This window comes from Paramisgurnus dabryanus, chromosome 2, assembly GCF_030506205.2.
Source record: "Paramisgurnus dabryanus chromosome 2, PD_genome_1.1, whole genome shotgun sequence".
Classification (NCBI taxonomy): domain Eukaryota; kingdom Metazoa; phylum Chordata; class Actinopteri; order Cypriniformes; family Cobitidae; genus Paramisgurnus; species Paramisgurnus dabryanus.
Window position 1 is genome coordinate 58964093 of NC_133338.1, and position 139016 is coordinate 59103108.

At 43.4% G+C, this 139016-nt stretch overlaps 4 protein-coding genes across 4 annotated transcripts in view; all 4 read right to left on the reverse strand.

Annotated features, from left to right (window-relative positions):
• Positions 1–14207: 14207 nt before the first annotated feature.
• Positions 14208–49127, reverse strand: LOC141281573 (uncharacterized). Its single transcript, XM_073813448.1, has 6 exons — positions 49065–49127; positions 32017–32649; positions 27157–27933; positions 19789–19960; positions 14386–15062; positions 14208–14303 (listed from the first exon to the last, which is right to left on the reverse strand). Exons 1-6 carry the CDS (start codon positions 49125–49127, stop codon positions 14208–14210), a joined length of 2418 nt encoding a protein of 805 aa, XP_073669549.1.
• On the reverse strand, positions 49124–63298 carry LOC135743679 (uncharacterized). The gene is made up of 5 exons (XM_073813451.1): positions 63211–63298; positions 58581–58746; positions 57446–57633; positions 51563–52488; positions 49124–49177 (listed from the first exon to the last, which is right to left on the reverse strand). Exons 1-5 carry the CDS (start codon positions 63296–63298, stop codon positions 49124–49126), a joined length of 1422 nt encoding a protein of 473 aa, XP_073669552.1.
• Positions 63299–67371: 4073 nt separating this feature from the next.
• On the reverse strand, positions 67372–98949 carry LOC141281575 (uncharacterized). The gene is made up of 9 exons (XM_073813455.1): positions 98863–98949; positions 98653–98766; positions 98506–98563; positions 86789–86910; positions 77068–77365; positions 76604–76806; positions 74115–74635; positions 72356–72914; positions 67372–67431 (listed from the first exon to the last, which is right to left on the reverse strand). The coding sequence occupies exons 1-9, from the start codon at positions 98947–98949 to the stop codon at positions 67372–67374; spliced, it is 2022 nt and encodes a 673-aa protein (XP_073669556.1).
• A 34989-nt stretch (positions 98950–133938) lies between these two features.
• The window catches only part of LOC135743681 (uncharacterized), a 9758-nt gene continuing 4680 nt past the window's right edge, over positions 133939–139016 (reverse strand). The window contains exons 4-9 of the mRNA XM_073813460.1: positions 137652–137768; positions 135553–135757; positions 135332–135444; positions 135161–135225; positions 134769–134956; positions 133939–134624 (exon numbers count right to left, since the gene is read on the reverse strand). Coding sequence (XP_073669561.1) covers positions 134533–134624; positions 134769–134956; positions 135161–135225; positions 135332–135444; positions 135553–135757; positions 137652–137768 — 780 coding nt within the window. The 3' untranslated portion in view covers positions 133939–134532. The remainder of the gene's footprint in view (positions 134625–134768; positions 134957–135160; positions 135226–135331; positions 135445–135552; positions 135758–137651; positions 137769–139016) is intronic.

Here is a 139016-nt window from a genome sequence, read left to right on the forward strand (position 1 = left end):
TCGTGGTTGTTGGTGCAGCTGTTGTGGTTATTGGTGCACCTGTAGTGGATGTTGGTGCAGCTGTCGTGGTTGTTGGTGCAGCTGTGGTGTTTGTTGGTGCAGCTGTCGTGGTTGTTGGTGCAGCTGTCGTGGTTGTTGGTGCACCTGTAGTGGATGTTTGTGCAGCTGTAGTGGTTGTTGGTGCACCTGTAGTGGTTGTTGGTGCAGCTGTTGGGGTTGTTGCTGCACCTGTAGTGGGTGTTGGTGCAGCTGTAGTGGATGTTGGTGCAGCTGTAGTGGATGTTGGTGCAGCTGCAATGGATGTTGGTGCAGCAGTCGTGGTTGTTGGTGCAGCTGTTGTGGTTGTTGGTGCACCTGTAGTGGATGTTGGTGCAGCTGTCGTGGTTGTTGGTGCAGCAGTCGTGGTTGTTGGTGCAACAGTTGTGGTTGTTGGTGCAACAGTCGTGGTTGTTGATGCAACAGTCTTGGTTGTTGGTGCATCTGTCGTGGTTGTTGGTGCAACAGTAGTGGTTGTTTGTGCAACAGTCGTGGTTGTTGGTGCAAGAGTCGTGGTTGTTGGTGCAGCTGTCGTGATTGTTGGTGCAGCTGTCGTGGTTGTTGGTGCAGCTGTTGTGGTTGTTGGTGCAGCTGTCGTGGTTGTTGGTGCAACAGTCGTGGTTGTTGGTGCAGCTGTCGTGATTGTTGGTGCAGCTGTCGTTGTTGTTGGTGCAGCTGTTGTGGTTGTTGGTGCAGCTGTTGTGGTTGTTGGTGCAGCTGTAGTGGATGTTGGTGCACCTGTAGTAGTTGTTGGTGCAGCTGTCGTGGTTGTTGGTGCAGCTGTTGTGGTTGTTGGTGCACCTGTAGTGGATGTTGGCGCAGCTGTCGTGGTTGTTGGTGCAGCAGTCGTGGTTGTTGGTGCAACAGTCGTGGTTGTTGGTGCAACAGTCGTGGTTGTTGGTGCAACAGTCGTGGTTGTTGATGCAACAGTCTTGGTTGTTGGTGCATCTGTCGTGGATGTTGGTGCAGTAGTTGTGGTTGTTGGTGCAGCTGTCGTGGTTGTTGGTGCAGTAGTCAGGGCTGTTGGTGCAGCTGTCGTGGTTGTTGGTGCAGTAATTGTGGTTGTTGGTGCAGCTGTCGTGGTTGCTGGTGCAGTAGTCAGGGCTGTTGGTGCAGCTGTCGTGGTTGTTAGTGCAGCTGTCATGGTTGTTGGTGCAGCAGTTGTGGTTGTGTGTGCTTGTGTTGTGGTTGTTGGTGCAGTAGTTGTGGTTGTTGGTTCAGCTGTAGTGGATGTTGTTGCAGCTGTCGTTGATGTTGGTGCAGCTGTAGTAGTTGATGATGCAGCTGTTGTGGTTGTTGGTGCAGCAGTGGTGGTTGTGTGTGCTTGTGTTGTGGTTGTTGGTGCAACAGTTGTGGTTGTTGGTGCAACAGTCGTGGTTGTTGGTGCAGCTGTCGTGGTTGTTGGTGCAACAGTCGTGGTTGTTGGTGCAGCTGTCGTGATTGTTGGTGCAGCTGTCGTGGTTGTTGGTGCAGCTGTTGTGGTTGTTGGTGCAGCTGTTGTGGTTGTTGGTGCAGCTGTAGTGGTTGTTGGTGCAGCTGTTTTGCTTGTTGGTGCAGCAGTTGTGGTTGTTGGTGCTTGTGTTGTGGTTGTTGCTGCAGCTGTTGTGGTTTTTGGTGTTTGTGTTGTGGTTGTAGGTGTTTTTGTTGTGGTTGTAGGTGCTTGTGTTGTGGTTGTTGATGCAGCTGTTGTGGTTGTTGGTGCAGTAGTCAGGGCTGTTGGTACAGCTGTCGTGGTTGTTGGTGCAGTAGTCAGGGCTGTTGGTGCAGCTGTTGTTGTTGTTGTTGGTGCAGATGTAGTTGATGTTGCTGCAGCTGTCGTGGTTGTTGGTGCAACAGTCGTGGTTGTTGGTGCAACATTCGTGGTTGTTGGTGCAGCTGTAGTGGATGTTGGTGAAGCTGTAGTGGTTGTTGGTGGAGATGTCGTGGTTGTTTGTGTAGCTATAGTGGATGTTGGTGCACCTGTAGTGGATGTTGGTGCAGCTGTCCTGGTTGTTGGTGCAGCTGTAGTGGATGTTGGTTCACCTGTAGTGGATGTTTGTGCAGCTGTCGTGGTTGTTGATGCAGCAGTCGTGGTTGTTGGTGCAGCTGTCGTGGTTGTTGGTGCAGCTGTTGTGGTTATTGGTGCACCTGTAGTGGATGTTGGTGCAGCTGTCGTGGTTGTTGGTGCAGCTGTGGTGTTTGTTGGTGCAGCTGTCGTGGTTGTTGGTGCAGCTGTCGTGGTTGTTGGTGCACCTGTAGTGGATGTTTGTGCAGCTGTAGTGGTTGTTGGTGCACCTGTAGTGGTTGTTGGTGCAGCTGTTGGGGTTGTTGCTGCACCTGTAGTGGGTGTTGGTGCAGCTGTAGTGGATGTTGGTGCAGCTGTAGTGGATGTTGGTGCAGCTGCAATGGATGTTGGTGCAGCAGTCGTGGTTGTTGGTGCAGCTGTTGTGGTTGTTGGTGCACCTGTAGTGGATGTTGGTGCAGCTGTCGTGGTTGTTGGTGCAGCAGTCGTGGTTGTTGGTGCAACAGTTGTGGTTGTTGGTGCAACAGTCGTGGTTGTTGATGCAACAGTCTTGGTTGTTGGTGCATCTGTCGTGGTTGTTGGTGCAACAGTAGTGGTTGTTTGTGCAACAGTCGTGGTTGTTGGTGCAAGAGTCGTGGTTGTTGGTGCAGCTGTCGTGATTGTTGGTGCAGCTGTCGTGGTTGTTGGTGCAGCTGTTGTGGTTGTTGGTGCAGCTGTCGTGGTTGTTGGTGCAACAGTCGTGGTTGTTGGTGCAGCTGTCGTGATTGTTGGTGCAGCTGTCGTTGTTGTTGGTGCAGCTGTTGTGGTTGTTGGTGCAGCTGTTGTGGTTGTTGGTGCAGCTGTAGTGGATGTTGGTGCACCTGTAGTAGTTGTTGGTGCAGCTGTCGTGGTTGTTGGTGCAGCTGTTGTGGTTGTTGGTGCACCTGTAGTGGATGTTGGCGCAGCTGTCGTGGTTGTTGGTGCAGCAGTCGTGGTTGTTGGTGCAACAGTCGTGGTTGTTGGTGCAACAGTCGTGGTTGTTGGTGCAACAGTCGTGGTTGTTGATGCAACAGTCTTGGTTGTTGGTGCATCTGTCGTGGATGTTGGTGCAGTAGTTGTGGTTGTTGGTGCAGCTGTCGTGGTTGTTGGTGCAGTAGTCAGGGCTGTTGGTGCAGCTGTCGTGGTTGTTGGTGCAGTAATTGTGGTTGTTGGTGCAGCTGTCGTGGTTGCTGGTGCAGTAGTCAGGGCTGTTGGTGCAGCTGTCGTGGTTGTTAGTGCAGCTGTCATGGTTGTTGGTGCAGCAGTTGTGGTTGTGTGTGCTTGTGTTGTGGTTGTTGGTGCAGTAGTTGTGGTTGTTGGTTCAGCTGTAGTGGATGTTGTTGCAGCTGTCGTTGATGTTGGTGCAGCTGTAGTAGTTGATGATGCAGCTGTTGTGGTTGTTGGTGCAGCAGTGGTGGTTGTGTGTGCTTGTGTTGTGGTTGTTGGTGCAACAGTTGTGGTTGTTGGTGCAACAGTCGTGGTTGTTGGTGCAGCTGTCGTGGTTGTTGGTGCAACAGTCGTGGTTGTTGGTGCAGCTGTCGTGATTGTTGGTGCAGCTGTCGTGGTTGTTGGTGCAGCTGTTGTGGTTGTTGGTGCAGCTGTTGTGGTTGTTGGTGCAGCTGTAGTGGTTGTTGGTGCAGCTGTTTTGCTTGTTGGTGCAGCAGTTGTGGTTGTTGGTGCTTGTGTTGTGGTTGTTGCTGCAGCTGTTGTGGTTTTTGGTGTTTGTGTTGTGGTTGTAGGTGTTTTTGTTGTGGTTGTAGGTGCTTGTGTTGTGGTTGTTGATGCAGCTGTTGTGGTTGTTGGTGCAGTAGTCAGGGCTGTTGGTACAGCTGTCGTGGTTGTTGGTGCAGTAGTCAGGGCTGTTGGTGCAGCTGTTGTTGTTGTTGTTGGTGCAGATGTAGTTGATGTTGCTGCAGCTGTCGTGGTTGTTGGTGCAACAGTCGTGGTTGTTGGTGCAACATTCGTGGTTGTTGGTGCAGCTGTAGTGGATGTTGGTGAAGCTGTAGTGGTTGTTGGTGGAGATGTCGTGGTAGTTGGTTCAGCTGTCATGAATGTTGGTTCAGCTGTCATGGTTGTTGGGGCAGCTGTACTGGTTGTTGGTGCACCTGTAGTGGTTGTTGGTGCACCTGTAGTGGTTGTTGGTGCAGCTGTTGGGGTTGTTGGTGCAGCTGTTGTGGTTGCTGTTGCAGATGTTGTGGTTGTTGGTGCAGCTGTAGTGGCTGTTGGTGCAGCTGTAGTGGCTGTTGATGTAGGAGTTGGAGTTGTAGAGAAGAATGTTGATGTGACCTCTGTTATTCATAAAACATAAAAAAAATTAAATTTTCCTTATATAATATATTTTAAACAGTTTTACCTCAGTGTTAAAAAAAAACATTTTATTTTCTATCAGCAGCAGTTTTATCCACCATTCTTAAAAATGTCTCATTTAGAGCCAACATAGCCACTTTCAATTCGACATGAGAATTTAGGAAAAGAAGTAGACACACCAATCAAATTGACATTTAAGATTAAAGCCTACATTTCCTATTTTTATTTGCAAATGTTTTTGGATGGGAAAGGGAATGGGCTTGAGCCCTTGAGAACAACATTTCCCCCTACCCCAAACACAGGAAATCATTTTTTCATTTTTCATTAAACGGCAAAAACATTTAATGACTGATAAGAGATAATGGTAACAATTTACAAAAAGGTTGTATATGTTGGCAATTAGTTAATGCATTAGCTAACATAAACTAACGTTGAGCAATACTCCTACAGCATTTATTAATCTTAGTTCATGTTAATTTCAGCATTTACTAATACTTTTATTAAATTAAGTGCTTTAGCTGGTAACTTTAAATAATGCACCATAAACTAACATGATTTAACTGTATTGACATTACCTAACAATAGCAACAATTAATATTGAAAAAACGATATTGTTCATTGTTTGTTCATGTTAGGTTATGCATTTACTAATGTTTACGACTACAACCTTATTGTAAAGTGTTACAGATCTAATAAATTAATACATATTGTACACAACATTTTAAACACATATTGTGAATTAAAGGAATCCCTTTAGTTTGCTTTTAGTCTGTCTGCCGCCTTTTTGTTTCTTCTTTAATATTTAATGTTTCTCTCCTTTTATTTATCAACCCTTACATTGTTGCTTGGACTGTCCTGTTGTTTTATATCCACATTGTATCTTTCACGAGTTCACACTTACAAATAAGTGGGTTAGATTAAATTAGTAAACATATTTGGCGTGCTGTCTGGGGAGAGGGCTCTGAGCTCGGAAATTGGCCCGGACGCAGAGTATCCCCCCCGGTTTAGAAATTAACCTGGTGAGTGAGAGGAGACAAGGTGGTGGAAGGATTCTGAAGACTGCAGAGATCTTTGGAGAGTTAAACTGTGGCTTATTTATGGCTTGCCTTTGTGCTGATTGTGTAGATATGATGATTTAGTGACTGTGGACAGCTGGTGGTACTAGAGTATTTGTTGATTACTGATTATTTACAGCTGGAAATACTTAAGTGGTTTTTTTGACGTGCTCTTCCCGAACTACGTTAATAAAACATCATTTCACGAGTTCACACTTACAAATAAATTGGATAGATTAAATTAGTAAACGTTTGTGGCGTGCTATCCTGGGAGAGGACTCTGAGCTCGGAAATGGGCCCGAACGCAATTTTTTCTTAGTATAAATAACTTGTATTGTCTGCTTTTTACACAAAGATTATAACAAGTGATAGAGAAAATCTTTAACATAACTTTGCATTACAGTTTTTCTGAATTGCTAAAACACTAAACCCCAAACTCCAAACCGAATTCATAGTGGCCTAAACCCATTCGTCAAATCATGCACTCTTTTTTCAAAAGTCTAAACACAAACTTTTCAATAAAACACATATTTTACACTGCAATGCACTTGTTTTATAAATGCTAAACACAGGCAGGCAAAAGTTGAACATAAATAAAACACAGTTGTCATGGAGTAAACACAACAACTCAAAATTTTACACACTTTTCTCTACTGGTATTTTCTACCAATTGTGTGGATTGGAAACAGTCTGAGAGGCAGATAAAGAGTATGAGGAAGAACAGGACACCAGAAACGATACAATTGGCAAAATTTTTAGTTGGATTGCTGACTTTTTACAAAACACAGTACAAGTGGTGCTTACAGTAATATTGAAAACTTACTATTACTTGTAGTATTTACAGTAAAATATTCAATAGATTCACTAAATTAAACTTGTGATTACAGTAATACAAATTTGTAACAGTATTTGTAAAGTGTGTTGTTACTAACAATTTTGTGTTTTCCATTTATTTTGTATAGTGTCTCATGAATGCTTTGTAGTGTTTTATATCATAGACTTATGTGTGTATTTAAAGTTTAGTTTTATTTTAAGTACAGGTGAAATAGTTTTGAACATTTAAATTTTTACTAGAAGAGTCTGGGGTTCTGTAAATTTTGTTTAAAAATCTGGATTTGTGTTTAAGGTTTTGAGAAGATGAGTGATGGTTTCGAAAAATGTGTTTTAGCGATGCAGAAAAACTGTAGTGTATGAGTGAAACTTACCCACATCGGTGACATCATAACTTGTATTAGCATTAAGGAGTGCCAGTTCAACATCATTATCATTGGGTGGTTGAGAGAATATGCCATTCATCTCTGTGACGATTGATCCTTTCCTACAACAAGAAAGAGAAGACTAATGGGCTCATGTTTTTCAATTAACTGTGATATAAATCTTGTAATTTTCAGTAAAATAATGCTTTGCGTTAATGCACAAATGATAATTACATGTAGAAATAACTTTAGATTACACAGACATATTGTTGTTTAAAAATGAAAAACTTACGTAAACTGAATAATTATCAGTTTAATGAAATATATCAATTTACTCCTCAAGACTGCCTCAAACTGTGGAAAAAACAAAACACATTCAGTTTACAACGGTCAACTGTACCACAGAAACACTTAATAATTAACTCAATTACTGGAATATAAACTCACAGAAATGTTTTTTGAAGAAATGTGCAGGCTTATAAAAGATGTTTAAACGTCTTAAATAAGGCCTACTCTTAGTTAAGCCTTGTTTGTAAAACCAGGCAATAAAACAAAAAGTTTCAAAAGTAACAATGTCTACATTATAGTGCATATTCCAGTTCTCATCGCTATAATGTTTACTGTTTTTTATATTATTTTTCATTAAATTCTATGATTCTTCTTTAAAACTGTTTTAAGTGTTTGTGTAGCACTGTACCTCATATATCATTCTGTGTTGCCGACTTTTATAAGCATCAGAAGATCGGTCTGACAGATCAGAGATAAAAGATTCTTTTGTAACCATTTTGATACGGACTGTGTATGCTTTTGCTGTGGTTGTTGGTGCAGCTGTTGTGGTTGTTGGTGCAGCTGTCGTGGTTGTTGGTGCAGCTGTCATGGTTGTTGGTGCAGGTGTCGTGATTGTTGGTGCAGCTGTCGTGGTTGTTGGTGCACCTATCAAGGTTGTTGGGGCAGCTGTCATGGTTGTTGGTGCAACTGTCGGGGTTGTTGGTGCAACTGTTGTGGTTGTTGGTGCTTGTGTTGTTGGTGCAACTGTCGTGGTTGTTGGTGCTTGTGTTGTCATTGTTGGTGCAGCTGTCATGGTTGTTGGTGCTTGTGTCGTGGTTGTTGGTGCAGCTGTAGTTGTTGTTGGTGTAGCTGCCGTGGCTGTTGGGGCTTGTGTTGTAGTTGTTGGTGCAGCTGTTATGGTTGTAGGTGCAGCAGTTCTGGTTATTGGTGATTGTGTTGTGGTTGTTGGTGCTTGTGTTGTGGTTATTGGTGCTTGTGTTGTGGTTATTGGTGCTTGTGTTGTGGTTGTTGGTGCTTGTGTTGTGGTTGTTGGTGCTTGTGTTGTGGTTGTTGGTGCTTGTGTTGTGGTTGTTGGTGCAGCTGTTGTGGTTGTTGGTGCAGCTGTCATGGTTGTTGGTGCTTGTGTCGTGGTTGTTGGTGTAGCTGCCGTGGCTGTTGGGGCTTGTGTTGTAGTTGTTGGTGCAGCTGTTATGGTTGTAGGTGCAGCAGTTGTGGTTATTGGTGATTGTGTTGTGGTTGTTGGTGCTTGTGTTGTGGTTATTGGTGCTTGTGTTGTGGTTATTGGTGCTTGTGTTGTGGTTGTTGGTGCTTGTGTTGTGGTTGTTGGTGCTTGTGTTGTGGTTGTTGGTGCTTCTGTTGTGGTTGTTGGTGCAGCTGTAGTTGTTGTTGAGGCTTGTGTTTTAGTTGATGTTGCAGCTGTCATGGTTGATGGAGCAACTGTCGTGCTTGCTGGTTCAGCTGTAGTGGATGTTGATGCAGCTTTTGTGGTTGTTTGGGCAGCTGTAGTGGATGTTGGTGCAGCTGTAGTGGTGGTTTGTGCAGCTGTAGTGGTTGTTTGTGCAGCTGTAGTGGTTGTTGGTGCAGCTGTAGTGGAAGTTGGTGCAGCTGTTGTGGTTGTTGGTGCAGCTGTTGTGGTTATTAGTGCTTTTGTTGTGGTTGTCGGTGCTTGTGTTGTGGTTGTTGGTGCTTGTGTTGTGGTTGTTAGTGCTTGTGTTGTGGTTGTTGCCGCTTGTGTTGTGGATGTTGGTGCAACTGTTATGGTTGTTGGTGCTTGTGTTGTGGTTGTTGGTGCTTGTGTTATGGTTGTTGGTGCAGCTGTTGTGGTAGTTGGAGCAACTGCTGTGGTAATTGTTGCAGCTGTCATGATTGTTGGTGCAGCTGTAGTGGATGTTGGTGCAGTAGTCTTGGTTGTTGGTGCAGCTGTAGTGAAAGTTGGTGCAGCTATTGTGGTTGTTGGTGCAGTAGTCTTGGTTGTTGGTGCAGCTGTAGTGGAAGTTGGTGCAGCTATTGTGGTTGTTGGTGCAGGTGTTTTGGTTGTTGGTGCAGCCGTTGTGGTTGTTGGTGCTTGTGTTGTGGTTGTTGGTGCAGCTGTTGTGGTTGTTGGTGTAACTGCTGTGGTGGTTGGTGCTTGTGTTGTGTTTGTTGGAGCTTGTGTTGTGGTTGTTGGCGCTTGTGTTGTGCTAGTTGGTGCAACTGCTGTGGTAGTTGGTGCAGCTGTTGTGTTTGTTGGAGCTTGTGTTGTGGTTGTTGGTGCAGTAGTCTTGGTTGTTGGTGCAGCTGTAGTGGAAGTTGGTGCAGCTATTGTGGTTGTTGGTGCAGTAGTCTTGGTTGTTGGTGCAGCTGTAGTGGAAGTTGGTGCAGCTATTGTAGTTGTTGGTGCAGGTGTTTTGGTTGTTTGTGCAGCCGTTGTGGTTGTTGGTGCAGCTGTTGTGGTTGTTGGTGCAACTGCTTTGGTTGTTGGTGCTTGTGTTGTGGTTGTTGGAGCTTGTGTTATGGTTGTTGGTGCAGCTGTTGTGGTTGTTGGTTCAGCTGTTGTGGTTATTGGTGCTTGTGTTGTGGTTGTTAGTGCTTGTGTTGTTGCCGCTTGTGTTGTGGATGTTTTTGCAACTGTTATGGTTGTTGGTGCAGGTGTTGTGGTTGTTGGTGCGGCTGTTGTGGTTGTTGGTGCGGCTGTTGTGGTTGTTGGTGCTTGTGTTGTAGTTGTTGGTGCTTGTGTTGTGGTTGTTGGTGCTTGTGTTGTGGTTGTTGGTGCTTGTGTTGTGGTTGTTGGTGCAGCTGTTGTGGTTATTGGTGCTTGTGTTGTGGTTGTTAGTGCTTGTGTTGTGGTGGTTGCCGCTTGTGTTGTGGATGTTGGTACAACTGTTATGGTTGTTGGTGCTTGTGTTGTGGTTGTTGGTGCTTGTGTTATGGTTGTTGGTGCTTGTGGTGTGGTTGTTGGCGCTTGTGTTGTGGTTGTTGGTGCAACTGTTGTGGTTGTTAGTGCTTGTAGTGTGGTTGTTGGCGCTTGTGTTGTGGTTGTTGGTGCAACTGTCGTGGTTGTTAGTGCTTGTGGTGTGGTTGTTGGCGCTTGTGTTGTGGTTTTTGGTGCAACTGTCATGGTTGTTGGTGCTTGTGTTGTGGTTGTTGGTGCTTGTGTTATGGTTGTTGGTGCAGCCGTCGTGGTTGTTGGTGCAGCGGTAGTGGTTGTTGTTGCAGCTGTCATGGTTGTTGGTGCAGCTGTCATGGTTGTTTGTGCAGCTGTTGTGGTTGTTGGTGCAGAAGACATGGTTGTAGGTGCAGCTGGCGTGGTTGTTGGTGCAACTGTCGTGGTTGTTGGTTCAGCTGTAGTAGATGCTGGTGCAGCTGTAGTGGTTGTTGGTGCAGCAGTTGTGGTTGTTGGTGCAGCTGGCGTGGTTGTTATTGCAGCTGGTGTGGTTATTGGTGCAGCTGTAGTAGATGTTGATGCAGCTGTAGTAGATGTTGATGCAGCTGTAGTGGTTGTTGGTGCAGCTGTAGTAGATGTTGATGCAGCTGTAGTGGTTGTTGGTGCAGCTGTAGTAGATGTTGATGCAGCTGTAGTGGTTGTTGGTGCAGCTGTAGTAGATGTTGATGCAGCTGTCGTGGTTGTTGGTGCAGCAGTTGTGGTTGTAGATGCAGCTGGCTTGGTTGTTGGTGCAGCTGTCGTGGTTGTTGGTTCAGCTGTAGTAGATGCTGGTGCAGCTTTAGTGGTTGTTGGTGCAGCAGTTGTGGTTGTTGGTGCAGCTGTAGTAGATGTTGATGCAGCTGTAGTAGATGTTGATGCAGCTTTCGTGGTTGTTGGTGCAGCAGTTGTGGTTGTAGATGCAGCTGGCGTGGTTGTTGGTTCAGCTGTTGTAGATGCTGGTGCAGCTGTAGTGGTTGTTGGTGCAGCAGTTGTGGTTGTTGGTGCAGCTGGCGTGGTTGTTGTTGCAGCTGGCGTGGTTGTTGTTGCAGCTGTTGTGGTTCTTGGTGCAGCTGTAGTAGATGTTGATGCAGCTGTAGTGGTTGTTGGTGCTTGTGTTGTGGTTGTTGGCGCTTGTGTTGTGGTTGTTGGCGCTTGTGTTGTGGATGTTGGTGCAATTGCTGTGGTAGTTGGTGTAGCTGTCGTGGTTGTTGGTGCAGCTGTTGTAGATGCTGGTGCAGCTGTAGTGGTTGTTGAGGCTTGTGTTTTAGTTGATGGTGCAGCTGTCATGGTTGATGGAGCAACTGTCGTGCTAGCTGGTTCAGCTGTAGTGGATTTTGGTGCAGCTGTTGTGGTTGATGGAGCAGCTGCCGTGCTTGCTGGTTCAGCTGTAGTGGATGTTGGTGCAGATGTTGTGGTTGTTTGTGCAGCTGTAGTGGATGTTGGTGCAGCTGTAGTGGTTGTTGGTGAAGTAGTCGTGGTTGTTTGTGCAGCTGTAGAGGAAGTTGGTGCAGCTGTTGTGGTTGTTGGTGCAGCTGTCGTGGTTATTGTTGCTTGTGTTGTGGTTGTCGGTGCTGGTGTTGTGGTTGTTGAAGCAACTGTTGTAGTTGTTGGTGCAGCTGTTGTGATTATTGGTGCTTGTGTTGTGGTTGTTGGTGCTTGTGTTATGGTTGTTGGCGCTTGTGTTGTGGTAGTTGGTGCAACTGCTGTGGTAGTTGGTGCAGCTGTCGTGGTTGTTGGTGCAGCTGTAGTAGATGTTGGTGCAGCTGTAGTGGTTGTTGGTGCAGCTGTTGTGGTGGTTGTTGTTGCAGCTGGTGTGGTTGTAGGTGCAACTGTCGTGGTTGTTGGTGCAGCTGTAGTAGATGCTGGTGCAGCTGTAGTGGTTGTTGGTGCAGCTGTTGTGGTGGTGGTTGTTGCAGCTGGTGTGGTTGTTGGTGCAGCTGTAGTGTTTGTTGGTGCTTGTGTTGTGGTTTTTAGTGCAGCTGTCGTGGTTGTTGGTGCAGCTGTAGTGTTTGTTGGTGCTTGTGTTGTGGTTGTTGGTGCTTGTGTTGTGGATGTTGGTGCAGCTGTCGTGGTTGATTGTGCAGCTGTCGAGGCTTTTGGTGCAGCTGTAGTGGTTGTTTGTGCAGATATCGTTGTAGCTGGTGCAGCTGTAGTGGATGTTGGTGCAGCTGTATTGGATGGTGGTGTAGCTGTAGTGGATGTTGGTGCAGTAGTCGTGATTGTTGGTGCAGCTGTAGTATATGTTGATGCAGCTGTCGTGGTTATTTTTGCAGCAGTCTTGGATGTTGGTCCTTGTGCTGTGGTTGTTGCTACAACTGTCATAGTTGTTGGTGCAGCTGTAGTGGTTGTTGGTGCAGCTGTCGTGGTTGTTGGTGCAGCTGTCATGGTTGTTGGTGCTTGTGTTGGGGTTGTTTGTGCAGCTGTAGGAGTTGTTGGTGCAACTGTTGTGGTTGTTGGTGCGGTAGTTGTGGTTGTTGGTGTAGCTGTCGTGGTTGTTGGTGCAGCTGTCGTGCTTGTTGTTGCTTGTGTTGTGGTTGTTGGTACAACTGTTGTAGTTGTTGGTTCTTGTATTGTGGTTGTTGGTGCAGCAGTCATGTTTGTAGTTGCAGCTGTTGTGGATGCTGGAGTAGCTGTTGTGGTTGTTGGTGCAACAGTCATGATTGTTGGTGGAGCTGTCGTGGTTTTTGGTGTAACTGCTGTGGTTGTTGGTGCTTGTGTTGTGGTTGTTGGTCCAACTGTCGTGGTTGTTGGTGCTTGTGTTGTGGTTGTTGGTGCAACTGCTGTGCTTTTTGGTGCATCTGCTGTGGTTGTTGGTGCAACAGCTGTGGTTGTTGGTTCTTGTGTTGTGGTTGTTGGTGCAGCAGTCATGTTTGTGGTTGCAGCTGTAGTGGATGCTGGAGTAGCTGTTGTGGTTGTTGGTGCAACAGTCGTGGTTGTTGGTGAAGCTGTTGTGGTTGTTGGTGAAGCTGTTGTGGTTGTTGCAGCAGTAGTGGTGGTTGTTGGTGCTTGAGTTGTGGTTGTTGGAGCAGCTGTTGTGATTTTCGGTGCAGCTGTTATTGTTGTTGGGGCTTGTGTTGTGGTTGTTGGTGCAACTGCTGTGGTTGTTGGGGCTTGTGTTGTGGTTGTTGGTGTAGCTGTTGTGGTTGTCAGTGCAGCTGTTGTGCTTGTTGGTGCTTGTGTTGTGGTAGTTTGTGCAACTGTTGTGGTAGTTGGTGCAGCTGTTGTGGTTCTTAGTGCAGTTGTCAGAGTTGTTGGTGCAACTGTCTTGGTTGTTTCTGCTTGTGTTGTGGTTGTTGGTGCAGCTGTAGTGGATGTTGCTGCAGCTGTCGTGGTTGTTGGTGCAGCTGTAGTGGTGGTTGGTGTAGTAGTTCTGGTTGTTGGTAAAGCTGTAGTGGATGTTGGTGCAGCTGTCGTGGTTAATGGTGCAGCTGTTGTGGTTGTTGGTGCTTGTGTTGTGGTTGTTGGTGCAGCTTTTGTGGTTGTTGGTGCAGTTGTAGTGGATGTTTGTGCAGCTGTTGTTGTAGTTGGTGCAGTTGTCGAGGCTGTTTCTGCAGCTGTCGTGGTTGTTGGTGCAGCTGTCGTGGTTGTTGGTGCAGCTGTCGTGGTTGTTGGTGCAGCTGTTGTGGTTGTTGGTTCTTGTGTTGTGGTTGTTGGCGCATGTGGTGGAGTTGTTGGTGCAACTGTCTTGGTTGTTGGCACTTGTGTTTTGGTTGTTGGTGCAACTGCTGTGGTTGTTGGGGCTTGTGTTGTGGTTGTTGGTGCAACTCTTGTAGTTGTTAGTGCTTGTGTTGTGGTTGTTGGTGCAGCTGTTGTCGTTGTCGGTGCAGCTGTTATTGTTGTAGGGGCTTGTGTTGTGGTTGTTGGTGCAGCTGTTGTGGTTGGTGGTGCAGCTGTAGTGGATGTTGGTGCAGCTGTAGTGGTTGTTGGTGCAGTTGTCGAGGCTGTTTCTGTTTGTGTTGTGGTTGTTGGTGCAGCTGTATTGGATGTTGGTGCAGCTGTAGTGGTAGTTGGTGCAGCTGTAGTGGATGTTGGTGCAGCGGTTGTGGTTGTTGGTGCAGCTGTAGTGGTTGTTGGTGCTTGTGTTGTGGTTTTTGCTGCAGATTTCGTGGTTGTTGTTTCAGGTGTAGTGAATGTTGCTGCAGCTGTTGTGGTTGTAGGTGCAGCTGTGGAGGTTGTTGGTGCTTGTGTTGTGGATGTTGGTTCTTGTGTTGTGATTGTTGGTGCAGATGTAGTGGTTGTTGGTGCAGCTGTCGTGGTTTTTGGTGCAGCTGTCGTGGTTGTTGATGCAGCTGTCGTGGTTGTTGGTGCAGATGTTGTGGTAGTTGGTGCAGCTGTAGTGGTTGTTGTTGCAGTAGGTGAGGTTGTTGGTGCAGCTGTTGTGGTTGTTGGTGCAGCTGTCGTGGTTATTGGTGCAGTAGTTGAGGTTGTTGGTGCAGCAGTGGAGGTTGTCGGCGCTTGTGTTGTGGTTGTTGGTGCTTGTGTTGTAGTTGTCGATGCAGCTGTAGTGGTTGTTGGTGCCGCTGTCATGGTAGTTGGTGCAGCTGTCGTGGATGTTGGTGCAGTAGTCGTGGTTGTTGGTGCAGCTGTCGTGGTAGTTTGTGAAGCTGTTGTGGTTCTTGGAGCAGCTGTCGTGGTTCTTGGTGCAGTGTTCGAGGCTGTTTCTGTTTGTGTTGTGGTTGTTGGTGCAGCTGTATTGGATGTTGGTGCAGCTGTAGTGGTTGTTGGTGCAGCTGTAGTGGATGTTTGTGCAGCTGTGGTGGTTGTTGGTGCAGTTGTCGAGGCTGTTTCTGGTTGTGTTGTGGTTGTTGGTGCAGCTGTATTGGATGTTGGTGCAGCTGTAGTGGTTGTTGGTGCAGCTGTAGTGGATGTTTGTGCAGCTGTAGTGGTTGTTGGTGCAGTTGTCGAGGCTGTTTCTGTTTGTGTTGTGGTTGTTGGTGCAGCTGTATTGGATGTTGGTGCAGCTGTAGTGGTTGTTGGTGCAGCTGTAGTGGATGTTGGTGCAGCTTTAGTGGTTGTTGGTGCAGCTGTAGTGGATGTTGGTGCAGCTGTCGTGGTTGTTGGTGTAGCTGTCGTGGTTGATGGTGCAGCTGTCGTGGTAGTTTGTGCAGCTGTCGTGGTAGTTGGTACAGCTGTCGTGGTAGTTGGTGCAGCTGTCGTGGTTGTTGGTGCAGCTGTAGTGGATGTTGGTGCAGCTCTTGTGGTTGTTGATGCAACTGCTGTGGTTGTTGGCCTTTGTGTTGTGGTTGTTGGTGCAACTGCTGTGGTTGTTGGGTCTTGTGTTGTGGTTGTTGGTGCAGCTGTTGCGGTTGTTGGTGCAACTGTCATGGTTTTTGGTGCTTGTGTTGTGGTTGTTGGTGCACCTGGCGTGGTTGTTGATGCAGCAGTTCTGAATGTTGGCGCTTGTGTTGTGGTTGTTGGTGCTTGTGTTGTGGTTGTTGGTGCAGCTGTTCTGGATGTTGGTGCAGTAGATGTGGTTGTTGTTATTGCAGCTGTCGTGGTTGTTGGTGCTCGTGTTGTGGTTGTTGCTGCAGCTGTCGTGGTTGTAGGTGCAGCTGTCAAGGTTGTTGGTGCTTGTGTTGTGGATGTTGGTTCTTGTGTTGTGGTTGTTGGTGCAAATGTCGTGGTTGTTGGTGCAGTAGTCGAGGTTGTTGGTGCAGCTGTAGTGGTTGTTGGTGCAGCTGTCATGGTTTTTGGTGCAGCTGTCATGGTTGTCGATGCAGCTGTCGTGGTTGTTGGTGCAGATGTCGTGGTAGTTGCTGCAGCTGTAGTGGTTGTTGGTGCAGTAGTTGAGGTTGTTGGTGCAGCTGTTGTGGTAGTTGGTGCAGCAGTTGTGGTTGTTGGTGCAGCTGTCGTTGTTGTATGTGCAGCTGTCGAGGTTGTTGGTGCATGTGTTGTGGATGTTGGTTCTTGTGTTGTGGTTGTTGGTGCAAATGCTGTGGTTGTTGGCACTTGTGTTGTGGTTGTTGGTGCAACTGCTGTGGTTGTTGGGGCTTGTGTTGTGGTTGTTGGTGCAACTGTCGTGGTTGTTGGTGCTTGAGTTGTGGTTGTTGGTGCAACTGCTGTGGTTGTTCGGGCTTGTGTTGTGGTTGTTGGTGCAGCTGTTGTGTTTGTTGGTGCTTGTGTTGTGGTAGTTTGTGCAACTGTTGTGGTTGTTGGTGCAGCTGTAGTGGATGTTGCTGCAGCTATTGTGGATGTTCGTGCTTGTGTTGTGGTTGTTGGTGCAGCTGTCGTGGTTGTAGGTGCAGCTGTCGAGGTTGTTGGTGCTTGTGTTGTGGATGTTGGTTCTTGTGTTGTGGTTGTTGGTGCAGCTGTCATGGTTATTGGTGCAGTAGTTGAGGTTGTTGGTGCAGCAGTTGTGGATGTTCGCGCTTGTGTAGTGGTTGTTGGTGCTTGTGTTGTGGTTGTCGATGCAGCTGTTGTGGTAGTTGGTGCAGCTGTTGTGGTTGTCGGTACAGTAATCGTGGTTGTTGGTGCAGCTGTCATGGTAGTTGGTGCAGCTGTTGTGGTTGTTGGTGCAGTAGTCGTGGATGTTGGTGCAGCTGTCGTTGTAGTTGGTGCAGTAGTTGTGGATGTTCGTGCTTGTGTTGTGGTTGTTGGTGCCATCGTCGTGTTTGTTTGTGCAGCTGTCATGGTAGTTGGTGCCGCCATTGTGGTTCTTGGTGCAGCTGTCGTGGTTCTTGGTGCAGTTGTAGAGGCTGTATCTGCTTGTGTTGTGGTTGTTGGTGCAGCTGTAGTGGTTGTTGGTGCAGCTGTATTGGTCGTTGGTGCAGTTGTCGAGGCTGTATCTGCTTGTGTTGTGGTTGTTGTTGCAGCTGTCGTGGTTGGTGGTGCAGCTGTAGTGGTTGTTGGTGCAGTAGTCGTGGATGTTGGTGCAGCTGTCATGGTAGTTGGTGCAGTAGTTGAGGTTGTTGGTGCAGCTGTTGTGGTAGTTTGTGCAGCAGTTGTGGATGTTCGTGCTTGTGTTGTGGTTGTTGGCGCAGCTGTCGTGGTAGTTGGTGCAGCTGTCGTAGTTGTTGGTGCAGTAATCGTGGTTGTTGGTGCAGCTGTCATGGTAGTTGGTGCAGCTGTTGTGGTTGTTGGTGCAGTTGTCGAGGCTGTATCTGCTTGTGTTGTGGTTGTTGGTGCAGCTGTCGTGGTTGGTGGTGCAGCTGTTGTGGATGTTGGTGCAGCTGTTGTGGTTGTTGGTTCTTGTGTTGTGGTTGTTGGCGCCTGTGTTGTGGTTGTTGGTGCAACCGTCTTGGTTGTTGGTGCTTTTGTTGTGGTTGTTGGGACAACTGCTGTGGTTGTTGGGGCTTGTGTTGTGGTTGTTGGAGCAGCTGTTGTGATTGTTGGTGCAGCTGTCATGGTAGATGGTGCAGCTGTTGTGGTTGTTGGTGCAGTAGTCGTGGATGTTGGTGCAGCTGTCATGGTAGTTGGTGCAGTAGTTGAGGTTGTTGGTGCAGCTGTTGTGGTAGTTGGTGCAGCAGTTGTGGATGTTCGTGCTTGTGTTGTGGTTGTTGGCGCAGCTGTCCTGGTCGTTGGTGCAGCTGTCGTAGTTGTTGGTGCAGTAATCGTGGTTGTTGGTGCAGCTGTCATGGTAGTTGGTGCAGCTGTTGTGGTTGTTGGTGCAGTAGTTGTGGATGTTGGTGCAGCTGTCGTGGTAGTTGGTGCATTAGTTGAGGTTGTTGGTGCAGCTGTTGTGGTAGTTTGTGCAGCATTTGTGGATGTTTGTGCTTGTATTGTGGTTGTTGGTGCAGCTGTCGTGGTTTTAGGTGCAGCTGTCGTGGTTGTAGGTGCAGCTATCGAGGTTGTTGGTGCTTGTGTTGTGGATGTTTGCGCTTGTGTTGTGGTTGTTGGTGCTTGTGTTGTGGTTGTCGATGCAGCTGTCGTGGTAGTTGGTGCAGCTGTCGTGGTTGTTGGTGCAGTAGTCGTGGTTGTTGGTGCAGTAGTCGTGGTTGTTGGTGCAGCTGTCATGGTAGTCGGTGCAGCTGTTGTGGTTGTTGGTGCAGCTCTCGTGGTTCTTGGTGCAGTTGTAGAGGCTGTATCTGCTTGTGTTGTGGTTGTTGGTGCAGCTGTAGTGGTTGTTGGTGCAGCTGTATTGGTCGTTGGTGCAGTTGTCGAGGCTGTATCTGCTTGTGTTGTGGTTGTTGGTGCAGCTGTCGTGGTTGGTGGTGCAGCTGTTGTGGATGTTGGTGCAGCTGTTGTGGTTGTTGGTTTTTGTGTTGTGGTTGTTGGCGCTTGTGTTGTGGTTGTTGGTGCAACCGTCTTGGTTGTTGGTGCTTTTGTTGTGGTTGTTGGTGCAACTGCTGTGGTTGTTGGGACAACTGCTGTGGTTGTTGGGGCTTGTGTTGTGGTTGTTGGTGCAACTGTCATGGTTGTTGGTGTTTGAGTTGTGAATGTTGGAACAGCTGTTGTGATTGTCGGTGCAGCTGTTATTGTTGTTGGGGCTTGTGTTGTGGTTGTTGGTGCAACTGCTGTGGTTGTTGGTGCTTGTGTTGTGGTAGTTTGTGCAACTGTTGTGGTAGTTGGTGCAGCTGTTGTGGTTCTTAGTGCAGTTGTCAGGGTTGTTGGTGCAACTGTCTTGGTGGTTTCTGCTTGTGTTGTGGTTGTTGGTGAAGCTGTAGTGGATGTTGCTGCAGCAGTCGTGGTTGTTGGTGCAGCTGTAGTGGTGGTTGGTGTAGTAGTTCTGGTTGTTGGTAAAGCTGTAATGGATGTTGGTGCAGCTATCGTGGTTCTTGGTGCAGCTCTCGTGGTTCTTGGTGCAGTTGTAGAGGCTGTATCTGCTTGTGTTGGGGTTGTTGGTGCAGCTGTAGTGGTTGTTTGTGCAGCTGTATTGGTCGTTTGTGCAGTTGTCGAGGCTGTATCTGCTTGTGTTGTGGTTGTTGGTGCAGCTGTCGTGGTTGGTGGTGCAGCTGTTGTAGATGTTGGTGCAGCTGTTGTGGTTGTTGGTTCTTGTGTTGTGGTTGTTGGCACTTGTGTTGTGGTTGTTTGTGCAACCGTCTTGGTTGTTGGTGCTTTTGTTGTGGTTGTTGGTGCAACTGCTGTGGTTGTTGGGGCTTGTGTTGTGGTTGTTGGTGCAACTGTTGTGGTTGTTGGTGTTTGAGTTGTGGTTGTTGGAGCAGCTGTTGTGATTGTCGGTGCAGCTGTTATTGTTGTTGGGGCTTGTGTTGGGGTTGTTGGTGCAACTGCTGTGGTTGTTGGTGCTTGTGTTGTGGTAGTTTGTGCAACTGTTGTGGTAGTTGGTGCAGCTGTTGTGGTTCTTAGTGCAGTTGTCATGGTTGTTGGTGCAACTGTCTTGGTTGTTTCTGCCTGTGTTGTGGTTGTTGGTGAAGCTGTAGTGGATGTTGCTGCAGCAGTCGTGGTTGTTGGTGCAGCTGTAGTGGTGGTTGGTGTAGTAGTTCTGGTTTTTGGTAAAGCTGTAGTGGATGTTGGTGCAGCTGTCGTGGTTAATGGTGCAGCTGTTGTGGTTGTAGGTGCAGCTATCGAGGTTGTTGGTGCTTGTGTTGTGGATGTTTGTTCTTGTGTTGTGGTTGTTGGTGCAGCTGTCATGGTTATTGGTGGAGTGGTTGAGGTTGTTGGTGCAGCAGTTGTGTATGTTCGCGCTTGTGTTGTGGTTGTTGGTGCTTGTGTTGTGGTTGTCGATGCAGCTGTCGTGGTAGTTGGTGCAGCTGTCGTGGTTGTTGGTGCAGTAGTCGTGGTTGTTGGTGCAGCTGTATTGGTCGTTGGTGCAGTTGTCGAGGCTGTATCTGCTTGTGTTGTGGTTGTTGGTGCAGCTGTCGTGGTTGGTGGTGCAGCTGTTGTGGATGTTGGTGCAGCTGTCGTGGTTGTTGGTTGTTGTGTTGTGGTTGTTGGCGCTTGTTTTGTGGTTGTTGGTGCAACCGTCTTGGTTGTTGGTGCTTTTGTTGTGATTGTCGGTGCAGCTGTTATTGTTGTTGGGGCTTGTGTTGTGGTTGTTGGTGCAACTGCTGTGGTTGTTGGTGCTTGTGTTGTGGTAGTTTGTGCAACTGTTGTGGTAGTTGGTGTAGCTGTTGTGGTTCTTAGTGCAGTTGTCAGGGTTGTTGGTGCAACTGTCTTGGTTGTTTCTGCTTGTGTTGTGGTTGTTGGTGTAGCTGTAGTTGATGTTGCTGCAGCAGTCGTGGTTGTTGGTGCAGCTGTAGTGGTGGTTGGTGTAGTAGTTCTGGTTTTTGGTAAAGCTGTAGTGGATGTTGGTGCAGCTGTCGTGGTTAATGGTGCAGCTGTTGTGGTTGTTGGTGCTTGTGTTGTGGTTGTTGGTGCAGCTTTCGTGGTTGTTGGTGAAGCTGTAGTGGATGTTGGTGCAGCTGTTGAGGTTGTTGGTGCAGCTGTAGTGGTTGTTGGTGCAGTTGTCGAGGCTGTTTCTGCAGCTGTCGTGGTTGTTGGTGCAGCTGTCGTGGTTGATGGTGCAGCTGTTGTGGATGTTGGTGCAGCTGTTGTGGTTGTTGGTTCTTGTGTTGTGGTTGTTGGCGCTTGTGTTGTGGTTGTTGGTGCAACTGTCTTGGTTGTTGGTGCTTGTGTTGTGGTTGTTGATGCAACTGCTGTGGTTGTTGGCACGTGTGTTTTGGTTGTTAGTGCAACTGCTGTGGTTTTTGGGGCTTGTGTTGTGGTTGTTGGTGCTTTAGTTGTGGTTGTTGGTGCAGCTGTTGTGATTGTCGGTGCAGCTGTTATTGTTGTAGGGGCTTGTGTTGTGGTTTTTGGTGCAACTGCTGTGGTTGTTGGGGCTTGTGTTGTGGTTGTCGGTGCTTGTGTTGTGGTTGTTGGTGCAGCTGTTGTGGTTGTTGGGACAACTGCTGTGGTTGTTGGGGCTTGTGTTGTGGTTGTTGGTGCAACTTTTATGGTTGTTGGTGTTTGAGTTGTGGTTGTTGGAACAGCTGTTGTGATTGTCGGTGCAGCTGTTATTGTTGTTGGGGCTTGTGTTGTGGTTGTTGGTGCAACTGCTGTGGTTGTTGGTGCTTGTGTTGTGGTAGTTTGTGCAACTGTAGTGGTAGTTGGTGCAGCTGTTGTGGTTCTTAGTGCAGTTGTCAGGGTTGTTGGTGCAACTGTCTTGGTGGTTTCTGCTTGTGTTGTGATTGTTGGTGAAGCTGTAGTGGATGTTGCTGCAGCAGTCGTGGTTGTTGGTGCAGCTGTAGTGGTGGTTGGTGTAGTAGTTCTGGTTGTTGGTAAAGCTGTAATGGATGTTGGTGCAGCTATCGTGGTTCTTGGTGCAGCTCTCGTGGTTCTTGGTGCAGTTGTAGAGGCTGTATCTGCTTGTGTTGGGGTTGTTGGTGCAGCTGTAGTGGTTGTTGGTGCAGCTGTATTGGTCGTTGGTGCAGTTGTCGAGGCTGTATCTGCTTGTGTTGTGGTTGTTGGTGCAGCTGTCGTGGTTGGTGGTGCAGCTGTCGTGGTTGGTGGTGCAGCTGTTGTGGATGTTGGTGCAGCTGTTGTGGTTGTTGGTTCTTGTGTTGTGGTTGTTGGCACTTGTGTTGTGGTTGTTTGTGCAACCGTCTTGGTTGTTGGTGATTTTGTTGTGGTTGTTGGTGCAACTGCTGTGGTTGTTGGGGCTTGTGTTGTGGTTGTTGGTGCAACTGTTGTGGTTGTTGGTGTTTGAGTTGTGGTTGTTGGAGCAGCTGTTGTGATTGTCGGTGCAGCTGTTATTGTTGTTGGGGCTTGTGTTGGGGTTGTTGGTGCAACTGCTGTGGTTGTTGGTGCTTGTGTTGTGGTAGCTTGTGCAACTGTTGTGGTTCTTAGTGCAGTTGTCATGGTTGTTGGTGCAACTGTCTTGGTTGTTTCTGCTTGTGTTGTGGTTGTTGGTGAAGCTGTAGTGGATGTTGCTGCAGCAGTCGTGGTTAATGGTGCAGCTGTTGTGGTTGTAGGTGCAGCTATCGAGGTTGTTGGTGCTTGTGTTGTGGATGTTGGTTCTTGTGTTGTGGTTGTTGGTGCAGCTGTCATGGTTATTGGTGGAGTGGTTGAGGTTGTTGGTGCAGCAGTTGTGTATGTTCGCGCTTGTGTTGTGGTTGTTGGTGCTTGTGTTGTGGTTGTTGATGCAGCTGTCGTGGTAGTTGGTGCAGCTGTCGTGGTTGTTGGTGCAGTAGTCGTGGTTGTTGGTGCAGCTGTCATGGTAGTCGGTGCAGCTGTAGTGGTTGTTGGTGCAGCTGTATTGGTCGTTGGTGCAGTTGTCGAGGCTGTATCTGCTTGTGTTGTGGTTGTTGGTGCAGCTGTCGTGGATGGTGGTGCAGCTGTTGTGGATGTTGGTGCAGCTGTCGTGGTTGTTGGTTTTTGTGTTGTGGTTGTTGGCGCTTGTTTTGTGGTTGTTGGTGCAACCGTCTTGGTTGTTGGTGCTTTTGTTGTGGTTGTTGGTACAACTGCTGTGGTTGTTGGGGCTTGTGTTGTGGTTGTTGGTGCAACTGTCATGGTTGTTGGTGTTTGAGTTGTGGTTGTTGGAGCAGCTGTTGTGATTGTCGGTGCAGCTGTTATTGCTGTTGGGGCTTGTGTTGTGGTTGTTGGTGCAACTGCTGTGGTTGTTGGTGCTTGTGTTGTGGTAGTTTGTGCAACTGTTGTGGTAGTTGGTGCAGCTGTTGTGGTTCTTAGTGCAGTTGTCAGGGTTGTTGGTGCAACTGTCTTGGTTGTTTCTGCTTGTGTTGTGGTTGTTGGTGAAGCTGTAGTGGATGTTGCTGCAGCAGTCGTGGTTGTTGGTGCAGCTGTAGTGGTGGTTGGTGTAGTAGTTCTGGTTTTTGGTAAAGCTGTAGTGGATGTTGGTGCAGCTGTCGTGGTTAATGGTGCAGCTGTTATTGTTGTTGGGGCTTGTGTTGTGGTTGTTGGTGCAACTGCTGTGGTTGTTGGTGCTTGTGTTGTGGTAGTTTGTGCAACTGTTGTGGTAGTTGGTGCAGCTGTTGTGGTTCTTAGTGCAGTTGTCAGGGTTGTTGGTGCAACTGTCTTGGTTGTTTCTGCTTGTGTTGTGGTTGTTGGTGAAGCTGTAGTGGATGTTGCTGCAGCAGTCGTGGTTGTTGGTGCAGCTGTAGTGGTGGTTGGTGTAGTAGTTCTGGTTTTTGGTAAAGCTGTAGTGGATGTTGGTGCAGCTGTCGTGGTTAATGGTGCAGCTGTTGTGGTTGTTAGTGCTTGTGTTGTGGTTGTTGGTGCAGCTTTCGTGGTTGTTGGTGAAGCTGTAGTGGATGTTGGTGCAGCTGTTGAGGTTGTTGGTGCAGCTGTAGTGGTTGTTGGTGCAGTTGTCGAGGCTGTTTCTGCAGCTGTTGTGGTTGTTGGTGCAGCTGTCGTGGTTGTTGGTGCAGCTGTCGTGGTTGTTGGTGCAGCTGTTGTGGATGTTGGTGCAGCTGTTGTGGTTGTTGGTTCTTGTGTTGTGGTTGTTGGCGCTTGTGTTGTGGTTGTTGGTGCAACTGTCTTGGTTGTTGGTGCTTGTGTTGTGGTTGTTGTTGCAGCTGATGTGATTGTCGGTGCATCTGTTATTGTTGTTGGGGCTTGTGTTGTGGTTGTTGATGCAACTGCTGTGGTTGTTGGCACATGTGTTTTGGTTGTTAGTGCAACTGCTGTGGTTGTTGGCGCTTGTGTTGTGGTTGTTGGTGCAACTGTCTTGGTTGTTGGTGCTTGTGTTGTGGTTGTTGGTGCAACTGTTGTGGTTGTTGGTGCTTTAGTTGTGGTTGTTGGTGCAGCTGTTGTGATTGTCGGTGCAGCTGTTATTGTTGTAGGGGCTTGTGTTGTGGTTTTTGGTGCAACTGCTGTGGTTGTTGGGGCTTGTGTTGTGGTTGTCGGTGCTTGTGTTGTGGTTTTTGGTGCAGCTGTTGTGGTTGTCAGTGCAGCTGTTGTGGATGTTGGTGCAGCTGTTGTGGTTGGTGGTGCAGCTGTAGTGGATGTTGGTGCAGCTCTTGTGGTTGTTGTTTCTTGTGTTGTGGTTGTTGGCGCTTGTGTTGTGGTTGTTGATGCAACTGTGGTGGTTGTTGGTGCTTGTGTTGTGGTTGTTGATGCAGTTGTCGAGGCTGTTTCTGCAGCTGTTGTGGTTGTTGGTGCAGCTGTCGTGGTTGTTGGTGCAGCTGTAGTGGATGTTGGTGCAGCTCTTGTGGTTGTTGTTTCTTGTGTTGTGTTTGTTGGCGCTTGTGTTGTGGTTGTTGATGCAACTGTGGTGGTTGTTGGTGCTTGTGTTGTGGTTGTTGATGCAGTTGTCGAGGCTGTTTCTGCAGCTGTTGTGGTTGTTGGTGCAGCTGTCGTGGTTGTTGGTGCAGCTGTCGTGGTTGTTGGTGCAGCTGTAGTGGATGTTGGTGCAGCTCTTGTGGTTGTTGTTTCTTGTGTTGTGTTTGTTGGCGCTTGTGTTGTGGTTGTTGATGCAACTGTCGTGCTTGTTGGTGCTTGTGTTGTGGTTGTTGATGCAACTGCTGTGGTTGTTGGCCTTTGTGTTGTGGTTGTTGGTGCAACTGCTGTGGTTGTTGGGGCTTGTCTTGTGGTTGTTGGTGCAGCTGTTGTGGTTGTTGGTGCAGCTGTTGTGGTTGTTGGAGCAACTGTCGTGGTTTTTGGTGCTTGTGTTGTGGTTGTTGGTGCAACTGCTGTGGTTGTTGGGGCTTGTCTTGTGGTTGTTGGTGCAGCTGTTGTGGTTGTTGGTGCAGCTGTTGTGGTTGTTGGTGCAACTGTCGTGGTTTTTGGTGCTTGTGTTGTGGTTGTTGGTGCATCTGGCGTGGTTGTTGGTGCTTGTGTTGTGGTTGTTGATGCAGTTGTCGAGGCTGTTTCTGCAGCTGTAGTGATTGTTGGTGCAGCTGTAGTGGATGTTGGTGCAGCTGTAGTGGATGTTGGTGCAGGTGTATTGGTGGTTGGTTCAGTTGTCGAGGCTGTTGCTGCAGTTGTCGTGGTTGTTGGTGCAGTCGTTCTGGTTGTTGGTAAAGCTGTTGTGGTTGTTGATGCAGCTGTAGTGGTTGTTGGTGCAGCTGTTGTGTTTGTTGGTGCAGTTGTCGTGGTTGTTGGTGCAGTTGTCCTGGTTGTTGGTGCAGTTGTCGTGGTTGTTGGTGCAGTTGTCGTGGTTGTTGGTGCAGCTGTCGTGGTTGTTGGTGCAGTGGTCGTGGTTGTTGGTGCAGGTTTAGTGGATGTTTGTGCAGCTGTAATGGTTGTTGTTGCAGCTCTAGTGGATTTTGGTGCAGTTGTCGAGGCTGTTGCTGTGGGTGTTGTGGTTGTTGCCGCTTTTGTCTTGGTTGTTGGTGCAGCTGTTGTGGTTGTCAATGCAGCTGTTGTGGTTGTTGGTACAGTTGTCGTGGTTGTTGCTGCAGCTGTCGTGGTTGTTGGTGCAGCTGTCATGGTTGATAGTACTTGTGTTTTGGTTGTTGGTGCAGCTGTCGTGGTTGTTGGTGCAGATGTCATGGTTGATAGTGCTTGTGCTGTGGATGTTGCTGCAGCTGTCGTGGTTGTTGGTGCAGCTGTCGTGGTTGTTGTCGCTTTTGTTGTGTTTGTTGGTGCAGCTGTTGTGGTTGTCAGTGCAGCTGTCGTGGTTTTTGGTGCAGCAGTCGTGGTTGTTGGTGCAGCTGTCGTGGTTGTTGGTGCAGCTGTCGTGGTTGTTGGTGCAGCTGTCGTGGTTGTTGGTGCAGCTGTCGTGGTTGTTGGTGCAGCTATCGTGGTTGTTGGTGCAGTATGTGTGGTTGTTGGTGCAGCTATTGTGGTTGTTGGTGCAGTAGGTGTGGTTGTTGGTGCAGCTATCGTGGTTGTTGGTGCAGTAGGTGTGGTTGTTGGTGCAGCTGTTGTTGTTGGTGCATCTGTCGTGCTTGATGGTGCAGCAGTTGTGGATGTTTGCGCTTGTGTTGTTGTTGTTGGTGGAGCTGTCGTGGTAGTTGGTGCAGCTGTAGTGGTAGTTGGTGCAACTGTTGTGGTAGTTTGTGCAGCTGTAGTGGGTCTTGGTGCAGCAGTTGTGGATGTTTGCGCTTGTGTTGTTGTTGTTGGTGCAGCTGTTGTGGTTGTCGATGCAGCTGTCATGGTAGTTGGTGCAGCTGTATTGGTAGTTGGTGCAACTGTTTTGGTTGTTGGTGCAGCTGCCGTGGTTGTTGGTGCAGTAATCGAGGTTGTTAGTGCAGCTGTCGTGGTTGTTGATGCTGCTGTCGTGGATGTTGGTGCTTGTGTTGTGGTTGTTGATGCAGATGTTGTGGTTGTCGGTGCAGCTGTTGTTGGTGCTTGTGTTGTGGTTGTTGGTGCTTGTGTTGTGGTTGTTGGTTCAACTGCTGTGGTTGTTGGAGCAACTGCTGTGGTTGTTGGGGCATGTGTTGTGGTTGTTGGTGCAGCTGTTGTGGTTGTTGGTGCAGCTGTTGTGGTTGATGGTGCAGCTGTTGTGGTTGTCGGTGCAGCTGTTGTGGTTGTCGGTGCAGCTCTTGTGGTTGTTGGTGCAACTGCTATGGTTGTTGGCCCTTGTGTTGTGGTAGTTGGTGCAGCTGTCGTGGTTGTTGATGCTGCTGTCGTGGATGTTGGTGCTTGTGTTGTGGTTGTTGGTGCAAGTGTTGTGGTTGTTGGTGCAACTGTTGTGGTTGTTGGTGCAGCAGTTGGGGTTGTTGGTGAAATTGTCATGGTTGTTGGTGCAGCAGATGTGGATTTTGGTGCTTGTGTTGTTGGTGCAACTGTCGTGGTTGTTGGTGCTTGTGTTGTGGTTTTTTGTGCAACTGTCATGGTTGTTGCTGCTTGAATTGTGGTTGTTGAGGGAGCTGTTGTGGTTGTCGGTGCAGCTGTTGTGGTTGTTGGTGCTTGTGTTGTGGTTGTTGGTGCTTGTGTTGTGGTTGTTGGTGCTTGTGTTGTGGTTGTTGGTGCTTGTTTTGTGGTTGTTGGTGCAGCTGTTGTGGTTGTCGGTGCAGCTGTTGTGGTTGTCGGTGCAGCTGTTGTGGTTGTTGGTGCATCTGGCGTGGTAGTTGGTGCAGCTGTCGTGGTTGTTGATGCTGCTGTCGTGGATGTTGGTGCTTGTGTTGTGGTTGTTGGTGCAGATGTTGTGGTTGTCGGTGCAGCTGTTGTTGGTGCTTGTGTTGTGGTTGTTGGTGCTTGTGTTGTGGTTGTTGGTTCAACTGCTGTGGTTGTTGGAGCAACTGCTGTGGTTGTTGGTGCAGCTGTTGTGGTTGTTGGTGCAGCTGTTGTGGTTGTTGGTGCAGCTGTTGTGGTTGTCGGTGCAGCTGTTGTGGTTGTCGGTGCAGCTCTTGTGGTTGTTGGTGCAACTGCTATGGTTGTTGGCCCTTGTGTTGTGGTAGTTGGTGCAGCTGTCATGGTTGTTGCTGCTTGAATTGTGGTTGTTGAGGGAGCTGTTGTGGTTGTCGGTGCAGCTGTTGTGGTTGTTGGTGCTTGTGTTGTGGTTGTTGGTGCTTGTGTTGTGGTTGTTGGTGCTTGTGTTGTGGTTGTTGGTGCTTGTTTTGTGGTTGTTGGTGCAGCTGTTGTGGTTGTCGGTGCAGCTGTTGTGGTTGTCGGTGCAGCTGTTGTGGTTGTTGGTGCATCTGGCGTGGTTGTTGGTGCTTGTGTTGTGGTTGTTGTTGCAGCTGTCGTGGTTGTTGGTGCAGCGGTAGTGGTTGTTGCTGCTTGAATTGTGGTCTTTGGTGCAGCTGTTGTGGTTGTTGTTGCTTGAATTGTGGTTGTTGAGGGAGCTGTTGTGGTTGTAGGTGCAGCTGTTGTGGTTGTTGGTGCTTGTGTTGTGGTTGTTGGTGCAGCTGTTTTGGTTGTTGGTGCAGCTGTTGTGGTTGTTGGTGCTTGTGTTGTGGTTGTTGGTGCAGCTGTTGTGGTTGTTGGTGCTTGTGTTGTGGTTGTTGGTGCAGCTGTTGTGGTTGTTGGTGCAGCTGTTGTGGTTGTCAGTGCAGCTGTTGTGGTTGTTGGTGCTTGTGTTGTGGTTGTTGGTGCAGCTGTTGTGGTTGTTGGTGCTTGTGTTGTGGTTGTTGGTGCAGCTGTTGTGGTTGTTGGTGCAACTGCTATGGTTGTTGGCCCTTGTGTTGTGGTTGTTGGTTCAACTGCTGTGGTTGTTGGAGCAACTGCTGTGGTTGTTGGGGCATGTGTTGTGGTTGTTTGTGCAGCTGTTGTGGTTGTTTGTGCAACTGTTGTGGTTTTTGGCACTTGTGTTGTGGTTGTTGGTGCAACTCTAGTTGTTGCTGATGCAGCTGTTGTGGTGGATGGTGATTGTGTCGTGGTTGTTGGCCCTTGTGTTGTGGTTGTTGGTTCAACTGCTGTGGTTGTTGGTGCAGCTGTTGTGGTTGTTGGTGCAACTGCTATGGTTGTTGGCCCTTGTGTTGTGGTTGTTGGTTCAACTGCTGTGGTTGTTGGAGCAACTGCTGTGGTTGTTGGGACTTGTGTTATAGGTGTTGGTGCAGCTCTTGTGGTTGTGTGTGCAACTGTTGTGGTTGTTGGTGCTTGTGTTGTGATTGTTGGTGCTTGTGTTGTGGTAGTTGGTGCCGCTGTTGTGGTTGTTGGTGCTTGTGCTGTAGTTGGTGTTTGTGTTGTGGTTGTTGGTTCAACTGTCATGGTTGTTGCTGCTTGAATTGTGGTCGTTGGTGCAGCTGTTGTGGTTGTTGTTGCTTGAATTGTGGTTGTTGAGGGAGCTGTTGTGGTTGTAGGTGCAGCTGTTGTGGTTGTTGGTGCTTGTGTTGTGGTTGTTGGTGCTTGTGTTGTGGTTGTTGGTGCTTGTGTTGTGGTTGTTGGTGAAGCTGTTGTGGTTGTTGGTGCAGCTGTTGTGGTTGTTGGTGCTTGTGTTGTGGTTGTCGGTGCAGCTGTTGTGGTTGTTGGTGCAGCTCTTGTGGTTGTTGGTGCAACTGCTATGGTTGTTGGTGCTTGTGTTGTGGTTGTTGATGCAACTGCTGTGGTTGTTGGCCCTTGTTTTGTGGTTGTTGGTGCAGCTGTCGTGGTAGTTTGTGCAGCTGTCGTGGTTGTTGATGCTGCTGTCGTGGATGTTGGTGCAACTGTTGTGGTTGTTGGTGCAACTGTTGTGGTTGTTGGTGCATCAGATGTGGATGTTGGTGCTTGTGTTGTGGTTGTTTGTGCAACTGTCATGGTTGTTGCTGCTTGAATTGTGGTCGTTGGTGCAGCTGTTGTGGTTGTTGTTGCTTGAATTGTGGTTGTTGGTGCAGCAGTTGTGGATATTCGCATTTGTGTTGTGGTTGTTGGCGCTTGTGTTGTGGTTGTTGGTGCTTGTGTTTTGGTTGTTGGGGCTTGTGTTGTAGTTGTTGGTGCAACTGTTGTGGTTGCTGGTGCAGCTGTCGTGGATGTTGGTGCTTGTGTTGTGGTTGTTGTTACAGCTGTAGTTATTGATGGTGTAGCTGTTGTGGTTGTTGGGACTTGTGTTATAGGTGTTGGTGCAGCTCTTGTGGTTGTGTGTGCAACTGTTGTGGTTGTTGGTGCTTGTGTTGTGGTAGTTGGTGCAGCTGTTGTGAATGTTGGTGCTTGTTCTGTAGTTGGTGTTTGTGTTGTGGTTGTGGGTTCAACTGTCATGGTTGTTGCTGCTTGAATTGTGGTCGTTGGTGCAGCTGTTGTGGTTGTTGTTGCTTGAATTGTGGTTGTTGAGGGAGCTGTTGTGGTTGTAGGTGCAGCTGTTGTGGTTGTTGGTGCTTGTGTTGTGGTTGTTGGTGCAGCTGTTGTGGTTGTTGGTGCAGCTGTTGTGGTTGTTGGTGCTTGTGTTGTGGTTGTTGGCGCAGCTGTTGTGGTTGTTGGTGCTTGTGTTGTGGTTGTCGGTGCAACTGTTGTGATTGTTGGTGCAGCAGTTGGGGTTGTTGGTGCAACTGTCATGGTTGTTGGTGCATCAGATGTGGATTTTGGTGCTTGTGTTGTTGGTGCAACTGTCGTGGATGTTGGTGCTTGTGTTGTGGTTGTTTGTGCAACTGTCATGGTTGTTGCTGCTTGAATTGTGGTCGTTGGTGCAACTGTTGTGGTTGTTGTTGCTTGAATTGTGGTTGTTGGTGCTTGTGTTGTAGTTGGTGCTTGTGTTTTGGTTGTTGGGGCTTGTGTTGTAGTTGTTGGTGCAACTGTTGTGGTTGCTGGTGCAGCTGTCGTGGATGTTTGTGCAGCTGTAGTTGTTGGTGTAGCTTTCGTGGTTGTTGGTGCTTGTGTTGTGGTTGTTTGTGCAGCTGTAGTTGTTGTTGGTGTAGCTGTCGTGGTTGTTGGGGCTTGTATTGTAGTTGTTGGTGCAGCTGTTGTGGTTGTTGGTGCAGCTGTTGTGGTTGTTGGTGCAGCTGTTGTGTTTGTCGGTGCAGCTGTTGTGGTTGTGAGTGCAGCTCTTGTGGTTGTTGGTGCAAATGCTATGGTTGTTGGCCCTTGTGTTGTGGTTGTTGGTGCAGCTGTCGTGGTAGTTTGTGCAGCTGTTGTGGTAGTTGGTGCAGCTGTCGTGGTTGTTGATGCTGCTGTCGTGGATGTTGGTGCTTGTGTTGTGGTTGTTGGTGCAACTGTTGTGGTTGTTGGTGCAGCAGTTGGGGTTGTTGGTGCAACTGTCATGGTTGTTGGTGCAGCAGATGTGGATTTTGGTGCATGTGTTGTTGGTTCAACTGTTGTGGTTGTTGGTGCTTGTGTTGTGGTTGTTGGTGTAACTGTCATGGTTGTTGTTGCTGCTTGAATTGTGGTTGTTGAGGGAGCTGTTGTGGTTGTCGGTGCAGCTGTTCTTGTGGTTGTTGGTGCTTGTGTTGTGGTTGTTGGTGCTTGTGTTGTGGTTTTTGGTGCTTGTGTTGTGGTTGTTGGTGCTTGTGTTGTGGTTGTTGGTGCAGCTGTTGTGGTTGTTGGTGCATCTGGCGTGGTTGTTGGTGCTTGTGTTGTGGTTGTTGTTGCAGCCGTCGTGGTTGTTGGTGCAGCTGTAGTGGATGTTTGTGCAGATGTCATGGTTGTTGTTGCAGCTGCAGTGGATGTTGTTGCAGCTATCGTGGTTGTTGGTGCAGCTGCCGTGCTTGTTGGTGCAGTTGTCGTGGTTGTTGGTGCCGCTGTCGTGGTTGTTGGCACTTTTGTTGTGGTTGTTGGTGCAGCTGTTGTGGTTGTTGGTGCAGCTGTCGTGGTTGTTGGTGCAGCTGTCGTGGTTGTTGGCACTTTTGTTGTGGTTGTTGGTGCAGCTGTTGTGGTTGTTTGTGCAACTGTTGTGGTTTTTGGCACTTGTGTTGTGGTTGTTGGTGCAAGTCTAGTTGTTGTTGATGCAGCTGTTGTGGTGGATGGTGATTGTGTCATGGTTATTGGTGCTTGTGTTGTGGTTGTTGTTGCAGCTGTAGTTATCGATGGTGTAGCTGTCGTGGTTGTTGGGACTTGTTTTATAGGTGTTTGTGCAGCTCTTGTGGTTGTGTGTGCAACTGTTGTGGTTGTTGGTGCTTGTGTTGTGATTGTTGGTGCTTGTGTTGTGGTAGTTGGTGCAGCTGTTGTGGTTGTTGGTGCTTGTGCTGTAGTTGGTGTTTGTGTTGTGGTTGTTGTTGCTTGAATTGTGGTTGTTGAGGGAGCTGTTGTGGTTGTCGGTGCAGCTGTTGTGGTTGTTGGTGCTTGTGTTGTGGTTGTTGGTGCAGCTGTTGTGGTTGTTGGTGCTTGTGTTGTGGTTGTTGGTGCAGCTGTTTTGGTTGTTGGTGCAGCTGTTGTGGTTGTCGGTGCAGCTGTTGTGGTTGTTGGTGCAGCTGTTGTGGTTGTCGGTGCAGCTGTTGTGGTTGTCGGTGCAGCTGTTGTGGTTGTTGGTGCAACTGCTATGGTTGTTGGTGCTTGTGTTGTGGTTGTTGATGCAACTGCTGTGGCTGTTGGCCCTTGTGTTGTGGTTGTTGGTGCAGCTGTCGTGGTAGTTTGTGCAGCTGTCGTGGTAGTTGGTGCATATGTCGTGGTTGTTGATGCTGCTGTCGTGGATGTTGGTGCAACTGTTGTGGTTGTTGGTGCAGCAGTTGGGGTTGTTAGTGCAACTGTCATGGTTGTTGGTGCAGCAGATGTGGATTTTGGTGCTTGTGTTGTTGGTGCAACTGTTGTGGTTGTTGGTGCTTGTGTTGTGGTTGTTGATGCAACTGCTGTGGTTGTTGGCCCTTGTGTTGTGGTTGTTGGTGCAGCTGTCATTGTAGTTTGTGCAGCTGTCGTGGTAGTTGGTGCAGCTGTCGTGGTTGTTGATGCTGCTGTCGTGGATGTTGATGCAACTGTTGTGGTTGTTGGTGCAACTGTCATGGTTGTTGGTGCAGCAGATGTGGATTTTGGTGCTTGTGTTGTTGGTGCAACTGTCGTGGTTGTTGGTGCTTGTGTTGTGGTTGTTGCTGCTTGAATTGTGGTTGTTGGTGCAGCTGTTGTGGTTGTTGTTGCTTGAATTGTGGTTGTTGGTGCAGCAGTTGTGGATATTCGCATTTGTGTTGTGGTTGTTGGTGCTTGTGTTGTGGTTGTTGGGGCATGTGTTTTGGTTGTTGGGGCTTGTGTTGTAGTTGTTGGTGCAACTGTTGTGGTTGCTGGTGCAGCTGTCGTGGATGTTTGTGCAGCTGTAGTTGTTGGTGTAGCTGTCGTGGTTGTTGGTGCTTGTGTTGTGGTTATTGGTGCAGCTGTAGTTGTTGTTGGTGTAGCTGTCGTGGTTCTTGGGGCTTGTATCGTAGTTGTTGGTGCAGCTGTTGTGGTTGTTGGTGCAGCTGTCATGATTGTTGGTGCTTGTGTTGTTGTTGTTGTTGTTGGTGCTTGTGTTGTGGTGTTTGGTGCAGCTGTAGTTGTTGTTGGTGTAGCTGTCGTGGTTGTTGGAGATTGTGTTGTGGTTGTTGGTGCAGCTGTTGTGGTTGTTGGTGCTACTGTCGTGGAGTTTGGTGTAGCTGTCGTGGTTGTTGGAGATTGTGTTGTGGTTGTTGGTGCAGCTGTTGTGGTTGTTGGTGCAACTGTCGTGATTGTTGGTGCAAGTGTTGTGGTTGTTGGGGCAGCTGTAGTTGTTGTTGGTGTAGCTGTCGTTGTTGTTGGTGCTTGTGTTATTGTTGTTGGTTTCTGTGTTGTTGTGGTTGATGATGCTTGTGTTGTGGTAGTGGGTGCTTGTGTTGTGGTTGTTGTTGCAGCTGTAGTGGTTGTTGTTGCAGCTGTAGTGGTTGTTGGTGCAGTTGTCATGGTTGTTGGGGCTTGTGTTTTGGTTGTTAGTGCTTGTGTTGTGGTTGTTGGTGCAGCTGTTGTGGTTGTTGGTGCAGCTGTTATGGTTTTCGGGGTTTCTGTTGTGGTTTTGGGGGCTTGTGTTGTGGTTGTTGGTACAGCTGTTGTGGTTGTTGAGGTTTCTGTTGTGGTTGTTAGTGCAGCTTTTGTCGTTGTTGGTAAAACTGATGTGGTTGTTGGTGCTTGTGTTGTGGTTGTTGGTGATTGTGTTGTGGTAGTTGTTGCTTGTGTTGTGGTTGTTGGTGCTGCTGTCATGGTTGTTGGTGCAACTGTTGTGTTTATTGGTGCAGCTGTAGTTGACACTGTGATTGAAGTGTAAATGAATTAATATTACTATCCTGTTAATCTTATTGATGTATCTGATTTGCAGCATAGGACAGATATCCTGAGTTAGACTCATAATTGATTATATACAGTGCACAGCATAAATGAGAACAACCATTTTGAAAATTAAGATTTTTCTTCATTTGTTAGTAAATATTTGACCAATTTGCTATATTTTTACACCCCAGTTTTATTAAACATGTATGTTTCTTAACATAAGAGTGAAAGTGACTTTTAAAAATATCACATTTAAATCAAATGAGGTTATGCAAAAATGAGTACACCCTACAAAAATTATTTTAAAAAAGCAATCTAATATTTTGTATGGCCTCCATTCTTTTTTTAAAAACAGCACTTATTCTTCTAGACATTGAATAAAGAAGTTGACAACATACAGTTACATCTTTAATCCTCCATTCTTGAACAATGACCTTGAAAATGATGTTCTGCTTGTCTTTTTAGAACTCCCCATAGCTCAACCTGGGGTTGAGGTCTGAATCATTTTTACCCTGTGCTTCTTCTAAAATGAATTAGTGACCTTAGATATGTGTTTTGGGTCACAATCATGTTAAAAGATTGCCTGGTGACCAACGACACAGAGTGATGGTAATAACATCTCTCTAAGTATTTCACAGTACATCTGTGTATTCATGATGCCGTCTATAAAATTCAACTCTCCGACACCTGCAGCACTCATGCAAGCCCACAAAAGAGCACTGCCACCACCATGCTTTACTTTTGGTACCATGCATTTTTCATTGTACTCTTCACCTTTGCCACACCACCATACAGTTTGGAACAACTCAGAGCCATAAAGATTAATCTTTGTCTCATTACTCCAAAGTATAGAGAGTTAGAGACCCAATAGTCTTTACTTTTCTCAATATGAGCTCTAGCAAAAGGCTTTTTGTGCATTGGCTTTACCAGTGCCTTCCTCTATGAATGACTGCCATGCATGCCTCTTCTTTGCACTGTACGTCCGTCGTGTGTTGTCACAGGAAACCCCCCAGATTGACGTTCTAATGCTTAGCCAACTGTGCTGAACTTACATGATGATTTTTTTCAACATCTCTCATCACAGAACACTCTTGACGTGGTGTTAACTTCAGTAAACGTCCTGGAGATCACAGAGAGCTTCTCACAAGTCCATCCTTTTTTAATTTTTGGATTCCTTTCGTGACAGTATTCAAACTTATTAGCAACGCTTAACTAATTATCTTGAAACCTTTACCATTTTGTGCAAAGAAATTATTTTATATCTCATGTCTTGAGACATTTCTTTACCATGTGGTGCTCTTCTGTCACCATTACATGAGAGTGGATTTTCTCTCTTAAATACCACCTCAATTGCCAGTTATCCTGTGGCCACCAATTATATTCATCATTTCCTAGTGAATTCCTGTTAATTACACATATTCATCAGGGTGTACTCATTTTTGCATTACCCCATTTGATTAAAATTAGTTATTTTTTGTGTCCTAAAGATGGTCAGTGACTTTTACTCTTTTGTTAATAAAAATAAATTTTAAATAAAACTGTTTTGTAAAATAGAAAGCAAATTGGTCTCATATTTCCAAACAAATGGAGAAAAATCTTAATTTTCAAAGGGGTGTACTCATTAATGCTGTGCACTGCAGGTTTTGTTTGCTTTAATTTACTCTTAGTAAAAACCTCTTTATGTCATGCAAAATTAGTGGTTTTTAAACAGCAGACTGCATAGTGAATTTAATAATTAATTTGTCTGTTTAACATATAGGGCCCTTTTTTAACGATCTGAAACGCAAGTCCGAAACGCAAAGCGCAAGTGAGTTATTTGGCGGATCTTTGGCGCTGTTGCTATTTTCCCGGCGGGAGAAATAACTCTTGCATCAGGCGCAAATCAATAAGGGGTTTGTCTGAAGTAGGTTCATTATTCATAGGTGTAGTTTGGGCGTAACGTCAAGTAAACCAATCAGAACGCTATCCAACATTCCCTTTAAACGCAAGGGCGCAAGTTCCATGGCAGGTTGCTATTATTATGACGGATTTACCAGGCGCACGCCAAGGGGTTCACAGCCGAGGAGACCGACGTTCTTGTAAGAGCAGTCAAAGACAGAGAAGTTGTTTTGTATGGGGATAGGAGAAACCCGCCCAAATCAGCGTAGGTTAAACAGGCGTGAGAGGAAATAGCCACAATTGTCTCATCAGCTGGCATCCCCATCGTTGCGCCAAGCGCTACAATGATTTCAGGAAACGGGGAATCCAAAGCTTGCCAGCATAAATCGGGCACGCCGTGTAACGAGAGGGATCTGCCTCTACGCAGCACCTGACGCCAGCAGAGGACATCGCTGCGTCCACCCTCACCACTGAAAGGGTTTGGGGGCTTTGAAATCGGACCCAAGAAACGCAACCAAGGTCCAACCCAAAAGTACTCTTACAAATCAAGTTCATATACATTAAGATTTCTTATAAAAACATTTTAATTATTATTTACATAAAATAAACGTAATACAGCCACACAACAAACTTATGAAAATATTTTAATCGTTATTTGCATGAGAATTTTTTAATGCAGCCACACAATAATTCAAAACTATTTTTGAAACTGCAAAATAGCATCAGGGATGGTTTGCGCCGCAACACGCCTCCTTTTGTGCGCTGAACCGCCCAGGGAGCGCAAGTTCATTCCCTAGTTTGCCAACGTGCGTCTGTGGAGGGAAAAACCCGCTGTGCGCCGGTGCAAAATACGAATAATACATGCGTCACTGACAAAGTTAATTGCGCTGGGTGCAAGTTAGGGCCCATAGTTTTAAGACTGATAAACAATCCGTTAAAGTAAACCAGTCTAATAGGCGTATTTATTTTTATATTTGGCATATGGAAATGTTTATATTGTTTTTTTGTTGTTTAAACTGTTTTGTGACCTCTGTGGTGTAATAATCCTTGCTTGGCAGCAATAATGATTTTTTTTTGTCTCTGACTTCACAGCATGGTTAAAATATCTGAAGTGTTTTAATCATATAAATCACATACTTTATACTAATGACCAAGTTTACAGGAGGAAGATCTTTGATAAACTATGTGCTTCATTCTGCTGCATTATGATGAAGCTGTTGTCAGATTTTTAAATGTTTAATGACTGCTTGAATATGTGATGTGTCAATATTTCAACTATTGCTCATTTCTAGCTCACCACCTGGTAAGATTACTCAAGTTTGAAAACATGTTCCTCATAGTATTTGTCTGTTCTAGCACGTTAAAACTGCAAAAAATTTCCTTTTTTAGGACTTTTGTCTAGATTTTAGTACAAATATGTAAAAATCCTAAAATTATTTTTAGACAAAAATATACAAGTTATGTATATATATAAATATATACATACACACACATACCCACACACACACACACATATATATATATATATATATATATATGATATTATGTATCATATTTGTGCATAAAATAAGCAATAAATAAATAAATAAAAATGCCAATGGGGTGAGAAAAAAATCTTGGAATAAATTAACTTTTTCTTAAACACTTGTGAAGAGAGATACCCAAATTGAATATGTATATGATCTCTGAACATGAAGCAAGCAATAAATAAATAAATAAAAATGCCAATGGGGTGAGAAAAAAATCTTGAAATAAATTAACTTTTTCTTAAACACTTGTGAAGAGAGATACCCAAATTGAATATGTATATGATCTCTGAACATGAAGCAAGCCAATTTCATCATTATGGACTTCATTGTCATGGAAATGTACATTAAATAGGATTGATGCATTTAATAAGCAGTTTTTTTTAATTTACTTGAGTGTGAAGGACTTGAGTCGACTATGACATGTCTCTCATTTCACAATATGGTAAAAAAATTGGGGTGTGCAGCGGAGTCAGTATTTGTATCTGTATTTGTATCTGTAACAATCCCAAAATTATTTGTATCTGTATTTGTATTCGGATAGAACCGGAAGTGGGCGGGTCTTAAACCAGAAGTTTGTCATATTACAAGAAATGGCATTTAAAATGAATTTTTGCTTTTATTATAATTATAACTTAAATAACTGTAAATATTTATTAAAATAATATTTAAAAAATTTAATCAAAAAGACAAATAACTTGATTCTCATTACTAATACGCATGGGAAACAAACTTCTCATTTTCAAACCCTTATACAGATTATGCCTATGTGCGTTGAACTTGAGAGCGCGTTGACTGTACATCACCTTTAAGCGTTTATTGTGTCTTTCTGCACAGTAATGTGACCCATTCTGTCTAAATGAGTGGGAGGTTTTCAGAAAATAAGTAGCCTACATTAATCCCTCGTCTAGCCATTCAAATACTATAATTAAACAGCTAAAATGATCCTTATTTGTACTTTTTCTGAGAGTGAAATTATTAACCTTATATACTAAGATGCGTTTCATGTCTGACATCTTGGTTTCCGTTTAATAACATGCAGGAATTTGAAAATAAAATGCAGGACTTGCTTGATGTTTAAAGAGTTATTAAGAGAGATAAAGTTCGGGACTGATTTATGTTAAAAAGTTATTAAGATCAACACGACTCGCGCTGACTGACAGATCCGAAATGCAACGCACAGATCGACACGCAAGTACGTACACTGATGGAATAGTTAAAAAAACATCTGTTTTGAAAAGAATTTACGAAAGGATAATAAGCATTACAACAAACTTGCTGAGCTCATTATTATCTATACAGCGTTTGCGCGAACAGAACAAATTGTTAAAAAAAAACATTCTCATTAATCGTCATCTAAATTAACAAATAATCAGATATTCGTTTTTAAATTGCAAATAACAGTATGCTCTATTATTTAAAAATCAGTTTTGACTTAGTTCAAACAAGCAACATGATTTTAAACAATAAGGTAATTAAAAAGATTTAATTCCAATGATTTAGTTATTATTTACTTTCTTTATTTGTATTTTAATTGCAATTCATGTCATAGTTATCTTCAGTTTAAATTTTGCTTTTAAAATGTTACATTTTCATATTTTTATCTATTTACTTATTTATTTTATATTCACATAGCATGCTTCAACTTGAAGTAATTAAAAGATCTTCTGTGAACGAAGTCACACGGAGTTATTAACGAATATTTTATTATCAGAGTGCAGCATTTTATCAAGGTTTTCTGGTCTTGTGTAAAAAAAAAAAAATCTAAAAGTGTCATTTTTTACAGTTGGGTTAAAAGAAGTTTGATATTAGCAGCGTTTTTAAGATTGTAAACTAATTCCAAAACAGCTTGCGTTTCTAAATAAGGGACACAAAGGAAATGTCATTCATGTCATTTTATAGATTGCACTCATTCACTTCACACACATATTATGTGTGCTTTAAGGAGTTGTTAACATAGCGCTGTTCCAGTAAATACGTGATTATGTCAGGCCTAATATTTTTTTTTTCTGTTATTCGGATGAATTCGTTATTCGTTTTGAAGCTATTATCCGTGCCCTTCCGAATAAAGTATTCGGCTTCGGGGCCGGGCACATCAAAAAATAAAAAATGGTCTTTATGCAGTGATATCAAAGCACAGTTCAAACAGCATACATACAGTATAGTGAAACTAATTTTTGGTTTATGTCCTCAATTATGTTTCCGAATCTTTTTTACTCTGCAGCTTTTTCAAAGATATCTAATTTTTCTACTGTTCTTCATTACGTACGAGAAATAACTTTCAATGGACATTTTGAGAGTGCTCATGTTTATTCTCAAATTATTCTAGTTAACCCGCAGGGGTCCAAAAAGGTGGCGCTGCGTTTTGACGTGTTTTCTCCTTATCATAGCAGAATCAACTTAAAATACTCCATCATTAATAATCATACACTTACGTGTTTGACATCATTTGAAACTCTGAAGGGTCTTTTATAATTTGTGTACATTCACAATAACAATAGATCTTTGTGTTTTTGTCAAATAAAGAAAATAAACAGGGTGCACATTTAGACATTTCTGTCTCCGTCAGCTGTCTCTCAAATCACGTTACAAAAATCAGTTGAAACTCCGCGAATACTCGTCACACAAACATGATACACATATCCAAAGAAAGTCTGAAATGTCTGCTTTTAAACAAACTAATTATAATCGAAAACAAATATTGTTTATATATGATTATAAACCTTATACACACACGTGAGGAATATCTTCATTTATGTCTGGACATTGAGGAAGAGAAGCGTTTTTCTTAACGTTACCTAAGAAGAAGAACAATGGAGGACGCACTGGAGGAGGATATATACTTGAAGTAAGTAACAGTTAATTTATCCTCATTTATATTTGCTATCATGTAATATGCTTATGGCTTGTGCAGTTCAGCCTACATAAGCGACCTCAGCAGACTGCACTTTTCGTATTGAAAAACTTTTGCATTGTTAACAAACGATGGCGGATAACTGTTACATGCTGTACAGTGTTAAACACAGTTATTCACTTTCGTATCCTTCATGGCAACTTTCAGAAATGCTGCACTGCTGGATCTTTTAAGTGTGTGCTGTAATATGATTCCATATATTGTTTACATGCTTATTTACAAACGAGTACGTGTGACTTCCCGTAATGGCGGATATCTGTTACATGTTGTACAGTGTTAGACACAGTTATTCACTTTCGCTTTCAATCAATCCTTCTCGCATACGGCCACTCTAAACAAAAAGTGTCTTACAATTTCTAAATCAATATATTGTTTTATGTGAATGAGTAGGCAGAATGATTTTCACATCATTTGGTAACACTTTACAATAACAGTACATGAATAATCATGTACTAATACATAAATTAATAATTACTTTAATATGAAGTAATGATAAGTTAAGCCATGTACTAATCAATAACTAACCATAACTATGTCATGAGTCATATGAATTCATGCATGAATTACAGCCACCTTAACTACACATTAATACATGTTTGTTAGTTAATGCATTAATTAACACTTTGGGTAACCGAAATCAAACATGCTCTAGAACAGTGGTTCCCAACGGTTTGCAGGATCTGATGCTTTGTTTGAGGTCAAATAAAGATGCATAAAATGTTCCACTTATAATTTTAGTGCTCACAATACCAAGATAGCAGGTAGTTAAAGTATTTTATTATGTAAGATAATTGTTCTCTATTTTTGTGTGCTTGTCAATGTAGATTGCAAAATCAAAAGGAAGGTGGATGTAAACGTTACGGCCTACAACAGGCTGTCCGCTCGTTACACTTGTGGTCTGCTGCTTTTGGCGCTGTCAAAATATTTCAGTTAAAATCATTCTGACTATTCCTCAGAAATGAAAAACATGTTAACCAAAGTCACAATGCCAAATGTATAGTGTTCATATAAAGACCATCAAACCGTCAATCATACCAGTTTATTTGTGAAAGCTATTAAAATGTTATCTTGTTGTTATTTTAATTATTGTTTAATACATTTTTCGCATTGTATCAGGATCAGCGTTCAGCCAGGGGCGGATCTACGGGTGGATTGACAGCTTGCCCACCCAATCAGATTCATGGAAATACATTGTTTTTTCATTCAAACCGTAATTCTTCAACCATTTGAACTATCAAAAAATTAGAATTGCTCCTAAAGAAAACAAATTGCGCTTTTTGGCAATATATGGTTTATTACGGTAATGTCTTGCTTTCCGTCCACCAATGGCTGCTGTCATCTAGAGCGGAAGAGGCGGGTTTGAAGAGAGCGCGGTAGGTTAGATTGCACTGAGTAGCAGATTCGTGTGTGAACGTGTGGATCACTGCGGTAAAGAAAAGACTTCTAAATAAAAACGGTGTACACCAGCAACACTAAAGTTAACTCGCTCTTGGTGGCTCGGGACTCGACGGCCCGACTGGACTGTTTAAGTTGATTTTCAATAAAGCAGTGTTGATATTTTTTGCTTCTGGGTCCTCTGTTTCAGAACCAGTGCTTAGGTAAGCCACGGGCGTTTAGCTAAGTAAATGCTCAATGCTTAAATAGTTAATCGTTAATCGTTGTAATATGCTTATGACTTGCGAATGTTATGCTTATTTAATTGAAATAAACCAAGCTTAATGACGTATGCAGCCTGCATATCCGACCTCCGGAGGATGCAGCCTTCTGTTTGAGAGACGGCCGATTGTAATACAGTTAGATTGAATAACGTAATTCCATCTAAAATGTACAAAACTGACGGAAAAAACACAGTCATTTTATCTTCCCAATTAACGCAAGTTAAAAAAGTATGTGAATTTTTCTGGCCCGCAGATGTATAGATGCCCACCTATCAAAAACACTTTATGCCTCCGCCACTGGGTAACTTATATTTTTATTTGTTAATGTATGATAAGGTCATGACTTTACTAAGAGGGCACATCATTACTAACTCATCGTTAACTACTCATAAACTAACATAAATTCATGATTTGTTATGGTATGATTAGGTCATGACTTTACTTGAGGGGGCACATCATTACTAACTCATCGTTAACTACTCATAAACTAACATAAATTCATGATTTGTTAATGTATGATTAGGTCATGACTTTACTTGAGGGGGCACATCATTACTAACTCATCGTTAACTACTCATAAACTAACAAAAATTCATGATTTGTTAATGTATGATTAGGTCATGACTTTACTTGAAGGGGCACATCATTATTAACTCATCGTTAACTACTCATAAACTAACATAAATTAATGACTTGTTAATGTATTATTGTGTAGGCCCTACACAATGACTTTGCTTGGAGGGGTACACTGTTAAAAAGTTATCAATTACACATTCTATACAAATTCAGCTCATCAAAATCCAAATTTTTGGTGGTTTTAAAGGAGAGGAGCAAATGTGAAAATTAGTCAGACATTTGGAAGGGGTAATAATGGCTTAAAAGAAGAACAAAACAAATACTGTATGTGCATTTTGATATTAAGACGAGCCAGTTCACACAATAACCATCGTCTGTAGGCTAACACTGATTTAAATTTAGAAAGAATAGCGTCCGTCACTCTTAATAGCAGCAGTGGAACTAATTTTAATTATTAATCCATAATTGCACATTTAATGATTAAGGTTAACTGTAAATGTTGCAAGAAATCCAGTGCCATTCAATGTTTTTAGCTCAGCTGCAGGAGCAAATATATAAACAGTTTTGCATTACAAACCTAAACATTTTGCATTAACAAAAGTAATTTTCGTTCTTCTAGAGAGCTTGTTTGATATGGAGTACGCAAAGTGTTAATTAATGCATTAACTAACAAACATGTATTAATGTGTAGTTAAGGTGGGTGTAATTCATGCATGAATTCATATGACTCATGACATAGTTACGGTTAGTTATTGATTAGTAAATAGCTTAACTCATCATTTGTTCATATTAAACTGATTATTAATTTATGTATTAGTACATGATTATTCATGTACTGTTATTGTAAAGTGTTACCCTCAAAAATACAAACATGTACATACATGTAGCTCATATAATATTTTAGCCCAATTTGTGCTGAACTCAGTGTTATGAGACACTTGCCATTAATATGTTTTAAAGCAACTGAAAAAATACCAAATGTAAGAGCATTTCACAACCTCTGACAGTGTCCCAAAAGGGTCGGACCCCAGAGGGTTAAACTGTTTGGCATTAGTATGCTGCCAAATCTCACAGAGTTAGTGTGAGGCTCAAACAATTGAGTTTGTTCTCATGCCTCAAACATCTAGTTTTTCATGCAAGGCCTTGACTGATCTCATCTGTTCTGCCTCAGTCATCAGTTAACTTTTTATAGGACGGTTTACAAGAGCTAAGGGCAAGCTCCAGTGTGACGAGTCCGGTTAATGGAGTAAGAGCACCACCCTTCATTCGTCAAGAAAGATCAGAGCAAGCAGGAATCATATATTGACCGCCCTGGATCGAGGCAGCTAGGACACAGCCAATGCATGTGATGTTCTAAAACAGTTGCCAATAAAGACAGTTGTCTTTGATTCAATATTTTATTGCAAAGTTTTATTTTGTATCACGAAACTAAAGTTTCTCTAGACTGCAGGAAGATGATGCCGTTGTTGTGCTATTAAAATAGCGGATTATGAATTTATATCTAAACATAAACAGCTCGTATTTTTGCTGTTCTCATTTCTGTGACACTTGCGCTGCTGCTCTTAACCCAACAACATCATTTTAGACTTTAAACTAAACGGTACAGAAAAAATACAGCAGAGGTGCTATAGCCTACCTATGTCTAAAACAACAGTGATGTTTTTATAAACGAATAGATGGTAAACAGTTTAAACAACTTTTAAGAAGAGATGCTGCCTTTCGCTGTAGACTAGTTTGACTTTAAACTGCGGAGTTTGATCGGTCTATGATGTCAAAAGCACCACCAGATGCAATGAGAGAACAGACAACTCGGTAACACTTTTGGGACCAATTCTCACTTTTAAGTAGTTTCTTTTTAGCTTACATATTGGCTGTTTATTAGTGCTTATAAAGGACATATTAATGCCATGTTTAATTTTAATTAGCAGTAAATTGGGAGTTTACTGAGGCAAAAGTCATAGTTAATAATCAATAAGTATTCCCCATACTGTACTAATGTGTAACCGACAACTCTGTATGCTTTTGAATCATTTTTGTGGTACTTTAATTTCATACAACAACCAATCTTCACAGTGCTTTAAATTGAAAGTTCAAGAGGTAATGAAAAACCTGTCAATATTTGGTCTAAACCTGTATGAATTTCTTTGTTCTGCTGATCACAAATGAAGAAATGACGGTAAGCACATAGTTGACAGCACCCATTGACTTCCATAGTAGGACATGCAAATACTATAGAAGTCAACAGTGTGCTTTCCGATCCCATACTGCTCTCTCCTCCATGTAATTTCCTGTCCTCTCCTAAAAAACTCACTGTTAAACAAAAGCAAAAACTGGCCAAAAAATATAACTTAAAAAAGTAACACAAAATGTGTTGTTTAAATAATAACACAGAAATGGGTGGATTCTGTGACAATGCATTTAGTGTGTTGTCCCAGAATCAACACTAATGTCATGTTTTTAACACATCTGTTCTAAGAGTGCATCAAACACACCTTATCATAAATACAGCAGGGATAAACATCTTCACTGTTGACATCATCATACTGGTAATTTACAAGTAATGTTACAACTTCACACATTACCAGGACTGATTTACCAGTATTTTTTAAAAGGTCCTGTTCACACATGATCACATAACAATAATTTACCAGTAAAGACCGTATATGTATAAGAAGCAGGCTTCATTTAACTACAGTAAGCAGATGATTTAATTCTGGTAACTTTGAAATAAATATTGTATCTTTAAAATGCACAAGACAGCAACTAGACGATACTATGATGTTAATTTCTTCATTCTTAGTGATGCTAAATGTATAGTTGTCACACATTGTTTAAAAGAATGACTTGAGTATGGCTTTGGTGGTGTATGAGTGAGACTTACCAGAGTTAGTTGTCGTATCTTGGCTTGTAATTGATGTAGGAGTTGGAGTTGGTGATATGATATCTGTTATTCATAAAACATAAAAAATATATATATATATATATATTACTTTTCTTTACACACACACGCACGCACGCACGCACACACGCACACACACACACACACACACACACACACACACTCTGGTTTCCATGTTTTGTGGGGACATTCCATAGACGTAATGCATTTTATACTGTACAAACTGTATATTCTATTCCCCTTACCTACCCCATTCCCTAACCCCAACCATCACAGAAACCATTCTGCTACTTCACATTTTCAATAAACATCATTTTGTTAGATTTATAAGCTTGTTTCCTCATGGGGACATCAAAATGTCCCCACAAGGTCACAAAAACAGTGGTATTTCTATCTTTGTGGGGACAATTGGTCCCCACAACGTGATAATTACCAGGTACACACACACACACACACACACACACACACACACATACATTATATATATATCTATTATCTATTGAACTATTTTCTATTTTCTAAGTATAGCTTTAAAAACCATAGTAATCATGGTGAAGGTACTGTTTGGCCAACGTAAAAATGAACACACGGTTAATGTTTGGTGGGCCAGCGTAGGGTTGGGCGATGTCCCCTAAATTGGAAGTGGATGATGGTTACGTTAAACCATCGCAATGGACGATGATATCTTTAGGCAGGGGAGGGGGCTATTTTAATTTTTCGTTATTATATAATTATTATTCATTATTTAACTTTATTACTTCCACTTAAGAAGAGTTGTGCACTTTTTATTTTAATATATATTTTAACATAAATACTATTTTGTACTTAAAAGCTATAATTTAATTTTTGTACTAACCCAACTAATGACTCTTTCCTATAGGTTGCACATAAGGGGGAAAAGTTGCTTTATTCCACTCAAGAAGAGTTGTGCACTTTTAAGCACTTTTTAATATGTTTACATAAATATTTTTTTTTCTATTTAAAACTATAATTTTTTATTTTACTAACCCAGCGACTCCTCCGCCCTTTCCAATAGGTTGCACGTAAATATCTGTGCATATGTGCCACAAGTACTCCGTCAGAGCGGGTCTTCACCCCGCGGGGAGCAAACAGCACTTCAATCCGCAGCTTATTAAAACTAAACTAAGTGAACAAGTTGGTATTTCTGGACATCAAAATTTAAGCATGGTCTGTGTATGTTAATCCCGCGTTTTGGTAGGAGTGTTGTTCCCGTTTTCTTGTTCTTGGCGTTCGCTGAATTCTGGGTTTATATCTTAAACTGCCGCTTCAGTGCAGTATAGCCGCAGACCTATGTAACAATATGCAAGATCTCCCGAGACACTACAATAGGCTTCTAATAAATTATTAATATGGGCTGTTTTCTTGTAAAAAATTAAATATTTTAAGTTAAATGTACAACATGTAAAAAGACAAGATTCTAGAAATGTCAAGACCAAATGCCAGACAGGATTTTTCACAGACTAACACACGTCACGTCTCAGGCATAGACTACAGTATTTAAAATAGCATATATGCATTAGTTATAATTTCAATTTAATTTATAGAGCAATTCCCTCAAAGATTTTAGGTTAACTACAGTCTATGAAAGAGAGTTTGTCTATGTCGCCTCGCAGCGGAGGGGGTGGGGGCGTGGCATCACGATGGTGTCTCTCCATCATGATGTCAGTCAACCTTCTTGATGGACGATGTTATCGTCCATCCGCACAACCCTAGGCCAGCGTGAGGTTTTCTTTTTTGCAGTAAAAAGCTCAAAAAAAGAACTGCCTATCGTTGTATGGACTCTTACTTGTGATTTTGTAATCATTATAGTAGAAACACAACAAGGGACACGTGTGATAAACTTATCAATGTTTGTTTACAGCCGCCGCCATTACTCCCTCATGTGTTGATCATGAAAGCAGTACATTGTGTGCACACGCGAGTGATCCTGTGTTTAATAAACTTGCTGTGCGGAGATATACGCTTAGACGCAACTAAATAAGGATTGTACTGTTTGCAATCTCGTATTTTATAAGAATACCAAAAAGCGCGTCTAATTTCCTGACTCGTGTGTTTGTGTATGTGCGTTCCAGTTGCGTGAACTGTTTGACGGAAGGACAAAGAAAACACTCGCATCTGGAGACACATATACGCAAGTAAATAAGGATTTAGATGTCATGTTTGGTGCACTCGGATGAAACAACATAAAATGGAGAGACTGGATTGTGTATCCATTGACTGCAGGAGGCACGAGTTATGCACACGGATTTCTCTGCTCGTTCACTTCAATGGCACGGGATGTGGCGATCTCATCTCATTACAGATAAACACACTGCAAAAAATTATGTGTTTATTTTTTACACATTGTGTGTGTCATGCCATTTAAGGGGATAACCCCTTAAATGGCATGACATACACAATGTGTAAAAAATTAACACATCATCTTTTGCAGTGCAGGTAACAGGAGAAAGACGGTACCTCTCCTCCTTCTCATACAGTTTACACCGAATTACAATGTCTGTTTTCATTCTCACTTACATCATTTAAAAGCAGACATTCCAAGCATTATGTAGACATGTATCTTTTGTTTCTATGACAAATATTCGTTAAGTTACAGTTTATTTTTCTGACGCGTTTCTGAAAGGACTTCACTGGGGGAGAGAGAACAAAACGCGCATCATGTTTATTTTCTTAATTTTGCGAAAAGCACAACATTCTGTTTTTATTGGGAGTGGACAGAAAAAAACTAGACACTTCAACGTTTTAAATGATGTATTAATCATATCTATATGTCAAAAATCAGCAGAGTAATCGAAGTCTCTTTGCGAAGTGATTGAAAAATAAAGAGTTTGCGGCACCCGCGCCGCAGTCAACCCCAGAGTGTTAAACACAGATTCACCATGCTCAGTGACTCAGTGCGCCATTGAGGTTCTGTTTTAGCCCCGCCCAAATAATCCTCAACACAGAAATGTGAACAAACTGTTTAACGGTGTAACTCCACAATTCAGTGCTACATAGTTCACCATCTTTGTGACATGTTTCAGCAATACATTTCTAATATTTTATAATGTGTTAAAACGATTTTCTGAAATGACTTCATACGGACTTTAAATTTCCCTTTTCGTTTCCCCCCATTTGCCTCTTTCTCGCCTCTCTCTCCTCTTGTGGATCAACCCTTACTTTGTTACTTTTCACATTGTATCTATTTTTTCTTTCTTTTCATGTTGCTTTATATCTGGGGTACACTCAAAAAATAATTCATTAGATTAACTCAATAAAATTGTGGGCAGGATTTCCATCCAATATGAATGTGTACCCCTAATAAAAAACTGCTTTTCACAATAAAAATATATTGAGTTGGTCCAACTCAATTTAAAGTAAATGGCAATACTCAATTAGTTGCCTCAACTCAATTTAGTGTAGTTTGAATAACTCAATTTAGCGTAGTTTGAATAACTCAATGTAGTGTAGTCTGAAGAACTCAATTCTGTTATTTTATATATAACGTTTTTATATCACACTAATTAGCATAAGCACATGTTAGCATGCTAATAATAATAACATATGATACTTTGGATGAGCATGTGAGAAGAGACTGATCTCCAAACAGGCATAAACACTGTTAATGCTTATTGAGAGAAATATGTCACATCCACAACCTAACCACAAGCGCCACTCTTCTGCACGATGGTAACCAAACAATTTGAAAAAAATATAACACAAACGCTTCTAAATCAATAAGATAAACGGACATTTAACACTATTAAGTCTTTCTCTTTACCTAAAAATGCATAAAATAACACTTATTTAAAAAAATTACTCTCCAAAAGCAGTTGCATGCAAAGCATGCTGGGAAATTCTTTTTCCAGAACCCAAACACAAACTAATTGTGTTAACGCAATTAAAAAAAATCAATAAATTATTGTACATATTTTTTTTGTTATACTAATTAAATATATATACTTATTGCTCTTAATAAGGTATTTTACATTTATTGAACACAATTTTAATGTGTCATTTCTAAGAAGGGCTTGAATCATTTTGAACCATGGGTCCTGGAGGGCCACTGTCCTGCACAGTTTATTTTCAACTCTAATCAAACACACCTGCATTTCATTTCCAAGTAATCCTGAAGACTGTTTAAGTTTTATTAGTCTATTATCTTCTTGTTTATCATCTTGATATTTCTCCTCTGTTTTTCTTTTATGTTGTTCTCATCGTACGCTCTCCTCAAAGGCTTTTCAATTGTGTTTCTAAACATATTTTCTTCTTTTATTTTTAAATAACAAGATTAAAGAATAAACTTAGATTCAAAACGTGATTGATCTTTATAAGTAATGCTTCACCAGAATCTGTTTTGTCTGCTTTCCTTAGTCAAAATAATGTTAACTGCACAACTTTCGGACAGGTTTACAAAAAGATTATAATTAGTGATAGAGAAAATCTTTAACATGACTTTGCTTTAATTGTGTATGAGTGAAACTTACCCACACTGATAACATCATAGCTTGTATTAGCACTATAGAGTACATCTTCAACTGCAGTATCATTGGGTAGGGAGGAGAATGATGCATCCATCTCTGTAACGATTGATCCTTTCCTACAACAAGAAAGAGAAGACTAATGGGCTCATGTTTTTCAATTAACTGTGTGATGAATCCTGTTATTTGCAGTGAAAAACGCTTTACTCTAATGCACAAATGATATTTACATAAAGAAACAACTTTGAATTACACATAAATATTGTTGTTTAAAAATAAAACACTTACGTGAACCGTATAATTATCAGTCTAAGGAAATATATAAATTTACTCCTCAAGACTGCCTCAAACTGTAGAAAAAGCACATTAAGTTTCAACTGCGGACTGTAACACAGAAACACTTCATAATGAACTCAATTACTGAAAAATGAACTGACAGATTTTTTTGTGTTATAACTCCGGTTTCACAGACAAGGTTTAAGTGTAGTCCTAGACTAAGACACATGTTGGAGCTATCTTATCTGAAAATAACTTTAAATTACAGATCTTAAAATATGCCAGTTTCTTTGATTTGTCTCAAGATACACACCAGTAACATTTTTATCTAAGGCAGGTTTATAAAAGATGTTTAAATGCTTTAATTTAACTAAGACCTAGTCATGGCTTTGGCTAAACATTGTTTGTAAAACCAGGGGCCTCATTTATAAAATGCTGCGTAAAAACCATAATAAATTTTATCTTACGATCATTTAACAAAAATGCGTACGTGTGATTCATAAACCAAACGTACGCGCAGAAAACGCGCGTACCCCTTTCAACTCCATAAATCAGAAATTAACTTGAACTTGTGCGCGCATCCGAGCAGTTTCAGATCTCCGCCTTTAAACGATGCGTAATTAATGTCAGACATATAAAAAGTGCTTGTCAATGTTTAAACCCAATTTCAAACAGCAAGAATGGCTTATATTTCCAAAAACCTACAGCAATCAGACAAGCAACAGTGCGTACGTCTGCTCAGACCCTGACGTGGCGCTAAGCACTTTTCCACGTCAAAGACGGTTTTTATAAATATGGACGTTGCCGTGGATTTTCGGCACACTTTACGATCAAATCTGTGCATACGCAGGCTCTATAAATGAGGCCCCTGGCCATAAAACAAAAAGTTTTAATAGTAACAATGTCTAAATTATAGTGCACATTCAAGTTCTAGTTGCTCTTCTGTTTAATGTATTTTATATTATTTTGTATTGAGTTTCTTCTTTAAAACTGTTTTAAGTGTTGGTGTAGCACTGTACCTCAATTATCATGTTTTTTTCCCGACTTTTATAAGCATCAGAAGATCGGTCTGCCAGTTCTGAGATAAAAGTTTCTTGTGTTATCATTTTGATACGGACTGTGTATGGTTTTGTTGTGGTTGTTGGTGCTTGTGATGTGGTTGTTGGTGCTTGTGTTGTGGTTGTTGGTGCTTGTGTTGTGGTTGTTGATGCTTTTGTTGTGGTTGTTGGTGCTTGTGTTGTGGTTCTTGATGCTTGTGTTGTGGTTGTTGGTGCTTGTGTTGTGGTTGTTGGTGCTTGTGTTGTGGTTGTTGGTGCTTTTGTTGTGGTTGTTGGCGCAGCTATTATGGTGGTTGGGGCTTGGGTTGTGGTTGTTGATGCTTTTGTTGTGGTTGTTGGTGCAGCTGTAGTGGTTGTTTCTGTAGATGTTGTGGTTGTTGGGGCTTGTGTTGTGGTTGTTGGTGCAGCTGTTGTGGTTGTCGGTTCAACTCTCGTGGTTGTTGGTGCAGCTGTCGTGGTTGTTGGTGCAGCCGTTGTGGTGGTTGGTGCAGCTGTTGAGGTTGTTGGTCCAGCTGTCGTGGTTGTTGGTGCAACCGTTGTGGTGGTTGGTGCAGCTGTTGAAGTTGTTGGTCCAGCTGTTGTGGTTGTTGGTGCAGCTGTTGTGCTTGTTGGTGCAGCTGTTGTGGGTGCTACTGTTGTGGTTGTTGGTGCAGCTGTTGTGGTTGTTGGTGCAGCTGCCGTGGTTGTTGGTGCAGCTGTTTTGGTTGTTGGTGCAGCTGTTGTGGTTGTTGGTGCAGCTGTTGTGTTAGTTGATGCAACTGTTGTGGTTGTTGGTGCAGCTGTCATGGTTGTTGGTACAGCTGTTGTGGTTGATGGTTCAAGTGTCGTGGATGTTGGTGCAACTGTCATGGTTGTTTGTGCAGCTGTTGTGGTTGTTAATGCAGCTGTTGTCGTTGTTGGTGCAAGTTTTGTGGTTGTTGGTGCAACTATTGTGGTTGTTGGTGCAACTGTCGTGGTTGTTGTTGCAACTGTTGTGGTTGTTGGTGCTTGTGTTGTTGTTGCAGCTGTTGGGGTTATTGGTGAAGCTGTCATGGTTGTTGGTGTTTGGGTTGTGGTGGTTGTTGCAACTGTCGTGGTTCTTGGTGCAACTGTTGTGGTTGTTGGTGCTTGTGTTGTGGTTGTTGATGCTTGTGTTGTGTTTTTTGGTGCAGCTGTCATGGTTGTTGATGCAGCTGTAATGGTTGTTGGTCCGTGTGTTGTGGTTGGTGGTTCAAATGTCATGGTTGTTGGTGCAGCTGTTGTGGTTGTTGGTGCAACTGTCATGGTTGTTGGTGCAGCTGTTGTGGTTGTTGGTGAAGCTGTCGTGGTTGTTGGTGCAACTGTTGTGGTTGTTGGTGCAACTGTCTTGGTTGTTGGTGTTTGGGTTGTGGTTGTTGGTGCAACTGTCGTGGTTGTTGGTGCAACTGTTGTGGATGTTGGTGCAGCTGTCATAGTTTTCGGTGCAGCTGTTGTGGTTGTTGGTGCTTGTGTTGTGGTTGTTGGTGCTTGTGTTGTGGTTGTTGGTGCTTGTGTTGTGGTTGTTGGTACAACTGTTGTGGTTGTTGGTGCAGATGTCTTGGTTGTTGGTGTTTGGGTTGTGGTTGTTGGTGCAACTGTCATGGTTGTTGGTGCAACTGTCGTGGTTGTTGGTCCGTGTGTTGTGGTTGGTGGTTCAAATGTCATGGTTGTTGGTGCAGCTGTTGTGGTTGTTGGTGCAACTGTCATGGTTGTTGGTGCAGCTGTTGTGGTTGTTGGTGCAGCTGTTGTGGTTGTTGATGCAGATGTCGTGGTTGTTGGTGCAACTGTCGTGGTTTGTGGTGCAACTGTTGTGGTTGTTGGTGCTTGTGTTGTTGTTGTTGGTGCAGTCGTTGTGGATGTTGGTGCAGCTGTCGTGGTTTTTGGTGCAGCTGTTGTGGTTTTTGGTGCTTGTGTTGTGGTTGTTGGTGCTTGTGTTGTGGTTGTTAGTGCTTGTGTTGTGGTTGTTGGTGCTTGTGTTGTGGTTGTTGGCGCAGCTATTGTGGTTGTTGGGGCTTGGGTTGTGGTTGTTGGTGCTTTTGTTGTGGTTGTTGGTGCAGCTGTAGTGGTTGTTTCTGTAGATGTTGTGGTTGTTGGTGCAGCTGTTGTGGTTGTCGGTGCAACTGTCGTGGTTGTTGGTGCAGCTGTCGTGGTTGTTGGTGCAGCTGTCGTGGTTGTTGGTGCAGCCGTTGTGGTGGTTGGTGCAGCTGTTGTGGGTGCAACTTTTGTGGTTGTTGGTGCAGCTGTTGTGGTTGTTGGTGCAGCTGCCGTGGTTGTTGGTTTTTGTGTTGTGGTTGTAAGTGCAGCTGTTGTGTTAGTTGATGCAACTGTTGTGGTTGTTGGTGCAGCTGTCATGGTTGTTGGTACAGCTGTTGTGGTTGTTGGTTCAACTGTTGTGGTTGTTGGTGCAGCTGTTGTGGTTATTGGTGCAGATGTCATGGTAGTTGGTGCAGTTGTAGTGGTAGTTGGTGCAATTGTTGTGGTTGTTGGTGCAGCTGTTGTGGTTGTTGGTTCAACTGTTGTGGTAGTTGGTGTATCTGTCGTGTTTGTTGGTGCAGTTGTAGTGGTAATTGGTGCAGCTGCCGTGGTTGTTGGTTCTTGTGTTGTGGTTGTAAGTGCAGCTGTTGTGTTAGTTGATGCAACTGTTGTGGTTGTTGGTGCAGCTGTCATGGTTGTTGGTACAGCTGTTGTAGTTGATGGTTCAAGTGTCGTGGTTGTTGGTGCAACTATTGTGGGTTTTGGTGCAGTTGTAATGGTAGTTGGTGCAACTGTTGTGGTTGTTGGTGCAGCTGTTGTGGTTGTTGGTTCAACTGTTGTGGTAATTGGTGCATCTGTCTTGGTTGTTTGTGCAGTTTTAGTGGTAGTTGGTGCAGCTGTTGTGGTTGTTGGCGCAGCTGTTGTGGTTGTTGCTGTTTGTGTTGTGGAAGGTGGTGCTTGTGTTGTGGTTGTTTTTGCAGCTATAATGGTTGTTGGTTTAGCTGTCGTGGTTGTTGGGACTTTTGTTGTAGATGTTGGTCCTTTTGTTTTGGTTGTTGGTGCAATAGTTGTGGTTGATGGTACAGCTGTTGTGGTTGTTGGTGCAGTTGTCTTGGTTGTTGGTGCTTGTGTTGTGGTTGTTGGTCCAACTGTCGTTGTTGTTAGTGCTTGTGTTGTTGTTGTCGGTGCAGGCGTTTTGGATGTTGGTGCAGCTGTCGTGGTTGATGGTGCAGCTGTCGTGGTTGTTGGTGCAGCTGTCGTGGTTGTTGGGGCATCTGTCGTGGTTGTTGGTGCAGCTGTTGTGGTTGTTGGTGCAGCTGTCGTGTTTGTTGGTGCAACTGTTGTGGTTGTTGGTGCAGCTGTCGTGGTTGTTGGTGCAGCTGTCATGGTTGTTGGTGCAACTGTTGTGGTTGTTGGTGGAGCTGTCGTGGTTGTTGGTGTTTGGGTTGTGGTTTTTGGTGCAACTGTTGTCGTTTTTGGTGCAACTGTTGTCTTTGTTGGTGCAGCTGTTGTGGTTGTTGGTGCATCTGTCGTGGTTGTTGGAGCAGTTGTAGTGGTAGTTGGTGCAACTGTCGTGGTTGTTGGTGCAGCTGTTGTGGTTGTTGGTTCAACTGTTGTGGTTGTTGGTGCATCTGTCGTGGTTGTTGGTGCAGATGTTGTGGTTGTTGGTGCTTGTGTTGTTGTTGTTGGTGCAGCCGTTGTGGATGTTGGTGCTTTTGTTGTGGTTGTTGGCGCAGCTATTGTGGTTGTTGGGGCTTGGGTTGTGGTTGTTGGTGCAGCTGTAGTGGTTGTTTCTGTAGCTGTTGTGGTTTTTGGGGCTTGTGTTGTGGATGTTGGTGCAACTGTCATGGTAGTTGGTGCAACTGTCGTGGTTGTTTGTGCAGCTGTTGTGGTTGTTAATGCAGCTGTTGTGGTTGTTGGTGCAACTGTTGTGGTTGTTGGTTCAGGTGTTGTGGTTGTTGGTGCAACTTTCATGGTAGTTGGTGCAACTGTCGTGGTTGTTGGTGCAACTGTTGTGGTTGTTAGTGCAGCTTTTCTGGTTGTTGGTTCAACTGTTGTGGTAGTTGGTTCAACTGTTGTGGTTGTTGGTGCATCTGTCATGGTTGTTGGTGCAGTTTTCGTGGTTGTTTTTGTTTTAGCTGTTGTGGTTGTTTGTGCAACTGTTGTGGTTGTTGATGCAACTGTTGTGGTTATTGGTGGAGCTGTCGTGGTTGTTGGTGTTTGGGTTGTGGTTGTTGGTGCAACTGTTGTGGTTGTTTGTGCAACTGTTGTGGTTGTTGGTTCAACTGTCGTGGCTGTTGGTGCTTGTGTTGTTGTTGCATCTTTCGTGGTTGTTGGTTCATCTGTTGTGGTTGTCGGTGCATCTGTTTTGGTAGTTGGTGAAACTGTAGTGGTTGTTGGTGCAGATGTTGTGGTTGTTGGTGGAGCTGTTGTGGTTGTTGGTGCTACTGTCATGGTTGTTGGTGCAGCTGTCGTGGTTGTTGTTGCAGCTGTTGTGGTTGTTGGTCCAGTTGTTGTGGTTGTTGGTGTTTGTGTTGTCATTGTTAGTGCAACTGTAGGGGTTGTTGGTGCTTGTGTTGTGGTTGTTGGTGCAGCTGTTGTGGTTGTTGGTGCTTTTGTTGTGGTTGTTGGTGCAACTGTAGTGGTTGTTGGTGCACCTGTCGTGGTTGTTGGTTCAGCTGTAGTGGTTGTTGGTTCAGCTGTTGTGGTTGTTGGTGCTTGTGTTGTGGTGGTTGGTGCAGCTGTAGTGGTTGTTGGTTCAGCTGTAGTGGTTGTTGGTTCAGCTGTTGTGGTTGTTGGTGCAGCTGTCGTGGTTGTTGGTGCTTGTGTTGTGGTTGTTGATGCTTGTGTTGTGGTTGTTGGTGCAACTGTTGTGGTTGTTGGTGCAGCTGTAGTGGTTGTTGGTGCAGCTGTAGTGGTTGTTGGTGCAGCTGTTGTGGTTGTTGGTGCAGCTGTTGTGGTTGTTGGTGCAGCCGTTGTGGATGTTGGTGCAGATGTTGTGGTTGTTGGTGCAGCTGTTGTGGTTATTGGTAGAGCTGTCATGGTTGTTGGTGTTTGGGTTGTGGTTGTTGGTGCAACTGTTGTGGTTGTTTGTGCAGTTGTTGTGGTTGTTGGTGCAGCTGTTGTGGTTATTGTTGCTTGTGTTGTGGTTGTTGGTCCAACTGTCCTGGTTGTTGGTCCAACTTTCATGGTTGTTGGTGCAACTGTTGTGGTTGTTGGTGCTACTGTCGTGGTTATTGGTGCAGATGTCGTGGTTGTTGGTGCAGCCATTGTGGATTTTTGTGCAGCTGCCGTGGTAGTTGGTGCAACTGTCGTGGTTGTTGGTGCAGCTGTTGTGGTTGTTGGTGCAACTGTCGTGGATGTTGTTGCAACTGTCGTGGTTGTTTGTGGAGCTGTTGTGGTTGTTGGTGCAGCCGTTGTGCTTGTTGATGCAACCGTTGTGGTTGTTGATGCAACTATTGTGGTTGTTGGTGCTTGTGTTGTTGGTGCAGCCGTTGTGGATGTTGGTGCAGTTGTCTTGGTTGTTGCTGTTTGGGTTGTGGTTGTTGGTGCAACTATTGTGGTTGTTGGTACAGTTGTAGTGGTAGTTGGTGCAACTGTCGTGGTTGTTGGTGCAGCTGTTGTGGTTGTTGGTTCAACTGTTGTGGTTGTTGGTGCATCTGTCGTGGTTGTTGGTGCAGATGTTATGGTTATTGGTGCTTGTGTTGTTGTTGCAGCCGTTGTGGATGTTGGTGCAGCTGTCGTGGTTGTTGGTGCTTGTGTTGTGGTTGTTGGTGCTTTTGTTGTGGTTGTTGGCGCAGCTATTGTGGTTGTTGGTGCAACTGTTGTGGTTGTTGGTGAAGGTGTTGTGGTTGTTGGGGCAACTTTCATGGTAGTTGGTGCAACTGTCGTGGTTGTTGGTGCAACTGTTGTGGTTGTTGGTGCAACTGTTGTGGTTGTTGGTGCAGGTGTTGTGGTTGTTGGTGCAAATTTCATGGTAGTTGGTGCAACTGTCGTGGTTGTTGGTGCAGCTGTTGTGGTTGTTGGTGCAACTGTTGTGGTTGATGGTGCAGGTGTTGTGGTTGTTGGTGCAACTTTCATGGTAGTTGGTGTAACTGTCGTGGTAATTGGTGCAACTGTCGTGGTTGTTGGTGCAACTGTCGTGGTTGTTGGTGCAACTGTCGTGGTTGTTGGTGCAACTGTCGTGGTTGTTGGTGCAGCTGTTGTGGTTGTTAATGCAGCTTTTGTGGTTGTTGGTGCAACTGTTGTGGTTGTTAATGCAGCTGTTGTGGTTGTTGGTGCAACTATTGTGGTTGTTGGTGAAGGTGTTGTGGTTGTTGGGGCAACTTTCATGGTAGTTGGTGCAACTGTCGTGGTTGTTGGTGCAACTGTTGTGGTTGTTGGTGCAACTGTTGTGGTTGTTGGTGCAGGTGTTGTGGTTGTTGGTGCAAATTTCATGGTAGTTGGTGCAACTGTTGTGGTTGTTGGTGCAGCTGTTGTGGTTGTTGGTGCAACTGTTGTGGTTGATGGTGCAGGTGTTGTGGTTGTTGGTGCAACTTTCATGGTAGTTGGTGCAACTGTCGTGGTTGTTGGTGCAACTGTCGTGGTTGTTGGTGCAACTGTCATGGTTGTTGGTGCAACTGTTGTGGTTGTTGATGCAACTGTCGTGGTAGTTGGTGCAACTGTCGTGGTTGTTGGTGCACCTGTTGTGGTTGTTGGTTCAACTGTTGTGGTAGTTGGTTCAATTGTTGTGGTTGTTGGTGCATCTGTCATGGTTGTTGGTGCAGATTTCGTGGTTGTTGTTGCAGCTGTTGTGGTTGTTTGTGCAACTGCTGTGGTTGTTGATGCAACTGTCGTGGTTGTTGGTGCAGCTGTTGTGGTTCTTGGTGCTTGTGTTGTTGTTGTTGGTGCAGCCGTTGTGGATGTTGGTGCAGTTGTCTTGGTTGTTGCTGTTTGGGTTGTGGTTGTTGGTGCAACTGTCGTGGATGTTGGTGCAACTGTTGTGGTTGTTGGTGCTTGTGTTGTTGTTGTTGGTGCTTGTGTTGTTGTTGTTGGTGCAGCCGTTGTGGATGTTGGTGCAGCTGTCGTGGTAGTTGGTTCAACTGTTGTGGTTGTTGGTGCAGCTGTTGTGGTTGTTGGTGCAGCCATTGTGGATGTTTGTGCAGCTGTCGTGGCAGTTGGTGCAACTGCCGTGGTTGTTGGTGCAGCTGTTGTGGTTATTGGTGCAGATGTTGTTGTAGTTGGTGGAGTTGTAGTGGTAGTTGGTGCAATTGTCGTGGTTGTTGGTGCAGCTGTAGTGGTTGTTGGTGCAACTGTTGTGGTTGTTGGTGCTTGTGTTCTTGTTGTTGGTGCAGGCATTGTGGATGTTGGTGCAGTTGTCTTGGTTGTTGGTGTTTGGGTTGTGGTTGTTGGCGTAACTGTCGTGGTTGTTGGTGCAGTTGTCTTGGTTGTTGGTGTTTGGGTTGTGGTTGTTGGTGCAACTGTCATGGTTGTTGGTGCAGCCGCTGTGGATGTTGGTGCAGATGTTGTGGTTGTTGGTGCAGCTGTTTTAGTTGTTGGAGCTACTGTCGTGGTTGTTAATGCAGCTGTTGTGGTTGTTGGTGCAACCATAGTGGTTGTTGATGCAACTATTGTGGTTGTTGTTGCTTGTGTTGTGGTTGTTGGTCCAACTGTCGTGGTTGCTGGTCCAACTGTCATGATTGTTGGTGCAACTGTCGTGGTTGTTGTTGCAATTGTAATGGTTGTTGGTGCAACTGTTGTGGTTGTTGGTGCAACTGTTGTGGTTGTTGGTGCAACCATCCTGGTTGTTGGTTCAACTGTTGTGGTTTTTGGTGCTTGTGTTCTTGTTGTTAGTGCAGGAGTTGTGGATGTTGGTGCAGTTGTCTTGGTTGTTGGTGTTTGGGTTGTGGTTGTTGGCGTAACTGTCGTGGTTGTTGGTGCAGTTGTCTTGGTTGTTGGTGTTTGGGTTGTGGTAGTTGGTTCAACTGTTGTGGTTGTTGGTGCATCTGTCGTGGTTGTTGGTGCAGCTGTTGTGTTTGTTGGTACAGCCATTATGGATGTTTGTGCAGCTGTCGTGGTAGTTTGTCCAACTGTCATGATTGTTGGTGCAGATTTCGTGGTTGTTGTTGTAACTGTTGTGGTTGTTGGTACAGCCATTGTGGATGTTTGTGCAGCTGTTGTGGTAGTTGGTGCAACTGTTGTGGTTGTTGGTGCAGCTGTTGTGGTTATTGGTGCAGACGTTGTGGTAGTTGGTGGAGTTGTAGTGGTAGTTGGTGCAATTGTTGTGATTGTTGGTGCAGCTGTTGTGGTTGTTGGTGCAGATGTCGTGCTTGGTGTTGCAACTGTTGTGGTTGTTGTTGCTTGTGTTGTGCTTGTTGGTGCAGTTGTTTTGGTTGTTGGTGCAGCTGTTGTGGTTGTTGGTGCAACTGTCGTGGTTGTTGGTGCTTGTGTTCTTGTTGTTGGTGCAGCCGTTGTGGATGTTGGTGCAGCTGTCTTTGTTGTTGGTTTTTGGGTTGTGGTTGTTGGTGCAACTGTCGTGGTTGTTGGTGCAACTGTTGTGGTTGTTGGTGCAACTGTTGTGGATGTTGGTGCATCTGTTGTGGTTATTGGTGCTTGTGTTGTGGTTGTTAGTGCAGCTGTCGTGGATGTTGGTGTTTGGGTTGTGGTTGTTGGTGCAACTGTCATGGTAGTTGGTGCAACTGTTGTGGTTGTTGGTCCAACTGTCGTGGTAGTTGGTTCAACTGTTGTGGTTGTAGGTACAGCTGTTGTGGTTGTTGGTGCAACTGTTGTGGTTGTTGGTGGAGCTGTCGTGGTTGTTGGTGTTTGGTTTGTGGTTGTTGGTGCAACTGTCATGGTAGTTGGTGCAACTGTCGTGGTTGTTGGTGCAACTGTTGTGGTTGTTTGTGCAGCTGTTGTGGTTGTTGTTGATTGTGTTGTGGTTGTTGGTGCAACTGTTGTGGTTGTTTGTGCAGCTGTTGTGGTTGTTGTTGATTGTGTTGTGGTTGTTGCTCCAACTGTCGTGGTTGTTGGTGCAGCTGTCCTGGTTGTTGGTGCATCTGTCGAGGTTGTTGGTGCAGCTGTTGTCGATGTTGGTGCAACTGTTGTGGTTGTTTGTGCAGCTGTTGTGGTTGTTGGTGCAGTTGTTGTGGTTGTTGGTGCTTGTGTTCTTGTTGTTAGTGCAGGAGTTGTGGATGTTGGTGCAGTTGTCTTGGTTGTTGGTGTTTGGGTTGTGGTTGTTGGCGTAACTGTCGTGGTTGTTGGTCCATTTGTCATGGTTGTTGGTGCATCTGTCGTGGTTGTTGGTGCAGCTGTTTGGGTTGTTGGTGCAGCCATTGTGGATGTTTGTGCAGCTGTCGTGGTAGTTGGTTCAACTGTTGTGGTTGTTGGTGCATCTGTCGTGGTTGTTGGTGCAGATTTCGTGGTTGTTGTTGCAACTGTTGTGGTTGTTGGTGCTTGTGTTCTTGTTGTTGGTGCAGGCATTGTAGATGTTGGTGCAGTTGTCTTGGTTGTTGGTGTTTGGGTTGTGGTTGTTGGTGCAACTGTCGTGGTTGTTGGTGCAGCTGTTGTGGTTGTTGGTGCAACTGTCGTGGTTGTTATTGCAACTGTTGTGGTTGTTGTTGCTTGTGTTGTGGTTGTTGGTGCAGTTGTTGTGGTTGTTGGTGCACCTGTCGTAGTTGTTGTTGCAACTGTTGTGGTTGTTGGTGCAACTGTTGTGGTTGTTGGTGCAAGCGTCGTGGTTGTTGGTGCAACTATTTTAGTTGTTGGTGCTTGTGTTCTTGTTGTTGGTGCAGCCATTGTGGATGTTGGTGCAGCTGTCTTGGTTGTTGGTGTTTGGGTTGTGGTTGTTGGTGCATCTGTCGTGGTTGTTGGTGTTTGGGTTGTGGTTGTTGGTGCAACTGTCGTGGTTGTTGGTGCAACTGTTGTGGTTGTTGGTGCAACTGTTGTGAATGTTTTTGCATCTGTCGTGGTTGTTGGTGCAACTGTTGTGGTTGTTGGTGCAAGCGTCGTGGTTGTTGGTGCAACTGTTGTGGTTGTTGGTGCTTGTGTTCTTGTTGTTGGTGCAGCCGTTGTGGATGTTGGTGCAACTGTCTTGGTTGTTGGTGTTTGGGTTGTGGTTGTTGGTGCAACTGTCGTGGTTGTTGGTGCAACTGTTGTGGTTGTTGGTGCAACTGTTGTGGATGTTGGTGCATCTGTCGTGGTTGTTGGTGCTTGTGTTGTGGTTCTTGATGCAGCTGTCGTGGTTGTTTGTGCAGCTGTCGTGGTTATTGTTGCTTGTGTTGTGGTTGTTGACGCTTGTGTTGTGGTTGGTGGTGCAGCTGTAGTTGTTGGTAAGGCTTGTGTTGTAGTTGTTGGTGCAGCTGTTGTGGTTGTTGGTGCAACTGTTGTGGTTGTTGTTGCTTGTGTTGTGGTTGTTGGTGCAGTTGTTGTGGTTGTTGGTGCACCTGTCGTAGTTGTTGTTGCAACTGTTCTTGTTGTTAGTGCAGGAGTTGTGGATGTTGGTGCAGTTGTCTTGGTTGTTGGTGTTTGGGTTGTGGTTGTTGGCGTAACTGTCGTGGTTGTTGGTCCATTTGTCGTGGTTGTTGGTGCATCTGTCGTGGTTGTTGGTGCAGCTGTTTGGGTTGTTCGTGCAGCCATTGTGGATGTTTGTGCAGCTGTCGTGGTAGTTGGTTCAACTGTTGTGGTTGTTGGTGCATCTGTCGTGGTTGTTGGTGCAGCTGTTGTGGTTGCTGGTACAGCCATTATGGATGTTTGTGCAGCTGTCGTGGTAGTTGGTCCAACTGTCATGATTGTTGGTGCAGATTTCGTGGTTGTTGTTGCAACTGTCGTGGTTGTTGGTGCAACTGTTGTGGTTGTTGGTGCAACCATCCTGGTTGTTGGTGCAACTGTTGTGGTTGTTGGTGCTTGTGTTCTTGTTGTTGGTGTAGGCATTGTGGATCTTGGTGCAGTTGTCTTGGTTGTTGGTGTTTGGGTTGTGGTTGTTGGTGCAACTGTCGTGGTTGTTGGTGCAGCTGATGTGGTTGTTGGTGCAACTGTCGTGGTTGTTATTGCAACTGTTGTGGTTGTTGTTGCTTGTGTTGTGGTTGTTGGTGCAGTTGTTGTGGTTGTTGGTGCACCTGTCGTAGTTGTTGTTGCAACTGTTGTGGTTGTTGGTGCAAGTGTCGTGGTTGTTGGTGCAACTGTTGTGGTTGTTGGTGCAACTGTTGTGGATGTTGGTGCATCTGTCGTGGTTGTTGGTCCAACTGTCATGATTGTTGGTGCAACTGTTTTGGTTTTTGGTGCTTGTGTTCTTGTTGATGGTGCAGGCGTTGTGGATGTTGGTGCAGTTGTCTTGGTTGTTGGCACAACTGTCGTGGTTGTTGGTGCAGCTGTTGTGGTTGTTCGTGCAGCCATTGTGGATGTTTGTGCAGCTGTCGTGGTAGTTAGTGCAACTGTTGTGGTTGTTGGTGCAGCTGTTGTGGTTGTTGGTGCAGCTGTGGTGGTTGTTGGTGCAGTTGTTGGTGCACCTGTCGTAGTTGTTGTTGCAACTGTCATGGTTGTTGGTGCAACTGTTGTGGTTGTTGGTGCAAGCGTCGTGGTTGTTGGTGCAACTGTTGTGGTTGTTGGTGCTTGTGTTCTTGTTGTTGGTGCAGCCGCTGTGGATGTTGGTGCAGCTGTCTTGGTTGTTGGTGTTTGGGTTGTGGTTGTTGGTGCAACTGTTGTGGTTGTTGGTGAACCTGTTGTGGTTGTTGGTGCAACTGTTGTGGATGTTGGTGCATCTGTCGTGGTTGTTGGTGCTTGTGTTGTGGTTGTTGGTGCAGCTGTCGTGAATGTTGGTGTTTGGGTTGTGGTTGTTGGTGCTACTGTCATGGTAGTTGGTGCAACTGTTGTGGTTGTTGGTGCAACTGATGTGGTAGTTCGTTCAACTGTTGTGGTTGTAGGTGCAGCTGTTGTGGTTGTTGGTGCAACTGTTGTGGTTGTTGGTGGAGCTGTCGTGATTGTTGGTGTTTGGTTTGTGGTTGTTGGTGCAACTGTCATGGTAGTTGGTGCAACTGTCGTGGTTGTTTGTGCAACAGTTGTGGTTGTTTGTGCAGCTGTTGTGGTTGTTGTTGATTGTGTTGTGGTTGTTGGTCCAACTGTCGTGGTTGTTGGTGCAGCTGTCCTGGTTGTTGGTGCATCTGTTGAGGTTGTTGGTGCAGCTGTTGTGGTTGTTGGTGCAACTGTTGTGGTTGTTTGTGCAGCTGTTGTGGTTGTTGGTGCAGTTGTTGTGGTTGTTGGTGCAGCTGTTGTGGTTGTTGTTGCTTGTGTTGTGGATGTTGGTCCAACTGTCGTGGTTGTTTGTCCAACTGTCATGATTGTTGGTGCAGCTGTCGTGGTTGTTGTTGCAACTGTTGTGGTTGTTGGTGCAACTATCCTGGTTGTTGGTGCAACTGTTTTGGTTGTTGGTAGTGGTGTTCTTGTTGTTGGTGCAGGCCTTGTGGATGTTGGTGCAGTTGTCTTGGTTGTTGGTGCAACTGTTGTGGTTGTTGGTGCAACTGTTGTGATTGTTGGTCCAATTGTCGTAGTTGTTGGTCCAACTGTCATGATTGTTGGTGCAGCTGTCGTGGTTGTTGTTGCAACTGTCGTGGTTGCTGGTCCAACTGTCATGATTGTTGGTGCAGCTGTCGTGGTTGTTGTTGCAACTGTCATGGTTGTTGGTGCAATTGTTGTGGTTGTTGGTGCAACCATCCTGGTTGTTGGTTCAACTGTTGTGGTTTTTGGTGCTTGTGTTCTTGTTGTTGGGGCAGGCGTTGTGGATGTTGGTGCAGTTGTTTTTGTTGTTGGCGCAACTGTCGTGGTTGTTGGTGCAACTGTTGTGGTTGTTGGTGCTTGTGTTGTGCTTGTTGGTGCACCCGTTGTGGATGTTGGTCCATTTGTCGTGGTTGTTTGTGCATCTGTCGTGGTTGTTGGTGCAGCTGTTGTGGTTGTTGGTACAGCCATTGTGGATGTTTGTGCAGCTGTCGTGGTAGTTGGTGCAACTGTTGTGGTTGTTGGTGCAGCTGTTGTGGTTATTGGTGCAGATGTTGTGGTAGTTGGAGGAGTTGTAGTGGTAGTTGGTGCAATTGTTGTAATTGTTGGTGCAGCTGTTGTGGTTGTTGGTGCAACTGTCGTGCTTGTTGGTGCAACTGTTGTGGTTGTTGTTGCTTGTGTTGTGCTTGTTGATGCAGTTGTTGTGGTGGTTGTTGGTGCAGCTGTTGTGGTTGTTGGTGCAACTGTCGTGGTTGTTGGTGCAACTGTTGTGGTTGTTGTTGCTTGTGTTGTGGTTTTTGGTGCAGTTGTTGTGCTTGTTGGTGCAGTTGTCGTTGTTGTTGGTGCAACCGTTGTGGTTGTTGATGCAAGCATCGTGGTTGTTGGTGCAACTGCTGTGGTTGTTGGTGCTTGTGTTATTGCTGTTGGTGCAGGTGTCTTGGTTGTTGGTGTTTGGGTTGTGGTTGTTGGTGCAGCCGCTGTGGATGTTGGTGCAGCCGCTGTGGATGTTGGTGCAGATGTTGTGGTTGTTGGTGCAGCTATTGTAGTTGTTGGTGCTACTGTCGTGGTTGTTAATGCAGCTGTTGTGGTTGTTGGTGCAACTGTTGTGGTTGTTGGTGCAACCGTCATGGTTGTTGGTGCAACTGTTGTTGTTGTTGGTGCAACTGTTGTTGTTGTTGGTGCAGCCGTTGTGGATGTTGGTGCATCTGTTGTGGTTGTTGGTGGAGCTGTCGTGGTTGTTGGTGCAGCTGTTGTGGTTGTTGGTGCAGCTGTTGTGGTTGTTGGTGGTGCTGTCGTGGTTGTTGGTGCAGATGTCATGGTTGTTGGTGCAGCTGTTGTGGTAGTTGGTTCAACTGTTGTGGTTGTTGGTGCATCTGTCGTGGTTGTTGGTGCAGCCATTGTGGATGTTTGTGCAGCTGTCGTGGTAGTTTTTGCAACTGTCGTGGTTGTTGGTGCAGCTGTTGTGGTTATTGGTGCAAATGTTGTGGTAGTTGGTGGAGTTGTAGTGGTAGTTGGTGCAATTATCGTGGTTGTTGGTGCAGCTGTTGTGGTTGTTGGTGCAACTGTCGTGGTTGTTGGTGCAACAGTCGTGGTTGTTGGTGCTGCTGTCGTGGTTGTTGGTGCAGCTGTCGTGGTTGTTGGTGCAGCTGTCCTGGTTGTTGGTGCATCTGTCGTGGTTGTTGGTGCAACTGTTGTGGTTGTTGGTGCAACTGTTGTGGTTGTTGGTGCAACTGTTGTGGTTGTTGGTGCTACTGTCGTGGTTGTTGGTGCAACTGTTGTGGTTGTTATTGCTTCTGTTCTTGTTGTTGGTGCAGCCATTGTGGATGTTGGTGCAGCTGTCTTGGTTGTTGGTGTTTGGGTTGTGGTTGTTGGTGCAACTGTTGTGGTTGTTGGTTCTTGTGTTGTTGTTGTTGGTGCAGGTGTTGTGGATGTTGGTGCATCTGTCGTGGTTGTTGGTGCAGCTGTTGTGGTTGTTGGTGCAACTGCTATGGTTGTTGGTGCTTGTGTTGTGGTTGTTGATGCAACTGCTGTGGTTGTTGGCCCTTGTGTTGTGGTTGTTGGTGCAGCTGTCGTGGTAGTTTGTGCAGCTGTCGTGGTAGTTTGTGCAGCTGTCGTGGTTGTTGATGCTGCTGTCGTGGATGTTGGTGCAACTGTTGTGGTTGTTGGTGCAACTGTTGTGATTGTTGGTGCAGCAGTTGGGGTTGTTGGTGCAACTGTCATGGTTGTTGGTGCATTAGATGTGGATTTTGGTGCTTGTGTTGTTGGTGCAACTGTCGTGGATGTTGGTGCTTGTGTTGTGGTTGTTTGTGCAACTGTCATGGTTGTTGCTGCTTGAATTGTGGTCGTTGGTGCAGCTGTTGTGGTTGCTTGAATTGTGGTTGTTGGTGCTTGTGTTGTGGTTGTTGGTGCTTGTGTTTTGGTTGTTGGGGCTTGTGTTGTAGTTGTTGGTGCAACTGTTGTGGTTGCTGGTGCAGCTGTCGTGGATGTTTGTGCAGCTGTAGTTGTTGGTGTAGCTGTCGTGGTTGTTGGTGCTTGTGTTGTGGTTGTTTGTGCAGCTGTAGTTGTTGTTGGTGTAGCTGTCGTGGTTGTTGGGGCTTGTATTGTAGTTGTTGGTGCAGCTGTTGTGGTTGTTGGTGCAGCTGTAGTGGTTGTTGGTGCTGCTGTCGTGGTTGTTGGTGCAGCTGTCGTGGTTGTTGGTGCAGCTGTCCTGGTTGTTGGTGCACCTGTCGTAGTTGTTGTTGCAACTGTTCTTGTTGTTAGTGCAGGAGTTGTGGATGTTGGTGCAGTTGTCTTGGTTGTTGTTGATTGTGTTGTGGTTGTTGCTCCAACTGTCGTGGTTGTTGGTGCAGCTGTCCTGGTTGTTGGTGCATCTGTCGAGGTTGTTGGTGCAGCTGTTGTCGTTGTTGGTGCAACTGTTGTGGTTGTTTGTGCAGCTGTTGTGGTTGTTGGTGCAGTTGTTGTGGTTGTTGGTGCTTGTGTTCTTGTTGTTAGTGCAGGAGTTGTGGATGTTGGTGCAGTTGTCTTGGTTGTTGGTGTTTGGGTTGTGGTTGTTGGCGTAACTGTCGTGGTTGTTGGTCCATTTGTCGTGGTTGTTGGTGCATCTGTCGTGGTTGTTGGTGCAGCTGTTTGGGTTGTTCGTGCAGCCATTGTGGATGTTTGTGCAGCTGTCGTGGTAGTTGGTGCAACTGTTGTGGTTGTTGGTGCAGCTGTTGTGGTTGTTGGTGCAGCTGTTGTGGTTATTGGTGCAGATGTTGTGAGAGTTGGTGGAGTTGTAGTGGTAGTCGGTGCAATTTTTGTGATTGTTGGTGCAGCTGTTGTGGTTGTTGGTGCAGCTGTTGTGGTTGTTGGTGCAACTGTCGTGGTTGTTGGTGCAATTGTTGTGGTTGTTGTTGCTTGTGTTGTGGTTGTTGGTGCAGTTGTTGTGGTTGTTGTTGCTTGTGTTGTGGTTGTTGGTGCAGTTGTTGGTGCACCTGTCGTAGTTGTTGTTGCAACTGTCGTGGTTGTTGGTGCAACTGTTGTGGTTGTTGGTGCAAGCGTCGTGGTTGTTGGTGCAACTGTTGTGGTTGTTGGTGCTTGTGTTCTTGTTGTTGGTGCAGCCGCTGTGGATGTTGGTGCAGCTGTCTTGGTTGTTGGTGTTTGGGTTGTGGTTGTTGGTGCAACTGTTGTGGTTGTTGGTAAAACTGTTGTGGTTGTTGGTGCAACTGTTGTGGATGTTGGTGCATCTGTCGTGGTTGTTGGTGCTTGTGTTGTGGTTGTTGGTGCAGCTGTTGTGAATGTTGGTGTTTGGGTTGTGGTTGTTGGTGCTACTGTCATGGTAGTTGGTGCAACTGTTGTGGTTGTTGGTGCAACTGACGTGGTAGTTCGTTCAACTGTTGTGGTTGTAGGTGCAGCTGTTGTGGTTGTTGGTGCAACTGTTGTGGTTGTTGGTGGAGCTGTCGTGATTGTTGGTGTTTGGTTTGTGGTTGTTGATGCAACTTTCATGGTAGTTGGTGCAACTGTCGTGGTTGTTTGTGCAACAGTTGTGGCTGTTTGTGCAGCTGTTGTGGTTGTTGTTGATTGTGTTGTGGTTGTTGGTCCAACTGTCGTGGTTGTTGGTGCAGCTGTCCTGGTTGTTGGTGCATCTGTCGAGGTTGTTGGTGCAGCTGTTGTGGTTGTTGGTGCAACTGTTGTGGTTGTTTGTGCAGCTGTTGTGGTTGTTGGTGCAGTTGTTGTGGTTGTTGGTGCAGCTGTTGTGGTTGTTGTTGCTTGTGTTGTGGATGTTGGTCCAACTGTGGTTGTTGTTTGTCCAACTGTCATGATTGTTGGTGCAGCTGTCGTGGTTGTTGTTGCAACTGTTGTGGTTGTTGGTGCAACTGTTGTGGTTGTTGGTGCAACTATCCTGGTTGTTGGTGCAACTGTTTTGGTTGTTGGTAGTGGTGTTCTTGTTGTTGGTGCAGGCCTTGTGGATGTTGGTGCAGTTGTCTTGGTTGTTGGTGCAACTGTTGTGGTTGTTGGTGCAACTGTTGTGATTGTTGGTCCAATTGTCGTAGTTGTTGGTCCAACTGTCATGATTGTTGGTGCAGCTGTCGTGGTTGTTGTTGCAACTGTCGTGGTTGCTGGTCCAACTGTCATGATTGTTGGTGCAGCTGTCGTGGTTGTTGTTGCAACTGTCGTGGTTGTTGGTGCAATTGTTGTGGTTGTTGGTGGAACCATCCTGGTTGTTGGTTCAACTGTTGTGGTTTTTAGTGCTTGTGTTCTTGTTGTTGGTGCAGGCGTTGTGGATGTTGGTGCAGTTGTCTTTGTTGTTGGCGCAACTGTCGTGGTTGTTGGTGCAACTGTTGTGGTTGTTGGTGCTTGTGTTGTGCTTGTTGGTGCACCCGTTGTGGATGTTGGTCCATTTGTCGTGGTTGTTTGTGCATCTGTCGTGGTTGTTGGTGCAGCTGTTGTGGTTGTTGGTACAGCCATTGTGGATGTTTGTGCAGCTGTCGTGGTAGTTGGTGCAACTGTTGTGGTTGTTGGTGCAGCTGTTGTGGTTATTGGTGCAGATGTTGTGGTAGTTCGAGGAGTTGTAGTGGTAGTTGGTGCAATTGTTGTGATTGTTGGTGCAGCTGTTGTGGTTGTTGGTGCAACTGTCGTGCTTGTTGGTGCAACTGTTGTGGTTGTTGTTGCTTGTGTTGTGGTTGTTGATACAGTTGTTGTTGTTGTTGGTGCAGCTGTCGTGGTTGTTGGTGCAACCGTTGTGGTTGTTAGTGCAAGCATCGTGGTTGTTGGTGGAACTTTTGTGGTTGTTGGTGCTTGTGTTCTTGTTGTTGGTGCAGGTGTCTTGCTTGTTGGTGTTTGGGTTGTGGTTGTTGGTGCAACTGTCGTGGTTGTTGGTGCAACTGTTGTGGTTGTTGGTGCAACTGCCGTGGTTGTTTTTGCAACTGTTGTGGTTGTTGGTGCAACTGTTGTGGTTGTTAGTGCATCTGTCGTGGTTGTTGGTGCAGCCGCTGTGGATGTTGGTGCAGATGTTGTGGTTGTTGGTGCAGCTATTGTAGTTGTTGGTGCTACTGTCGTGGTTGTTAATGCAGCTGTTGTGGTTGTTGGTGCAACTGTTGTGGTTGTTGGTGCAACCGTCATGGTTGTTGGTGCAACTGTTGTTGTTGTTGGTGCAGCCGTTGTGGATGTTGGTGCATCTGTTGTGGTTGTTGGTGGAGCTGTCGTGGTTGTTGGTGCAGCTGTTGTGGTTGTTGGTGCAGCTGTTGTGGTTGTTGGTGGTGCTGTCGTGGTTGTTGGTGTTTGGGTTGAGGTTGTTGATGCAACTGTCATGGTAGTTGGTGCAACTGTCGTGGTTGTTGTTGCAACTGTTGTGGTTGTTTGTGCAGTTGTTGTGGTTGTTGGTGCAGCTGTTGTGGTTGTTGTTGCTTGTGTTGTGGTTGTTGGTCCAACTGTCGTGGTTGTTGGTCCAACTGTCATGGTTGTTTGTTCAACTGTTGTGGTTGTTGGTGCTAATGTCATGGTTATTGGTGCAGCTGTTGTGGTAGTTGGATCAACTGTTGTGGTTGTTGGTGCATCTGTCGTGGTTGTTGGTGCAGCCATTGTGGATGTTTGTGCAGCTGTCGTGGTAGTTTTTGCAACTGTCGTGGTTGTTGGTGCAGCTGTTGTGGTTATTGGTGCAAATGTTGTGGTAGTTGGTGCCACTGTCGTGGTTGTTGGTGCAGCTGTTGTGGTTGTTGGTGCAACTGTCGTGGTTGTTGGTGCAACTGTAGTGGTTGTTGGTGCTGTTGTCGTGGTTGCTGGTGCAGCTGTCGTGGTTGTTGGTGCAGCTGTCCTGGTTGTTGGTGCATCTGTCGTGGTTGTTGGTGCAACTGTTGTGGTTGTTGGTGCAACTGTTGTGGTTGTTGGTGCGACTGTTGTGGTTGTTGGTGCGACTGTCGTGGTTGTTGGTGCAACTGTTGTGGTTGTTATTGCTTCTGTTCTTGTTGTTGGTGCATCCGTTGTGGATGTTTGTGCAGCTGTCTTGGTTGTTGGTGTTTGGGTTCTGGTTGTTGGTGCAACTGTTGTGGTTGTTGGTTCTTGTGTTGTTGTTGTTGGTGCAGGTGTTGTGGATGGTGGTGCATCTGTCGTGGTTGTTGGTGCAGCTGTTGTGGTTGTTGGTGCAACTGTTGTGGTTGTTGGTGCAACTGTTGTGGTTGTTGGTGCAACTGTTGTGGTTGTTGGTGCTTGTGTTGTTGTTGTTGTTGGTGCAGCCATTGTGGATGTTGGTGCATCTGTCGTGGTTGTTGGTGCAACTGTCGTGGTAGTTGGTTCAACTGTTGTGGTTGTTGGTGCAACTGTTTTGGTTGTTGGTGCAACTGTTGTGGTTGTTGGTGCTTGTGTTGTTGTTGTTGTTGGTGCAGCCATTGTGGATGTTGGTGCATCTGTCGTGGTTGTTGGTGCAGCTGTAGTGGTTGTTGGTGCAGCTGTCGTGGTTGATGGTGCAACTGTTGTGGTTGTTGGTGTTTGGGTTGTGGTTGTTGGTGCAACTGTCGTGGTTGTTGGTGCAACTGTTGTGGTTGTTGGTGCAACTGTTGTGGTTGTTGGTGCAGTTGTAGTGGTTGTTGGTGCAGCTGTCGTGGTTGATGGTGCAACTGTTGTGGTGGTCGGTGCAACTGTTGTGGTTGTTGATGCAGATGTAGTGGTTGTTGGTGCAGCTGTTTTGGTTATTGGTGCAAATGTCGTGGTAGTTGGTGCAGTTGTAGTGGTAGTTGGTGCAACTGTCGTGGTTGTTAATGCAGCTGTTGTGGTTGTTGGTTCAACTGTTGTGGTTGTTGGTGCAGGTGTTATGGTTGTTGATGCAGCTGTTGTGGTTGTTGGTGCAGCTGTCTTGGTTGTTGGTGTTTGGGTTGTGGTTGTTGGTGCAACTGCCGTGGTTGTTGGTGTAGCTGCTGTGGATGTTGGTGCAGCCGCTGTGGATGTTGGTGCAGATGTTGTGGTTGTTGGTGCAGCTGTCGTGGTTGTTAATGCAGCTGTTGTGGTTGTTGGTGCAACTGTCGTGGTTGTTGGTGCAACTGTAGTGGTTGTTGGTGCTGCTGTCGTGGTTGTTGGTGCAGCTGTCGTGGTTGTTGGTGCAGCTGTCCTGGTTGTTGGTGCATCTGTCGTGGTTGTTGGTGCAACTGTTGTGGTTGTTGGTGCAACTGTTGTGGATGTTAGTGCTACTGTCGTGGTTGTTGGTGCAACTGTTGTGGTTGTTATTGCTTCTGTTCTTGTTGTTGGTGCAGCCGTTGTGGATGTTGGTGCAGCTGTCTTGGTTGTTGGTGTTTGGGTTGTGGTTGTTGGTGCAACTGTTGTGGTTGTTGGTTCTTGTGTTGTTGTTGTTGGTGCAGGTGTTGTGGATGTTGGCGCATCTGTCGTGGTTGTTGGTGCAGCTGTTGTGGTTGTTGGTGCAACTGTTGTGGTTGTTGGTGCAACTGTTGTGGTTGTTGGTGCTTGTGTTGTTTTTGTTGTTGGTGCAGCCATTGTGGATGTTGGTGCATCTGTCGTGGTTGTTGGTGCAACTGTCGTGGTTGTTGGTGCAACTGATGTGGTTGTTGGTGCTTGTGTTGTTGTTGTTGTTGGTGCAGCCATTGTGGATGTTGGTGCAACTGTTGTGGTTGTTGGTGCAACTGTTGTGGTTGTTGGTGCTTGTGTTGTTGTTGTTGTTGGTGCAGCCATTGTGGATGTTGGTGCATCTGTCGTGGTTGTTGGTGCAGCTGTAGTGGTTGTTGGTGCAGCTGTCGTGGTTGTTGGTGCAGCTGTCGTGGTTGATGGTGCAACTGTTGTGGTTGTTGGTGTTTGGGTTGTGGTTGTTGGTGCAACTGTCGTGGTTGTTGATGCAACTGTCGTGGTTGTTGGTGCAACTGTTGTGGTTGTTGGTGCAGCTGTAGTGGTTGTTGGTGCAGCTGTCGTGGTTGATGGTGCAACTGTTGTGGTTGTCGGTGCAACTGTTGTGGTTGTTGATGCAGATGTAGTGGTTGTTGGTGCAGCTGTTGTGGTTATTGGTGCAACTGTCGTGGTTGTTAATGCAGCTGTTGTGGTTGTTGGTTCAACTGTTGTGGTTGTTTGTGCAGGTGTTTTGGTTGTTTGTGCAGCTGTCGTGGTTGTTGATGCAGCTGTTGTGGTTGTTGGTGCAGCTGTCTTGGTTGTTGGTGCAACTGTTGTGGTTGTTGGTGCAACTGCTGTGGTTGTTGGTGTAGCTGCTGTGGATGTTGGTGCAGCCGCTGTGGATGTTGGTGCAGATGTTGTGGTTGTTGGTGCAGCTATTGTAGTTGTTGGTGCTACTGTCATAGTTGTTAATGCAGCTGTTGTGGTTGTTGGTGCAACTGTTGTGGTTGTTGGTGCTTGTGTTGTGGTTTTTGGTGCAGTTGTTGTGGTTGTTGGTGCACCTGTCGTAGTTGTTGTTGCAACTGTTGTGGTTGTTGGTGAAACTTTTGTGTTTGTTGGTGCAAGCGTCGTGGTTGTTGGTTCAACTGTTGTGGTTGTTGGTGCTTGTGTTGTTGTTGTTGGTGCAGCTGTCGTGGTTGTTGATGCAGCTGTTGTGGTTGTTGGTGCAGCTGTCTTGGTTGTTGGTGTTTGGGTTGTGGTTGTTGGTGCAACTGCCGTGGTTGTTGGTGCAACTGTTGTGGATGTTGGTGCATCTGTCGTGGTTGTTGGTGCAGCCGCTGTGGATGTTGGTGCAGCCGCTGTGGATGTTGGTGCAGATGTTGTGGTTGTTGGTGCAGCTATTGTAGTTGTTGGTGCAACTGTTGTGGTTGTTGGTGCAACCGTCGTGGTTGTTGGTGCAACTGTTGTGGTTGTTGGTGCTTGTGTTTTTGTTGCTGGTGCAGCTGTTGTGGATGTTGGTGCATCTGTTGTGGTTGTTGGTGGAGCTGTCGTGGATGTTGGTGCATCTGTTGTGGTTGTTGGTGGAGCTGTCGTGGTTGTTGGTGCAACTGTCATGGTAGTTGGTGCAACTGTCGTGGTTGTTGGTGCAACTGTTGTGGTTGTTTGTGCAGTTGTTGTTGGTGCAGCTGTTGTGTTTGTTGTTGCTTGTGTTGTGGTTGTTGGTCCAACTGTCATGGTTGTTAGTCCAACTGTCATGGTTGTTGGTTCAACTGTTGTGGTTGTTGGTGCTAATGTCGTGGTTATTGGTGCAGATGTTGTGGTTGTTGGTGCAGCTGTTGTGGTAGTTGGTTCAACTGTTGTGATTGTTGGTGCATCTGTCATGGTTGTTGGTGCAGCTTTTGTGGTTGTTGGTGCAGCCATTGTGGATGTTTGTGCGGCTGTCGTAGTAGTTGGTGCAACTGTCGTGGTTGTTGGTGCAGCTGTTGTGCTTATTGGTGCAAATGTTGTGGTAGTTGGTGGAGTTTTAGTGGTAGTTGGTGCAATTGTCGTGGTTGTTGGTGCAACTGTAGTGGTCGTTGGTGCTGCTGTTGTGGTTTTTGGTGCAGTTGTTGTGGTTGTTGGTGCAGCTGTTGTGGTTGTTGGTGCAACTGTTGTGGTTGTTGTTGCATGTGTTGTGGTTGTTGGTGCAGCTGTTGTGGTTGTTGATGCAACTGTCGTGGTTGTTGGTGCAACTGTTGTGGTTGTTGTTGCTTGTGTTGTGGTTGTTGGTGCACCTGTCGTAGTTGTTGTTGCAACTGTTGTGGTTTTTGGAGCAACTGTTGTGGTTGTTGGTGCAAGCGTTGTGGTTGTTGGTGCAACTGTTGTGGTTGTTGGTGCTTGTATTCTTGTTGTTGGTGCAGCCGTTGTGGATGTTGGTGCAGCTATCTTGGTTGTTGGTGTTTGGGTTGTGGTTGTTGGTGCAACTGTCGTGGTTGTTGGTGCAACTGTTGTGGTTGTTGGTGCAAATGTTGTGGATGTTGGAGCATATGTCGTGGTTGTTGGTGCTTGTGTTGTGGTTGTTGGTGCAGCTGTCGTGGATGTTGGTGTTTGGGTTGTGGTTGTTGGTGCAACTGTCATGGAAGTTGGTGCAACTGTTGTGGTTGTTGGTGCAACTGTCGTGGTAGTTGGTTCAACTGTTGTGGTTGTAGATGCAGCTGTTGTGGTTGTTGGTGCAACTGTTGTGGTTGTTGGTGGAGCTGTCGTGGTTGTTGGTGCAACCGTTGTGGTTGTTGGTGCAACTGTCATGGTAGTTGGTGCAACTGTCGTGGTTGTTGGTGCAACTGTTGTGGTTGTTTGTGCAGCTGTTGTGGTTGTTGTTGCTTGTGTTGTGGTTGTTGGTCCAACTGTCGTGGTTGTTGGTGCAGCTGTCCTGGTTGTTGGTCCAACTGTCGTGGTTGTTGGTGCAGCTGTCCTGGTTGTTGGTTCAACTGTTGTGGTTGTTTGTGCAGCTGTTGTGGTTGCTGTTGATTGTGTTGTGGTTGTTGGTGCAGTTGTTGTGGTTGTTGGAGCAGCTGTTGTGGTTGTTGGTGCAACTGTTGTGGTTGTTGGTGCTACTGTCGTGGTTGTTGGTGCAACTGTTGTGGTTGTTATTGCTTCTGTTCTTGTTGTTGGTGCAGCCGTTGTGGATGTTGGTGCAGCTGTCTTGGTTGTTGGTGTTTGGGTTGTGGTTGTTGGTGCAACTGTTGTGGTTGTTGGTTCTTGTGTTGTTGTTGTTGGTGCAGGTGTTGTGGATGTTGGTGCATCTGTCGTGGTTGTTGGTGCAGCTGTTGTGGTTGTTGGTGCAACTGTTGTGGTTGTTGGTGCTTGTGTTGTTGTTGTTGTTGGTGCAGCCATTGTGGATGTTGGTGCATCTGTCGTGGTTGTTGGTGCAACTGTCGTGGTAGTTGGTGCAACTGTTGTGTTTGTTGGTGCTTGTGTTGTTGTTGTTGTTGGTGCAGCCATTGTGGATGTTGGTGCAACTGTTGTGGTTGTTGGTGCAACTGTTGTGGTTGTTGGTGCTTGTGTTGTTGTTGTTGTTGGTGCAGCCATTGTGGATGTTGGTGCATCTGTCGTGGTTGTTGGTGCAGCTGTAGTGGTTGTTGGTGCAGCTGTCGTGGTTGTTGGTGCAGCTGTCGTGGTTGATGGTGCAACTGTTGTGGTTGTTGGTGTTTGGGTTGTGGTTGTTGGTGCAACTGTCGTGGTTGTTGGTGCAACTGTTGTGGTTGTTGGTGGAACTGTTGTGGTTGTTGGTGCAGCTGTAGTGGTTGTTGGTGCAGCTGTCGTGGTTGATGGTGCAACTGTTGTGGTTGTCGGTGCAACTGTTGTGGTTGTTGATGCAGATGTAGTGGTTGTTGGTGCAGCTGTTGTGGTTATTGGTGCAACTGTCGTGGTTGTTAATGCAGCTGTTGTGGTTGTTGGTTCAACTGTTTTAGTTGTTGGTGCAGCTGTCGTGGTTGTTGATGCAGCTGTTGTGGTTGTTGGTGCAGCTGTCTTGGTTATTGGTGTTTGGGTTGCGGTTGTTGGTGCAACTGCCGTGGTTGTTGGTGTAGCTGCTGTGGATGTTGGTGCAGCCGCTGTGGATGTTGGTGCAGATGTTGTGGTTGTTGGTGCAGCTATTGTAGTTGTTGGTGCTACTGTCATGGTTGTTAATGCAGCTGTTGTGGTTGTTGGTGCAACTGTTGTGGTTGTTGGTGCAACCGTCGTGGTTGTTGGTGCAACTGTTGTGGTTGTTGGTGCTTGTGTTGTGGTTTTTGGTGCAGTTGTTGTGGTTGTTGGTGCACCTGTCGTGGTTGTTGTTGCAACTGTCGTGGTTGTTGTTGCAACTGTTGTGGTTGTTGGTGCAACTTTTGTGTTTGTTGGTGCAAGCGTCGTGGTTGTTGGTTCAACTGTTGTGGTTGTTGGTGCTTGTGTTGTTGTTGTTGGTGCAGCTGTCGTGGTTGTTGATGCAGCTGTTGTGTTTGTTGGTGCAGCTGTCTTGGTTGTTGGTGTTTGGGTTGTGGTTGTTGGTGCAACTGCCGTGGTTGTTGGTGCAACTGTTGTGGATGTTGGTGCATCTGTCGTGGTTGTTGGTGCAGCCGCTGTGGATGTTGGTGCAGCCGCTGTGGATGTTGGTGCAGATGTTGTGGTTGTTGGTGCAGCTATTGTAGTTGTTGGTGCTTCTGTCGTTGTTAATGCAGCTGTTGTGGTTGTTGGTGCAACTGTTGTGGTTGTTGGTGCAACCGTCGTGGTTGTTGGTGCAACTGTTGTGGTTGTTGGTGCTTGTGTTTTTGTTGCTGGTGCAGCTGTTGTGGATGTTGGTGCATCTGTTGTGGTTGTTGGTGGAGCTGTCGTGGTTGTTGGTGCAGCTGTTGTGGTTGTTGGTGGTGCTGTCGTGGTTGTTGGTGTTTGGGTTGAGGTTTTTGGTGCAACTGTCATGGTAGTTGGTGCAACTGTCGTGGTTGTTGGTGCAGCTGTTGTGGTTGTTGTTGCTTGTGTTGTGGTTGTTGGTCCAACTGTCATGGTTGTTAGTCCAACTGTCATGATTGTTGGTTCAACTGTTGTGGTTGTTGGTGCTAATGTCTTGGTTATTGGTGCAGATGTCGTGGTTGTTGGTGCAGCTGTTGTGGTAGTTGGTTCAACTGTTGTGATTGTTGGTGCATCTGTCATGGTTGTTGGTGCAGCTTTTGTGGTTGTTGGTGCAGCCATTGTGGATGTTTGTGCAGCTGTCGTAGTAGTTGGTTTAACTGTCGTGGTTGTTGGTGCAGCTGTTGTGCTTATTGGTGCAAATGTTGTGGTAGTTGGTGGAGTTTTAGTGGTAGTTGGTGCAATTGTCGTGGTTGTTGGTGCAGCTGTTGTGGTTGTTGGTGCAACTTTCGTGGTTGTTGGTGCAACTGTAGTGGTCGTTGGTGCTGCTGTTGTGGTTGTTGGTGCAGTTGTTGTGGTTGTTGGTGCAGCTGTTGTGGTTGTTGGTGCAACTGTTGTGGTTGTTGTTGCATGTGTTGTGGTTGTTGGTGCAAATGTTGTGGTTGTTGATGCAACTGTCGTGTTTGTTGGTGCAACTGTTGTGGTTGTTGTTGCTTGTGTTGTGGTTGTTGGTGCACCTGTCGTAGTTGTTGCTGCAACTGTTGTGGTTTTTGGTGCAACTGTTGTGGTTGTTGGTGCAAGCGTTGTGGTTGTTGGTGCAACTGTCGTGGTTGTTGGTGCAGCTGTTGTGGTAGTTGGTTCAACTGTTGTGATTGTTGGTGCATCTGTCATGGTTGTTGGTGCAGCTTTTGTGGTTGTTGGTGCAGCCATTGTGGATGTTTGTGCAGCTGTCGTAGTAGTTGGTTTAACTGTCGTGGTTGTTGGTGCAGCTGTTGTGCTTATTGGTGCAAATGTTGTGGTAGTTGGTGGAGTTTTAGTGGTAGTTGGTGCAATTGTCGTGGTTGTTGGTGCAGCTGTTGTGGTTGTTGGTGCAACTTTCGTGGTTGTTGGTGCAACTGTAGTGGTCGTTGGTGCTGCTGTTGTGGTTGTTGGGGCAGTTGTTGTGGTTGTTGGTGCAGCTGTTGTGGTTGTTGGTGCAACTGTTGTGGTTGTTGTTGCATGTGTTGTGGTTGTTGGTGCAGCTGTTGTGGTTATTGATGCAACTGTCGTGGTTGTTGGTGCAACTGTTGTGGTTGTTGTTGCTTGTGTTGTGGTTGTTGGTGCACCTGTCGTAGTTGTTGTTGCAACTGTTGTGGTTTTTGGTGCAACTGTTGTGGTTGTTGGTGCAAGCGTTGTGGTTGTTGGTGCAGCCATTGTGGATGTTTGTGCAGCTGTCGTAGTAGTTGGTTTAACTGTCGTGGTTGTTGGTGCAGCTGTTGTGCTTATTGGTGCAAATGTTGTGGTAGTTGGTGGAGTTTTAGTGGTAGTTGGTGCAATTGTCGTGGTTGTTGGTGCAGCTGTTGTGGTTGTTGGTGCAACTTTCGTGGTTGTTGGTGCAACTGTAGTGGTCGTTGGTGCTGCTGTTGTGGTTGTTGGTGCAGTTGTTGTGGTTGTTGGTGCAGCTGTTGTGGTTGTTGGTGCAACTGTTGTGGTTGTTGTTGCATGTGTTGTGGTTGTTGGTGCAGCTGTTGTGGTTGTTGATGCAACTGTCGTGGTTGTTGGTGCAACTGTTGTGGTTGTTGTTGCTTGTGTTGTGGTTGTTGGTGCACCTGTCGTAGTTGTTGTTGCAACTGTTGTGGTTTTTGGTGCAACTGTTGTGGTTGTTGGTGCAAGCGTTGTGGTTGTTGGTGCAACTGTTGTGGTTGTTGGTGCTTGTATTCTTGTTGTTGGTGCAGCCGTTGTGGATGTTGGTGCAGATATCTTGGTTGTTGGTGTTTGGGTTGTGGTTGTTGGTGCAACTGTCGTGGTTGTTGGTGCAACTGTTGTGGTTGTTGGTGCAAATGTTGTGGATGTTGGTGCATATGTCGTGGTTGTTGGTGCTTGTGTTGTGGTTGTTGGTGCAGCTGTCGTGGATGTTGGTGTTTGGGTTGTGGTTGTTGGTGCAACTGTCATGGAAGTTGGTGCAACTGTTGTGGTTGTTGGTGCAACTGTCGTGGTAGTTGGTTCAACTGTTGTGGTTGTAGATGCAGCTGTTGTGGTTGTTGGTGCAACTGTTGTGGTTGTTGGTGGAGCTGTCGTGGTTGTTGGTGCAATCGTTGTGGTTGTTGGTGCAACTGTCATGGTAGTTGGTGCAACTGTCGTGGTTGTTGGTGCAACTGTCGTGGTTGTTGGTGCAACTGTTGTGGTTGTTTGTGCAGCTGTTGTGGTTGTTGTTGCTTGTGTTGTGGTTGTTGGTCCAACTGTCGTGGTTGTTGGTGCAGCTGTCCTGGTTGTTGGTCCAACTGTCGTGGTTGTTGGTGCAGCTGTCCTGGTTGTTGGTGCAACTGTTGTGGTTGTTTGTGCAGCTGTTGTGGTTGCTGTTGATTGTGTTGTGGTTGTTGGTGCAGTTGTTGTGGTTGTTGGAGCAGCTGTTGTGGTTGTTGTTGCTTGTGTTGTGGATGTTGGTCCAACTGTCGTGGTTGTTGGTCCAACTGTCATGATTGTTGGTGCAGCTGTCGTGGTTGTTGGTGCAACTGTTGTTGTTGGTGCAACTGTTGTGGTTGTTGGTGCAACTATCCTGGTTGTTGGTGCAACTTTTGTGGTTGTTGGTGCTTGTGTTCTTGTTGTTGGTGCAGGCCTTGTGGATGTTGGTGCAGTTGTCTTGGTTGTTGGTGCAACTGTTGTGGTTGTTGGTGCAGCTGTCTTGGTTGTTGGTGTTTGGGTTGTGGTTGTTGGTGCAACCGTAGTGGTTGTTAGTGCAACTGTCGTGGTTGTTGGTGCAACTGTTGTGGTTGTTGGTGCAGCTGTCTTGGTTGTTAGTGATTGGGTTGTGGTTGTTGGTGCAACCGTAGTGGTTGTTAGTGCAACTGTTGTGGTTGTTAGTGCAGCTGTCGTGGTTGTTGGTGCAGCTGTTGTGGTTATTGGTGCAAATGTCTTCGTTGATGATGCAACTGTTGTGGTTGTTGGTGCAGTTGTAGTGGTAGTTGGTGCAGTCGTAGTGGTAGTTGATGCAGTTGTAGTGGTAGTTGGTGCAACTGTTGTGATTGGTGATGCAGCTGTTGTGGTAGTTGGTTCAACTGTTTTGGTTGTTGGTGCAGCTTTTGTGGTTGTTGGTGCAACTGTTGTTGTTGGTGCAGACGTTGTGGACGTTGGTGCAGCTGTCGTTGTTGTTGGTGTTTGGGTTGTGGTTGTTGGTGCAACTGTCATGGTAGTTGGTGCAACTGTCGTGGTTGTTGGTGCAACTGTCATGGTTGTTGGTGCAGCTGTCGTGGTTGTTGGTGCAGCTGTTGTGGTTAATGGTGCATATGTCATGGTAGTTGGTGCAACTGTCGTGGTGGTTGGTGCAACTGTCGTGGTTGTTGGTGCAACTGAAGTGGTTGTTAATGCAGCTGCTTTGGTTGTTGGTGCAGGTGTTGTGGTTGTTGGTGCAGCTGTCGTGGTTGTTGGTGCAACTGTTGTGGTTGTTGGTGCAGCTGTCTTGGTTGTAGGTGTTTGGGTTGTGGTTGTTAGTGCAGCTGTCGTGGTTGTTGGTGCAACTGTCGTGGTTGTTGGTGCAGCTGTTGTGGTTGTTGGTGCAACTGTCGTGGTTGTTGGTGCTTGTGTTGTGGTTGTTAGTGCAGCTGTCGTGGTTGTTGGTGCAACTGTCGTGGTTGTTGGTGCTTGTGTTGTGGTTGTTAGTGCAGCTGTCGTGGTTGTTGGTGCATCTGTCGTGGTTGTTGGTGCAGCTGTTGTGGTTGTTGTTGCTTGTGTTGTGGATGTTGGTCCAACTGTCGTGGTTGTTGGTCCAACTGTCATGATTGTTGGTGCAGCTGTCGTGGTTGTTGGTGCAACTGTTGTTGTTGGTGCAACTTTTGTGGTTGTTGGTGCAACTATCCTGGTTGTTGGTGCAACTTTTGTGGTTGTTGGTGCTTGTGTTCTTGTTGTTGGTGCAGGCCTTGTGGATGTTGGTGCAGTTGTCTTGGTTGTTGGTGCAACTGTTGTGGTTGTTGGTGCAGCTGTCTTGGTTGTTGGTGTTTGGGTTGTGGTTGTTGGTGCAACCGTAGTGGTTGTTAGTGCAACTGTCGTGGTTGTTGTTGCAACTGTTGTGGTTGTTGGTGCAGCTGTCTTGGTTGTTAGTGTTTGGGTTGTGGTTGTTGGTGCAACCGTAGTGGTTGTTAATGCAACTGTTGTGGTTGTTAGTGCAGCTGTCGTGGTTGTTGGTGCAGCTGTTGTGGTTATTGGTGCAAATGTCTTCGTTGATGATGCAACTATTGTGGTTGTTGGTGCAACTGTTGTGGTTGTTGGTGCAACTGTTGTGGTTGTTGGTGCAACTGTTGTGGTTGTTGGTGCAGTTGTAGTGGTAGTTGGTGCAGTCGTAGTGGTAGTTGATGCAGTTGTAGTGGTAGTTGGTGCAACTGTTGTGATTAGTGATGCAGCTGATGTGGTATTTGGTTCAACTGTTGTGGTTGTTGGTGCAGCTGTTGTGGTTGTTGGTGCAATTGTTGTTGTTGTTGTTGGTGCAGACGTTGTGGACGTTGGTGCAGCTGTCATTGTTGTTGGTGTTTGGGTTGTGGTTGTTGGTGCAACTGTCATGGTAGTTGGTGCAACTGTCGTGGTTGTTGGTGCAACTGTCGTGGTTGTTGGTGCAACTGTCGTGGTTGTTAATGCAGCTGCTTTGGTTGTTGGTGCAGGTGTTGTGGTTGTTTGTGCAGCTGTCGTGGTTGTTGGTGCAACTGTTGTGGTTGTTGGTGCAGCTGTCTTGGTTGTAGGTGTTTGGGTTGTGGTTGTTGGTGCAACTGTCGTGGTTGTTGGTGCTTGTGTTGTGGTTGTTAGTGCAGCTGTCGTGGTTGTTGGTGCAGCTGTTGTGGTTATTGGTGCAAATGTCGTGGTAGTTGGTGCAGTTGTAGTGGTAGTTGGTGCAATTGACGTGGTTGTTGGTTCAACTGTTGTGGTTGTTAATCCAGCTGTCGTGGTAGTTGGTACAGTTTTAGTGGTAGTTGGTGCATTTGTCGTGGTTGTTGGTTCAACTGTTGTGGTGGTTGGTGCAGCTGTTGTGGATGTTGTTGCAGCCATTGTGAATGTTGGTGCAGATGTCGTGGTAGTTGGTAGAGTTGTAGTAGTAGTTGGTGCAATTGTCGTGGTTGTTGGTGCAGCTGTTGTGGTTGTTGGTGCAATTGTCTTGGTTGTTGGTGCAACTGTCGTGGTTGTTGGTGCAGCTGTCGTGGTTGTTGGTGCAGATGTTGTGGTTGTTAATACAGCTGTTGCTGTTGTTGGTGTAACTTTCGTGGTTGTTGGTGCAGCTGTCATGGTTGTTGGTTTAACTGTTGTGGTTGTTGGTGCAGCTGTCGTGGTTGTTGGTGCAACTGTCGTGGTTGTTGGTGCTTGTGTTGTGGTTGTTAGTGCAGCTGTCGTGGTTGTTGGTGCATCTGTCGTGGTTGTTGGTGCAGCTGTTGTGGTTGTTGTTGCTTGTGTTGTGGATGTTGGTCCAACTGTCGTGGTTGTTGGTCCAACTGTCATGATTGTTGGTGCAGCTGTCGTGGTTGTTGGTGCAACTGTTGTTGTTGGTGCAACTTTTGTGGTTGTTGGTGCAACTATCCTGGTTGTTGGTGCAACTTTTGTGGTTGTTGGTGCTTGTGTTCTTGTTGTTGGTGCAGGCCTTGTGGATGTTGGTGCAGTTGTCTTGGTTGTTGGTGCAACTGTTGTGGTTGTTGGTGCAGCTGTCTTGGTTGTTGGTGTTTGGGTTGTGGTTGTTGGTGCAACCGTAGTGGTTGTTAGTGCAACTGTCGTGGTTGTTGTTGCAACTGTTGTGGTTGTTGGTGCAGCTGTCTTGGTTGTTAGTGTTTGGGTTGTGGTTGTTGGTGCAACCGTAGTGGTTGTTAATGCAACTGTTGTGGTTGTTAGTGCAGCTGTCGTGGTTGTTGGTGCAGCTGTTGTGGTTATTGGTGCAAATGTCTTCGTTGATGATGCAACTATTGTGGTTGTTGGTGCAACTGTTGTGGTTGTTGGTGCAACTGTTGTGGTTGTTGGTGCAACTGTTGTGGTTGTTGGTGCAGTTGTAGTGGTAGTTGGTGCAGTCGTAGTGGTAGTTGATGCAGTTGTAGTGGTAGTTGGTGCAACTGTTGTGATTAGTGATGCAGCTGATGTGGTATTTGGTTCAACTGTTGTGGTTGTTGGTGCAGCTGTTGTGGTTGTTGGTGCAATTGTTGTTGTTGTTGTTGGTGCAGACGTTGTGGACGTTGGTGCAGCTGTCATTGTTGTTGGTGTTTGGGTTGTGGTTGTTGGTGCAACTGTCATGGTAGTTGGTGCAACTGTCGTGGTTGTTGGTGCAACTGTCGTGGTTGTTGGTGCAACTGTCGTGGTTGTTAATGCAGCTGCTTTGGTTGTTGGTGCAGGTGTTGTGGTTGTTTGTGCAGCTGTCGTGGTTGTTGGTGCAACTGTTGTGGTTGTTGGTGCAGCTGTCTTGGTTGTAGGTGTTTGGGTTGTGGTTGTTGGTGCAACTGTCGTGGTTGTTGGTGCTTGTGTTGTGGTTGTTAGTGCAGCTGTCGTGGTTGTTGGTGCAGCTGTTGTGGTTATTGGTGCAAATGTCGTGGTAGTTGGTGCAGTTGTAGTGGTAGTTGGTGCAATTGACGTGGTTGTTGGTTCAACTGTTGTGGTTGTTAATCCAGCTGTCGTGGTAGTTGGTACAGTTTTAGTGGTAGTTGGTGCATTTGTCGTGGTTGTTGGTTCAACTGTTGTGGTGGTTGGTGCAGCTGTTGTGGATGTTGTTGCAGCCATTGTGAATGTTGGTGCAGATGTCGTGGTAGTTGGTAGAGTTGTAGTAGTAGTTGGTGCAATTGTCGTGGTTGTTGGTGCAGCTGTTGTGGTTGTTGGTGCAATTGTCTTGGTTGTTGGTGCAACTGTCGTGGTTGTTGGTGCAGCTGTCGTGGTTGTTGGTGCAGATGTTGTGGTTGTTAATACAGCTGTTGCTGTTGTTGGTGTAACTTTCGTGGTTGTTGGTGCAGCTGTCATGGTTGTTGGTTTAACTGTTGTGGTTGTTGGTGCAGCTGTTGTGGTTATTGGTGCATATGTCGTGGTAGTTGTAGTTGGTGTAGTTGTAGTGGTAGTTGGTGCAGCTGTCGTGGTTGTTGTTGTTTGGGTTGTGTTTGTTGGTGCAACTGTCATGGTAGTTGGTGCAACTGTCATGGTAGTTGGTGCAACTGTCGTGGTTGTTGGTGCAACTGTCGTGGTAGTTGGTTCAACTGTTGTGGTTGTTGGTGCAGCTGTTGTGGTTGTTGGTGCAGCCATTGTGGATATTGGTGCAGCTGTCGTGGTAGTTGGTGCAACTGTCATGGTAGTTGGTGCAACTGTCGTGGTTGTTGGTGCCACTGTTGTGGTAGTTGGTTCAACTGTTGTTGTTGTTTGTGCAGCCATTGTGGATGTTGGTGTAGTTGTAGTGGTAGTTGGTGCAGCTGTTGTGGTTGTTGGTGCATATGTCGTGGTAGTTGTAGTTGGTGCAGTGGTAGTTGGTGCAACTGTCGTGGTTGTTGGTGCAACTGTCGTGGTAGTTGGTTCAACTGTTGTGGTTGTTGGTGCAGCTGTTGTGGTTGTTGGTGCAACCGTTGTGGTTGTTGGTGCAACTGTCGTGGTTGGTGGTGCCACTGTTGTGGTTGTTGGTGCAGCCGTTGTGGATGTTGGTGCAGCCGTTGTGGATGTTGGTGCATCTGTCGTGGTTGTTGGTGTTTGGGTTGTGGTTGTTGGTGCAACAGTTGTGGTTGTTGGTGCAGCTGTTGTGGTTGTTGGTGCAGCTGTCCTGGTTGTTGGTGCTTCTGTCGTGGTTGTTGGTGCAGCTGTTGTGGTTGTTGGTGCAGCTGTCGTGGTTGTTGGTTCAACTGTCATGGTAGTTGTTGCAACTGTCGTGGTTGTTGGTGCAACTGTTGTGGTTGTTGGTCCAACTGTCATGGTTGTTGGTGCAGCTGTCGTGGTTGTTGTTGCAACTCTTGTGGTTGTTGGTGCAACTGTTTTTGTGGTTGTTGGTGCTTCTGTTGTTGTTGTTGGTGCAGCCGTTGTGGATGTTGATGCAGCTGTCTTGGTTGTTGGTGTTTGGGTTGTGGTTGTTGGTGCAACTGTCGTGGTTGTTGATTCAACTGTTGTGGTTGTTGGTGCCTGTGTGGTTGTTGTTGGTGCAGCCGTTGTGGATGTTGGTGCATCTGTCGTGGTTGTTGGTGCAGCTGTTGTGGTTGTTGGTGCAGCTGTCGTGGTTGTTGGTGTTTGGGTTGTGGTTGTTGGTGCAACTGTCATGGTAGTTGGTGCAATTGTCATAATAGTTGGTGCAACTGTTGTGGTTTTTGGTGCAACTGTTGTGGTTGTTGGTGCAGATGTTGTGGTTGTTAATACAGCTGTTGCTGTTGTTGGTGCAACTGTCGTGGTTGTTGGTGCAGCTGTCGTGGTTGTTGGTTCAACTGTTGTGGTTATTGGTGCATATGTCGTGGTAGTTGTAATTAGTGTAGTTGTAGTGGTAGTTGGTGCAGCTGTTGTGGTTGTTGATGCATATGTCATGGTAGTTGTAGTTGGTGCAGTTGTAGTGGTAGGTGGTGCAGCTGTTGTGGTTTTTGGTTCGACTGTCGTAGTTGTTGGTGCAGCTGTTGTGGTTTTTGGTTCGACTGTCGTAGTTGTTGGTGCAGCTGTTGTGATTGTTGGTGCAACTGTTGTGGTTGTTGGTGCAGCTGTTGTGGTTATTGGTGCAAATGTCATGGTAGTTGTAGTTGGTGTAGTTGTAGTGGTAGTTGGTGCAGCTGTTGTGGTTGTTGGTGCATATGTCGTGGTAGTTGTAGTTGGTGCAGTTGTAGTGGTAGTTGGTACAGCTGTTGTGGTTGTTGGTTCGACTGTCATGGTTGTTGGTGCAGCTGTTTTGGTTGTTGGTTCAATTGTTGTGGTTGTTGGTGCAGCTGTTGTGGTTATTGGTGCATATATCGTGGTAGTTGGTGCAGTTGTAGTGGTAGTTGGTGCAACTGTCGTGGTTGTTGGTGCAACTGTCGTGGTTGTTAATGCAGCTGTTGTGGTTGTTGGTGCAATTGTTGTGGTTGTTGGTGCAGGTGTTTTAGTTGTTGGCGCAGTTGTCGTGGTTGTTGGTGCAACTGTTGTGGTTGTTGGTGCAGCTGTCTTGGTTGTTGGTGTTTGGGTTGTGGTTGTTGGTGCAACTGTCGTGGTTGTTGGTGCAACTGTTGTCGTTGTTGGTGCAACTGTCGTGGTTGGTGGTGCAACTGTTGTGGTTGTTGGTGTTTGTGTTGTTGTTGTTGGTGCAGCCGTTGTGGATGTTGGTGCATCTGTCGTGGTTGTTGGTGCATCTGTCGTGGTTGTTGGTGTTTGGGTTGTGGTTGTTGGTGCAACTGTTGTGGTTGTTGGTCCAGCGGTTGGTGCAGCTGTCCTAGTTGTTGGTGCAGCTGTTGGTGCAGCTGTCCTAGTTGTTGGTGCAGCTGTCCTAGTTGTTGGTGCATCTGTCGTGCTTGTTGGTGCAGATGTCGTGGTTGTTGGTGCAACTGTCGTGGTTGTTGGTGCAACTGTTGTGGTTGTTTGTGCAGTTGTTGTGATTGTTGGTGCAGCTGTTGTGGTTGTTGTTGCTTGTGTTGTGGTTGTTGGTCCAACTTTCATGGTTGTTGGTGCAGCTGTCGTGGTTTTTGTTGCGACTGTTGTGGTTGTTGGTGCAACTGTTGTGGTTGTTGGTGCAACCGTCGTGGTTGTTGGTGCAACTGTTGCGGTTGTTGGTGCTTGTGTTGTTGTTGTTGTTGCACTCGTTGTGGATGTTGGTGCAGCTGTTGTGGTTGTTGCTATTTGGGTTGTGGTTGTTGGTGCAACTGTCGTGGTATGTGATGCAAATGTTGTGGTTGGTGGTGCAACTGTTGTGGTTGTTGGTGCTTGTGTTGTTGTTTGTGCAGCCGTTGTGGATGTTGGTGCATCTGTCGTGGTTGTTGGTGCATCTGTCGTGGTTGTTGGTGTTTGGGTTGTGGTTGTTGGTGCAACTGTCGTGGTAGTTGGTTCAACTGTCGTGGTTGTTGGTGCAGCCATTGTGGTTGTTGGTGCAGCTGTCATGGTAGTCGGTGAAACTGTCATGGTAGTTAGTGGAACTGTTGTGGTTGTTGGTGCAATTGTCGTGGTTGTTGGTGCAGCTGTTGTGGTTGTTGGTTCAACTGTTGTGGTTGTTGGTGCAGCTGTTGTGGTTATTGGTGCAGTTGTCGTGGTAGTTGGTGAAGTTGTAGTGGTAGTTGGTGCAACTGTCGTGCTTGTTGGTGCAACTGTTGAGGTTGTTAATGCAGCTGTTGTGGTTGTTGGTGCAACTGTTGCGGTTGTTGGTGAAGGTGTTGTGGTTGTTGGTGCAGCTGTCCTGGTTGTTGGTGCAGCTGTCGTGGTTCTTGGTGCAGCTGTCGTGGTTCTTGGTGCAACTTTTATGGTAGTTGGTGCAACTGTCGTGGTTGTTGGAGCAACTGTTGTGGTTGTTTGTGCAGTTGTTGTGGTTGTTGTGGTTGTAACTGTTGTGGTTGTTGTTGCTTGTGTTGTGGTTGTTGGTGCAGCTGTCGTGGTTGTTGTTGCAACTGTTGTGGTTGTTGGTGCAACTGTTGTGGTTGTTGGTGCAACTGTTGGGGTTGTTGGTGCTTGTGTTGTTGTTGTTGGTGCAGCCGTTGTGGATGTTGGTGCCTCTGTCGTGGTTGTTGGTGCAGCTGTTGTGGTTGTTGGTACAGCTGTCGTTGTTGTTGGTGTTTGGGTTGTGGTTGTTGGTGCAACTGTCATGGTAGTTGGTGCAACTGTCGTGGTAGTTGGTTTAACTGTCGTGGTTGTTGGTGCAGCTGTTGTGGTTGTTGGTGCAGCTGTTGTGGTTGTTGGTGCAGCTGTTGTGGTTGTTGGTGCAGCCATTGTGGATGTTGGTGCAGCTGTTGTGGTAGTTGTTGCAACTGTCATGGTAGTTGGTGCAACTGTCGTGGTTGTTATTGGTGCAACTGTCGTGGTAGTTGTTGCAACTGTCATGGTAGTTGGTGCAACTGTCGTGGTTGTTATTGGTGCAACTGTCGTGGTAGTTGGTTCAACTGTTGTGGTTGTTGGTGCAGCTGTTGTGGATGTTGGTGCAGCCATTGTGGATGTTGGTGCAGATGTCGTGGTTGTTGGAGCAACTGTTGTGGTTGTTTGTGCAGTTGTTGTGGTTGTTGTGGTTGTAGCTGTTGTGGTTGTTGTTGCTTGTGTTGTGGTTGTTGGTGCAGCTGTCGTGGTTGTTGTTGCAACTGTTGTGGTTGTTGGTGCAACTGTTGTGGTTGTTGGTGCAACTGTTGCGGTTGTTGGTGCTTGTGTTGTTGTTGTTGGTGCAGCCGTTGTGGATGTTGGTGCCTCTGTCGTGGTTGTTGGTGCAGCTGTTGTGGTTGTTGGTACAGCTGTCGTTGTTGTTGGTGTTTGGGTTGTGGTTGTTGGTGCAACTGTCATGGTAGTTGGTGCAACTGTCGTGGTAGTTGGTTTAACTGTCGTGGTTGTTGGTGCAGCTGTTGTGGTTGTTGGTGCAGCTGTTGTGGTTGTTGGTGCAGCTGTTGTGGTTGTTGGTGCAGCCATTGTGGATGTTGGTGCAGCTGTTGTGGTAGTTGTTGCAACTGTCATGGTAGTTGGTGCAACTGTCGTGGTTGTTATTGGTGCAACTGTCGTGGTAGTTGGTTCAACTGTTGTGGTTGTTGGTGCAGCTGTTGTGGATGTTGGTGCAGCCATTGTGGATGTTGGTGCAGATGTCGTGGTAGTTGGTAGAGTTGTAGTGGTAATTGGTGCAATTGTCGTGGTTGTTGGTGCAACTGTTGTGGTTGTTGGTGCTACTGTTGTGGTTGTTGGTGCAGCTGTCATGGTTGTTGGTGCAGATGTTGTGGTTGTTAATACAGCTGTTGCTGTTGTTGGTGCAACTGTCGTGGTTGTTGGTGCAGCTGTTGTGGTTGTTGGTTCAACTGTTGTGGTTGTTGGTGCAGCTGTTGTGGTTATTGGTGCATATGTTGTGGTAGTTGTAGTTGGTGTAGTTATAGTGGTAGTTGGTGCAGCTGTTGTGGTTGTTGGTTCGACTGTCGTGGTTGTTGGTGCTACTGTCGTGGTTGTTGGTGCAGCTGTTGTGGTTGTTGGTTCAACTGTTGTGGTTGATGGTGCAGCTGTTGTGGTTATTGGTGCAGTTGTCGTGGTAGTTGGTGAAGTTGTAGTGGTAGTTGGTGCAACTGTCGTGGTTGTTGGTGCAACTGTTGCGGTTGTTGGTGAAGGTGTTGTGGTTGTTGGTGCAGCTGTCGTGGTTGTTGGTGCAGCCATTGTGGTAGTTGGTGCAGCTGTTGTGGTAGTTGTTGCAACTGTCATGGTAGTTGGTGCAACTGTCGTGGTTGTTGGTGCAACTGTCGTGGTAGTTGGTTCAACTGTTGTGGTTTTTGGTGCAGCTGTTGTGGATGTTGGTGCAGCCATTGTGGATGTTGGTGCAGATGTCGTGGTAGTTGGTAGAGTTGTAGTGGTAGTTGGTGCAATTGTCGTGGTTGTTGGTGCAACTGTTGTGGTTGTTGGTGCTACTGTCGTGGTTGTTGGTGCAGCTGTCATGGTTGTTGGTGCAGATGTTGTGGTTGTTAATACAGCTGTTGCTGTTGTTGGTGCAACTGTCGTGGTTGTTGGTGCAGCTGTTGTGGTTGTTGGTTCAACTGTTGTGGTTGTTGGTGCAGCTGTTGTGGTTATTGGTGCATATGTTGTGGTAGTTGTAGTTGGTGCAGCTGTTGTGGTTGTTGGTTCGACTGTCGTGGTTGTTGGTTCGACTGTCGTGGTTGTTGGTGCTACTGTCGTGGTTGTTGGTGCAGCTGTTGTGGTTGTTGGTTCAACTGTTGTGGTTGTTGGTGCAGCTGTTGTGGTTATTGGTGCAGTTGTCGTGGTAGTTGGTGAAGTTGTAATGGTAGTTGGTGCAAATGTCGTGGTTGTTGGTGCAACTGTTGCAGTTGTTGGTGAAGGTGTTGTGGTTGTTGGTGCAGCTGTCGTGGTTGTTGGTGTAACTGTTGTGGTTGTTGGTGCAGCTGTCTTGGTTGTTGGTGTTTGTGTTGTTGGTGCAACTGTTGTGGTAGTTGGTGCAACTGTCATGGTAGTTGGTACAACTGTCGTGGTTGTTGGTGCAGGTGTTGTGGTTGTTGGTGAAGCTGTTGTGGTTGTTGGTTCAACTGTCGTGGTTTTTGGTGCAGCTGTTGTGGTTATTGGTGCAGATGTTGTGGTATTTTGTGCAGTTGTAGTGATAGTTTGTGCAACTGTTGTGGTTGTTGGTGCAACTGTTGTGGTTGTTTGTGCAGTTGTTGTGGTTGTTGGAGCAGCTGTTGTGGTTGTTTTTGCATGTGTTGGGGTAGTTGGTGCAACTGTCGTGGTTGTCGGTGCAACTGTTGTGGTTGTTGGTGCAGATGTTGTGATTGTTGGTGCAACTGTCGTGTTTGTGGTTGCAACTGTTGTGGTTGTTGGTGCTTGTGTTGTTGTTGCAGCTGTTGTGGTTGTTTGTGCAGCTGTTGTGGTTGTTAATGCTGCTGTTCTGATTGTTGGTGCAACTGTTGTGGTTGTTGGTGCAGGTGTTGTGGTTGTTGGTGAAGCTGTCATGGTTGTTGGTGTTTGGGTTGTGGTTGTTGGTGCAACTGTAATGGTAGTTGGTGCAACTGTCGTGGTTGTTGGTGCAGCTGTTGTGGTTGTTAATGCAGTTGTTTTGGTTGTAGTTATTGGTGCAGATGTTGTGGTAGTTGGTGCAGTTGTAGTGGTAGTTGGTGCAACTGTCGTGGTTGTTGTTGCAGCTGTCGTGGTTGTTGTTGCAGCTGTCGTGGTTGTTGGTGCAGCCGTTGTGGTTGTTGGTGCAGCTGTCGTGGTTGTTGTTGCAGCTGTCGTGGTTGTTGGTGCAGCCGTTGTGGTTGTTGGTGCAACTGTCGTGGTTGTTGTTGCAGCTGTCGTGGTTGTTGGTGCAGCCGTTGTGGTTGTTGGTGCAGCTGTCGTGGTTGTTGTTGCAGCTGTCGTGGTTGTTGGTGCAGTTGTTGTGGTTGTTGGTGCTTGTGTTGTTGGTTCTTGTGTTGTTGGTGCTTGTGTTATAGATGTTGCAGATCGGGTTATAGGTGGGGCTGTAGGTAGTATAGGTGGGGTTGTTGGTGTAGTTGACGTTGCTGTACCTCCATGTAAACTCATTGTTGCTGTATTAGGTAAATTAATTGTTGTTGGCTGAATTGTTGTAAATTGGCTTGTAGTTGTGAGCTGTGTTGAGGTCATAGTGGTAGGTGGGGTTGTAGATGATAAAGGTGGAGTTGTTGATGATGCAGATGGGGTTGTGTTAATGTTTTGTAAAGTTGAAGTTGTTGCGGTGACTGTGGTATGTAAGGTAAATGTACTTTGCGCTAAACTCATAGTTGCTGTATTTAATAAATAACAGAAAACTGTCATTATATGTAAAAATATAGTGTGAATGACAACAAAGAAATATACAAATCCAGTAATGAACTGACCTGATAACAGAAACACTGTCTTCAAAAGTGCTCCTCGCTGCATCTTCAAAATCTTCTAAAACACGTAAGATAAGAAAATCCAATACCAATGGTATCTTAACATTGCACGCTTCAAATAGGTCATGTTGCATTGCAATAATGTGTCATTAATAACCTAAAACATTACTTTAATATATGTTTACTAGGACAACACACTCAGGCTTTTTATAACTTCTTGTTGGCTCTTAATTCAGAATGTTAAATGTACTGTCATAAGTCACTGTGGGGAAAAACTTATTAACTAAATGAATAACTGTAATCATTAAAGGTGCTGTAGAATGTAAAACTGTATTTATGTAGGCATAGATGAATAATAAGAGTTGTGTAGATGGTAATAACGTATCATGAACCTCAAACACGATTGTTTCCTCCTTATGAAAACCTTGTGCATGCAAAAGACAGCTGAAAATTTTACATATGTATTCAGACTCTTTACTTTGTACTTATTTAAAACACCTTTGTCTTTTATAGATAGATGTGTGTGCCTTTTTTAGTTATAGGTGAACTACAAGTGCAAAAGGTGTAGAAACATCCCATTAATGATGGCAGGCATCAGAGCTAAATTTGAAAGGTCCCATATTGTCAAAATTGATTTTTTTATGATAACTGAGGTCTAGCGGCTATGTAAGTTACATATACATTTCAAAACAGTAATTTAAGAGTCAAATGCATACAGCCTGCTTGAAGTAGCTGTGAGTTAAAACAGTTCGTTTGTACTTCCGTAAAGTTGCTATGTCACCATAGCAAAACACAGTCGCTGCCTTCAGTCTCCACCCCACACTGTCCACCATCCAGCGCCCCACCCCCTTTTTGCCAAAAAAACCTCTAAGGAATATCTCACCATGTGAGGAAATGCTGTTCAATCGATGGATGTCAGGAAACTAAATCATTGCACAGGCTTCTGAAAAACATTAACATACGAGAACAATGGCTAATGTTCATTTATTCAGAAATTCCTCAACAATTAGTTTGACTTTAACCGTCTGTCCTAAACATTTCAGAAGTGACTGCTTCAGTGTGGCAGTTCAATGCTGGTTTCTCCAAGATCAAGGATGTTGCAATTCTTACTTTTTTGGGTCTGACCTCAAATACACAACCCGTAAGTAAACACATTTTAAGTAGGGATGCACAATAAATTGCACTGTAATGCAATGTATCATGCACTCCTTACTTTTAAGTTACATTATGGAGCCAGCTTAAACTGAAATTATATATTGTAAGCAGTTATGCAACGTTAACGTGATGCTAATGTGTTGCTAACTAGATGCTTACTTGTTGTTTTGTAACTTTAAAGGCTTTGGTAGCAACTGGTTTTGATATAGTATTTGTTGGAAATCAGAGGGGTTTTTTTAAGTTACAGACACCGGCCCTGTTTGTGTCTGTTTGTTTATTGAGTTGAATATGGTAAGTGAAAGAGCCATATATGGTGTTATTTTTATTTTGTACACTAGGTGGAGTATCGAGATTGGGAAATGTATAAAATAGATAAGGCAGAAATGCTGCACAAGTGCGGGTAATGAGCATACCAGTTTCGACTCTGAGATTGGCCCATCGTATTGAAAATTAATTGGAATGGCATTGGAAAGCCATATGTAAGAGCTGTATAATTGTGGGACTTCGTAAACCCTTTTAAATATTTAAACCATATGTGAATAAACAAAATATAAAACATGAGTGTCAAGATATGGACATTGTTATTGGTGCACGAGTCAAGCAGCATTTCATGGCTGACACCGCCGTCGGTGTATAAATGTGTGAGTGAATGGGTGAATGTGAGGCTAATTGTAAACCGCTTTGGATGGCCATGGGTCTGTTAAAAGCGCTATATAAATGCAGTCCATTTACCATTTACCAAGCAGCATTTGCCCACAACCTCTGTGAGTGACTGATTGTCAGACACCGCAACAGTAAGGTTAAAATCTCTTAGTCTCTGTGTCTGTTGGTTTACTAAGCTAACATTTAGTGTACATAAACTAACCCTAATGTACTTCCATGGGTAACATTATTTCAACTTCGTATTTTACTCATAAAACAACAGGCCTATCAGAAGAGAGGCTCATGAATATTACTTATTACAGGCCAAAACAACCTGTTCTTAGCAAAGCTCTTGAAAGAGGAGTTGTAAAAATATATAGAGATTGTTTTTGGCACTTAAACTGCAAATATATATTCTTAAGGACATCATAACCTAAAATAAAACTCTAAAAAAACCTTGAAATATGGGACCTTTAATTGTGGTTGTAATGGGTGTAAATACTTATGTAAATGTGATATTTTAATATGTTTACAGTCATTTCTAAAATTCTGTTTTCATTTTGTCATTATGAAATGTAGATGAAAATAATGAATATAAACAATTGTAGTATCAGACTGTAACATACCAAGAGGGTCTAAATACTTTCTGAATGCACTGTATATTAACTTGTTGTCAATAAACTGAGTAACACAGTCTCCCAAAATCTTCCATTTATTTTGTATTAATGTTTATTTCATTTCACGTAGCTTGGCATTCATGCAGACTGTGCATAACTGTTTATAGTATAGTGTGCTGGATAATGATATTATTGCACAAGATTTCATGACTGACTCTATACCAAATCACTGAATGAAAAACACACCAAACTGCATTTTTTCATGCATTCTCATTATTGTGCAGTTAAACAGGTTAAACAGGATCCATGTTACGCAAACTCTATAGGTCTAGAGATGGGTTTTTGTATTACAACATCATAATACCTGTGACCCCCTCTATATATTATTGAACCAAAATAAATGTAAAAAGAACTACGCTTTCCATAATTATGAAGAGTAAATATTACTAAAGTAAGCCAAATGCACTTGATCATTATTATTTCAATGTTAAATTCCATAATACTACATTGATCTTTGGAAAGTAAATGGTCAATTTCTGACTACACAATGCATGTATAAAAATACAACCAAATAAATTTATAAAAGTATTACAATTTAAGACAACCATAAGATTATCCTAACCTTAAAATGTTTTTTACAAGAGTTTTTTTTTTTTTTTGAGAATTTTTTTTTTTTTTTGAGAAATTTTAATTCTGTTCCCTTGACAGCAACTTTAAGGAAAAAATTATAACAAATTTGAGAAAAGGTATAGGTCCAAATCATCCCAAAGATTGTTTAAAAACCTCTCCTACTCCATAGCATCAAGGATTGGGAAGTTTCAACAGTATGTGCATATACAACAAAAAGCCATTGGAAAAGTACATCATCCAATCAACAATGAGTTAAATTTAATTACAGCATCTAACGGAGCAAACCAGAAATATATGTATTGATAAGCCATTAACATTGCTGACATCTTTTTCACTGATTCTTGAAACTTTGGCAAAAACATGTCCCACTAAGAAAAGTGCTAATTCTGTTGGAAATTAATAACATTTTCATAAAGATAAAAAATCAATGTTATAATCAGGGGGTCCTTTGCACATATGTAAGGTTCATTTATAGGTTTATTTTTATATTTTATTAATTTAATGATTATATGCTGGCCCATTGCCTACAAAATCAGCTGTCCTCGTTTAAGAGATAATCATTTCAACTTGATTAAAAAAGCCAAAAGTAATAATTGAATTAAATAATATATTTATCACATGAAAGAGTACATTGTAATATGTATTAAAAACTTCAAACAGTGAGTTTTGAACAATATTTACTATTATTTTGTGATCGGTAAAAATGTGTCCCACATATATGTCACCACCGTCAGATATTTATAAAAAGCAATAAAATCAGACAACTACAGGGTCAACTGCATTCCTGAAGACCCCATTTTCAAACCTTCAGCTCTACTGCATGCTTCAAGATCACTCAAGCTCCTGTATGTTTGCTATTTTCTCTTAAACTTGTTCATATTTTTGGACACTGTTACTGTGACAACCATAACGTGTCAACACTCTCATCTTTGTAAAAATTATATTAGATTGGATTATGAAAAAAATGTGTAATTTTTAAAAAGAGGTCTGAAGTAGCTAGCAACAGAGAGGAAACAAGATGGATATTGTGAACAACTAGCAAGAAGCCATTGACTTTAGTGGTATACATTTTGGAATAATGAGGCCAATGTCACCACCGTCAGATTAGTGTCACCACCGTCAGACGGATTTTTATTTATTTTAAATTAATATGCTTACAATATGTTTCTTCAGTGCTGTTGAGTTATTAAATTAATAGTCTCTATTAATACAAAAATATGTTTATTAAATAAAAAAATCATTACTTTTTCTATTTAGGCTTAAAGTAAATGTTGTATGAGTAATAACTGGAAAAATGCCTATTTTATGAAAAAAAAATATATATACGAACAGGGGAGGTTGCACCAGTAAATTGCTGAACAGCCAAGACCTTGGTCTATAATGATATACCTTCAGATTTTGTTATTTAATTATTTATTTTTTTCAAAATGTAAACCTGTTTTATCCAAATTCCCAAGAATCACTGTTACATTTAACAATCACATTTTTCCTTGCAGAAGAAAATTTACAATTGATCACTTAATGCTGAATCTGCCTTTTATTTTGTCCACAATTTAAGTAGCATTTTTAACTTGAATTATCATGAAGTATGAAAAGAAATAATGAAACATTAGCTTGTAAACTTACCTGTTCTCTGTGTTTAAGTCCCTTTTTTCAGATGCTGCGCAGGCTTTGCTGGGCAGGTTAAGTCCCAAAACTTTAAGTTATGCACTACTCACATTCAGCTTTATTTATCAGGTCTGTTTAGGAGTCATGTGACATGTCACTTATTCATGCTTTGAATTCAGAGGTCATGAAAAGCCCCAAAATTATTATTGGATCATCAGCTTGACAAGTGGTATGGTAACATACCAATGTTTGACTTGATGAACATGCAGTTTAGAAGGAACACACTTAACCTGATTGAATACCCTACACAATACAGCCTAATTTCATGCAAAGTAAAAACCAATAAATAAATCTGACTATGTTGATACCAAACTAAATACATTGCACTGCGGGAATTCATTCATTCCTATTTCAGCTGACTGCGTTTATTGGAGATTATCAATTCCAGACACATGACCAGAGATTTTATATCTTATTGATCAGGAAGTTGCCATCTAAACAATAAAAAACCTGAGGAAATAAACAAACAAACATTTAAACCTTTTCTAATCTTGTCATGCCCAAAATTCATTAATTATAGGGCTTTTACACAAACCACATACTCATAAGATATGATATAAAAGAAAATCCAGAGTCGTTGCATACGTTTATATGAAACTGTGATGTTAAATGAAATGGGTCGTGAACAACTATTCATGGGTTTGTACATTAAAAAAGTCAGATTTTTAATGTGCATATACAATATAAATATAATGCAGAAAAATTCACTTGTAAAGGAATCAAGTTCATGCTGATCGTATTTCGACTTTTCTGTAGAAATGATTTGATTTTGAACCTTATCTGAGTCCTGTCATATACGCATGATCACACTTTACCCTGAAGCGTGTGATTTTGACAGCACATTCCTATATTAGCTGTGTTATCTTTTCAATATTTATTGTCTTTCTGTGGTTTGACTTGTTAGACAAGTAGGTGCTCTATAGTTAGGCCAATGTAAAATCTTTTCCTTGCATTATGTACTTACCTACATTACAATCATCTCTGTTCTAGAAAAGTTAAATATTGTCAGCCAATAAAAAAAAAGATGTTGACATACAGACAAATAAAGATACCATTTTAATTCATTCATTAACACATTCATTTTAATACCAGGTCAGCAGACCATCACTATGAACGTAAATGCAGAATGTGAAACAGAACCATAATTATTCAAATAAAATATGATAGTAGATCTAACAAATCTTTGGTACAAATTATTGTGAAAGTTTAAGACAAAAATATATTGAATCTATTATCAAAACCAATTTGTTTGTTTGTATGAACTGCTTAGTTACTGTACGTGTGTTTCGATTGATGTTTCTCTCTCTTTTTCCTCCCATCTGTTTACGGTACGTTTCTGTTTCTATATAAATGATTTTCAAAATATCTCTATAAGATAATGCAGCATAAGCTGATCGGTCTTGACAGGGACCTGAGGTTGTGTGTGGGAATGATCTGTAAACCTGTTTGAATACAGACATTGAGTGCGTTTACATGCACAGAATAAGCGGATAACTATAAAAAATCTGCATATTATAGAAAACTGTTTTCATGCCTTTACATGCACATCAATAAACTAGCTATGCAGACAACTGCGTTTACATGGGACTTGGAGATTTGTCAGGTTTCTCGCAGGTAGTGACATCATCGCCTACAATACATATAGTCGTTTAAAAAGCCAACAGCATATCTGTCTTAAGCTATATTGTTTTATCTCTTCTCATGTCTGCAGAACCTGTAAATATAACATCAGCTTTTAGTTTCGCAGTTTCTCTGCCAACTGCTTTAGTTGAGCAGAGACTTTTATGCGTTACTTGGCGCTTACTTCCGCGTGTGACGTTTATCTTTCACACATGGAGACACATGAATGAAACCATGAGAAAGCCGGTTAAGTGGTTACATGCCACGCGAAATCGGCATAATGAGCCAAAACAACCTGTGCGGATCGGTTTTTGCTTATGCCGTTTATGGGCTTTCCCCGATAAAAAAAAAAAAACCTTTTACGTGTTTACATGACCCCATGTGTTATCAGTTTATTAAGCATAATCACCGTAAGACACACTGAAGCATGTCATTATCATCCCCATTATTAGGGTTAGTTCACCTCCTGTTGACATTGCGTCTTTTTCACAATCAAAAACAGATGTTTTTATTTTGAGTGGTTTGTGTAAGTTTGAAAATTTAGGAATGTATTTCTGCGTCACAACCCCCATTTGCCTATAAGGGAAATTTGCATTCAGCATTCCTGAGCTCACTGAGGTGATGATGGTATTTCATGACAGTAGAGTAAAAGTTCAATGTGCTCTTCAGCTGATGTTTAAACATGTGTTTAAGAAAAGGTTTTTTATTTTTTTTAGGAAGTTCCCATTGAGATACAATATCTCTTCTACCAAAGAGTCCTGGTCAAGATAGGCAGCACAAGACAAAAATGCAGGACATAATACAATACAAAATACAAAAACAACACTTTGACCAATACAAAATATGTAATAATTCCACTCTATAATCCTAATCAGTTATTAAAACATGTACACTGTTCCATAAAAGTTTCTTACTGAATCAAGAGATGGTATGGATTTCTTATGTAGTACACCTTGTAGTTCATTTCATACATGTGGATTCAAGTTATTACTGTTAATACTGTTCACTGATTCTTGAAACTTTGGCAAAAACATGTCCCACTAAGAAAAGTGCTAATTCTGTTGGAAATTAAAAACATTTTCATGAATAAAAAGAATCAATGTTATCATCCTTTGCACATATGTAAGGTTCTTTCATATGTTTATTTTTATTTTTTATTAATGTAATGATTATATGCTGGCCCATTGCCTACCAAATCAGCTGTCCTCGGTTAAGAGATAATCATTTCAACTTGATTAAAAAAGCCAAAAGTCATAATTGAATTGAATAATATATTTACCACATGAAAGGGTGTCAGGGTTTGTCTGTGTGTTTGTTTTTTCATTTTATTTGTGTATGCTTTGTCTTTGTTTTATAGTTTAGTTATTTATTTTTCCTGGGTTTTGATTATGTCTTGTTATTCCTTTGGTATCATGTTACCTGTATTTTGTTTTTGTTCTTTATTGCTTTGGTTCACCGTGTTGTGTTAGTTCATATGTTTATTTAGTTGTGTTCTCCCCTGTATTCTTGTTATTGTGTTCATTAGGTTTTTCCTGTGATTTGAGAGTCTCCTGACTTGATTTTTAGTTGTTTGACCCCTAGCATCAAGGTATGCATTCACACATAAATGTATGATTTTAAGAAAAACAATATATTTATATAATAAATATTTATATAAACTCAGCAAAAAAAGAAACGTCCCTTTTTCAGTACTGTGTATTTCATCAATAATGTTGTAGAAATCCAAATAACTTTACAGATCTTCATTGTAAAGGGTTAAAACATTGTTTTCCATGCATGTTCAATTAACCATAATCATTAAATTAACATGCACCTGTGGAATGGTCATTAAGACCTTAACAGCTTACAGGGACTAGGCATTTCAGGTCACAGTTCTAAAAACGCAGGACACTAAAGAGACTTGTCTACCGACTGTGAAAAACAACCATAAAAGATGCCCAGGGTCCCTGTTCATCTTCATGAACGTGCATTAGGCATGCTGCAGGGAGGCATGGGGACTGCTGATGTGGCTAGGGCAATAAATGGCCATGTCCACACTGTGAGACGCCTAAGACAACGCTACAGGGAGACAGGAAGGACAGCTGATCATCCTCGCAGTGGAAGACCACCTGTAACAACACCTGCAGAGGATCGGTACATCCGAATATCACACCTTCGTGACAGGTACAGGATGGCCACAAAAACTGCCTGATTCATGGCAGGAACACACAATTCCTCCATCAGTGCTCAGACTGTCCACAAGAGGCTGAGAGAGTCTGGACTGAGGGCTTGTAGGCCTGTTGTAAGGCAGGTCCTTACCAGACATCACCAGCAACAACGCCGCCTATGAGCACAAACCCACCTTCACTGGACCAGACAGGAGTGGAAAAAGTGCTCTTCACTGATGAGTTATGGTTTTGTCTTGCGTACCTTGTGGTACAGGTAAGACATCCTCCTCCTTCATGTGGTACCCTTTATGCATGCTCATCTGGAAATGATCCTCCAGCAGGACAATGCCACCAACCATACTGCTCGTTCTGTGCGTGAGTTTCTGCATGACAGCAATGTCAGTGTTCTGCCATGGCCCGGATCTCATTGAATCCCATTGAGCAAGTCTGGGACCTGTTGGATCGCAGGGTGAGGGCTAGGGCCATTCCCCCCAGAAATGTCCAAGAACTTGCAAGGGTCTTGGTGGACGAGTGGGGTAACATCTCACAACAAGAACAGACAAATCTGATCCAGTCCATGAGAAGGAGATGCACTGCAGTACTTCAAGCCACACCAGATACTGACTGTTACTTTTGATTTTGAGCCTCCCTTCATTCAGGGACACATTATTTTATTTCTGTTAGTCACATGTCTGTGAAACATTTTTAGTTTATGTCTTATGGTGTTGACTCTTTTAGTGTTCATACAAATATTTACACACATTAAGTTTACTGAAAGTAAAAACAGTTGAAAGTCAGAGGACGTTTCTTTTTTTGCTGAGTTTATAATATAGATTATAAATAAATATAAACATGTATATACACATGCAAATGTTTCTTAATTATATACATGCATGTGTAATTTTTATACACAGTACACCCACATATTGTCATGACTGGGATGCAGGAGTGAGGAAGTGAGGACGCAAGTGCAGAGTTTGTGTGAATAAATAACATTTAATAAATAAACCAGAAATAAAACACGAGAATCAAAATGGCAGGTACGTAAAACACAGGAACCGATAAACTTTAACTGGAACAGACATGGTAGAAACGACAATGATCCGGCAGTGAGTATGGCACAAACACAGGTATAAATACACACAGACTGAATGACAAACAGGTGGAATGAATCAGGTGATTAATTAATGAATGTCCAGGTGATAATAATTAGAACAGACACAAAACATGACACGGACTAACCGTGACACACATATTATGTAAACAAACACTTTTACTACACACAACACACACACACACACACACACACACACACACACACACACACACACCTTACCTCGTCTCCAGGACTGGTGCACAGTTCTCTTATGCTTTAAATACACACAGCAAACACGTGTATTCACCCTTTACCGAAACCTCGAATGTGACACTGCACACAGAATAAACCGCCATCAAGCAGTAAAAGAGGGGGTGAGCTTACCCACACACACACACACACACACACACACACACACACACACACACACACACATGATTCACTGGACACCACAGTTTCTGGAGAGGAAGCAAAAAGACAACTTATTCATATAGCTACATGGGTTCATAAGGAAAATAATAAACACTTAATTCACAGTAAAAAAAAAGAATACTTTAAATCACACAACATTCCCAACCAATAAACATAATCTATACAAAAAAACCACCAAAAGGATCAGGCCCTTGAATTAAGGGGATCTTGGAAACAAAACTGTTCAAAGGTTCGTCCTTCGAGGCACAAAGGGAAGTGTATAGCCTGGTTAAAACCAGTAGTACTGAGTTATGGTCTGGTAAAGCTTCATAGACAAATCATTTCTAAAGGGGTGTCACCAACGGATGTCTCTCAAATGCTTCTGTGTCCAATTGGATAGACCTAAAACAAATCACAGTGATGAAGGAGATGACGTATGCAGAGCTATATCAGACTTTTGCTGGATCCAGTTGGTAAGGCAGTGATAACATCTTTTTTTTAGATATGAAGGCTTCGAGTGTTCTTTGCTCGGGTTTTAACGAAAAGGAAAAGTTTAAATCGCTTAAATCAGACGCTAATTTGAACAAGTGATGTTCCACGGTGGCATCCATCTTTGTAATGTACAAAATCTGCTTCACCGTCGCTGCACTGTCGTCATTGCGTAAAGCCCACCCCAACGTTTCTGATTGACCACCTTTTCATTACCCGGCATGGCTTCAAGTTACTCGAACATTGTAGGCAAACCCTTTCTCAGGATAAGGGTGTTCGTCTGTCGGCTTCTCGTTCATTAAAATTCGTACAAACAAACATAAGGGCACTTGAGTGAGCTATTTAAGTTTGTGATACAATGTTTTCAATGTTAAGTCAATGTGAAGATGCGTTGATGCACATCTGGAGGTCTCGCGGCGTGGATAAGGTGTTTGGCGTGGCGCGGTAGACGCAATTCCGCCTCATTCGCACGTCTAGTTTGCGTGAATGGCGCAGTACGAGCGGTACACGCGAATGGTGTTTTTTGTGCATTTAGCGTTTGACGCGAATTTGCGGCTGACGCCCGAGTTCAAAAATTTGAACTTTGGCGGATTTTCACACCGCGTTAACCAATCAGGAGCCTGCTTGCTGCTGTGGCGGCAGCCCTGCCCGGAGTTACTCATTCAGCATGTACCTATTCAACTATATACCTAATTATGACTTAATTAATGCCTTATTAATGCATTATTATGGACCCATAAAATAAAATGTTACCTGTTTTATTATTATCTATTGCATGAATAATTACTTCCTTCTTTTCAAAATATTTGTGGTTAGGTTAGGTGAAGTGTGTAGTCATGTTGCCTTGTTCCTTTTTGCTGGAGAGGTGTTTCATCTGAAATGTGTAGGCTTAAAAAGACATCCTGGTCAGGTAGGGTTATGTTCAGTGTGTCCACATAATCCATAGAAATGCGAAATCATACTCAGCCTTCTTAGTTATCTGTTAAAATTTTATGTTCATTGTGAAATACATTCAATAAATTGAAGGACAGAAATGTTTTTGTTTTAGACATATTTACCTCAAAGACATGTTTACAATTGTAGATAGTTCGATATAAAATAAATAATAGAGCAAACAGTCAAGAAAAAACTATACACAAAGAATATGTACAAGGCAACATTCCTGTGATAAATGTACCACCAATACGAATAGCAAACACAAACAAAATAACAAAATAAAATGTTTCTAAACACTTGTCGGTGTCCACTATAAGTTTTTCTATTGAATTAATGACTTTTCCAAATAAGATAATGCAGCACATACCAGTAATATTTTATTAACAGTTGCCACTGTGTCTTTGGGACTTCGGTTCACTAAGTTTATGAGAAGGGTCTGTCGCAAAATGCTGTAATTTTTAATGCAACCTATAGCTCTTTCCACGTGAATCCACAGCCTTGACATGTGAGGTGACATGGAAACTTCACGACCTGAAAGCTGTGTCTTTCCATGGTTGAAGCTGGTATGAGTAACTGAACACCTTTAGCAGCAAAATACTCAGGAAAGTTGAACCCTCTGTCTGCCATGACAACGTCTCTGTCACAGGGTAAGCCTGCGACTGTGCCTGGACTACGCACACACATACACATGCACATTATGCACATACACCGGCGTCATGTATAGCAGGCTGTTAGCCGACATATATTTATGTATGCATGGACTTATGTAACATTCTATGTCACTGTGTGGTAAGCTGGTTGTATAATGTCCTGTATGTAGTTTTATCTGAGTTATATGGAAACTAGTAAATATAACACGAATGCATATAATGACAGCATAATAGAATTGTTTTCGCATGTACTGAAATAAATCACCATCGCGAGTATTGGATTTATATATTTTATTGAATACAACGCAAGAGATACAGTTTCTGCTTACCACATTTGATGAGTCGTTTTGCCAAACCTGTTCAGTCAGACATGCAATCTATTTATAGGTCTTTGTGTCTTCACTGTCTTGTGGCACATGTTAGTGACGTCACCGGAAGAGTTTATTTTCATAGTTGTAAGACATAAAGGCTTCTCCAGTTATTTGTTTTCATTAAATATGTATTATGTTTATTTGTAGAGATGATTTGTTTGTTTTTTTGTGCATGTATGTTTATTTGTATTTAGTTTTTTTTTTTTTTTGTTATTGTATTACATATTCCTGTGAGGTATGTGAAAAACTTGTTATCTTCCATGTGGTATGCTCCAAAGTAGGAGGAGTTAAGCCTATAAAAGGACTCCAAGAAGGGTAGTAGAGAGTTAGAAGGTGGAAGCGTCTTTGGGAAAGTGCTGCTTATGTAGTGCAGTTTTTGCACATACAGGTCAGGTTATATTTATTGATATAAATTATTTTGACCTTATATTTTTGTGCAGTATCTAAGTATTTTTTTTGTTTGTTTTTTATGATATATTTCTTTCCACCAATTCTGAGGGACTGTCACCATACACCTTAATAAAAACACTGTTGAACAAGACCAGCTGTTTCCTCTGTCCATTAGAGCCTTTAATCGCACAAGGCGTACCTAACAGTCTCCCCTTTCCAAAAGATCAATTAAACCAGATTATTTGGTTATTGTTTTAACACTGGCTCTCCCACCCCAAATTTGTAAATTAATGTGATTGACCCTGTTGGACTGATGCCAACCAGGAATTTGATGGTTTTGTGAGACTGTTGCATGGAGTGATGTTGGTCTGTCAATAAAAACCTTGCTGCAGTCTATGATACACCTCTATGAATTGAATGGGGGGGTTCTAAACAGGGCAGGAAGATTATCTTTAATCACTTCCCTTGAAGGCCAATGAATTAGAGAGCCAAAACATGAGGCCTAGTCTGAGTTTCATTAAGACCAAGTAAAACTGGAGAGCTGGTGGAGGACTCTGTACTCTTGCACTCCACGCAGTGATGAGATACGTCAGAAGTGCAAAGAACATTTTGGATGAGCGAAGGCCAGTGTAGATAACACAGTCTCACCCCATGGCGTCAATATTTGACGACACTTGACCATGCGTCAATATGTTGACGCGGAGGGTATACCTTTCGCGTCATTTTTTGACGAACTGGGGACTTCAATACTATTACGTCCGTTGCATTCTCTTTCCTATTTTCTTACCATTTTCGCGTCGGTTTAGGGTTAGATTACGCAAAATTAAACAGTGTACGCGAAATTAAACAGTTGTCACCTGGCGTTGGGGTTAGAGTTAGGTACGCGAAATTAAACAGTTGTCACCTGGCGTTGGGGTTAGAGTAAGGTTTGGGTAGGGATGTCATTATGTAAATCTAACCCTAAACCGACGCGAAAATATTTTATGTTTATATAAAGAAGATAATTTTCTGGAAGGCATTAAACTAAAACTGGGTGGCAACTTAAAAAAAAAAAAAAAACGCTGACGGGGAAAGAGTTCAGCATGCTTCCAAGCATATTTGATCATCACTTCAACAGTTGCACGATATAAATGTTAATGTATAAATTAGATGAATGGTGATTTATAAAATAAACACCACAGTCTTAAATCATATTTTCATTGTGTCTTTGCTGTGTCTGTGTTGGTTGGGAACTGCGCTCTGTTTCAGTCACACTTGATTCTGAGGAACTACTTTGTTTGGCGGAAGAGTAATATTTGTACTAATATAATTACAACTTTTTTGGGTTTTATTTTATAAAATCCCGCTAACGTTATGCATATGAAGTAACCGTTTTATAAACTCCGCTTCGCGTCGTGCCTAACAACGCCCCTTAGCTGTTATAAAATGCACTGGTAAACCACTGCTTCTCGGGGTTTATTGCTTTATTAATGTTAACTTATAAATATAAAATGGTTCACAACTTCACAAAGCACAGTGCTTATTGTTTGTGGTTTACCAACATTCCACCTTGGCAAAATCAGGATAAACATTAAACCATACAGTAATTAAAGAATATTACAGCAATGCTCAAAATGAAATACTGTTATTGTTTAATGCATTATTGAATGTAGGAATGACCATCAATCAAGCTTATTAAATGATTTTACGTTTGAGATCAATGTAAAACAATAAAAACTCTATTGCAAAGTGTTAAGTTATTCATTGTGTCTGTCTGCTGAAAAGATGGCTAGACAGCTAATGTAAACTGCTACTTTCCTAATTAGAGCCCATAGAAGATTTAGAAATTAAACGCAAATAAAACCCAAGCTATCTACATATGAGCCACAAGGCTAGCGCAAAATATGATTAATTACACTTAAGTACGTAATGTGAATGTATAGAAATACACATAATTCAGTGATGTAAATATAATCTACTTACCAGAAATAAAATGTTTGCTACATATCCTTGAGGTGCAAGTTGTCATCCAGCATTCTCGCTTCACGGCTGCGATCCAGGCGTCACGTTGAGTTTTGTTTTTTTGGAAACCTAAACACATGAATTTCTGAAAGTAAGTTGTTTCCAGGCCGAAGAGAGCACCCAACCACTGAACAACATGGTCCTAATTTTAGTTTGGACATTTTCAATCGTTCAAACACATATATTAGCTCAATATTACTGTGTTTAATAGCACCTCCCGCTGTTGTTTTGAATGAGTGGATAACTAACCGGAAACGTCCAAGGACCAAAGACGTCACTTCCTTACATGTACGAATAGCCGTTGAAATGGTCTATAACTTATTTAATAAAAATCCTTTTTGACCCCGGCTCCCCGCAATCTCTGCCTATGCATATAATTTATACCAGTGGTTCTCAAACTTTTTCGATGTGTGCCCCCCCCATTGTGTACAGTGCATCCCTTCATGCCCCCCCCCCAAAAAAATGTGCATTTACATTACATTTATTTATTTAGCTGACACTTTTATCCAAAGCGACTTACAATTGCTATATATGTCAGAGGTCGCATGTCTCTGGAGCAACTAGGGGTTAAGTGTCTTGCTCAGGGACACAATGGTTTGTCACAGTGGATTTGAACCCGCATCTCTCACACCATAGGCATGTGTCTTATCCAGTGTGCCATCACCACCCACCTTTATGACATAAAACATTCCAAAACTTAAATTTGACTTAAACAAAACATATCAAATTATACATTGTAGTGCTGTTGGTTAGTAGCCTTTAATTCTGAGGTTTAATTACACAGAATTTTTAATAATGTTTTTTATAATATAATGCCATTTACCTGGGCCCCCAGTTTGAGAACCACTGATTTATAAAATCTTAAAGAGGCCCTTCCACATAAAACCGTTTTTACTTGTATTTTTTGATATGTGTTATGTCCATATGTGTTTGTGTTGTGTCGTGAATGTGAAAATTAACTTCCACCTACTCTGTCAGCTCTAGCCACTGAAAAGAAATAAGCGGAGAAATCAGGTCAGTTAGAAAAGCTTATCAGTGTGACGTGGAACTGATCGAGGTCATTAATTTTCATGAGCTCTTCAACTTGAGACCGCGCCCACATATTACGTGTAGTTGAGTTAGTTTTCATAACAAGTTACGGCAAGGATGGCTAAACGTTAACCATACCGTATTCGGGCCATTGTTTTTCGTCGAGAGACATCATTCCTATTAAATGAGGGAATCATAACAGTTGCTACATGTTTGGATGTTCAGAAGAACGTTGGATTTGAAGAGAGACTGCGATTAAAAAGCAATGCTCCACCATCAATATTGGATCCGGACGTAATGGTGGCGCAGCTTATGTGAGTAAAACGCTTTAGTACTATGTGTCACTATGGCGGCCGGTGTTTTCTCTTCATGCTGCACACGCTTTGAAAGGGTTTATGATAAAAGACACGCGTGTTTGTGTGAGTAAATCACTTTAGTACTGTGTGTCACTGTGGTGGCCGGTTTTTTCTCTTCCGAGGGATGCAAATTCATGCTGCACATACGTTGAAAGGGTTTATGATAAAAGGCACGAGTGTTTGTGTGAGTAAATCACTTTAGTACTGTGTGTCACTGTGGTGGCCGGTGTTTTCTCTTCCGAGGGACGCGAATTCATGCTGCACACGCTTTGAAAGGATTTATGATAAAAGACACTCGTGTTTGTGTGGGTAAAACACTTGTTGTGTTGTGTGATATGTGTTACTATCAGTTGCGGCCATTGAATGTGATAAAAAACACGTGTGTGTTTGTGCATTCGTTACACACGCGTCGAAGGGTTTATGTAAAAGACGTTTGTGTGTGTGTGTGTGTGTGTGTGTGTGTGTGTGTGTGTGTGTGTGTGTGTGTGTGTGTGTGTGTGTGTGTGTGTGTGTGTGTGTGTATATATGTCTTTTGTGAAAAATTCCGTAGCTTCCTAGCACTGCTAGCCTACATTCACTGACAATATTGCTAATGCTCAACATTATGTCAGGAATAGTATAACAAAAGGGTACCAAATGTTATTTAATTAAATGTTAATTGTCTGAACTATAGTCCACCACTTAATATGTTTTGTGGGAATTAAAATGAGCAAAAATACCTGACTGATAAATACTGTATTGTTACTCATCTGTATCAAAATTAATATCCGTTACCTATACAATTTTGGTAGAAATATGTGTACCTTTACACCCCTAGTTTACATATTTTTTATATTGGTAACACTTTCCAATAAGGGTTATGTATTAAACATTAGTTAATACATTAACTAACATGAACAACTAACGTTAACAAGATTTTAATAATGTATAAGTAAATGCTGCAATTAACATTAACAAATATTAATAAAGGCTGTATAAGTGTAGTTTTTGATTTGTTCATGCTAACTAATGTTGTTAACTAATGAACCTTATTGTAAATTGATACAATTATATTGTAATTATGGGTCATTGGCTCCAGTTGACTAAACTGTATGATTTTCAGTGATCAAGTAAGCATTTGACCTGTTTAACATGTTTGTTGTCTAAATTTCTAGTGGAAGAATGTAAAAGAAAATGGAAAAACTTAAGAGATGCGTACAGGCGGGAAGTTCAGAAGGTGAAGGAGAGGCAGAGAAATGGTGCAGGAGCAGATAGTTCAAGGCCATGGAAATACACTGGCATCATGAACTTCCTAGCCCCTTATATGGAGAACAGGGCTACCAGTGGCAATATGCCCCAGGGGGCTAGAGAGCTCATGATGCCAGTCAGCCAGCCACCCCCCGGTGCCAGTCAGTCAACCCATCCAAGGTGCCAGTCAGTCACACCCTCCCAGGTCCCAGTCAGACAGCATCTCCCTGCTGAAGTCAGACAGCATCTCCCTGCTGAAGTCAGACAGCATCTCCCTGCTAAAGTCAGACAGCATCACCCTGCTGAAGTCAGCCAGCATCACCCTGCTGAAGTCAGCCAGCATCCCCCTGCTGAAGTCAGACAGCATCTCCCTGCTAAAGTCAGACAGCATCACCCTGCTGAAGTCAGACAGCATCTCCCTGCTAAAGTCAGACAGCATCACCCTGCTGAAGTCAGCCAGCATCACCCTGCTGAAGTCAGCCAGCATCCCCCTGCTGAAGTCAGCCAGCCACCCCGAGGTGCCAGTCAGCCAGCCAGCCAGTCAGTCAGCTTCACAGCCTGTAAACAGCAGGGCAGACCCTGGTCCAAGTTGTGCCCCAAGCCCAGGCCGCCGCCAGCTAGGGCAACCCACAATGCAGCCGACAGGCAAGAGGTCCAGGGTGGTTGGTCTTAGCACCTTTGAAAGATGTTTGGTTAGTGCCATAAAAAACAGTGACAACTCCCCTCGAACATCCCCTCCACCTCCCCCAAGTGACCCTGATGACCTTTTTCTCCGTAGCCTGTTGCCACAGCTTCAGTCTCTCTCTCCTGCCATGAGAGATGAAGTTAAGTTTAATATATATAGGCTGATCTATGAGGTGAAGTGCAGGCAGAGGGAGGAGCAGCAGCTGAGGCCATGAGTGGCTGTATTGCTTTAGTAGTGTTGTCAGCTTAGTTGTTTTGTAATGTTACATTGGTTTGCATAAATGCTGACGGATGTATTTATAGTCCTGTGCTGACATTTTTCAGATTACATGTTATGTTTTCCACCGAGCACGGTAAATCACATTCCATATGTAGTTTTTTGTGTATAAGTCTTAATGGCATTTCTTGTTGTCAGTTTACATTGCATTAAAAGTCTAGTATTACATCTTTCTGCTGTTTGTTTTAAAATGTTGAAGTTAAAGTAAACCATAAATCAGAACTAAAATTTAATTCGTTTGAAATTATACTGTTAAACATGGAAATAACTGATCGTAACAACAAACAGCTTTCGTTCATTTTAGCTACCATATATAGGCCTCCGGGCCACCACACAGATTTTCTAAAAGAAATAGCAGACTTCCTATCTGAGCTTACAGTCACTGTAGATAAAGCTCTTATCGTTGGTGATTTTAATATCCATGTGGATAACTCAAAAGATTCATTAGGACGTGCGTTTATGGATGTTCTAAATTCTCTCGGTATTAAACAAAACGTGTCAGGGCCCACGCATACTCGTAAGCACACATTAGACTTAATTCTGTCACTCGGACTCAATATTAATGACATCGAAATATCACCCCAGAGCGATGCCGTTTCAGACCATTGCCTTGTGTCATACACAATACTTCTAGATAGGACCGCTCAGTCTACAACATGCTACAGATTAGCCAGAACAATAATTTCCACCACTAAAGATAGATTTATCAGCACTCTTCCAGACCTGTCTCAAATGAAACATGTAGCAGATAACCGTGAAGATCTGGATATTATAATAGAAAACCTGAACAACGTTTGCTCTAGCACGATGGATGCCGTTGCTCCCATTCGAAAAAAGAGAATCAAAGAAAAAACGCCAGCTCCATGGTATGACCATCATACTGCAGCCCTTAAAAAGTAGCTAGAAAAATGGAAAGAAACTACCGAAACACAAAGTTAGAGGTATGGCGTTCAGCATGGAAAGAGAGTGTTCAACACTACAGACAGGCTATTAAAACCGCCAGATCTACCTATCTCAGTACGCTTATTAAAGAAAATCATAACAACCCTTGTTTCCTCTTTAGCACAGTTGCGAAACTGACTAGAAACAAAGAACAAACAGAAACCAATAGTAAACTCCAACACAATAGTAACGACTTCATGAACTTCTTTACTAACAAAATTATGTTTATTAGGGAAAACATAGAAACTACGCAAGCAGCAACCACTCTACCAAATAGTAAATTTACCACTAGATTATCATACGAACATCTTGAGTCATTTAATCCTACTACAATAGAAGAGCTCTCTAAATTAGTAACGTCATCTAAATCATCGTCCTGTATATTAGACCCCGTTCCCACAAAATTACTAAAAGAGGTATTTCATGTAGTGTCCGACACGGTACTAAATATCTTTAACTCATCGCTAGAATTAGGATACGTTCCAACAGCTTTCAAACTAGCAGTTATTAGACCGCTCATTAAAAAACCAAACCTTGACCAGGGTGATCTTAATAACTTTAGACCAATCTCAAATCTACCTGTTCTTTCTAAAATATTAGAAAAGGTAGTGGCAAGCCAGCTACGCACATTCATAGCGAATAATAATACATATGAAAAGTTCCAATCAGGATTCAGGCCCCACCATAGCACAAAAACAGCGCTGCTTAGAGTTACAAATGACCTCCTATTAACATCCGACCGTGGTGAAATCTCAATTCTTATATTACTAGACCTTAGTGCAGCCTTTGACACAATAGATCACACAATCTTACTCAATAGACTAGAAAACTATGTTGGCATCAGTGGTCAGGCGTTAGCCTGGTTTAGATCGTATCTAACCAATCGATATCACTTTGTTTATGTAAATGAGGAAGAGTCCTATCACTCCCCCGTTAAATACGGCGTACCTCAGGGATCAGTTCTAGGCCCTATCCTATTCTCGTTATATATGTTACCTCTAGGAGACATTATCAGGAAACATAACATAAGTTTTCACTGCTATGCGGATGATACCCAGCTTTACATCTCGTCACATCCTAGCAAACCCACCAGTTTGCTAAGCTAACAGACTGCATTAGTGATATTAGGGACTGGATGGCACATAACTTTCTTATGCTAAACTCCAATAAGACTGAGATACTTATTATTGAACCAAATCGCTCCAAACATAATATGTCAGATTACAAGTTGCCCATAGATGGCTGCACGGTGGTGCCATTTTCCACGGTTAAGAATTTAGGCGTAGTGTTTGACAGCAATCTATCTTTCGATAGTCCTATCTCCAACGTCTGCCGCACAGCATTCTTCCATCTTAGAAATATCTCAAAAATACGCCATATGCTGTCTGCATCAGATGCAGAAAAGCTTATCCATGCTTTTATGACCTCTAGAATAGACTATTGTAACTCGTTACTCGGGGGATGCAATGCAAATCAGGTAAACAAGCTACAGCTAGTTCAAAACGCCGCCGCAAGAGTGCTTACTCGATCTAAAAAGTATGACCACATTAGTCCAATTCTGGCATCTTTACACTGGCTACCAGTTAAATATCGCATACAATTTAAAATATTACTAATCACCTACAAAGCCTTAAATGGCCTAGTGCCCTCGTATATAAAAGAACTACTATCAGAATACAATCCACCACGTAAACTGCGATCACAAAATTCTGGTTACTTAATTATCCCTAGAATATCAAAAGTGTCTAAAGATGGTAGGTCCTTTTCCTACTTGGCCCCTAAGCTCTGGAATGATTTACCAAATAATGTTTGAGTATCAGACACAGTCGAGCAATTTAAATCTAAACTTAAGACATTCTTCTTTAACAAAGCATTCACATAAAATGTCCAGTAAATGTACTTTTCCCGCAGTAGTTTGTCTAGAACAAAGCACTCACATACCTCATATGGGTAATTTACTCTTGCCGCAATAGTTAGCCTGTCTGGAACCGAGCTGAATTAAACCACTATAATGTATGACACTTGCATTACATGCGAACGGCCCCTACGCTAATAGAATTCTGTTTTTGTCTCCCTGTCTCGTCCTCGACTCTGAGGACAATGAGACAAACAGACCCTGTTCCTGTTGCTGTGAAGGTCATCGCACCACTGATCTACTGGCTGTCATTCAAAGTGATGCCCAGCCAATGCGCGACCAACGACCACCGCCTGAACCAGTTTAATCCGCTTACCCGCTTCCTATTCCTACCGTGTCTATATATATATAAATATTAATTTCTCCCTAGGGTTTTTTGTCCTTCTAGGATTTTTTCCCATTGGGTTTTCTCCTAGGGGGTTTTTTAGTCCCAGGGAGAGTCAGTCAACTTTGGCTTAACTTGGCACTTTACTGTATACGTTACATTATCAATACGCTCGCTTACACGGTTTATCCTTAGCCGCTATATTCTACTTCTTATACTATGTATTGATTCTCAGTGTTCTACTCTACATCTACTCATGTAAAGCTGCTTTGCAACAATTAACAATTGTGAAAAGCGCTATATAAATTAAATTGAATTGAATTGAATCCGGAGTTGCTTGGGGAACGCATGCGGACATGCTTACCATCAATTGAGCCTACACAGTTGGGAAAGTCCCAGCGGTCGCAAAACTTCTTTTCAATGGCCTTCCAGTCTTCTGTGGTGGGAACTGCCATGTAGTCTGCGACCAAGACATCAAAGATGGCCCTTCTGACCTCTGCCACTATGCCGGAGACAGTGTTGTGTCCCACACGGTAGTAGAAGCCAATAGTGTGGAAAGAGTTGCCAGTAGCAAGGTACCTGGGAATAAAAAATTTAAAATGAAAATTAAATAACAAATGTATGTTTTACTTCAGAAGGTTAATGCATAGCTCATGGAATGCACTGACACTTTTGCTTTACAAATTAGCCTGAATTGAGACTTGTATCCAATCAAAAATATTCTATATGAAAATGAAATACAATATTACACATGAAATATTCAATATGAAAATTAAATATTACATACGAAAATCAAATATCCAATATGAAAATTAAATACCATATTACACATGAAAATTAAATACCATATTACACAAGAAAATAAAATATTCAATAAGAATATAAACTATTATATAATAAACTTCTATTTATATGCTGAAGGTTTTTCCAGTTCTGTAGACTTCAGTAGTGTAACAACATTAGGTTAAAACAAGGTTAATTTTACACTCACCGCAAGCAAATTGCAAGCCGTTCAGCAGGTGGAAGCGCTAAACGGCAACGGGTGTCCTGTTTGGTGATACGTGGTCCAACCCTCCGGAGGAGCTCGTCAAACTGTCCCCTGTTTAGCCTGAAATATTGCACGAACCTCTCCTCATCCAGCCGCAACTCCTGCACAAGACGGTGGTACGTGCCTAGTTGATAACGGACCTGGAGGATTTCATGCACCCATGCTGAACGAGGACGGCGCTGTGTTCTTTTCCACAGCACATACATAGCTGCAATCTTCAGTAGCTGTTTACGGTTCATTTTTGCAAATGATTTAAATGAAGGTAGAACAGCTCTCTTTTTTTAATGGAATATTCGCACTTTAAATATAGCGGGAAAGCAGTTCCATAAAATAAACAGAGGGGACGTGCTTGAAGGTAACGCCAGAAAATTTCCGTTTACTGTTGCCAAGCAACCAGGAGAAGGCACGCCCAGGAACGCCCATCAAGCGAGTGCGTGTTGCTCTGTGTCGCTCACTTTTGTAGCTAATGTGACTGGGGGGTGAGGCATGAATCCACTGTAGCTGGTTGTCAATCAGAACTCCCATCTTTGTCACAGCCATCACTGTGTCTGGGCCGAGGTATTTTGGCTCTTACCCTCGTGGGCTTCAGGCTCCTATTTAGAACAACCTGTCCTGGAGCAAAAATGTAATTTCTGAGGGAAGAGATAAAGAAACATTAGCATAATAGATTTCAATTTCTCAATTATGGACACCACGTAGTCTTCTTGTATCAGCTCCAGGTCACCTGGGGAAGAAACGCATGCGCGGCCTTTGACCCACGCGGTGGGGAATGGCCTACCCATTAGTATTTCAAATGAAGATAATTTTTTGGTTGAAGATGGAGTCATTCTTATTTCGGATAATAAAGCAGGTAGCAAATCTACCCATTTCTTTCCCGTTTCTAACACAGCTTTGGTTATCCTCTGTTTAATTTTCGCATCCGTTCTCTCTATGACAGCTGCTAATTGTGATTGATACGGGATATTAAAATGCCAATCAATAGACAACGCTTTAGCTAAGAGCTACGTTACTCTAGAAACAAAAGGTGTCCCGTTGTCGGATTCAAATGTTTTCGGTATGTAAAAAGAACGAATATTTTCCTTTTGTCTAAATTATAATACAGTTTATAACTACAGTTTGCGCAACCTCTTTATGATAAAAAAGGTATTTTTAGATTTCCAATCAGCGACATGTGTGAAATCAATCTGATCATGTTAAAAGGGTGCCTTGGGGTGTGGCAACACCTGATGTTTTGTGTTTCGATGCGGGTTCACTTTTGCACAGGTTAGACATGATTCCAAAATCAAATTTGTTGTTTTTCTTTACATCTGCAATATAATAAAATAGATTTATTGCTTGAGTCACCTTTTTACTACTAGTATGTTATAGACCATGGTAATATCTTATTAAAATTACCAGTCCCGGTTTTGGAAGTGCTACTCTCTTTTTCTTGTCTCTCATGACTCCCTTTTCATCTGGTGCACATCCGTGCTTGCTCCAGTGTTCGAGGTCAGCCTGCGTCGGTTGACTCTGTAAAAATGTTATGTCAATATCCTGTATGTTAGTCACTTGCACAGCCATAGCAAAGTCTGTTAGGTCTGTTTTGACATCATACTCAAATAGTCATTTAATTTGAGCTTGAGCTGCTGCTTTGGCAGCCTCATCTGCTCTTCTTGTTTCCCACAGCATGGTCATCATTTCCTGATCCATGACCTTTTACTTTCACTATTGCCACTTCAGACGGTAGCTGTACTGCTTTTGTCAACCGTCCTATCAAATTTATTTATGAAATGAATTATAGACTTACCATCTGTTGTCTTAAAATCTCAGGCTTCCCATGTTTTTACAAAATTTAGAGTACACATATTTAGAGTCTTGTAGATTGTGGCTTTTTTGGCTTTTTTATTAGCTCACAAGCTCGTATTAGAGTAACCAATTCTGCAGCTTGTGCTGAGTTGTAATTTAGAGCAAAGGCTTCAATAACCTCAAAGGCTTCATAACCTCACCAGTATCCGAAACCACAGCATAACCACAGAGGTAGACACTGTCCGATGGCTTTGCACATGAGCCATCCATATAGATCTGACCCCCCCATCTAGGGGCAAGTCCATTAAATCGGCCCTAGAGGAACAGGAGGTGGTCAATTCAACAATGCAGTTATGTTTAAGATCGTGCTCAGTCATGTCTACCAGTCCCAAAACTCCCAGCAAAAGTGGAATTAATGTTAAAAGTGGGCTGGATCGTTACATTTTTGGTTTCCAACAGCGTAGCCTCATACCCAGGTCACCTCTGTGCCGTCCTGTGTTGTGTAAAAATGCACCTACTTGATATGATGTGTAGAGTCATTGACTGTGACAGCACCATTCTCTCAGCCACCTGTACAAACAGAACAGCAGCAGCCACTGCATAAAGACATTTCAGGCATACCTGTAACTACATTATCTAGTTTTCTAAACAGATATGCCACTGGCCTATAAGTGCAACCTTGTTGTTGCCAAAGGATACCCAGAGCCACACCCTTCGATTCTCGCACATGCAGGTGAAAAGTCCTTGCATAGTTCGGATGGCCCAGAGCTGGGGCCGTAGTAGTGGCGTGTTTCAGTGCCATGAAATGAGTCTCTGCTTCATCAGTCCAGCATATCAGTGATGCAGGCGAATCCTTGTGATCAATCATACTCCGCAAATGTCTGTCATGGGCAGCACACTCAGGTTTCCATGAGTGACAAAAGTTTATTAACCCCAGAAAACTTAGGAGTTGTTACACAGTTTGTGGGAATTTCATCTTCCGGATCAGTTCAATCTGATCTGTGGAGGGTTTTTTTCGAAGACCTGGCATTATGACGTGACCCAGGTACGAGAACTTTTGCTTGACCCACTGGAGCTTTTCTTTTGATGCTTTGAAACCAGCGTTCCCCAGAATATTGCAGACGATAATGGAGGCTTTCTCACAGATCTTTTCAGTCAGAGCAGAGACCATGATGTCATCAGCATACTGCAGAATGCAAACCGAAGACGGCAAATCGATCTTTTTTTTCAATGTCTTTTTCACTGCAGTGGAGAGGACAGATGGTGATTCAGCATACCCTTCTTAGGATTTGCGCCTCCTATCCTATAAGGCTAGCAGTGGCTGTGTGTCTGGATGCACTGGAACAGAGAAACAAAAGCAGCGCACAAATCAATGACAGAAATACTTATGTGTGCATGGTATAAAATTTATGACAGTCGGCACATCTGGAACAATCGGAGACAGAGGAATTATCAGTTTATTGAGTGCTCTTAAATCTTGCGTAAGACATCATGTCTTTCCATCAGTATTCACCACCGGGTTAATCGATGTGTTGTATGGCGAGGGAGTTGGTATGAGGACACCCTGTTAAACAAAATTGTAAATAATAGGTTTAATGCCATCTTCCTTTTCTTTTGACAAAGGATATTGTGTAATGTACACAGTTTTAAGTTTAACTTTGTCTGATTTCATATCAATGACACCTGTATCATTGCTTGACTGAAACCATAGGCATGAGTTAATCAAAGTGTCTACATTCTGTGGTATGCGGGCGGCTACTGGCTCTTGGTCGGCCTTCTCCCATAGGCAGAGGATCAATGTATGTCTGTAAACATGACATAAAAGAGAAAACAACATCAGAATCATGAAATTTGATGTTCCATATTTAAGTTAATCATTATGTCTCGCCCAAGAAAATTAAGACAACCATCTGGTATGATGTGAAATTTGTAAAAAAAAAGGGTTTGACACCTGTAGCTCTTACCTCCAGAGGTGGTGTAATGGGACATAAAATTTCAGTTTCTGGAATACCCAAAGAGCATACAAATTTATCAGTAGTTGGTCCCTCATATTCAGATGAAGACATTAATGATACTTCAACCCCAGTATCCAAGAGAAATATATGCACTTTACCATTAAATTTAAGTAAAGTTAACTTAACTTCCATTATCATTATCAAAGGAGAGGGTTAGCATAGATAAATGTGGGCTTCTTCATTGTGTTTTGTTATGCCAGTTTGTCTGGTAATTACTGTCAGATAGTTTCTGATGCACTTGCTGTGGCTGTTGCATTGACTGTCTATGTGGTGGCGCCCTTGGATTACATTTTTTAATTTTTTTTGTATTTGTGGGGGGGTTACCCCAGCTATATTTTTTGTGATTTTAATATGATTCTGAGCATGACTTCATAAAAATCAGCATACTTTAATCAAAAATCAATGTTTAAACATCCTTGAAGCTTAAAGAGAATGACACATTTAAGATTTTACAAATGTTTTTATTTACAACTCACGGAAACGCCTGGAAGTGTTGTGAAGCATGACACTGAAATTAAAAAATAATAAGAGACAGACAGAAACGGAAAAAAAATATTTTGCCGATGTTCGCGAAAGCTTTGTGCGACAGAGCCACTTTGTCCTCAGCCGGCGTCTGTGCAAGGTTGACGATGACGGGCCATTGTGAATGGCAGTGAGTGCTCCACTAAAGTGCCCAGAACCATTGCCTGAAAGTAAATTAAAATCATTTAAATATAACCTAGCAAACTATCATACATAGGACTAATATGATAAAACAACGTGTCTCCATACTGTATGGCTGATATGCAGTGAATATCAACATACATTTCTGTTCAATAATTATAATAATAATGCATTTTATATGTAAGGCTCCTTACATTGAATAAACAATCTCAAAGTGCTAGTGTTCATAATGTAAATTCAACTAACAACACAATGTAAAGATTTCATTGACAGACTTTGATGCAAAATGTAGCCCTTTATTATACAGAAATTTGCTGTTGGTGTATTAGCCTAGGACAACACGCTCGCCAGATTATTTTATCTAAACAGCCCTATGTTGTTAAAATTACTGTTTACCAGGTATACAGCCACCAGGAATGAATGGGGCTAGGCGAAATCCTAACACATTCACAACGTGATGTACAAAGATTAGGTGCATGCATTGAAAAAAGATAGATATGTATTAATTAGTCTAAGTTGAGGTAAGAACATAGTAAAATATTGAAAAACGATGGGTTTTCCTTTAACATTACTCTCGCATCAGCTATTGTGTAAACAGTCACATTTACCCACATCACGAATGACTGCATGCGCAAGCGCGCACCACAGCCACCGTAATGAAGTTACTCAGGGTAACGTAAGCTCAGAATTCGAGTAGTAGCCGTATATCTCGGAACTCAGGGCAGAGCACCCTGGTAACGATAAGTCTAGCTAACAATCGTCCTGCTAAGTTAGCTAACATTAGTCATTTTGCTCGAAGCATAGGCAAACTTTATGCAAGGTCTACGTTTGTGCATTTCTTGGCGTTGACTTGTTCCTAAAAATACAATATAAGCGATAGCTAACGCTAATTTAAATCAAGCAAACAAATAGTTGTTGTTTTTGCTCCAAAAAAGTTGACTTACCTTGAATAAGATGGTTCCTTCACGTTAAAAGTGTCCATCAGACTCGCGTGGTAGCCAGGTGTGTCTCTCATCCAAAGGACCGCGCTGTCTTCAAGATTCTGAAGGAAGTGCTAAGATTCCGATTGGCACAGAGAAAAGCGAATGCTAAGATTCCGATTGGCCCAGAGAAATGTCAATTATAAGAATTATCCAATAATGTTTGGCCATTCTAGCCCGCATGGCATTCAGATAAAGGGCAGCCTCCCGACCCCCCACAACCACAAAACAAAAAAACTCTCTGGTTCTATGCGATTCACGTGAATGACCCAATTGACCAAGAAAACGGCGATTGTCGCCGAAAAGTGACAAGTTTGCAGGTCTGCATTTGGTTTAATCTTTCTGTTTAATGCAAACGATAAATACTGTCAAATGCCAAACCGTTTATTTAGAAAAACGCTGGTCAAAAAGCATATCATGATATTCATGATCTTCCCCTGTGAGTGGATGACGAGAGGCTGCAGTCCCCTCGCTTCCAGTCACATGGTTTTCCCGAATCAGACAGCGGCACGTATCAATTATGTATTTTTTTTGTTACATTGCTCTCCAATGTTTTCAACAAAATAGCACAAATCTGCCCCTGTTAAGTGTGCAGATGTCACAGGGTGACGTTTTGGGGGGCGGAACCAAAAGTATGGAAGATGGGTTCCGCTCGACGATGAGTTCCGCCCAGAAGACAAACTGGAAACACCAGAATTTCCGGTATTCCCCCGAAGGCAAATCAGGCCGTATTGGATACAGGTGGGGACAATGAAGACAGCGATTGCTGATAGGACATTGAAGAGGAGGGACAGAGTATAAAGAGAGCTTTTTGTTGAGCTTTTGGTTGTGCTTTGTTGTGCTTTTGGTGCGCTTTGTTTTGCTGCTGTGCAGGCCGGTGTGTTATCGAAACCGTTCCCTTGGGGAAAGAAGAGGAAGCTTGTTAATAGTTCCAGTTAGGAGAAATCAAGATTGAAGGTGACTGGGTGAAAAAGGATCGATGAACTACGTGACTGGGTTGAGTAAAGGAGGATAAGCAGTGTTGTAGTGATGGGCAGTCCGGCTCTTTCCATTGATTCGGCTCCTTCGGCTCAAGCTCCGGCTCTGCATTTTAGTGATGGCAGTCCGGCTGTTTTCATAGATTCGGCTCTTCTGGCTCGGCTCCCTTAGAAGAGCCGGCTCCCCTGCATGCGTCTGAAGATTCGGCTCTGCTCGTTCGCTACAAAGAATCAGCTCTTAGAGCCGGCGTTCGCGAACGACCCATCACTACAGTGTTGATTCACGGATGTGTTGACATGTGAGTAACGTTTGGAGTACTATACAAACATTGAGAAGGAAAAATTGTTTGAAGTGTGCTGTGAGTGTTGTTAAATAGCCCTGGCCCCACTGGTGAGAGAACCGTGGGCGAGCCGAACAACATGTGGTAGGGACAGACAGGAGATCCATCAACGACCTCCAAACTCTTTTCCTTTTGTGCTGTAAATAACGCCCGACGAGTCACACAAGAGACCTGGGACAGAGCAGGCCAAATCCTTATTTCACGAAGTGTGTACGAGCTGCTTTGGGTGAGTCTTGATCTTTATTTTGTGTGTGTACACTAAAGCTTGCAGTGTGGTGCTGTGCTTTTAGAGACAGAAGCCGCTCTCAGTCCAGTGAACTCGTGGGAAGATACCAACGCGTTGAGGCCAGACCAGTGCAAGTGAGAGGAACTAAATAATAGGATCTTCAGTGTCAACGTTAACCCTCGCGATCCTGAGAGTGGGCGGTGGTGAATCAGAAGGGTGCATCAGTGTGAGTAAGCGACTGGTATTTACTGTTTGGGCCGAAGGCCATTGTTGTACACCGCTACCTACATTAACCATCTGCGTGTGGAGCCTCTTCAAAGAGTTCGCCCCAGTTCAGTACCCCTGGAACCGGATAGGAGGGGGGAGCTAGGGAAGCATTCGGCCCCATACGTCTTGCCAGTCGTTGCTCTACAAGTCCACTGCCCCCGGGAGAAGCTTTGGGTGAGATATGAACTAACTTACCCCTGTGAAGTGTAACTTACCTCTGCTTTCAGCACGCTCGCGAAGAGGAATGAAAAGCCCCAGTCTGTGTATAACTTACCTCTGTGAAGTGTAACTTACCTCTGCATTCAGCACGTTTGTGAAGGGGAACGAAAAGCCCCTGTTTGTGTATAACTTACCTCTGTGAAGTGTAACTTACCTCTGCTTTCAGCACGCCTGTGAAGAGGAACGAAAAGCCCCAGTCTGTGAAGTGTAACTTCCCTCTGCTTCAGCACGCTCGTGAAGAGGAACGAAAAGCCCCAGTTTGTGTATAACTTACCTTTGTGAAGTGTAACTTACCTCTGCTTTCAGCACGCCTGTGAAGAGGAACGAAAAGCCCCAGTCTGTGTGTAACTTGCCTCTGTGAAGTGTAACTTACCTCTGCTTTCAGCACGCTTGTGAAGAGGAACGAAAAGCTCCAGTTTGTGTATAACTTACCTCTGTGAAGTGTAACTTACCTCTGCTTTCAGCACGTTCGTGAAGAGGAACGAAAAGTACCAGTCTGTGTGTAACTTGCCTCTGTGAAGTGTAACTTACCTCTGCTTTCAGCACACTTGTGAAAAGGAACGAAAAGCCCCAGTCTGTGTATAACTTGCCTCTGCTTTCAGTACGCTTGTGAAGAGGAACGAAGAGCCCCAGTTTGGGTATAACTTACCTCTGTGAAGTGTAACTTTCCTCTGCTTTCAGTACGCCTGTGAAGAGGAACGAAAGGCCCCAGTCTGCACATAACTTACGTCCGTGATGTGTAACTTACCTCTGCTTTCGGCACGCCTGTGAAGAGGAACGAAGAGCCCCAGTCTGTTCATAACTTACCTTGGTGCCATATAACTTACCTCTGTTCTTAGTACGATCCTGAAGAGGGACGAAACGCCCCGAAGTCTGTGAAAACTTACCTTTGTTCCAGCACGGCCCTGAAGAGGAATGAAAAGCCGCAGGTTATAAATAACTTACCTTTGTGTTGCATACTTACCTCTGTCCACAGTACGACTCCGAAGAGGAACGAGAGGTTCTGGTCCGCGGATACTCGACCCCTGCTCCCACACGATCCTGAGGGGAACCCTAAGGGTGAGACAAGCAATACCATCTCAGACACGACCTCCACGAACACCATAGGCAAGTAGCCGAAAAGTACTGGACAAAGTACTGATTGCATTTCCTTTATTCTGCCTCCAGGAGAAGCGGAGGGCACCACGGATAAAAGGAAGCCCCTGGAAAGGAGTCCTACTCCCCGCTCCATACCAAGTCCAGTCCTGGGGGCGAGAAGAGAGAGTTGTTTTAATTTGCCCTTTCCCCTTCCCCTTACTTTTTAAATATTTAATAAAGTTGTATTTTAAATTTAGTATACTCTGTCTGTCTGGTCATTGGGGTGGCTTTGGGACCTCCTCGAGGTGGAAACTAGGGAGGGGCGCGACCCTTTAGCTATCTCGGGTCCGCTCCGACCTGTGACACATACCTCTTGTGAGATTGCAAAACATTCACGTATTTTACAGTGATTTGTGGCAACGGTACACTTAGGCTGGTAGCCTACTATTTGACATAAAATATGGCGGCGCATCTTGTGTTGGGTTTTTTTGATGTAAAGTTATTAAATTACTAACCGCTAACTTACTGACGTACAGTTCAACATAAAAACCTCTTTTATTTGTATACATAAAATCATCAGGCTTTTGCCTGGCCGTGGCAGAATCCCCCATCTTCAACACAATGTAAACAAATAATAGCAGCAACAATATTAAACAAACAGCAATAAGCACAAATAAGCAATAGACAGACACCCAGGTTTTCTGTGCTCCTCCGTTCAGCCTCAATTAGTATCTGTACTGTATTAAGAATAGAATTTGGACATTACTTTTGTAATCTATGTCAAATATGCAAAAATCCAATTTCAATATATTCAGTAAAATATTAATTCAGTTTTTATTCAAAATTTTTATTCAAATACACAATGATCGTTTGATGTTTAATTATTCAGCTTTTTATCAATAATAATTCAACAACACCGCAATCCCAAATATACAGTGAGCTCCAGCTGTATATTTGATTCGCTTCGTGGGCTGGCAATATCAACTCCAGCACCATGAGGATTTAATCTTCAATTAAATGTCCCCCTTTTCACGAAAACGACTTCACTACCTGCCCCAACTGGGCCAAGTGGATTAACCAGTCTTGACTCGAGTCACAAGATACAGGTCCTACTAGGACTCTACAGGGGTAAGCGCTGTATTTCAAATTTATTTGAAATATCGCAACACTTACCCCTTTCTGTAGGTCCTCCCCGATCTGCAGCGTTTTCGAAATTCTGTCTCCGGTTCTGTCGGGAGGAGTTTCACCCCCCTGTCGCCCCCATGTCATATCTTGAGATGGACCCACAGGCATCTCTCTCACTAATGCAGAAACATCACAGACATGATCGACAACAGGCGTTACAATTTGGGATACCAAGTCTTCAGTCTGAACACCTGATACAAGTGATTTCTCATCATTTGACACAACAGACACAGACATTAAGGGACTGGACATTCTTTCAGAAATGTCCTGACACTCTGCCCCTTCAACCTGATCGTTTTGAGGCTCCACTTCAAGATCAGAAATATCATGTTCACTACTGTGAATAACATCATCTCTCAGTTCACCACTCTCCATCCTTGAAACGACATCTAGATCCGCAATCCATTGAGAAGTCCTGTCTACAGTTTCACTTTCCTGAAGGTCAGTACTTGATGAATCACAGATTGAACTCAAATCACATTGTGAACTCACTGAATCCCCCCAAGCTGGCAATGGTAAAAAGTTTACCGGCATTAAAAAATTCCGGTGTAGGTTTTGACACGACTATTAACAGGGTGACGAATCTTGTATGTATTCAAAGAACTGTTCTTACTCACAACAATGTACACTGTGCTTTCCCAACGGTCTGCTAATTTTCTTTTACCTTTTTCCCCTTTGTTCGCCAGTAGGACTCTATCTCCCAACTCTAACGAATGACCCTTGCACTTGCGATTATAATGTTCAGCCTGTTTGCTCTGCTGCTGACGTGCGTTCTGTTGTGCAAGTGACATTGCATCCCTTAAGTCCTTACCCAGAGACTGGACATATTTACTCACATCTACAGTCCCACCATCCAAAATTACACTCTCAAATAAAATATCTACTGGGTACGACCAAACATCAAAAAGAATGGTGGGTAGCCAGTAGTCTCATGCCTGGTACAATTGTATGAAAAAGTCAGTGTGTTCAACATTTGAGGCCAATTAGCTTTAGACCTTGCAGGCAAGGACCGTATCATGTCACCAAGGGTACGATTAAACCGTTCAGTTTGACCATTACCCATAGGGTGGTAGGGTGTGGTATGAGATTTGACAACACCTGATAAACTCAACAGCTCTGCAATAAGAGAACTCTCAAAGTTTGCACCCTGATCAGAATGGATTCGAGCTGGGAACCTATATACACAAAAGAAGTTGTTCCACAGAACACGGGCGACAGATTTTGCAGTTTGATTCGGGCAAACATATGCACATGCAAGTTTTGTAAAATGGTCGGTTATTACCAACACATCAACTGACTTGTTATTGACATCCTCAGCCGTCCAGAAATCGATACAAACCAACTCTAGTGGTGCTGTTGAAGTTATAGATACAAGTGGTGCTCTAGCCTGAGGCTCAGGAGTTTTACTCAACACACATCTCTTGCATTGTGACACATACAGTTTCACTTCTTTTTCCATAGAGTTCCAGTAGAATCTCTGCCTTGCCAGCCAAAGAGTGCGGTGCTGGCCCTGATGGCCACCTTCATCATGCACCCCTTTTAGGACCAGACCTCTTAAAGCAGTCGGCACAACATACTGGTAAGATTTTTTCTTGGTTGCAGGATTTTTAGACACACGGTAAAGTATACCTAACCTGAATGTAAATTTGCCCCACTGTCTGAGTGTTCGTATAGTTTCTTTTGACTCATTAACCTTTTCTCTCCTAGAAGGACGTCTAGCTCGCTCCACAAAGAATCTCACCCTACTAATCACTGGATCAAGACATTGCTTGTCGAGCAACTCATCATGGGTAAGTTTATTAAGTGGGCACTGTGCCTCTTCCTCAAACCCCTTCAAATGTTGAACATATGCGACTGCTCTAGCTGCTGCACCTTCCTCCCAGTGACAGTGAACGAAACACAGCTGACATCTCCTCACGAGACACTTTCCCCGGAGTAAAACTCTGAACCAGGTTAGTCACTTCATGACACTTCTGTGTCTCAGACATGTTCTCAACAACCTCCTCTTTTGTATGTTCACAGGACAAATGAAACATACCCTGCACCTGCTCAACCCCAAGCGTCTCTGCCTCATGTCTCAATATGTCATATGGTGTTCTGGTCAGCCTATGTAGAATCCTGGAAGCAGCGAAAGGCTCTCTACTCAACGCATCGGCTACAACGTTTTTCGATCCAGGTATGTATAGTATGTCAAATTCAAAAGGGGCCAGCTTTGCAACCCATCTCTGTTCGCAGGCATCAAGTTTCGGTTTGGTCAAGATATACTTGAGCGGGTTGTTATCTGTCCAAACCGTAAACCTGTGCCCGCGAAGCCAATGGCTGAATTTATCGCAAATGGCCCATTTCATGGCCAAAAATTCAAGCCTATGGGCCGGGTACTTGGACTGAGCATGATTAAGTGACTTTGATGCAAAGACGATTGGCCTCGCAACAGCGTGACCCTCCTGAACTTGGGAAAGTACAGCCCCGAGTCCACTCGTCGAAGCATCAACTGACAGTAAAAATGGTTTAGAAAAGTCAGGGTGAGCAAGTAGGACCTGATCTACCAGCACAGTCTTAAGACTCTCGAACGCCTCTCTACACTCATCGGTCCAGTCATTAGGAGTGAGCTTTCGGACAGTTCCCAACCTTTTTCCCACACCCCTCCCTTTTCTAGGTCTCTTCTGACCACTCATCAACTGAAAGAGAGGCTTTGCAATCATGGAACAATTTTCAATGAAATGTTGATAGTATATGACCATACCCAAAAATGACCTGATTTTCCCCACAGATGGGGTAACACCATCAACTTCCATCAAGTCTTTCTCAGACACATTCACGATAGCCTCTACCTTCATAGGATCACTAGCCACTCCATCCTGCGAGATAATGTGACCCAAGAATTTGACTGATCTCCGCAAAAACCTACACTTGGCTGGTGAAAGTTTCAAGTTGTGATCTCGGAGACGTTGAAACACTACCTCGAGTCTCTGTAAACTTTCTTCCTCAGTCTTACCAAAAACTAAACTTGGCTGGTGAAAGTTTCAAGTTGTGATCTCGGAGACGTTGAAACACTACCTCGAGTCTCTGTAAACTTTCTTCCTCAGTCTTACCAAAAACTAACAGGTCGTCCAGGTAACATAACAAACTCGTGAAATTTTGGTCACCGAAAATAGTCAGCATCATCCTCATGAATGTAGCAGGACTGTTGCAGAGCCCTTGAGGTAAGCGGTTAAATTCATGTAAAGCAAGAGGAGAACTGAAAGCTGTAAATTTCTTATCTTCCTCATGTAAGGGGACGTTGTAGTACCCTGATGTCAAATCCATTGTACAAAAGAAAGTATTCCCTCCCAACGCCGCCAGAACATCTGCTTGGTGAGGGAGAGGATGTGCGTCCTTCACCGTATGGGCGTTAAGCCACCTAAAGTCAGTGCACAACCGTAAATCACCGTTCTTTTTCCAAACTAACACTAACAGTGATGCAAACTCACTGGTCGATTTCCTGATTATTTCCATCTGTTCCATCTCATCAAGCGTTTCCCTCAACTTCTGATAGTGAGCCGGGGATACTCTGCGATACGGTAACCGGAAAGGTCTGTCATCGGTCAAGCGAATACGGTGACAAAACCGCTTAGCCTTACCGCAATTCAACGAGTGCCTAGAGAAAACACACTCATATTTCTTAATCAGATCAATGAGTTTGTTTCTCCAAAAAGGCGACACTTCACAGTCATTTAAATTCAAGTCTTTGAGACCCAGCTCATCCAAACCAATGTCACTGAAGTGCTTAGCACCTGTCACTGAGCTCTTCACGGGTAAACTACCACAAGAACTGCCACTGTCCATGGCTACATTCTGGAAAACTCTCTGTCCCTGCACATGATCAAAATCTTCCAGAGCAATGCATGGGTAGACATCAGCCAATTTTGCATTTTTGCGCAGCACAATTTCAGAGTTAGTCGGGTTTATCATTTTCACCGGGAGCCAACCATCACCCCATAAAGGAGAGATTACTCTACCGATAAGCACATTACGATGGACGCAGCAAGAGGTACTCGGTTCAATCACAACAGTGCTACCCACTGAAAGTTTCAGCCCCGGCGGCAGACGACCCCAGACAAGGTGTTCACTCATAGGTTGCAAAACCACAGCAGACTTGGACTTCAAAGTGCCAACCTTGTCAGGGATAGCACCACCCCTCCACCTCTCGATGCTTGAAAGCATATGAAGAAACTGACTGTCTTCACTATGATTTGATTGATCTGGTTTATTCAGAACTTTCCAGAATCCCTCATTTGATTTCATTTCTCTGATCAGGGGTTTCAACACATTGGTACCAATGATAAGCTGGTCCACTTGTCCACTCACGATAAGGACTGGTACACTAAAAGTAAATCCATACACCTCAAGTTTCAGTTCACACATACCTTCAGGACTAGTCTGTTTCCCACCACACCCAACCAAGACAATGTCAGATGGGGGAAACAACTCATGATCCAGGACTCCAGCTTCTCTCAGTTGTGGTTCAACATTAGCACTCAAAGTAGTCGCCATAGAGCCACTGTCCAGCATTCCCTTAAGACAAAATTTGTCCTGTACTAAAACACTGGTATAAAACAGACTGTCATTCTGCATTGACTGAATAGTATGTTGAAAAATTACAGTTTTATCTTTGCTCACACTCTCACAATAAAATGAATAGACTGATTCAGCATCAACATCCAAGGAGGAACTGTCATTATGCCCCACATTGCCCTCCCCCCAATGGAGGCTCTCTAGTTTCCCTGAAGCGCGGCATCTCCTTGTCTGCCAGCGCTTTCCCTGGGCAAGACCTTCTCACAATTAAAGCTCATATGCCCCGAAGAAAAACACTTAAAGCAGAGATTATACATCTTGCAGTGAGCAGTGGTACTGTGATCTTTGCTGGTACAAACTCTACATTCACGGCCCTGTTTGTTAGAATTCTTGGGTCAACCATCACGTACAGATTGAGCATTGCACACAAGAGCCTTTTCCAGCACGGTTAGAACTTTGTCCAAAGTGTTATTATCGGCTGCTGGCATGGCTGTTCCTGATCTATGAGGAGACAGAGAAGCTGTATCATCAATGGGCTCCAAAACCCTGACTGTTTGTTGGCACGCAACTTGTTTTTTCACTTTCTGTTCCCTAAGCATTTCATCTAATCTCTCTTGGACCTCAGAAGCTGTCCACGACTGTGTCGGTTTGCTTTTGAACACGATAGACAGTTCCTTATCAGGGCAATTCCGAATAAACATTACAGCCAGTTCTCTGCTACGATTTTCTAAGGTTCTGCCCTCCTCTCTAAGGCTTTGCTCAGCCACCTCAGCTGCTTTGTTTAACCTTATCCAATAATCCAGAGTGCTCTCATTGGAGTAAGGTTTTACAGAGTAGAAATCGGCTAAAGGCATTCCTGAGCTACTGGAATCACTAAAATGGTGTCTCAATACTGTGAACACAGCATCTACAGTTGGAGTAACTGTTCTGTTGCTCAGCCAGACCTTTATAATGTCCCTGGCCCTCCCCATTAGTCTGTTAATTACTTCTTCAACCCTTTCAGATCCAACCACTTCCTTTTTGTTTAAGTACACTCGCATCAGTTCTTCCCACTCCATCATGGAACATTTATCTGTACCATCTCCACGATAATAAGGCGGTGCAGTTATCTCAGACTTCAGTACTAAGTTTAACTTGCAAGCATCAATAATGGTTGCATTCGGCATCTTAGTGTCAAAAAGATTACCGTTTTCTTCAAAACAACCACTAGATGGCATACTAGGATGTCTAGTTTGCAACATACTGTCCCTGATAGCTTCACCAATTTCGGATCCAATTTGTCTGATGAGGTTACTCATGTCATTAGGTAGCACCGATTCATTTTTGGTACGCTCTGGGCTACCAGGTTTTGGTATTGGACTACAGCTTAATTCAGGACTGGCATTTAACGAGCCCAGTATCCCAACCCTTCCCAGTGCTTGCATACTCAGGACCCATAAACTGAAAACCTCTGTCAGGTGTGGTTAGCAGCACACCCCTCCCTCTACCAGCCATCAAGCTGTGCTCAAATGTGAACCTTTCATCTGCCATAACATACAAAAAAATTAATTCAAAAATCAAAAGTCCTTAAAAGACAAATGTCCATATGTTTGTTTGTTTTTCTAGAAAGAATTGTCCCTTCAATAGATAAAGTCAGAGTCCAAACCAGTCACAGATGAGCCGTTCCAGCCACGCAGATTAGCGATGATGTCACCACAGTCCCAGAAAACGGTCAAACTTGCAGCATCCCGGGCGGCCAGCTACCAGCAAACCAAACGACGGGTCACGGCACCATTTTGTAGTGGGTTTTCTTCTGCGTTGTGTATGTGCATAATAAAAGAGACCTCACACCAAAATGCAGTCGTCAAGTGGTTTACTCTTTGGTTGTCTGTGTGAAAGTATAACAAAGACCATCAGGTAACAGAATGATATCTGACTTAGCAGTGCCTCTCATTGCAGTAACATTTAGCGAACGAGAGAGAGAATTTTAACATACAATAGCAATTATAAAAACAATTACAATTGTAGTATCAGAAGAAAATACAAGAAAAGAAATCAATATCAACTTATAATATGAGAAAGAAGAAAATACAGAAAGAGATATCAATACTAAAATGATCCATTTACATACCTGTGTGAAAGTATAACAAAGACCATCAGGTAACAGGATGATATCTGACTTAGCAGTGCCTGTCAATCATCACATACTGTTACAATGTATATTTATATACACCAAACACACTCAAATCTCAAAATGGATCATTAAAGAAAGACAGATAGATAGAAATGTACACACTCAAATGTATATCTCATAACACATAAAACTTTTTACACTGTTTTACCAAAATATGCATCATTAATGTAATGAAATTCAGCAACATATTGCGTATGCAATGAAATTCAGCAACATACTACACGTGTGCAATGAAATTCAGCAACATTTAGCGAACGAGAGAAAACCGGAAATTACGTCAGCTCTACCCTCCCGCTTACACAGAAAATTTCTACTTAATATTTTAGATACACAAACAATTTCACAAGAAAACAAAACAAACCTAATAACAAAGAAATACATATTGTATATGTAAAAAGAAATAATAATAAAATAAAAAAATAACTATCACGCTTGTGGTCACATGACCATTGATCACAGTGCAATTTTCAAAATAAAAGTCTCTTGCGTGTTAGTGCCATTATTTATAATAATAATAATAATTTAAATAATAATAATAATAATAAATAATCTAGTGTAACAACATTACACTCGCCACACATAGACCAAAGTTTATTAGACATCCTTCACATTATATAGGATACAGAAAGGAAACGTTAGTCACCTGATGAACATTAGATAATGTCTAGAAGAATCATGTGAGCAGCTATTGAGCAAACATGTCTGGAGAACAATCACATGCTAAGACAGGTGAATGGTGCAAATGAGGAAGGGGAGATTGGAAAAGGGAAGTCTGGTCGAACTTCATGACCTGGACTGATCAGGCCATGTCCAGCTTTTGTGCATAGGCAAGGGAAACATCACAACTCATTCTCAACTTAGTAAATAAGACAAATGAACGGTTTCATTGCTTCATTAACTCTTTCCCCGCCATTGACGAGATATCTCGTCAATTAAGAGAAAACGCTTCCAATGCCAATGACGAGATTTTCCGTCTTTCCGCAATACCGCTATTACCCTTCCCCAACTTTTTAAACCCGAGGTATTGCCCTATGGCAAGCGGCTGCATGTCCGTGTCTGTTTTAAAGATCGCTCTGAATGGGATCTCTATGAAAAGTCCGTCACAAAAATGGAATTATCTCTGCTTTTTGCTCAAAATGTGGTGTTTTTGTAGAAACCTACCCATATTCAAAAGCTGATTGCAAAAGAACCACTGAAGGTAGGATGAAACGGGTTTTTTGTTTGAAAGCAGAGGGTCTGTTCTTTCATTTGTTATATTGTATGTTTATATATTTAAAGAAGAACATTTTCTGGAAGGCATTCAACTTTGGTGAAAATCATGAAAAACACTGGCGCTGGCTGGCAACTTTTTTAAAAAACGCTGGCGGTGAAAGAGTTAATCATCTGAGTATAACAATAAAGAAATATACAAGGTTCTATGAAAATATATCAAATATATAAATGTGGGGTGTGGGGGAACAACATTTAAATTCTGACACAAACGTTACAGTTTTTGCCATAAATACGCATGTCCGCTCCACCTAAAATCTAAAATAATACCTTATTTTTGTCAGAGCAGACATAATAAGATTTGTTGTATAATATACACATATTCACAGATGGTTTTAAGTAGACATTAATTAAAAACATACCAGAAGATGGGATGAAATGTCTTAAAACATTTAAAAAGTTCTTAACGTCAGATATAAGAGCGCATCAGTGTACGTTCTCTGTCACCGTTGGTGAGCGAGCTTTAATGCGCGTGAACATAGAGATCGGGTTGTGAAAAGACTCACAGATCTTGTGAAGTGGTTACAATTTTATTTAGTTTAAAATATACAGGTTTTCGTCTAAAGAAACAGATCTGCTGTACACCCTGCTGTGAGACATGCAGGGGTAAGGGAGGGCGGGTGAGTACGGAGGGAGGGTGAGAGAGATAGACCCCCGGTCGTAAAAACTGACAGTCCAGAAACTGGACAGCCAAAACAACAAACTTTTTTCACATTAATAAATATGACAAACATTCGCGTGACAAAACACACACACACACACACAGGAAAATCAACGCACTGATTGACACGTCGTAAAACACGCGCAGCTCCGGACAGCCGATAAAAACCCATAAAATTTGACACTCAAAACTGGACAGCCTGTACAGCTGGTCGGGTACTACCTGTCAAATGTGATTGACTGGGTCATAAATCATATTTTGACAGATGCAGGCCCGCTATAACTACTACTCTCCCCTACCTATCAGTCATCCCAGAAATGGATCTCACTAAACACTTCAATAAAATCCACCTCACAACCTGCCTATTGGATCCTATTCCATCGCACTGGTTAAGCACTGTTTTTGTATTATGGTCATTATAAACTCCTCTCTCACCTCTGGAATAGTTCCCTCTGCCCTCAAAGTTAAAAACTTAAAAACTTTGCCTGGATCCTGAAAATCCCAACAATTTCCACCCCATTTCCAACTTACCTTTCCTGTCTAAAATTTTGGAATGCACGGTCGCCGATAAACTTAAACATCACTTTCTCTCCAATCAGCTCTACGAAACATTTCAGTCTGGATTTTGCACTCATAAATCTACTGAAACTGTACTACTCAAAGTAACAAATGACCTCCTGCTTGCCTCTGACTCTGGTTCCTGGTTCCCTCCCCATTCTCCTTCTACTCGACCTCTCTGCCGCCTTCGACACCATTAACCACTCCATTCTTCTACAACGCCTACAACATCTTGGCATCTCTGGCACAGCCCTCTCTTGGTTCACCTCCTACCTCACCAACAGATCTCAATTCATATCCATCAATAACTGTATGTCTCACACCATACCTGTCAAGTCCCTCAAGGGTCTATGCTAGGTCCCCTTTTGTTCATTCTGTATATATAAGTCCAGTTAACAAAATAAGTTTGAAGACTAATCTTATTCAATATACACAAAATAAAACATTTACTAATTATATTTAAAAAAATCTTTAAGTGACTTTATTACATTGGTTTTAAAGTTAGATTTTTTACAGTGGTCAAATAACTGTTCAACGTGATGTTGAGTGCACTTTCAATGTTTTTCTTATGTACAGTATATAAATGTAAAAAAATCAAGGCTGAATAAAAACTTGAGTAAAAATAGTAATGAAATTGAGAGACTTGGGACATTATTCAAAAACTGGTAAGGTAAAGTACTTAAAACTTAATAATGTTCTTTTAAACTTTTAAGAAGCTTTGTAAAATTAGATGAACAAAATTTGAATATATTTTAGTGTCTTTTTATTATTATACTATAATTCCTACAGTGATCACATTATTATGGGCTACTTTGAATATCAATGTTTGCATTATGTCAGTCTTTTAAAAGGAGGATGAATTTCGATCAGTAAGGGACATTTACTCAAACAATAACTCAAACATTTACCAGCAACATCTAGCAAGCGAACGTCTGTTGTCTATCAATACCAGGTGTAATTTTAAACAAATGTAAAATGACTTTGGTATAATTTCACTTTGAACATATAGTAAGTAGCGCATTATTACTTTTGACCCTGTCAGCGGGGATGAAAGTAACACACAGGTGGATCAAAAGTAACACAACAAAACAAGATCGATTTTTGTGTTACACTTGTTATTAGTAAATATACATGCCTATGACCTTGTTAATATGTAACTTCAAACATATATTGTCATTTATCATTGCCAAAAATTATGAAATTATATTTTTCAATTTCAGTTTCATCAAATGTTTCAAAAGCAACCCAACAGTAGGACTACTCACATTTAAACCTGATATACTTTTATTTTGAAAAACTTGAAAAAATAAAACTTCAGGATCTGTAAGAGCACTAAATAAACTGTAGATTGATCAGTACTGTAACAAAGGAAACCAGAAACATTTTATGAATATGAGTTTTCTTGACCTACACATGGAAACGATTATGAAATAATGCAATATTTTTTTTAGCTCTGTCAAGGGTTGTGTGCTAAAGATGCTGTCATAGTTTGGAATGCAAATGTAATCAGGGCTCGGAGAAAAACACTTTGTTACTTTTGCCCAAGTTCTCCCCTATTCAAATAAAAAGATCCTAAAGAAAAATAGCCTTCCAACAAGCATGCTGCCGAGCCCATATATCCTAAGCATGTTTTTCAAACCAGATAAGCTTTAAACAACAAGCGTGTTGCTGAAACACATATTATTACATATTATTACCTGCTGACTCTTGCAATAGTGTATTTTCTTAATCCAATCAAGTGAACAACGTAAAGCGTTTTTAGTAATATTTTATTTAGCATAAAACAGTAAATAACAGCTTGATTTATTTTTTTGAACTGCTGATTGCATTAACACATGCCTAAAAGAAAAGAATTATATATTACTATATATATATTTTACAGGATATATATATATATTACAGGATTACAACATAAATCATAAGTTAATGTAGTTTTAAAGCTAAAACAATAAGAATAAATACACAAGGGTCTCTATTCTAGAACCCCCTTTACATTCTTAAACCACATCCAGTGTGAACACTTTTAAAAAGAATATATTTGGATAAATACAATATTTATGATTAAATTTACACCAGAGAGATATTTAATTTGAGACTTTAAAATACTTGAAATTGTCTAAATTCAACACAATCACTTAATGTGGGCTTAAACAGCACACCAGAGACAGACGCATACAAGAAAGTCCATGACTTTCATTAGGATAGCCCTCAAAGCCAAAAGCCACGTTTGCAGAGATAGCAGCGAAAAAAGATGAACAGAAAGTAAAATCCCTGGGTTCATTGCATTTCCCTGGGCCTCAGAGTTCAGTGTAAATAGATATTTTTAAAAAGTTCATAAACACAGAAAGGATCAGTTCTATAGACTTCCATTACACGATTACAAGGAGAAGTCAAACAACACATACATAACTAACTAACTACCATACAAGAGGAGTAAGGGCTTACTGAGAATTAATTTTGTGTTACTATAGTGTGTAGTCATGATGAATATTTATGACACAACATTCTGAGAGTACAGTTGATAATGTGAATCTCAGGAGTTTTATCTCAGATGGTTTTGACATTGGGTCCTTTCATAGTTTGTCGTATATCTGAGCTGTTCTGCAGGTTTCATGAAGATGGAAATTGTTCGTGCCAGACACTTCATGTCATCGAGATGTTTTGTAATGCTTGGCATTGTTGCTTAAAGACTGTACAGGGGGCTTTGGTGTTGCATTGGAGAGGTACAAATATCCTGGGGAGGCACAGCCTTTTCCCCAATTAAAATTTTTCAAGAAGCACAAGAAAGATGAAATAACATGCAAATAAATAAGAATCATTACAGCGTACATGTAGTAGACTATGATCAATCAAACCACGTGACCAGAAGTGACAAAACAACCAGGAGTGAAGCCGTCAACATGCTGGTCCGACTGCTCGCTTCACCTGAGGAGTACGCTGTGTTACAAAGAAAAGAAATAAAACAACATTTATTTATTTAGCATTTTGAATATTGTCTGAAGCAAAAGAGCAGTACGGTTAATACTATAGATAAATAATCTTATTATTAACAGATGGTAAAAGCAAAAATGAATAACATACCTGTGCCATTGACCACAATTTCATAAGTGAAGATTTTAAAAGGTAATGTCTCGTTGTAGGCGGCTCGGAGCATAGTGTTCACTATCTGTGTGTCATTGGGTAAAATTGTATTTGCTGGAAAAGCAAGATCCATTCCATTTTTGATTGTGGGGATGTTCACTTTTAGACCAGTATTTTTGGAATAAGAACTGGGGACAAACCAGATTCAAGCAAAACTAATTATTTTCAACATGCAAATAACAAGACAAGAAACAAACGGTTTTGTTGTTGGTGACTTGACAACAACTTTACAGTCTCTACCATATTTTAGTTTGAACAAAATCTTACAGTAGGAGGTTTATATAAAATGAATTATTTTCAAAGCATTGATGGCTAGACAGATGTGTACATACCTGTAGTTGGTTAAATATAAAACACTGAATGATGCTTTATAATCTGTGATGAAGAAAGGTTCAAGCTAAAACAAAAACAAAAATAATAAGATTATCCATCTATCCATGCAAAACAAGATGATGTCATTATGTGTACTTCAGAAAATAGCCAAGTTAATACAATAAGCTTACCCATTGTTTTATCATTGATGACCTGATTAGAAAATCATTGGATGTCGAATCTAAGAGGGCCGGCACGTAGGTGCCATTGGTCAAGAAGGTTACAGGGATTCTCTGCATTTGTTCTGAGGATGCACAAAGAAAAAACATGATTGCAAATGAACCACACATGGAAAGACGTTCTAAAGTCAAATCAAACAGGTCGCACTAAGAGAGCTGTAAAAACAACTTACTAGTTAGAGTAATGGAGTTAGGATAAATAGGCAGGTTCTGTTGGAAGGTTTGATTTGCTGCTGCTGCCTTTAGGTCTTCTGCAACCTGAGTGTCGCTTGGGATAGTTTGAGGAGAGGTTTCATTGAACACTACCTGAATCTCCGCTTCCACATTTTCTGCCATTCGAGTTCTGACAACACCTCTGTAATAAAACATAACCATGTGCTTTAAAGTTTACAACCACCTCAAAATATACAGTATTCAAAAACTAAATGAACTGTTGACATGACATGGTTTACATATTCAAGAATATATTTGTCTAATACTTGAATATTGAATGTCAATAAAGTTTAAATTATATTATTAAGGGAAAAATGTAAATAATCAAGCAGACCATTGACTGACCTGAATGAAACCACAATGATTCTGACAAAAAGTAATCCATACTTGCTTCTGTAAACTGGCTCACACTTAAAAAAAAAACAAGACAGTAAAACAATAATTATGTTTCGTGTAAGTTATACTTTACATTATTTTAATGTATCAGAAAATTGAAATGGTTTTAATTAATAAAGAGATTTTTATACCATGGCTAATGGGACACAATGGGCCTCATTTATGAAACAAGTGTATCTCAGAAAACTGCGTACAGTTGTATCCACGCAAGACTTGGCATTTATCATTATGGACGTTTTAAATTAGCGTTAAGATGTATGTTTTACCTGTTTGATATCCTTTCCCAAAAAGAGAATAAGTTAGAAATAGTGTTTTCGTTTAGTTTAACAAATGGAAAATGAGATTGCTGCTCAATTTTCCCTACAGAAAAAATACTTTAGCATTTATTACAGTAAAACTTATAGCAATTACTGTAGTTTGGGCTTTAAAGCTTTAACAACATTAAACATTAACCAGCTTCAGGTATGTGAGAGGGAAAGAGTTACTACAGTTAGATACTTAATAATTAGCCTAAATATATAATAATCATGGAAATATTGAATTATTTCAAATTACATTGTACATGCTGACACAGGGAGAACACTACACAACTCTATACAAAAAGGCCACCCAAAACATCCAAAGCTTGAACTGGGGACCTTCTTGCTGTGAGGTAACAGTGCCTAGCCAACTGATAATCTTAAAATAACAAAACAGTCATAAGCTTGCCTTTTAAAATTAAGAATAAAGAAGCAATATTTAGGTCAAGTGTGCAGTAATGGCAGCTTATAAACATTTTATAATTGCAACAAAGCACAAAAATTTACTTTTATTTATTAGGTAAACTTACCCACGTGATAACACGTTTGGCCATTTTCTGAAATTCTTCACTTTGCTGTTCTTCGAGTTCTGGAACAAATGTAAGTAATATCACAACATTTATAGTTACTGTTGGTGGAGGGCGGGTTACAACTGGAGTTGTTGTGGTTGCTGGATGTTTTGTGGTTGTTGTTAGACGTTTTGTGGTTGCTAGATGTTTTGTGGTTGTTAGACGTTTTGTGGTTGTTGTTAGACGTTTTGTGGTTGTTGTTAGATGTTTTGTGGTTGTTGTTAGACGTTTTGTGGTTGCCAGACGTTTTGTGGTTGCTGGATGTTTTGCGGTTGCTGGATGTTTTGTGGTTGTTGTTAGACTTTTTGTGGTTGTATTTGTTGATATGCTTGTTTTAAGAGTTGTTGTTGGTGCAGCTGTAGTGGTTGTTGGTGCAGTTTTCGTAGTTGTTGGTGCAGCTGTTGTGGTTGTTGGTGCAGCTGTCGTGGTTGTTGGTGCAGCTGTCGTGGTTGTTGGTGCAGCTGTTGTGGTTGTTGGTGCAGCTGTTGTAGTTGTTGGTGCAGTTGTCGTGGTTGTTGGTGCAGCTGTTGTGGTTGTTGGTGCAGCTGTAGTAGATGTTGGTGCAGCTGTTGTATATGTTGGTGCAGCTGTCATGGTTGTTGGTGCAGCAGTTGTGGTGGTTGGTGCAGCTGTTGTGGTTGTTGGTGCAGCTGTAGTAGATGTTGGTGCAGCTGTAGTATATGTTGGTGCAGCTGTAGTAGATGTTGGTGCAGCTGTTGTATATGTTGGTGCAGCTGTCATGGTTGTTGGTGCAGCAGTTGTGGTGGTTGGTGCAGCTGTTGTGGTTGTTGGTGCAGCTGTTGTCGTTGTTGGTGCAGCTGTAGTGGCCGTTGCTGCAGTTGACGTGGTTGTTGGTGCAGTTGTCGTAGAAGCTGGTGCAGATGTAGTGGTTGTTGGTGCAGCTGTAGTGGTTGTTGATGCAGCTGTAGTGGTTGTTGGTGTAGCAGTCGTGGTTATTGGTGTAGCAGTCATGGTTGTTGGTGCAGTTGTTGTGGTTGTTGGTGCAGCAGTCGTGGTTGTTGGTGCAGCTGTTGTGGTTGTTGTTGCAGCTGTTGTGGTTGTTGGTACAGCTGTTGTGGTTGTTGGTGCAGCTGTTGTGGTTGTTGGTGCAGCTGTTGTAGTTGTTGGTGCAGTTGTCGTGGTTGTTGGTGCAGCTGTTGTGGTTGTTGGTGCAGCTGTTGTAGTTGTTGGTGCAGCAGTCGTGGTTGTTGGTGCAGCTGTTGTGGTTGTTGGTGCAGCTGTTGTAGTTGTTGGTGCAGTTCTAGTATATGTTGGTGCAGCAGTAGTGGTTGTTGGTGCAGCAGTAGTGGTTGTTGGTGCAGCAGTCGTGGTTGTTGGCGCAGCAGTCATGATTGTTGGTGCAGCTGTTGTGGTTGTTGGTGCAGCTGTAGTAGATGTTGGTGCAGCTGTCATGGTTGTTGGTGCAGCAGTTGTGGTGGTTGGTGCAGCTGTTGTATATGTTGGTGCAGCTGTCATGGTTGTTGGTGCAGCAGTTGTGGTTGTTGGTGCAGCTGTTGTGGTTGTTGGTGCAGCTGTTGTGGTTGTTGGTGCAGCTGTAGGGGCCATTGCTGCAGTTGACGTGGTTGTTGGTGCAGTTGTCGTAGAAGTTGGTGCAGCTGTAGTGGTTGTTGCTGCAGCTGTAGTGGTTGTTGGTGTAGCAGTCGTGGTTATTGGTGTAGCAGTCATGGTTGTTGGTGCAGTTGTTGTGGTTGTTGGTGCAGCAGTCGTGGTTGTTGGTGCAGATGTTGTGGTTGTGGTTGTTGTTGCAGCTGAAGTGGTTGTTGGTACAGCTGGTGTGGTTGTTGTTGCAGCTGTTGTGGTTTTTGGTACAGCTGTTGTTGTTGTTGGTGCAGCTGTTGTGGTTGTTGGTGCAGCTGTTGTGGTTGTTGGTGCAGCTGTAGTAGATGTTGGTGCAGCTGTAGTATATGTTGGTGCAGCTGTTTTATATGTTGGTGCAGCTGTCATGGTTGTTGGTGCAGCAGTTGTGGTGGTTGGTGCAGCAGTTGTGGTGGTTGGTGCAGCTGTTGTGGTTGTTGGTGCAGCTGTTGTGGTTGTTGATGCAGCTGTAGTGGCCGTTGCTGCAGTTGACGTGGTTGTTGGTGCAGTTATCGTAGAAGTTGGTGCAGCTTTAGTGGTTGTTGGTGCAGATGTAGTGGTTGT

Bases quoted from the DNA above. Each gene is read 5' to 3' on its own strand.
- LOC141281573 (XM_073813448.1), bottom strand. From the start codon at position 49,127: ATGATACTGCAGTTGAAGATGTACTCTATAGTGCTAATACAAGCTATG. The intron at 19,961-27,156 runs GCACCAACAACC...ACCAAAAACCAG, and splicing joins CACCGACAACCACAACAGCT to AACTACTACACCAACCACCA. The intron at 14,304-14,385 runs GCACCAACAACC...CAACCACTACAG, and splicing joins CACAAACTACCACGACAGCT to CTGCATCGACAACTACAACA.
- LOC135743679 (XM_073813451.1), bottom strand. From the start codon at position 63,298: ATGGCTGTACCAACAACCACAACAGCTGCACCAACAACCACGACAGAT. The intron at 57,634-58,580 runs GTCTGCACCAAT...CAACCACTACAG, and splicing joins ACTCCACCAACTACCACAAC to CTGCACCAACAACCACGACA. The intron at 49,178-51,562 runs GCATCAACAACC...TTCTTGTTGTAG, and splicing joins GACCAACAACCATTACAGCT to GAAAGGATCAATCGTTACAG.
- LOC141281575 (XM_073813455.1), bottom strand. From the start codon at position 98,949: ATGGTTGGTGGCATTGTCCTGCTGGAGGATCATTTCCAGATGAGCATG. The intron at 86,911-98,505 runs GTAGCGTTGTCT...CAACCACAACAG, and splicing joins GCTGTCCTTCCTGTCTCCCT to TTGCACCAACAACCACAACA. The intron at 72,915-74,114 runs ATCCACAATGGC...AACAGTTGCAAC, and splicing joins ACCACAACAGTTGCACCAAC to AACAACTACGACAGGTGCAC.